At 41.3% G+C, this 103,284-nt stretch overlaps 2 protein-coding genes across 5 annotated transcripts in view; one reads left to right on the plus strand and one right to left on the minus strand.

Annotated features, from left to right (window-relative positions):
* The first annotated feature begins 24,057 nt into the window (after nucleotides 1-24,057).
* Nucleotides 24,058-86,715, plus strand: hspa12a (heat shock protein 12A). Of its 4 annotated transcripts, none has more exons than XM_034142173.1 (13): nucleotides 24,058-24,363; nucleotides 64,090-64,166; nucleotides 65,663-65,790; nucleotides 70,482-70,668; nucleotides 72,740-72,844; nucleotides 73,147-73,263; nucleotides 75,849-76,020; nucleotides 76,220-76,234; nucleotides 77,579-77,668; nucleotides 78,561-78,665; nucleotides 79,361-79,619; nucleotides 80,783-80,886; nucleotides 82,215-86,715. In XM_034142173.1, exons 1-13 carry the CDS (start codon nucleotides 24,324-24,326, stop codon nucleotides 82,844-82,846), a joined length of 2,031 nt encoding a protein of 676 aa, XP_033998064.1. In that variant the 5' UTR covers nucleotides 24,058-24,323; the 3' UTR covers nucleotides 82,847-86,715. The 4 variants fall into 4 exon arrangements, with proteins under 4 accessions (XP_033998064.1, XP_033998065.1, XP_033998062.1 ...); XM_034142171.1 differs by having other exon boundaries at nucleotides 24,131-24,363; nucleotides 77,582-77,668; XM_034142174.1 differs by lacking the exon at nucleotides 76,220-76,234 and having other exon boundaries at nucleotides 77,582-77,668.
* A 7,305-nt stretch (nucleotides 86,716-94,020) lies between these two features.
* LOC117492038 (inactive pancreatic lipase-related protein 1-like) overlaps nucleotides 94,021-103,284 on the minus strand; it is a 16,135-nt gene continuing 6,871 nt past the window's right edge. The window contains exons 8-12 of the mRNA XM_034142175.1: nucleotides 102,993-103,111; nucleotides 100,986-101,115; nucleotides 100,027-100,141; nucleotides 95,816-95,983; nucleotides 94,021-94,122 (exon numbers count right to left, since the gene is read on the minus strand). Coding sequence (XP_033998066.1) covers nucleotides 94,053-94,122; nucleotides 95,816-95,983; nucleotides 100,027-100,141; nucleotides 100,986-101,115; nucleotides 102,993-103,111 — 602 coding nt within the window. The 3' untranslated portion in view covers nucleotides 94,021-94,052. The remainder of the gene's footprint in view (nucleotides 94,123-95,815; nucleotides 95,984-100,026; nucleotides 100,142-100,985; nucleotides 101,116-102,992; nucleotides 103,112-103,284) is intronic.

Here is a 103,284-nt window from a genome sequence, read left to right on the forward strand (position 1 = left end):
GCTCTGTAAGGAAGTGGCAGATTTTTTCCGGTTGTGTATTTTCAAATTCTAGCGATCTCGAGCTGGTTTCTCCAAAATTACCTACCCCACCTTTAAGGTTGCAACCTATATAGTATTTATATACAAATACATACTGCTCTGGAAACATTAAGACACCACTCAAATTTGTTCTCAATCTCAATCTTTACATGTATGGCAGCCATTCCATTCGAGTGGTTGTTGAATTCCAACACAGAGAAATGTTGTCAGTAGTTTATAGAATAAAATAAAGAAATCTTAATTTTACTCAAACACATACCTATAAATAGTGAAACCAGAGAACGGATAATGCTGCAGTGGTCTCTTCATTTTTCCATAGCTGTATGGGCAGTGTTTCTGTGGGTAACCAATGTGGGGGGCCTAACACTGAAGACCACTAGATGGGGTTAGAAGCTGATCATTATGGTGAAAGACACAAAATGACCTCACATCCTCAACAAATAGCAAACACTTCTCGGTTTTTCAGCTGCAAAGATAAACTGTTTTATTTTTCTTGCAATGATTCACTGTCAGTGGTGTTTTTAGACGGTTTAAGGTGTTGAATAAGATGCTCCACACCAACATGTTAGGCAGCACAGAAAAGGATTGTAGAGGATTACGTGTAAACTGTAATTTGATTCTCTAATGTTTGATTCATCGTACTGTCAAAGTAATGTCATTTAAAGCACTGCATTTACCTTTGATAAACAGAATAACAATTTTAAACTCAACACATTGCTCATAATCACATGCACGTTCAGTATTCGACCAATGGTTATAAGTTACATGCCACTACTGTGTACTTTATTTTGCCCCATTTCACTCAAACATGGCCAGATCACCTGCTGGGGAGCCATGGGCAGCTATCAGCCCCCATCACATGTTTTAAGGCAAAATGCAACATAGAAATATTGTAGATGTAATAAGGTCAGACCCACCTTGGCTTTGATATTGTGGCACATGTTTCCCAACACATGTCCGTTAAAGGACCGTAGCACAGGGCAACTCAAGTATACTTTGGGGTGCTATGCTAACATGGTCAAATGGTAATGCTGATGTTTAGCAAGTTATGTTGACGTTTTTCATATCAAAGTTCAGAGTGTTAGCATGCATGCTAGCACTAAATAGTACACAATTTCATATAAATCCATGCAATGGTTGATGGGATATTTCCCTTTGTACAAACAGGCTGGAACAGCAGCAGACATCGAGCTGCGACAAAGATCTTCAAAAGCTTTTTCCAAACAATAAAAATCACATACCTTATTTTAAGCAATGTAGTCCACTAATATGGCCTCTAATTGCCTTGATGTATTGTGTATGAAGTATTATAAAGCACGTCATTTATGTAGTCATCATTTGACTTTTTCTTGAAGCTGTAACACTTTTCTCAAAGTTACACTATTCTCATAGTATTATGACTTACTTTTTCCCCAAAAACGGCCTTGATATTTATCTTTTTCATAGTGACAATCTTTATTTTAAATCATAATTGCATATCCCAAAGTTTCCCAAAGATAATAACATTTCAAATGTGTGTAAAATTATCAAATCCATTTTTTTCATTTTATTTCAAGATATTTCTAGTTAAAAAAATCTACAGTTGGACTTTTTTAATAGTGAGAATTGATAGCATTTGATCCAGTCTTTTTTATCATCATGAGCTGTATGCACACAAAATAATGTTTTTGTAGTAGAAGAAAACATTTAAACAGTAGGAGTGGCAAAGTAACACGATTCTGTGACCAACCATCTAGTTAACAGTATCTGGGTATTCAAAGCAGGACATGTAAAACTAGAGATCCTAAAAGCTGATAGTACACTAAATTGCTGACTTAAAATGTATAGGAGGAAGGGGGAGCAATATGAACAGTTAGTCAAATGGGAATTGGTTTAATTTGTATGGATGTGACGGAAAAGTTGAATAATACTATAGGAGCAAATTATCACTCCGCATATATTGGAACCTTGACAACAGCTGTGGAGACGGCCCATACACTATAAGTACAGCATTGGTATGGGTCATCAAAATCTTTTAAATGGCAGCCATTTTGACATGGAGCTCTCTTCTGTTGTGGTGAATCATATCTCTGTATCCAACTTGGAGCCATGCTGAACGACTTTAAAGAAAAGGCCTCTTAGCATAAACAGATTTCAAGAAAATACCACAGATTTATGGATATCATGAACACCTCTGCAACATTACAGGACAACAGGTATAGCCTGGACAAACCTGATGCTGCTTGGTTAAAGAAAGAAATGTGTGAATAACCCACAGTTGCACAAGGAATATTCCAGCTTTGTAAATGGTGTTATTGAAAAATGTTATGCTGAGCAGGTGCCACAGCAGCAGTGTGAAAATGAAAAAAATATGGAACATCCCACTCTGCAGTGCCTATCATCCCAGAAAGGGTTTATCTGGGTTGTTTTGATTGTGGTGTCACATTTAAAGGAGCATTGTTAAACAGCCAACTATACCAAGGTCCAAACCCCACAGTCTGTTTCATCAGGTCAAATAAGACAGATGTGTTTTCTCCGGTGGGCATAAGGAGACCTCAGCAGAGAGATCCATAACTACAGAAGGACTGGGCACCTGCAGGGCGGTTTTGTTGCCCGGTTCGCTAACTATGCCCTGAGGAAAACCGCTGACAAAAAGAATGCTTTCTGCTGAGACTGTTTAAGCTGATAAGCACAATTTTCTCCTGACAAAAGGAGTCTGGTGTGTTCTACCAACTACAGACCAAATCCAGCATTATAGTCAGACCAAGGGGCGGTTCTGGGGGGGGGGGGGGGGGGGGGGGGGGGCAGTGCCCCCCTAACACTGACTTTGGACCCCCCTGTGGCCCCCCTGAAAATGAAAATGAAAAAAAAAGGTTTGTGATTCAACGATTCTTGGCTGACGGAATAGCCGTAACTAACGCTATTTGTCATTCTAGTCGGATCCATTTAGAGCGTAAACACTGTAACTATAAGTATCTGAAATAAATATGTGTACTGAAGCAAATACCAATAACTGTATTGCATTGTTTTCTTATGCGCAATTACTTCATACTGTCTTTGTCTTTTTCGTCCTGCATTTATTGTGCCCCCCTCAGAAAATAACTGGCCCCAGCGTGGCCCCCCCAGTCAAATTGGTCTAGAACCGCCACTGGGACTCAGACCTGTAACTTTTAGACACAAAGGGTGTAGATTGTTGCATTGCTAGGTTTGGAAATGGATGTTTTCACATTAGGCTGCTTTATTGTTTGCATTGAATGTACATAACTTTACTAACAACTATGTCAGTGTGTAGGAGCCAATCAGTGTCATGATATAAGTACAATCCAGTGGTTGTACACTCAGAGGTTCTTCCAGAAATGTTAGGTCTAACTTAATATAAATGCCTATGAGTTTTATAACTTTAGACTCACAGTGCCAAATGTGTAAGTTAGTTTTGCTACAACATTGTGTTATTGGCACATATTTTCCTACATTTTTTAGCTAATATTTATCTTTATCTAGAAACCTAGCAGCCTCAGCTTGTGATTACCTGAGATCTATCCTTGTGATTTACAAAAACTCCACTCTTGCAATACAAATACACACCTAATTTATGTTTTTCCTTAACTTCTTATTACAGCTGCAAAAAGTCCATCTATTTTAGTAAAGATAGTTTCCCACTGCCTTCATTGCCAGGGTTGGTCAGGTTGCTGCTGTCATCGTGCTGTTGGTCCCGGAGCTTCACCTGCTTAGTTGTGGTTTTGCTCATTTAATGGATCAAGTTCTGACTTCTTTCACTCTGACTTGTTATGTTCTTTCGGGCCCCATGATGTTGTTGTTTGTCGTACAATTTTGAAATGCAAAGAAAATCCAAGGAAATTAGATATATTCTTCTAAATTCATACAGTAAATGCAGTAATTGGTTACAGAGTGCAGAATTAAGACTTTGTGACTGCAGAGGAAATTGTTGAGTATTTTTTCCTTAAAACGTTGTTTCTGTTGTTAGGTTTTTTATTTTTGAATTTAGAATTCAAGTTAGGGCTGTTGTGGAAGCCATCATTGAAAATCACCCATTTCACCTGCAAAAGGCCCACTGGTTTCAGAGAAATGTCAAGGCTGGGAGAAGTGACCTTTACAATTTGAGCAGCTTAAATACAGACAGAGTGCATTTAAAACTCCAGTCTTCTAGACTGCAAAGGAATTGTGTCAAGTATTTTCTCTAGACAGTTTTTTTGAGCTCCTTCAACCATTTTGGAGCCAGGGTAGCAAACAATGCAAACCCTGGTGTGTTAGTTTTAACCATGTCCTGGGTGTAGGAGGGACCGGATCCCTTCACAGCACGGTAGGCCAGGGACAGTGTCTGAGAGCGGATTCTGTCAGCTACCAGAAACAAGTGAATGAAGCAGAGAGCAGTAATGATTGGACCAGTATCTGACCCTTTAGGTGTGAGAGCATTACACTTATACAGGCTTACTCTGTCTTTCCCAGAGAGCAAAAATCTTGCTCCTTCTCCTAATCATGCCATACCAGAAATCCGCTCACTGATCTTTCTAAATAAATAGGGAGGGAGTGTTACTTATAACATTTCACAATTTAACATTGATCAACTTTAAATGCAGAGGGCTCCAGGCTTTTATTTGAGGCAGGCTTATAAATCATACAGGCATTTTTTCTGTGCGCTCCGTCTGATAAGTATACATCGTCTTATCTCTAGTATAAAGCTGCCTTCTGTTCTGATCTGCTCCCATTTGCCCCGTTAAATTATTGTTACTGCTAGGGATGCTAATTAAGAATTGACAGATATTACCATCTCACTGTTAACAGCTCAATAAGTGTTAAAGGTCTCCTATTATACTCTTTTTCATCAATATATTATAGGTCTCGGATATATACAAAACATGTCTCTGAAGTGTTTGTCTGAAATACCAAACAGATCATGCATTGTAGCATCCCATAAACCCCTCTGTTTCAGCCCTGTTTCAAAAGTGCTGATTCTCTGTCTTTGACTTTAGATGAAAATAAGGAGCCACTCCCCACGCCCCTCTGATGCCCCTTTCACACCAACGCGGTTCCAGGGCCGGTTCGGAGCCAGAGCCTGATAAGCACCAGTTTTTCTTGTTCACACCGCAGCGGAGCCGGCTCTTTTCCCCGAAAACCGGTTCTTACCAAGCTCGGAAAAATTGTCGTTCTAGAAGCAAGAACCGCATACGTCACGCTTACGTCGGAGGGGGGCGAGATTAACCTGAGCTAACAGTTTATGGTGAGTACGGCAAATAAAAGTTGAAACAAGCAGTAGCGCTGAGCAAAGTGAATAGAACGTGACCACTTATAAAAAAACACACTTTATAAAGTCAGGCAACACTGACCAGGCTTCATGTGATTCTGTTTATTTGTACCTTACTTTGACCATCCGTTCGCTGTTATTGATCATTGTGGAGAGCAGGCAGACGTTTTGTTTTTTATTATAGCAGCTATCGGATGGAATCAATACATGGGCTGCACAGGTTGTCATGTCCGACTATCAAAAGTAGAATCATAAGGCACTTTCACACCGGAGTACTTTTCCCAGGAATAGATCCGATAGTTCCTGGAATTTTGCGTTCACACCAAAAAGATCTGGAACTAGAACTTTTTTTTTGCGAACCTTTTCACCCCTTTTTAGTCCCTGCTAGAGAGTAGGGACTTTCCTGGGGAGAAAAAGGTTCCAATTTCTGATTGGCTGGGCGATTGCAAACCACGCAACGTAAAACTCTGAAAAGTTTTGTGAAGCCGCCATTGTATTTGCTGGCATTAGCATTATTAGCATTAGCATTAGCCCAGCGCAGTCTCCTTCAGCTTCATAAACGGACGCAAAGAGCTTTCAACTGATTGCAATGTATTCCCATCGGCGGCGGTATTTGACGCTCATGGAAGCACCGCATCCGTTTATGTCGTTGGCTGTTTAAAGGCAATGTGAGCATCCATTCCCATTGGATAACGGAGGATTTTACACCCGGAAGTAACTATTACTTTACTGTTGATTGATTTGACAGTGATATCTGCACTACTCATCAACTAAAAAACACCAGATTATCCTTGTTAATTACACAACATTGATTGGTGTAAATTGTGTACAATGCTTTTGTATTTTTCCCCTTCGATTCGGAGAAACAAATATTTTTTCAGAGTTTAGGATGGCCGAAGACACTACACTACCCAGAATCCTCAGCTATCGTTCCGCTTTGCTCGACAAACCCTGTGATTAGTCCTCAAGCTCTGTGATTCGTTAACCTCCAACTGCAGCATATTAAAAAAAACGTTTCGCAAAAGATAAAATCATACTTTATTCAGCAGTGCTTGCTTTACTCTTTGAAAGTCATCACATGAATGCATTGTAATAAATGGTTCGGCTGCATTAAATATTACACATCTGTCGTAGTTCTTTATTTATCTACAGAGATCGGGCCTCAGAATAGACCGGAAACTATTCTTTTACCGTTCTGTTTTAATTTCACAATAAAGTTAGTAGTAATATTTTGTTTTGATATTATTGTTTTTTATTAACTACTAGACCGCTGGGTCATGTTAAGACCATCTTTTCTGTGTTGCTGTGGGTTTTTTACATCGCTTTTGTGTTACAAATATCAAAACAATAACAGAATATATCCGTCTTAAACTAAACCAGAAACAGCAGTATATTTTATTTTGTTAACACTGTAAACTTGACAGCTTTTTAACCCAAACCACCTACTGGTTAAAGCACGTTATTACACGTTTAGAGTAATTGCAATGCAGGTAGATTGTGTTGCTTTTTAATGACTGTTTTAAAATGCCTTTTTCTTAATGTCTTTCATTTTTGTAAAGCACTTTTGAATGTGTTATATTTGATGAAAACATTTAAATATTAAGAGTACATACAAAATAGTGGGAAAGTAGAAGGTCAATGATATAAATACAGAATAGAAAATATGAAGAAGATACTGTAAGTGATCTCTACAATAAAACAGTTTAGTGCCTGATATTAAAAAATATATTAAAGGTAGAGTTTGAGAAACCGGCTCGAGATCGCTAGAATTTGAAAATACACAACCAGAGAAAATCTGCCACTTCCTTATAGAGCCCCTCCTCCAACACACACGGACGCGCACATGACCAATGAGGGCACGAGATAAGTTTGTGCACAGATGGAAGGCTGACAGGCAGGTAGGCCATCCAGTTATTTTAGCCGGGCTGGCTAAAATGATTGGTCGTGCTTTTTACAGTATTACGGCTTCCACAGATGACATTTTTGTATGGATTTTTTTGTCAAAGCACTTAAGATATTCATTGCTATCGGGGTGTTAAGAGCATTCCATGGAATATAACAAAAAGTGTATCTCGAGCCGGTTTCTCAAACTTACCCTACCTTTAAGGCTTTATTTAAACATTAAAGAATACTTTAAGTTAAGGTCTTCTTTTAAATAAGAAAAAAGCTTTGGGGGTATCTACAGATATTAAGCCTGACAAAGTACTTAACGTCTAATATATTGCATGGTTTGTTTTGGAACTTGACAATCAACTTTCCTGCAATGTTAACGATGTTGAAGCACTTATTTTAACTGATATTATACATATTAATTATACTCTTATAAGATGTATGTAGATAGTATAAGAAATGTGCAGAATATGACAGTTTAATGGTGGAAGTATACACACATATTGATAGATGTCTTGTAATGCACTGTTGAGGAACCTGTGACCCAAGTTTTTCATTCATTGCATAACTACACCGTAGTTGTGTATGATATGTGAATAAACCTTAGAAAATCTTGAAATCTTGAAAGGGATGTGCAAAATAGCCATTATATACAGTTTTTAATTAACTATTAGTAGAGAATAACGAGTAATGAATATGCTTTATAGAGATCTGCAGATAAATGTTTAGTCTTCTCAAGCACCCACTACCAAATATCTCGCCTGATTGTTGGCACTGAAGTTTACTCAGGTGTAACTAAAGTCTGATTTAAGGGTTGTTTATATTTCACATCATTAATCCAAATCTGTAAAGTAACTAAAATAAATGTAGTGGAGTAAAAATACCAGGTTAACCTTAAAGAAAGCCCTCAGGATTATAAAAGACCCCCATCACCCCAACTGTTCTGTCTGCTGCCGTCTGGCAGGCGGTACCGCAGCATCCGGACTAAAAAAAACAGACTCAGGGACAGTTTCATCCCACAGGCCATAAAACTGTTAAACACCTGAACTTTGAAACAACATCCATAACATTCATCTGGCTGCTACTTAGAAATTATTTATCTAATATATCATATTCCAATCACTTGTATATAGACTCTTATTGCACTATTTCACTTTTTACTATTTTACTATTTTTCTTTTTGTATTTACTTGCACTATATTTTCTGTGTATCTGTTTTATTATGTTGCACTGTTGCAGGAGCCTGTGACCTGGGGGGCGGGGGGGGTAGGACACGTTCGATTCCTGTTTTGGATAGTGTGCCGTCGATGGGTTTCATTCCATTTCAAAGTGCTGTTTGACGCTCGGCGTAAACTTCGCTCACTGCCACTCCAACATCCAATCACAGAGCTTGAGGACTAATCAAAGGGTTTGTCAAGCAAAGCACATGGTGTAGTCCCAAAGGATAGCTGAGGATTCTGGGTAGTGTAGTGTCTTCTGCCATCCTAAACTCCGAAAAAATATTTGTTTCTCCGAATTTTGTGAGCACAAACTAGAGGGGAACAGGCAACACCAGTGTGATTTTGGTGACATTGTGACTATCCTGGACAAAGTAATAGGGGGGGTTCCAAATCCGGCAGCCACAACTCCTTCTCTGCCGGATATGGCAGCCCCTCTTTAGTTTTTCACCTGCTGAGTCTAGAGTAAAATGCTTTTGTGAGCACAAACTAGAGGGGAACAGCAAACACCAGTGTGATTTTGGTGACGGTGTGACTGTCCTGGACAAAGTTGTTGGGGGGGTGCCATATCTGGCAGGAGAAATACCTGCTCTGCTGAACATGTTATGTAGAGAACAGTGCAGATCTTCCCTATTGACACCAGGAAAAACCTAGTCTAAAATAAGGAACATTATGAGTGTGATATAGGCACAGATATAAGATCAATAATACACTTTATTTTAGGGCACCTTTCAAAACAAAGAAAATAAAATATGAGTGGCATTACAATACAAAAATGTGTTGAGTAGGAAACCACAGAGGAAAATTACATTCAAAGGAGCAATTAAAGCGAGTGAAGCCAGTTTGAAGATCGAGCTTCGAGGAGGCTCTCTGGAGGAGCTATAATCGAGGATACACTGATGGATCCTCCACGGCTCCTCTGCGGATGCATTTCCGGCAACAGAGATGTTTCAAAGAGTCGTGACACACGGCCGGACTGATCTCAGCCAATGACAGCTCTGCATGCATCCTGAAGTAAAAAGATATGATTCTACACTGTATTGAAGTAAACATGTATTATTTTGAATTGTATTTTAGTGAACATGTATTGTTTGAACTGTTTTAAGTAATCACAACTGTTATAGGTAATCACAACGGTTTTGGGTAATCATATATATAGAAATGATATTCTTACTTTCAAACTCACTGACCCAGAGATTCTGTTTCACACACACACTTGGCCTTTTCACCCCTAAAAACAGATGTTGGTTTTAAGGTCATTAAAGACATCATTACACCGCTCCTTTTCACCCCTCCACAACAGATGTTGTTTTTAAAGTCGTTAAAGACCTCCTTAAATATGTGCAGAAAGGTTTAAATGTCTGAAAAAGGATAGTTTATGTGAAAAACTCTCATGGAAAAGGAATGGAGTTAAGATTGGGACGGAGATAAGGGTTGACTTTTGACCTTGTGAAACTTAGGAATTTGACGTTCTGGTCAGAACTATTGAACCCGACCAGAAGTGAATCCAGCCAGTAAAAACACTTGGGGAGGTGAGCAGCTTAGACAGCTCCTCCTCACGGACTCTCTCATTCGCTTGGGAATAAAAGGGGAAGGGGGAAGTTAACACATCTCCGCCCCAAAATAGGGATATGAATACTGGTGTTTTTGTATGTAAAAATGCTTTTTGGTTTGGTGAGTTGGTTGGTCCTGATATCTGTGTCCGCATCGCATCACAAACCTGAAGTCAATTTCTTTTTGTTTGATGAGTTGGTTGGTCCTGACACCTTTATCCGCATCGCATCACAAACCTGAAGTCCGGAGTACTCTGTATAACTTGTATATGTGTTTGGTTTCCTACCAGAAGTAAACTCAGATAATTGTTATAACTTTTGATTCCGGTGTTTTCAATTCCTTTCTTTATTTTAATAGAGATTTCAGCCTCATCCAACGAACGGCGCGTAGCAGAGGGGGTGGCTATCAGCCACCACAATAGGTGTTCTGCTCCAACAATCCCCTGGATATTATTTTATTAACTGCTTTCATCGCGACGCAATGTTTACAGTGAGAACAGCTGTGAGGTCCGTGCAGAAAGCAGAGCAGTGTGTATAATATATATCACTCAGTATAACAGGCCTACATTACTCTCTTTATTTGCTTTAGTTTAGTAGATATCTACAAACAAAGAGTCAATATTTGTCTAAAACCATTTAGTGCTTCACATAATAAAATACACAATGGCTGTAGCCTGATAGTATGCTTTAGGAGCTGTAGGTGCGTGTTGTACAGTGTGTAGGTGCGTGTGGTACAGTGTGTAGGTGCGTGTGGTACAGTGTGTGTGTGTGTGTGTGTGTGTGTGTGCAACCCAGTCTCACGGCATTTCGTGTTATAGTCACAACATTTAATCTATTGATTCGTGTTCACCAACACGATTTTCCCCTTGTTTTCGTGTCACACAGAACGATTTTAAAAGCAATGTATTTCTATTGGTAGTATGTTTCGTGCCTGCAACACGTCTTTTTGTCCGGTCGGGTCTTGGAAGACCGGAAGCTGTGTGGTTCATAAAAACATGTTCTTACTCAATATCAAGCCACGATTATTGTTTTTATTTTAAATCGTATAATGTCCGACTTTTTTTGCCGTCTGTGAGGAAAATAAATCCTCAGAGCCTCAAAATACTGAAATCTGTATTTTTAAAATCTTTTTTTCCTTCTAATTTGTTATTCTTTTCTAAATAACACACTGTTATTTACTCAACAATAACACACAATTATCCTTGTTTTTATTTATACGTTTAATTCTATCATCTCGGGCTTTTTAGCCGTTCCTCAGGAACTGAATTTCAAAATAAAGTCACCGGAAACAGACGTAGGCCTATAAGGGACATTTCGAGCATCACTGCGATACACACCACACACATAGATATATATAAACACTAGATGGCTCAAGGGGGAGTCGCCAGCGTAGCTCACCGGTGACCATCTTGCCACAGTCAACAACTACTGCTACAGCTGTTGTAAGGTGAGTGATCTGCACAAAAATACTCTTAACTCGCTGAAATCTTGACTGATTTACAAACGGTTTGGTTTATTATAAACGTTATTAGCATGGCTATGATACAGGAGACAACAAGACATGTTGAAAAAAAAAGTTCATGATTATAATTATAAGTATGCAGTATCATAACTACATCTTTGATGTTTATAACAAACCAAACCGTTTGAAAATTGGTTGAAAATTGAGCAATCTACGGTTATTTCAATAGTGCACCATAGACATGTTATGAATGAGCGAGCAAGATGGCCGCCATGTGGCAATGTCGGTCTCCATTGGCCAGCAGCGTGGGTGAGTCATCGAGGCTGAAGTCGAATAGTCCATTTAGCTTAGAAACCTTCCTAACGGAGTGAAATGACCCGGAAGTCCCTCAGTGGCAGCCATGATAAGTGCCGTTCGAATTCTCTAGATGAAAGGAAAGGAGGTTTCAAACTTCCTTTATAACCTCCTTTAGCTTAGGAACCACTGGACCTCATGGATGTATAATAAGAACTGGACCTCCCTCACCGAAAGGAGAGGAGAAAATGCTGCCCCACAATGCCTTGCAGCTGCAGCATTTGCCGTCACACAACAGTCGGCCGTTCACGGAAACAACCGATTATGAACGAGAAATGATATCATGAAAGTTACGGTGCTTATTAAGCATTTTAAAACGTATGTGGTAACTTGCCAAAGTGCTTTGTTTTGAACGTTCATCAGTATTATAATCAAAAAGAGAAATATGAACGTTAGTTTTTACTGAAATGATCAAATAAAGTCAACATTTCACAGTCTTTACTGAGCTGTGTGGGGTTTGTTCAACTTTTAAAAGATGTTTGAATGGTGATATACACAGTGATAGATGTTAAGGACTAACGTTTATAATAAATACATTTGTATTGATTTTAAGATCTTTTCATAGTTCATACAATCATACGTATTGGGATCATTTGTATTAATGTGGACCGGAGGGAGAGGGTGACGAGCATAAGTTTCACTTTCCTTTTTTATTTCAATTCCAACTTTGGTCATGAAGAATATGTTTCTCTGTTGTCCCCGTTCATAAAGCATAAAACAACAGCATCAGAGCACGGTGCAGAGTCTCTCGATGAGTTTACAGCAGTCCCTCGTTCTTATTATACATCCATGTTGTAGTCCGCTGTATAGAAAACTAGTTTCCATAGTTTCCCCACAGCAGCAGACGCACATTTATGACGTCCGCTGGCGCATCATAAACACGTCGGATAGTGAAAGTGCAGTCGGATTCTCTAAAGCAGTGGTTCCCAAACGGTGGGTGTTTCTCAATCGCGAGTAAAGCTGCTTCAGAGCCACTATTTCAAGCATACTACGTCATCGAGTGCCGCCGAAGTACTGTTCCAATCTCCAGCATACTTGGAAATCTACCGAGCCCGGCGTACTCCGTTTGGAGAAATATCGAGGCTGCACATGAGTAGACTCCGCGGTCTTAAAATCCCCACAATGCTTTGCGCACGGACCAATTTCCCCAATCTGTGGCGGAAGATGTAAGGCGGGGCCTCTCATATGACGCACACCTGCACACTTGCTAGCCTGTTCCACTCTTTGTTTTCCGAATGGCAGGAAGTATTCTTGCCTCGCTTCTGAAGCAAGATGCTCGGCAGACATGTGCTACCAAGCAAGCGTACTCGCGATTGAGAAACACCCGGTGTGCCGCGGCACACTGGTGTGCCGTGAGGCAAGTCCGGGTGTGCCGTGGGATTTTGTGACAACCATACGTTATTATTGCAATATACAACTACACAAAAATAATTATTTTTTTATTTACTATATCAGTACTTTGTATGCACTCATTTCATAATACAGAGGCAAACTATATACCTAAAAACAATTCTTTAAAAAAAAATCCTCACAGAACCCCATATTTCGCTGTTAACGCAGTTGCACAGGTGGGAATTATAAGACCGTGACACATCAAAGGCTGAAGGACAACATTAAAACAGAGAAACACGCAAGAGGGAAAATGGAGCGCTTTCTTGTGCGGAGCAAACCACCAACCACTAGTGCAGAGACTGCCGACAACCCACCACCGAAAGAAAAGAGGAAAAAAACTGTCAGCAGACAGTATCATGAAAGTTACCTGTCTTATGGCACTGCAGGCGAGCGGCAGATTTTCCCTACAAATAGACGAATCTACTGACATAAGTGGGGCTGCCCAACTTCTGGCAAATGTCAGATATGTTGATGCTGACTCTATCAAAGAGACGTTTTTCTTCTGCGAAGAAATGGAAAGCCATACTACGGGAGAAGATGGTGAATTACATCAAATCAAGGCCCCTGAAATCTCGCCTCTTCTCCCAGCTGTGCGCCGAGATGGGAGCCGACCACCAAAGCCTGATCCTCCACACAGAGGTACGTTGACTGTCACGGGGGAAAGTCCTATCCCGTCTTTATGAGCTTCGGGAAGAGCTTTTGGAGTTTTCACGTGAACACGCTGTCCCACATAAAGACAAGCTCGCGGATGAGAGGTGGTGCGCCAGGCTGGCTTACCTCGCAGACATATTTGGGCATCTCAACGAGTTAAACGCCAAGCTTCAGGGCAGGAATGAAAACATTTTATCATCCACAGACAAGATTCGGGGGTTTATGGGCAAACTTATCCTGTGGCGCGAGGCTTTGGAACAGGGCTCCATGGACATGTTCCCGCTGGCATCAGCTGCGCCGCAGGCAGCTAGGGAGCGCGCTGTATATGCCAAACACCTTCAGACCTTAAAAGAGAGGTTTGACCACTATTTTCCACGTGTGGCTGACATCGAGGACTATGACTGGATCCGAGACCCATTCCACCAGGAATTCCCAACAGAAAAGCTCACTAAAGAGAGAAAGGAGTGCGCAGAGCTCCGTGTGGACCGCACACTGAAACTCAAATTTAGTGAGCTCCCACTGGATCAGTTTTGGTTGGCTTCTGCATCGGAGTACCCAAGCATCTCCCACCACGCGATTGAGCAACTTCTTCTTTTTCCCACTACCTACCTGTGTGAGTTGGCGTTCTCTACTCTGGTTTACATGAAGAACAACAGGAGGTCACGGCTCTCTGTTGAACAGGACTTGCGAGTGGCCCTCTCCTCAGTGCCACCAAGGATTAAAAAAATCTGCGCGCCCCGACAGGCACATGTATCTCACTAATTTGTAAGTCGGCAAAATATTTACAATAGCACAATGCTGATTGCTGAAATGTTACATTTATAATTTGTAGTTCAGGCCCATGGACAGTGCAGCTTCCTTGCATTGACAGTTCTCTGTGCTGAATTTCTGCTGAGTCTTTGCCTCATTTTTAATTGTGTGACCTGTCTGGTTTAAATGAGTGTGTTGCTGCTTTGGTGAAGCCTAATTTGAGAAAGTTTCAAATTAATTTCTGAAATATTTCGTTAATAAATATTTCATGAGTAATATAGTTGTCTTTGTCACATTTTATTTGGCATTAGTAAATAATGATGCACATTTACAGATATTTTACATGATATGAGTGATAACACGTGTTATAAGGGCTATTTTGCACAATAGGTGTGCCTTGAGATTTTTACTTGTCCTTTGGTGTGCCTTGGGCACAAAAAGTTTGGGAACCACTGCTCTAAAGTACCGCAGTCTCTTCTCCTAAATCCTTTTGAATTATCCTATCCACTATCCCTTAACCCCGTGACGTTTCACTCAGAGGTCAAGGAATAGACGATAGGGTTAGACCAGGGGTCGGCAACCCCTGGCACGCGTGCCAGCATTGGCACGCGGCACCATAACCAGTGGCACACTAGGAATAAGTGGAATAAGTGTGCAAAATATTTAAATTGTATTTTTGGATCCTGAACGAGACCGCCGCCAGAGCGCGTCTCCCCGTTACCTGCAGAAGGAAGCCATGCACGCAACGCAGCCCCGCTCTGTTTAACTCCAGGTGACTTTCTGCCGCTTTCCTCCGTGGTGCAGTGCTGATCGTTTCACCACAGAGGAAAGCACTTCACAAATTGCAGTACCCATAAGGAGCTGTACAAATGCCGCAGTTTTTGCGTGGCTGTGTCTTTAGTTGAAAGCCCAGTGGCGATCTGCTCATCTCTCATTGAAATAATATGCTACAAAGGGGCGGACTGGCCATCTGTGTGTTGAACTTTCCTGTCGGCTCCCAGACCGTAGTCGAGGAGGGCAGAAGCAACAAGCTTCAGGTTCAATAACCCACTTTAGCTTAAATGACTGGAGAGAGGCGAGCTCTTCTTGGGAGGCCGTTGCATTTATTTAGCTGTTCTTCTGTTTCACAAAATACATCACAGACCTCTGTTTTTCTGCTGCCTCGTTTCACTTCCAGAAACATACACACGCTCCCTCACTGTCGCTCTACCATCCACACACACACACATGCACCTTTATATATACAGTCTATGACATGCACACGCCACACCCCTCTCTCTCTCTCTCTTAAAGGGACAGCGATCTCATCTCACTCTGCATGACCCTAATATCATAACATGTGTGTTCTGGAGAATCACAGAACGGACGATCGTCCTTATTATTATGCCGTTTAAACCAATTATTTAAATGTGTTTGTTAAATTCGGCATTATGTAAGTTGTGCTGACAGGTCCACACACTGCTTCCCCGCAGCGAGGCTCCCCCCGCCCTCCTGTTGATAGTTCACCAGCGCCAAGCTCCTCAAACCCCCCCCCGTTGATCATTCTCGATCGTTGGCACGCTGATAACAATAAAAAAATGTAATGGCACTTCATATCAAAAAGGTTGCCGACCCCTGGGTTAGACGTTAGGAGCTGATTTTTGGATTATCCGACCGCAACCCTAGTGTTTATATCTATGACCACACACCCACTGAACTGATTACCCAAGATCCTCAGCTAGAAGCTCGGTGATTGGATTGTTTAGCCGCAATGCACGTTGGGATATGGTGTTTATGCGATATGAAATCCGAAAAACATTTTTTAAAAAAAGAAAATAATACTTTATTCCGAGTGTGCTTGCTTTTCTCTTTGGAAGTCATCACATAACGGCATTGTAATACACGGTTCGGCTGCATTAAATATTACATATCTGCCGTAGTTCTCTATTTATAGAGCCCTGATTAGAAGACTTCTAGACAAACTGGAAGAAATGCCGCCGAAACTGAATACGTGACGTGGATCATAAATATATCAGCAATTAAACAACATATTCAATTTCTCTTCACACAATACGTCTCCTTGCAGTATCAATACTAATTCGGTTGACTTTTATATTTGATCCAATTGGTAGATAGGTTATATTTACACCATAACGGTGCACAGCTGATAGAAAAGGACTTGTAGTTTTTAAAGATATTACTGATTTTCTTTGAATATAAGAATGTAAATACTGAATTGAAATAATAGTCAGGGGATTTGGGTGATGGGAGACACATCTATGGATTCAGAATTTCAATAGCTTACTGTTAAATTACGGATATACCTTTCTGTCTGTAATTTTTTACAAATCAGATATTAGAAGTAAAACATGTGAAATAGTATAGCAATATCCTGTACAATTATGTGAAAACATGAATAAAACTACACATCTTCAGATGTTATACATACACAAGTGTCCTACACTTATAATACAAAGTTATTATGGCTGTGTGTACCTTGTGTGCACCGCCTAGTGGTTAAAGCACGTTATTGAATTAGTTGTGTATATGATATGTCAACACACTCTCACTCCCAACGCGTCCAGGAGCGACGCTTGGTCAGGATCCCGTGGCGTCCAGTTGTGACGCGCCGAGGCTCCTTCAGCGTCATAAACGGATGCAAAGAGCTTTCAACTGATTGCAATGTATTCCCATCGGCGGCGGTATTTGACGCTTAGGGAAGCACGGCATTCGTTTGTGTCGGCAGCTCTTAAAGGCAATGTGAGCGTCCATTCCCATTGGATAACAGAGAATTGTACACCCGGAAGTAAGTATTCTCCTTACTGTCGATTGATTTGACAGTGATATCTCCATTACTCATCAACTCAAAAACACCAGATTATCCTTGTTAATTCAACGACATTGATAGGTTTAAATTGTGTACAATGCTTTTGTGTTTTTCCCCTTCAATTCTGAGACAACTTGTTTTCTCTGAAATGTGGAGCGCGAAAGAGACTACACTACCCACAATCCCCAGCTATTGTTGTGATGACTTTATATACCATTATATGCCATTATATACAGTCTTTCATTAACTATTAGTAGAGAATAACGAGTAATGAATATACTTTATAGGGATCTGCAGATAAATGTTTAGTCTTCTCAAGCACCAACTATAAAATATCTCTCCTGATTGTTGGCACTTGACAATCACCTTCCCTGAATTTTACTCAGGTGTAACTAAAGCCTGATTTAAGGGTTGTTTATATTTCACATCATTAATCAGAATCTGCAAAGTAACTACAATAAATGTAGTGGAGTAAAAATACCAGGTTAACCTCTGAATTGTAGTGGAGTAGAATTACAAAGTAACAATGAGCTGGCATGTGGGTATATATTAATGCTGCGCATTATGTACACAAGAGATTTTCACCCATTTATTAATTGTATGTTTTAAATTTGTACACACCAATTTGTTTCCTATCGCCTAAACCTCCAGGGGTGTATACAGTTTAATACTGTCAACTTCTAATTTTGGGAAAAACGAAAACGTCTTTTAAAACTACAATTCCCATAGAACATTTTGCGAAATACAATAGCCAGCATGTGTAGTTCTGGGGGAGGGCGTTCGAGTCCAGTTTTGGATAGTCTGCCGTGGTTTCGTTCGATTTCAAAGAGCTGTTTGACGCTCGGCGTAACCTTGGCGCACTGCCACTCCAACATCCAATCCCAGAGCTTGAAGATTAATCACGGGGACTGTAGTCCCAAATGATAGCTGGGGATTATGGGTAGTGTAGTGTCTTCGGCCATCCTAAACTCTGAAATGTTTTTCGGATTTCATATCGCATTAACACCATATCCCAACGTGCATTGCGGCTAAAACATCCAATCACCGAGCTTAAACCATGGCTGTGGATCTTGGGTAATCAGTTCAGTGGCTGTGTATCGCAATGATGCTCGAAATCTATGGATACATCTCTCAACATCCATATGAAACCGAACTGTAAGCAGATTTTATTTTCTTTATGGATATTTTACAAATCACTCCCCTTTCAAACTGTATTCTTGTTTATTAATAACAACTTTTTTTTACTGTCATATAGTATTTTATACCTTTACTTTATTCTCTTATTTTTTTATAACTATAATGATCATATAAAGATGTGCCTTTACCTCACTGGTTGGAGAAAAAGCTTCTTATATTCGTTAGCATAGCTAGCTAACCAGATGCTAATAACAACAAAGTTATTGACTGTATGATCAGTATGACAGATGAACAGATCGCCACTGGGTTTACAACTAAAGACACAGCCACGCAAAAACTGCGGCATGTGTACGGCTCCATATGGGTACTGACATTTGTGAACTCCCGGCCCGGAGTGGCGTTCTGGTGCTCTCCGTCAGCTTTAAACCCCTTTCAGACGAGACATATACCACGTGATGACACGTTAGGCTCGTGTTGTGTTCAAGGACCCTGACCTTGGCCAGGAAAAACAGGCACTCGCTTGTTTAATTATTTTGCGGTCTAGATTTCTTAATTTTTTTTTTTTTTGCGTGTGTTAACTCGAGGGCCGTATCAAATTGTCTCACGGGCCGTATACGGCCCAGGGGCCGGAGGTTCCCCACCCCTGCATTACACTTTCAAAAATAATTGATGCTGCAGCCCACTGACATGGTTTGAAATCAATATATTATCCAATTTGTGACCTCCCAGGACTTAAAAAGCACCTAACTAGATCATGAAAATCCCAGAAATCTCAGGGGGTGTATACCCCCGAACCCCCCTAGCATGTTTGGACCTCGGTATTTAGGAAATCCTGGATACGGCCCTGGGAGAAGTAGTTATTTAATTTAATCTGGCTTGATTAAAAGTAACACGATCGTCGACCCGGCGCATTGTTGTTGTTGTGAGCGCCGTTGGGGAGAAAATCAGCGACGTAAACAGTGACATCATGATGACGCAGCAGCGGCAGCACCAGTCGGGCTCTGGGCGGTGTGAACAAAACGGGGGCTGAAAATAAAAACCGGTTCCCAACCAGAAGAGCGCAAGCACGGAGCTAGAACGGGAATCGCGTTGGTGTGAAAAGGGCATGAGAGATATTTGGTTAAAAAGAACACAATGGTGCTCTAGGAGGATATTCAGGTGATAAGGTGGGGGGGTGTTACCTTGGTTGGTGATTGGCTAATGGTTACACAAGCCAACAAATCGTTATGACATCATAAAGTGGCCAAAATCTGATCAGCTCATTTTCAGACAGGTTTTTATATAAATGGATCAGGACAAAAAGTGAGCGAATCTTTTTTCCTGAAACTTTCAGAATCTCTTTACACAGAGGGGACACATGTTGATGAAGAAAAGACACGAAAAAGTGGATTTTGCATAATACATCATCACCTTTAACACATCATTGGGTTCACCCTCAGAACAGTTAGCTGTGCCCAGTCCCCAGCAGCTAAATGTGTGCATTGTGCGTTCCTGCACATCACAGATCTGTTTAATGTCAGGCTCCTGGAAGTGACCTATGACAGGCAAATCAAAGAGAAAAACCACTTAGTATTTACAGTCAATGAAAGTTAAGTTGTATCGTGGGCAATACACAATAAAACAAGATAAAAATGGCAGAAATTACAGAAGAGTTTCAGGTGGGGTTAGGGAAAGATAGTGTCTAGCTGTGCTGCTATCTTGCTGACAGACTGGACTACTGTATCTAGTAAAATAGATGTTTATTCTCAAGGAGACTTCTCCTGGTTAAATAAAGGTTAAATACAAATAAATCAATCCTCCTTGTGCTTTCGTTTTGAAGTAAATCCTGCTTCGAACGAGTCCTTGTGAGAATTTTTTTTTCCAATGTTGACGGGGCTGATTTCAATAAAAAATAAATGTAATGAGGGAACATGAAGACTACTCTGTTTGTTCCTGCAACTAACAACAGTAAAAGTAATGGATTTGCTGGTTCCTTGGAAGATCAGCCACACAAGCTATTTTTTTAGTGGCCAAAGACTTTCGGGTCAGCCCTGTGATGCCATTCACCTTAAAATACTTTACACTGGGAAAAAAACATTTGAAAGTCAGCTACGCAAGGTACATTGACTTTCCAGCACTAGCACATAAATAGCCAGTATTTAGAGGCAACAGATCAAGGTAACTTTATGTTTAATCAGCAGGCAGACTTCTTTGACTTCATATGACCCCCCCCCTTATCACAGTATCCAGTTTTCTTTATAGATCCATACACATACCTGTCATACACAGCTGCAAGTCTGACTAGCTTGTTGTTAAATACATGTTCTGACAGATGGAGATGCAGAAAAAGATACAGGATATTTTGTTCACACTTTGGGGGTTTCTACTCTGTTATGTTAAAATGACATGAAGAAAGGAATTTCACATGATGTGTCGCCTTGAGGGCGTCATCATATCAGTTGATATTGTGCTTTAGTTGTGCATTTTCCCATATTTTCATTCATAGCCTGCCCCAGGGTTCTGTTTTAGCCCCCCTTCTTTTTGCCCTGTACATGCTCCCATTGGGCCGCTTAATTAGCCAATTTGAGGGTGTCTCGTATCACTGCTACGCAGATGATATCCAGATATACTTCTCCTTCAAACCTGCCAAAATGGAAAATGGAAACACCCTCATCACATGTCTGTCTGCAATTGAGGAGTGGATGTCAAGCAACTTCCTGCAGCTCAATGCATCAAAAACGGAAGTCTTGATCTTAGCGGCTGATAACATCGCCTCTAGGTAGCAAGCCACCTGGGTTCTTTCAGTGGTAACATAAGGGCAAACATAAAAAACCTTGGTGTAACTTTCGATCAGTCTGTTCTGTTCTCCTGCCTCAACAAAACATCAATAAACCGGTTACAACAGGTCCAAAATGCTGCAGCCAGATTACTCACTCGGTCCAAAAAAACATGCCACATCACTCCGATTCTTTCTGCCCTGCACTGGCTCCCTGTCCATCTCAGAACCCAATTCAAGGTCCTAGTTTTCACATATAGAGCTGTCCATGGCCAAGCCCCAGCCTACATCAATGACCTGATCCACCCTCACAGCACAACCCGGGCCCTGAGGTCCTCTGAGCAAGGCCTCCTAAGGGTGCCCCGAACCAGGCTAAAAACTAAGGGGGACCGTGCGTGCCTTTGAGGTGGTGGCCCCAAGGCTTTGGAACAAACTCCCCCAGACACTAATGCGGCTTTCACACCAGCGCCTTTCTAGCTCCTAGCTAGAGCTTTTCTGGTTCAGCTCCGGTTTCCCTTTTCAGCTCCCGCTCTGTTCACACCGCCCAGAGCTGCCGCTGCTGCGTCATGACGTCACCGTTTACATCGCTGATTTTCTCCCCAACGGAGCTCACAACAACAACGGGCCGGGGACTGCGTCGGGTCGATGATCGTGTTGCTTTTAATCATACGAAGCCAGATTAAATTAAATAACGACTTCTCCAACCTTATACTTTTCTCCAGAGTGCCGTGGTTCATTGTTTATTAATGTGTTTCAGCGGCATTTACCGACCGCTGCAGTGCTGGCTGCTCTTCCACGGGAGTTTATTCTCCCGTTAGCTCCGGGTTAGCTCACACGGCTCTAAAGTATTCACTGTCTGACTGTCACACAAGCAGCTGATACATATCCCCAGTTCCCCTTAAGTGAATGTGTGTCAGTCTGAATTGACGCTGTTTGGCATCACAACGCTGTTATGAAAGTTTCTCTGGTATAACATGGGTGATGTTAGCATAGCAACCGAAGCTAAACTGACTACTTGCTAAGCCGTTTTCTACAGGCACATTTTACCGGCGTATTTTTCATTATGATTCTACTTGTGATAGTCGGACATGACAACCTGTGCAGCCCATGTATTGATTCCATCCGATAGCTGCTATAATAACAAACAAAACGTCTGCCTGCTCTCCACAATGATCAATAACAGCGAACGGATGGTCAAAGTAAGGTACAAATAAACAGAATCACACGAAGCCTGGTTAGTGTTGCCTGACTTTATAAAGTGTGTTTTTTTTTTATAAGTGTGTGGTTGCCTTCTAGTCACTTTGCTCAGCGCTACTGCTTGTAGGCAGGCAAGCAGGCATGACGAGACTCTTCAGTCGACCCATGTTCAGGGGAGGTGGGTTTAGTTTCCTGCACGCCTCGACGTAAGAGAGACGTAAGCGACGCCGCGTCATAGCTCCGAAGCTCTTGCCTCTAGACCGACAATTTTTTGGAGCTGGAAGTGAACCGCATTCCGGAGCTATGACACGGCGCCGCTGCGGTGTGAACAGGAAAAACCGGCGCTTTTCCGAGCCGGAGCTGGAAAAGCACCGGTGTGAAAGGGGCATAAGAGCCTCTGCCTCAGTAGAGATTTTTAAGGGGCAGTTAAAGACCCACCTTTTCCGACAGGCCTTTGGGTCGTCGGAGGAGGTGAGTTAGTAGCTGTCTTTTATTGGTGTTTTATCGTATGTTTTATCCTATGTATTACCTGCTGCTGTTTTATGCCTTTTATTCTACATTTTATAGTTGTACTTTGAATTGTGTCCTGTGTACTGTACTGTAAAGCACTTTGTACATCCGTGTTGAGAAGGGTGCTATATAAATAAAGTTTTACTTACTTACTTACTTATAGCACAAACCAGTTGACAGAAAATCCAAAAGCCCCAACATTACAAAAATAAAAATTCAAAAAGATTGACTAGCTGACCACAAGTTGATATCTACTGCCATCATGTCAATGTTGGATCTAAATAAGCAAATGAGGAAAATAAGCAAATAAATAAAAACCCAACAATACTCCATGTGGATGACTCGAGACACTCAAATCCCTGGTCGACCGATGGATGATTTCACCCAGTCAGTTCCTGCAAAATCCATATATTTCTCTTTACAAACAATTTGAAATATTTGGATTGACAGCGTTTAAGGACCATGCCCTGCATATGTCTTTATATACTGTTTAGTTTTGTAACTTTTATTTGTTTCTCTAACATAGAGGCGTGGGCTCTAACAGGCATTCATCAAGAAAATGTCCCATACATTGTTTTCATGGGCTTTTCATGTGACACAAGCCACTTTGGATAATGAGTAGTTTTAGTTTTGACACTTTATTTTATTATATTATATCTGCTAATACATTACATTACATGTTACTTGTTAGACGCTTTTATCCAAAGCGACTTACATACTCAATACTGTGGGCAATCCCCACAGGAGCCATTTGGGGTGAAGTGTCTTGCCCAGGGACACAACGACATGCTGACTGCAGTGGGGTTTGAACCTTTATACAGTCTGTGACCATCTGATCCCCATACCAAGGCTCTATCCACTGCGCCACACGCCTCCCCATACTGTGTGTGTGTGTGTGTGTGTGTGTGTGTGTGTGTGTGTGTGTGTGTGTGTGTGTGTGTGTGTGTGTGTGTGTGTGTGTGTGTGTGTGTGTGTGTGTGTGTGTGTGTGTGTGTGTGTGTGTGTGTGTGCGTGCGTCAGGCGGTCAGCAGGAGGATTCCTGGCCAGGACATCCGTGAGAGAGGTGGGAGGGGCGGACAGAGCAGCAAGCAACAGTCTGGGGTCCAACATCCTCTCTGCGAAGGCACTGCCCCCCCCCCATTTCAAAACCTCCAGACCTCAAATCCTCTCCATGTGCGTTTTAACGGCTTTTCCATTGAACAGGAAGCGGCCAGGCTGAGAGGGGCTGAAGGGGACATCGAGTTATCCGCGTGGAGGCTGTTCGTGCTGAAGTTCCCCCTCTGTCCGGTGCTTCGGTGGAGCAGGACCATTGCTTGGTGTAGCTGTATCGGGGAGAAGGCTCGGGAGGAGGAGAAACTGCGGGAGAAGATGACTGAGAAAGAAACGGCGGCGGAGAAGATATTAACAGGTAAATAAATACCACTGTGTTTGCTTCAAACTGTCTTTTGTAGTTTTAAACGCTCATCTCAATCACTGCACGCGCACGTTTGCATATTGTGTGGCGGGCTGCAGGGCGCGTGCACAAGCACGCTGGTGATTTCTGAAGACTGTTGACTCATCATTTTGTTGAATACTGAGTTAAAATTAAATGGTGACACAGCAGTCGTTCTGTAGGAGGGCTGTGTGAGCTACCAAGGCCAGCATTGGCTCTCCAAGGGCAGCCGCAGTGTACCGTTAGCACCTCGCCCCCCCTCGGCCTGCACTACCCAGAAAAGCATGGCGATATTACACGTTTATCTCCGGCTTGTGTTCACTGACGCCGGGCTGGGCTGTGTGTTTGGACTGGTTATCAGCTGGCTGCAGATCAGATCACTTTGATCCTCCATAACGGTTCAGAGTTCGGTCACGTGACCCGCCCGTCCCACCGGAGTTGTGACTCAATGCAGCAAAAAGTCTGCACCATGTCCTCAGGTAACGCAGTGCCCCCCCCCGCTGCCTGACCAGAGCAGTGCTCTTAGGTGCGTTCAAAGGCAATAACGGTTTCAAATATCCTTGTCTGCTCCATGTATAGATGGAAGATGGCCCTGAGATTTCTTCAGTTTGCTGTAAGCACATTATGTACTGCAATGCCAGACAGAAGAACTCATTTGGAAGATTGCTCGCTTGTCTATTCATTATGATTATGTAAGGTCGATTGCAAATACGCAGTGTTGTAATGTAATGAAGTATGTTAACTCAAGCTCTGTACTTAAGTACGATTTTGGGTTATTTGTACTTTACTTATGTGTATCCATCCATTTCCATACTACTACATTTTGGAAGCCAAAATTGTACTTTTTACTCCTACATTTATTTGACAACATTTGTAAATAGTTACTTTCCAGAATAGGATCACTAGCTAATGCAAAATATATGTTATATATATATAATTGTATTTCTATTTTCTCCACCTTTACATGCATTGATGTGATGGACACATCAATGCATGAAGGATAATAGTCAAGTATATTAATACATATAATTCTATAATGGGACAAGTACTTTTACTTTTGTACAATAAGTATAATTTGATTCCAATACTTTTTAGATTTCTACTCAACTAAGATTTTGCATGCAGGATTTTTTACTTGAAACAACGTTTTTACACTGTAGTATTTCTACTTTTACTTAAGTTCTCTGAGTACCTCTTCCATCTCTGCAAATACCTTTACCGTACTGTTTGGCAGACACTCAAACAAGTTAAATACTGCATTTTAACAGTGTTAACACGTTTCTCCATGACTCCACATCATAATCCACTGTGGAGGTGATAGTGAGCAGTTTGCACCATCCTCAAAAAGTAGGACATGTTAAATGCTGACAGGGGACTCACTTGCCAAATGCAGATTATTTCTGTAGTTTAGTGATTTGTTTGAAATCACATGTTCGTGCTTTAAATAACATGCTTTCATATGGAGTTATTTTCCTTCAAGAGATACTAGGACTAACCTTTCCGGGGGCTTGGCAGCGCTCCTCTGTTATGTAATGTAACTAACAGAGTGCCATAGAGACTGCAGCCTGCCACAGCACTGTTACCTGGATGCTAATATATCACGTAGCTGTGAAGGCAGAGCTTCATACATGTTTGAAGATAAGACGTGATCACAATCACTGATGAGATGTGTGTGTGTGTGTGTGTGTGTGTGTGTGTGTGTGTGTGTGTGTGTGTGTGTGTGTGTGTGTGTGTGTGTGTGTGTGTGTGTGTGTGTGTGTGTGTGTGTGTGTGTGTGTGTGTGTGTGTGTGTGTGTGTGTGTGTGTGTGTGGCCTAGCATTACTATACTTGTGGGGACCTACATCTGTTTACACAGTCACATGTGGGGACTCGCCTCCCTTATGGGGACAAAATGGAGGTCCCCATTAGGGGAATCATTAATTTTAGGGTGAAGACTTGGTTAGGTTTAGGGTTAGGGTTAGGCATGTGTTGGTTATGGTTATGGTTAGGATAAGTCTCGAGGAAATGCATGTAAGTCAATGTAATGTCCCCTGATGTATACGTGTGTGTGTGTGTGTGTGTGTGTGTGTGTGTGTGTGTGTGTGTGTGTGTGTGTGTGTGTGTGTGTGTGTGTGTGTGTGTGTGTGTGTGTGTGTGTGTGTGGTGTGTGTGTGTGTGTGTGTGTGTGTGTGTGTGTGTGTGTGTGTGTGTGTGTGTGTGTGTGTCATTAAATAAGTGTCACCCTTTAGGCCCCGCTCACACGGGAACGTTTGCGTTTATGCACAGTATGCGTATTAAAAAAAGTCTTCCGTTCGTTTCATTTAACGTGTCTGTTCAAACGAGACCGCTGGAAACGCTGTAGTACATATGCCAGGACTGTAAGTGGCGCTGTAACTTCCGCCAAAATACACCAAAAGTAGCGAAGAAGAGCAGCCCAGCAGCCCCCGCCGCAATGTTGCCATGGCTACCCTTCTGTTCATGCCCCGCGGGCCGCGGTGTATTTAGCAACATGTAGTTCATGTAATTCTCCATGTCCACTTGTTGCTGATGGTTGTGGTAGAGGAGCTGTATATTTTTGCACTAATATCTGTAGCATGGTCAGTAGCAGTAGCACTAGCAGTAGCTACTGACAGGAGGAAGTCAGTGTGTGTGGCGATTGCTGGTATTCAGCGGGATATAGTCATTTCCTCAGCATATGGATAAATGCAACGGGGAAGTTAACTGAAAGAAACCGAATCTGTGGATATTGCATCGACCGACCAAGAACCACGTCTCTGTGGAGAGGACGGCTCAGAAAGAGATATTCTCTACAAACACCGGGTGAGATCGCACCTTTGTCAATATAATGGATCAATGCATGAAATCTGACTCTGTTTATTTTGTTTAAGGAGTATATTGGGCGTTAACAATTCTGGTTTGCCTTTTATAATATTATTTCATTCAAGAACCCCTTGTGCGTTTAATTAACACAGCTATTTTTGATAGTTGCTACAGCAGTGAGCAGGAGAGGTGGGGCTATCGCAATCTTTTCAGGAAATATTCGTATAGAGGTGATTACACGGACTCGGTTGACCCCCCAGAGCGTTTCGTTTGCAAATCTATCCACCTTGGGACCCGTTATCGTTTGTGGGGTCAGTTTCTATCGGCCTCGTGTAAATAATAGGGCTATACGCACGCGAAACTATGCAGATACAAGCAGTTTTCTCCTCGTGTAAACGGCGCCTTAGAGTCAGTCAAGCCTGGTCAATTTAAAGATTTAAAACTGTTTTGGTTTGATTTGGTCCTGCCTCATTGTGCTTTCTGTTCTTTTTTAGTATGCAAACTGTTTTTTGTTCAAGCATAGGATAAAAGAGTTGAAACTCTTGATGCAATTACTTGAGTATTCCCATGCTGATGATCCTAACTGTGGCCCATCTCCCCTGCGGTGACACCACAGTGCATTGACTTTCAGCAGGATGTTACACATGATAAATGGAAACAATCAGCGCCAGCTGTCATATGCTAAGGGGTGTGACACTGAGCTTGACTGATCACATTAGACTTAGACCCCATTTACACGGGAACGTTTGCGTTTACGCACCGTATGCGTTTTCAAAAAAGTCTTCCGTTCACACGCATTCGATTCATTTAACGTGTCCGTTCACACGAGACCGTTGGAAACGCTGTAGTACATATGCCAGGCCTGTAAGTGGCGCTGCTGCCGCCACAAAATACACCAAAAGCAGCGAAGAAGACCCCGGAGCATGGTTGCCATGGTTGCCCTTCTGTTTATTCTCCGCGGTGGACGGCGTGTGCTCCTGCTGTAAATCTCTCCGGTTAGTCCACCAGCAGATGCAAAACACCCACCTCTCCGCCTCTTCCAAGGGACGAGGGAACCGTGCAGCAGAGTTTCCGTTAACATTTTTTTTTCGCCGGTCAACATGTCCGTTAAAGTTTAAATCTTCCGTACAAAATTAGGAAAGTGCCGGTCAGAGGTCTTCTTTGTTATTTATTGAGCTTTAAAACAAATTGATAACGACTCTATATAATAATATAATAATAATAAACGGAGCCTCTCTTTTCCTCCCCCTCTTCTGACAGCCCAGCAGCTGATCTCTGAGCAGGAGACGTGGGGAGAGGGAGGCGGGGCTATTTCATCGTTATCAGAAAATGATCGTATAGAGGCGTACAGACGGATCCGTTTGACCCCCCAGAGCGTTTCGTTTGCAGATCTATCCACCTTGGGACCCGTTATCGTTTGCGGGGTCCGTTTCTATTGTTTTGTTACGGCCTCGTGTAAACTAAAGGGCTATACGCAAGAGAAACTATGCGTACAACCCGTTTCGTCCTCGTGTAAACGGGGTCTTAACATCTCTAAAGCCAATATGGCGTGTTTCTGTGTCTAATGTTATTTACTTGGATAGTCAGCGACTTAGGCCCCATTTACATGGGAACGCAAACGAAACGCAAACGAACCGAATTCGATATCAAAAAAGTCTTCCGTTCACACGGATACAGCTCAATAAACGTGTCCCTTCACACGAGACCGCTCGACCCGCTGGAGACGCTGTAGTACATATGCGGGGCCTGTAAGTGGCGCTGTACTTCCGCCACAAAATACACCAAAAGCAGCGAAGAAGACCCCCGAGCATGGTTGCCTGGTTGCCCTTCTGTTTATTCTCCGTGGTGGATTTAGCAACATGTAGTTCATGTAGTTCTCCATGTCCACTTGTTCCTGATGGTTGTGGTAGAGGAGCTGTAGATTTTGCACTAACATCTTTAGCATGGTCAGTAGCAGAGAGTAGCTACTGACCATGCTACAGCAGTGAGCAGCAGAGGTGGGGAGAGGCGGGGCTATGGCTTTATCGTTATCAGGATAGCCCCAAAGCATTCCGTCCGCAGATCTATCCACCTTGGGACCCGTTACCGTTTTAGGGGTCCGTTTCCGCGGTTCCGTTACGGCCTTGTGTGAACGAACGGGCTATACGAAAGAGAAAAGTAGCAGATACAACCTGTTTCATTCCTGTGTAAACAGCGCATTAATCTGTATTTGTCTTTTTTATTTCACAGCAGTTCTTGGAGAATGAAAGAGGCCCTGTGTTCATGATTTGCTCGTATTGATTTGGTGGCTCAGGGCCCCCTGTGTCCACCAGAGTTGGGTAATAATATTACTTGTGTCGGTAACGGAGTAGTGTAACGCGTTACTTTTATAATTCAGTAATCACACTACAGTTACTAACATTGCCCCGACACGCGTTACTTCGTTACTTTTATAAAATCAGTCATAATCACACTGACAGACAAGAGGGGTTTCCACCGCAGGTTTATATGTACGTAATCTGCACGACTTGCGCATCCACATCTCCACGTGCAGTGCTGCATAAACATGGCTGAGTCAGCGATAACTTTCGAGGGGTGGAGGTATGCCCATTATTTTGAGTTCGTCCGAAGAATAGACAGGAATGTGACGGTGAGGTGCAAACTGTGTCCAGGCCAGAAGCTGTTATACACTGCTGCAAACACCACGTCAAACCTCAACAAACACCTGCAAAGAACACATGCTAAGGTGAAGCTAATAGCTAAGGACCCCTGAACCCAGAGTGAGGATGTTGTGAGTGCGCCGCCGCCGTCTGCGAAGCAGCAAAAATTAGAATTTGGAGGACCGGTAACCAAAGCAGAGATGGACAGGCTTGTAGCATCCTTCATAGTAGAGGTAATGTTGCCCATTTGCACAGTGGAATCACCATCGCATCGTTCAGAGATATTCTGCGCAAAATACAGATAGCAGGAGACAGAGGACAGCCATAGTCAGAGCTATCTGGATCAGTTTTATGCAACAATGGAAACTGAACTAAAGAGAACATTTGAAACTTTAGCAGTCTGCGTGATCTGCCTGTAGGGAGGGGCGGGCCGGCCCTGCGAGTAAAGTAACGAGTAAAGTAACGAGTAAAGTAACGAGTTACTACGAAGTAGTGTAATATATTACTTTTTTTTAAAGTAATATGTAATATATTACTTTTTTTTTGTAACGACCCCATCTCTGGTGTCCACATAGTGACTTTGTTAAAATCAGTGTCTTTTTTAAATGTCCCAAATAAGGAGAGAGCGGCCGCCTTCGACAATAGGTGCGTCACCCAACGCTGTTTTATGGAGTGTTCGGTCATTTCTGTGCGGGGAGCGCTTTGAGTTGAAAATCAAACATGAAAGAGCTGTTGACACTGCAGAAGTTGGAGGATCTTGTTTTTGGCCATGCCTTCAGACAGAAACTATCATAGCAAAGACCGGTAAAGCCCATTTGTGTGAGCAGATCGGCTGGGCAGAATCTGAATGTTGCTGCTATAGTTTTGAACTTTTAGAACAAATACATTATAAAAAGGAAATGGGCGATCCTAGTCTGTCACACAAAAGCGGTGATACTTTGTTTAAGATGTTGTTAGAAATAGAAACATTAGTGCTTGGAGCAGGTTTTCGATTAAATGCTTAAAGGAGGCTCTTCCCAGCGCCCTGACAGGAAATACTCCATGTAGACACAGGGCCTTAACACTCTATGGTCCATGTCAAACTCTAGAAAGAGCAAAAATGTGTTTGGACAATCATTTTGTGCGTAACATAACACAAACGGGACGAAGCATGCAGGCTAGTTCAGGCAGTCAACTCGAGCACCAATGACACATTTACAGGTGACGCTTCTCGTCCCTCTTTCATCCAACCAAACACATTCTGCTAAACCTGCCGCTCTATTTAATCTGCCAGTCCGCCTGCCTCTGCCGCTAATGCTGCTGCTGCTGCTGCTTCCACGTTGCTGCTGCTCGCCTGGCCCACCACCACCCGAGCATTCACCTGTAGGCTCGGGGTGTTCGTTTTTTAATCATCACTCAATGTTCTATGTAAATGTTTTGAGTGATGAGGCCTGAGCCTAGATGCAAAACGATGTGCTTCTTCTAATAAACATATCAAATAAACACGTGAGTCGGCTGACTGAAAATACCGATAGTACCACTTCTCTGTACCAATCCCTACTGGCGTGCAATTCCAGGAGTTGGTTCATGGGGCTGGACACTGTTTAGGGCCCCCTACCAGCAGGGCCCTGAACTCAGGGCCACTTTGTTCTCTGTCACACCACTTGCTTCACCTGCACACTATACGCCTGTTATGTTTGGGATGATGAATAATGTCACCTGTAACATCTATTTCTTCTTCACTGTGCTCTTCCATTGTGTTGATGAAAAGGGCCGGTCTTAACCTCAACACTTTGTGCACGGGGCTCTTGATGGAAGTGATTACAGCTGACATTTTTTTTGCAGACCGTACATTTCATCATTATCATGCAGAGTTTAGTAATTATGTGCAATACCAAGGCCAGTTCCTCAGTGCCTGTTGCCATAGTAATACTTCCACACCTTTTTATGTTCTGAAATCAGGCTAACAGAAATGATGGTGGAAGGTCAGAGTGAGATATGACTCTGCCAAATCATGTCTTTCACCCACTGCAGTGAAGGCAGAGTCATATTTCGATATCTGCTCTTTAGACGACTGTTAAGATGTCCAGTGACTTAGCATCCATTTTGCTTTAGATAATAGCAATCCATGTCAGGGATAGCTCCTAATTTCATTAGTATCCAAATGTTGTCTCATTTCATCTCTGGTCTCAGTAAGGTGTGGCTCTTAGCTGACAAAGCATTTTTCCCTTAGTCACTAGTCCTGCTCAGACTACAGGCGTCCTGCTCCCTCTGCAGGTTGCGGTGTGGAGCAGTGCAGGGAGTCAACACTGCAACTTGAAAACAGTTGTAAAACCACTCAGCTAACTTAGACAATAAAAAAGCATTCCTCGCTGGAATATGGACCAAGAAGGCTTATTTAGATAATGGTTGCCTGATGTTGGAGACTTATCAGAAAACACTTTACAGTGTTAATGTGTATGCCATTCAGTTTACAGTATGACATCTGCTTTCTCAGGTTGTAACGGAACATGTATACTTGTACAGGATGTGCATTTTGGTAATTGATATACTTTTAATATCACCTATGACCCACACAGCGGTCTGTGTCTACAAGCACAAGCAAACACAGAGAATAGATTCTGAAGCACACATTTGACACATTTTTGCTTGACTGATCACTGATAATTGGTCTCTACTTTGTATTAATTTTGATAAGAGTCATTAGTGATTTGGAGATGGAGCAAAACCTCAGTAGGATTTTTCCTGTCGGACTTTTGAGAATGTTGTAAACGGTGTTTCTGAAAAGTTATTTTGATAAACTGAATTTAAGGAGGACAGTGGACGCAGTTTCTCTACAAACTAAGAAGGGATTCTACTCACAGACACATTATTTTATGCAGTCGGTGCACTTCACAGTCTTAGTCAGTCTTACCCTTTTCAAACGAGGTGTTTCCAGGGCTGCTTCAGTACCAGTGCTCGATTTCAAACTTTCCACTGCATCTGTGCCGGTTCTCGGTCGCGATAACCAAACCAGTTCTAGTCCGGCCTTAACTATCTTGTCGCACAGCACCAAAACCAAGGGTACGTCAGAGTCTGGTACGAGATTAACCTAAGCAACAACAGTACGTGGCAATAAGACTAAGAGTAGAACATTGTTACAGGAAGCAGCAGCGTCAAGATAATTAAGCTGGCATACATGTGAAATATTATTTGTTTTTTCCCCTACTTTTAATGAAAGCCTGTTCGCTATCATTGGGCGTTTTGGGCGTTCTGTTTTTCTTTATATCAGCAATCAGTGGAATATGCAAGTGGTCTTATTAGACTATCAAATGGTAGATCATAGTAAGGGATAAACCGCCTATGACACAAAGATAGAAACAAGTAAATACTCATTCAAAGTATTTATGGTGAGTCATTAAAATGCCTAATGGTTAATGTTACGCAACGTGGAGTTGGGCAAATGCAGCTCAACCAGAGTGACAAACAATTATCCATGAAACTGTGAAGAAGAGTATAAAGTTGGAGACATCGTTCTTCAATTCTATCTGGCTGGTAAAAGCAACATGAGCACAGCTCCAATGCTGTCCGCCATTGTTGTTGTGGGGGGGTATTTTCCTTGGCATTTCTGGAAAAAGCATTGACATCAATGCTGACGTCATGACCAGGGGCCTCATTTATAACGCCTTGCGTAGGATTGACGTAGGAGGGTTGCTTACGTAGTACAAAGCACAAAAATAGGTACATACATTTTCCGCCATTTTCCGATTCACAAAACCTTGCGTACCGGCGAGGGAAGTGCGTACGGCACTTCCTACGCCTGTTTCCCTTTATAAATCACAATCGACTCGTAACGCCCATATTTGCCTATAAATAGTCAAAGAAACACCCATTCATTCATTCATTCTGACTGACTGCATGAAGAAGATCGCAGGAAATGACGACAACAGCTAAAAAAGACATCTCACACCGTGTCAGATTTGGGTTATTTTGGGGAGGTGGAGATAAATCATATTGTTTGGTGGATGCAGTTTGAACCAGAGTAGCAGCATGAAGGTCGGATCGTCACCAAAATAAATAAATAAGTGGTCCGAAAAAAGTTAATGACAAAAAAAATACACATAACCTTCCTCAGGCAGTGTGTTTGTACCGGGGACAGGAGACACCCCCTTGATGAGAAACTGTTAGAAATGATCGGGGAATCCCTCCGGAGTGGAGTCATGACGACTGGATCTGAATTATTTTGTTGTATTTGGTGGTTTGTGTTCCAGCTGTCGATCAGCAACTATATATCCATAATTCACCAGTTAAAGGAAATACAACTTATGTGTTGTGTTATATTAGCTGTACAATTTACCACATATGGTGTTCTTAGTTTCCATACCTCCTGTGTTTTACGAGCGACTTATCAAGTCTTGGCAAACGGCATAAAACACGATTAAACGTGATAGTATATAAAACCATGCTCGTATCTACAACCTATAGAAATGCAAAACGGCGTCAGTTTAGACGTAATTCTGTCCTCCTGCTTACCGCATCATTTATGAGAAAACATTTCATAACATTAACACAACATATTCGAGGTGGTTTTAAATAGCATATCCGTATTTATTTATTTCTCCAAGTTATGTTTTTGTGTGCACTGAGGAGTCTCAAACAGGCGTTTGTTTAATCATTTTAAGATTGGCTTTAATCAATGTTTGAAAATGAATTCTTCATATTTGATAAATGAGAGGTAACATTTTATTTATGGTATTATTTCCACATATTTCTCTCCATTCTTCCTTCTGCCAACGGTGTCGCAGTTTCTCGTCTCTCCCGTTGTTGTGCTTCCGCATGGGTTAGAGTTTGCGTGGAGGACAGCACATTTTCCCGTCAAGTTAGTATTTTATAAATCGCAAACATTGCGTAGAAACTGGCGTACGCCATTTTTTGAGCGTATATCCCTTTATAAATGAGGCCCCTGGCTCCTACATGGTTCTGTTCATTGGAAAACCAAACTGGCTTCTGAACTAGAACAGATTGAGGCTGCAGCCACACGGAGACGATACGGGTCGTATCCGCTACAGTTCTCTATCATATAGACGGTTCGGCCACACGAGGCCGACAGGGAAACGCAGAAACGATAACGATAACTAGGGATGCTCCGATCGATCGGTCACCGATCGAGATCTGCCGATACTCACTCTCTACCGATTGATCGGTGCTCTCTAAACATGCCGATCGCGAGAGCCGATCGCATGACGTAAAATACATGACACTTTTCTCTGGCTTCACCGGTCTGGCATTATTTTAAGGTGTCCGAAAAAGACAGTAAAATAGCGGTATGCAACGTGTGTGTGAAGCAGAAATCCTGCAGCTCCGCCCGCTGTGACGGACCGGTGAGCGGAGCGAAACACACAAGAGTTAGACCTAACACACTTAGCTATTTTATCTACCTCTGGAACAAGCTAAACTAGTTATAAATATATTTATTCTTCACTGTCGGGTCACTCATTACTGGATCAGTGAGCTGCATACTGACAGGCTGTCAGGGGAGGGAGAGAGGGGGAGAGAGAGAGGGAGAGAGGAAAAGAGAGCGCTTCCGCTCATTTCTCCCGTGTTATTATCCAAAGTGAATGTAAACTTGAATAATGTACTTCATTTGAATGTAATAATTAAGTTGATTGTTGTTTGTGGAAGCTCCAGTGAATGAGCCCCATTAACTGAGTTTTAAACATCACTTTAAATGGAAGATTTAAAGTGATGTTTAAATCTTCCATTTAGGCCCCGCCCACTCGATCGGATCGGCGATCGGCATCGGCCGATACTGATTCCGGCGATCGGCCCCAAAATTGGCGATCGGAGCATCCCTAACGATAACGGGTCCCAAGGTGGGTAGATCTGCGGACGCAACGCTCTGGGGGGCCAAACGGCTCCGTGTCTACGCTCTATACGATAATTTCCTGATAATGAAAATACTGACGGGCTGTCAGGAGAGGGGGAGGAAAAGAGAGACTCCGTGTATTATTCTTATATTATTATATAGAGTCGTTATTCATTTGTTTTAAAGCTCAATAAATAACAAAGAAGACCTTTGACCGGCACTTTTATAATTTTGTCCGGAAGATTTAAACTTTAACGGACATGTTGACCGGCGGAAAAAAATTCTAACGGAAACTCTGCTGCACGGTTCCCTCGTCCCTTGGAAGAGGCGGAGAGGTGGGTGTTTTTCATCTGCTGGTGGACTACCGGGGAGATTTACAGCAGGAGCACACGCTTGCCTCGGGGAGGGAGAAAAAGAGCCAGAGCCCTGGCCCCAGCCTCTGCTGCTAAATCCACCGCGGAGAATAAACAGAAGGTCAACCATGGCAACCATGCATGTTCGTGAAGTCTTCTTCACTGCTTTTGGTGTATTTTATGGCGGAAGTACAGCGCCACTTACAGGCCTGGCATATGTACTACAGCGGGTCGAGCGGTCTCGTGTGGACGGACACGTTTCTGGTGCAGATTGCGTGTGGACAGAATACTTTTTTGATATCGAATTCGGTTCGTTTTCGTTACCGTCTCCGTGTGGCTAGGGCCTTATATTGGAAAGGGTGACCTGAGCTATGGGTTTCATGGGAACAGTTAAAGGCCCTGACACACCAGGCAGTCACCAGAGAACTCGCCGACACCCGACACCGACAGTTCCATCGACGAGTTCTCCTGCGTATTGGCCGTGTGTCGCACTGGAAATCACCGCAAAGACTTCAGCCGAGCACGTACGAACTGCGCATGCGTGAGTGGCAATAACTCTCCTTACCAGCAGGCGGCGGTAGTGTGTATTCGTCATTCAAAATAGGCAACAACCGGAAGACAGAGAAGAAGAACAGACTGATATAAACAAACAAATAGCATGTGCGTTCCATTTTCACTCTCGTCCATCGAAAACATGTTTTAGAATATAAAAATACATGAATGATGAAATGAGCACATAAAGTGCAGACATACTATAAAATCACAGTTAATAGACCTGCATCTGATGATCGCAGTGTTCTGGCGGGTGTGTAGTTTATTGAGTCAGCAATGTAATAATGGCCACTTCTTGCTAAATTTACGATGAGATGAAAAACCGGACTTGACCAAACAAATCACGGAGCTCTCAGCAGAGGACAGCCGGGGACGCTCCCGCCGATATCAGAGATGTCCCTGCTATGTGTGGGAGGTAAGAGAGGACATTTAAGGGCTATGTTTGATGTCTTTAAGTATCACCTGCTGGTGTTTAGCTGCTGTCTTGTGCCTTAAATCGTTTGTTTACGTCCCTCACTTCCGTTTCGCTTCTCATTTGCTAGCTGAACAGCTGATCAGAGTGGTTTCTTGGCCCGATAGCTTGTGTCCGACACCCGGCCGATTCAACATGTTGAATCGGCCGAATCGGCCGGGTGTCGACTGTGAAAGGCCAAATAAGGCGTGTCACGGCCGAGGGTTCGGGACACACCAAATTGACTTTGGGCGACAAGGAACCCGTTTTCGCCCAACAACGCAAGACGGCCGATATCGGCCTGGTGTGTAGGGGCCTTAACAGTGAGGCAAGGATGTTGTAATCCTCACAATAACAGTGATTCTGCATTTTTTTATATTAGGAACCACTTGTATAAATAAAACTATGACTTTCTCTGTTGAAAATAACTTGTTTACTCCCTGCTGCTGCAAATCAAGTTCAGCTGCAACCAAAAGAGTTAGGCTCTCAGAAAAGGTACAAAAGGTACTTCATTTACATAACTGTTCAGTAAATGAAGTGTCCTCTGCATGTTGTTGACATCAGTGTGTGAATTGTGTGGGGGAAGGGTGGGGTGTCAGACAAGTGATGTTCGGTGGTGGGTGTTGGGGATTTAACACCCTGGCCATTAACTTTTCCATATAGTTGACAGGCCTAACTTATTATAACCTTGGGCCTCTGTAAAGTGGCTTACAAATGTTAGTAGTTTCAGCAGGTTGTAGTTTTTGGGCTTTATCTCAAATGTAGATGTGTATATGGTCCACTGTATGTCTTCCTGTCTCTTGTCTACACTTATATTACGAAAGTAATTAAATTACACAGAGGCTCTGTAGTCTGCACCAAGACGCCAACGTCAACTGCACAGGCACCTCATGTTTGCACATGTAAAGAGCTGATGGTAATTTAGAGTTTCAGGCGCCGTTTACATGAGGAGAAAACTGCTTGTATCTGCATAGTTTCGCGTGCGTATAGCCCTATTATTTACACGAGGCCGATAGAAACTGACCCCACAAACAATAACGGGTCCCAAGGTGGATAGATTTGCAAACGAAACGCTCTGGGGGGTCAACCGAGTCCGTGTAATCACCTCTATACGAATATTTCCTGAAAAAATAGGATAGCCCCGCCTCTCCTGCTCACTGCTGTACTAGCAACTATCAAAAATAGCTGTGTTAATTAAATGCACAAGGGGTTCTTGAATGAAATAATATTATAAAAGGCAAACCAGAATTGTTAACGCCCAATATACTCCTTAAACAAAATAAACAGAGTCAGATTTCATGCATTGATCCATTATATTGACAAAGGAGCGATCTCACCCGGTGTTTGTAGAGAATATCTCTCTTTCTGAGCCGTCCTCTCGATGCAATATCCACAGAGACGTGCTTCTTGGTTTCTTTCAGTTAACTTCCCCGTTGCATTTATCCATATGCTGAGGAAATGACTATATCCCGCTGAATACCAGCAATCGCCACACACACTGACTTCCTCCTGTCAGTAGCTACTGCTAGTGCTACTGCTACTGACCATGCTACAGATATTAGTGCAAAAATATACAGCTCCTCTACCACAACCATCAGCAACAACAGATTCGGTTTCTTTCAGTTTCTTTCAGTTTCAGTTTCAGTTTCAGGGCTTAAACAGAAGGGTAGCCATGGCAACATTGCTGCGGGGCTGCTCCAGGCTGCTCTTCTTCGCGGCTTTTGGTGTATTTTGGCGGAAGTTACAGCGCCACTTACAGTCCCAGCATATGTACTACAGCGTTTCCAGCGGCCTCGTTTAAACAGACACGTTAAATGAAACAAATGCATGTGAACGGAAGACTTTTTTGAATACGCATACTGTGCATAAACGCAAACGGTCCCGTGTGAGCGGGGCCTCAGTCTGTTGGGATATAAAAGTGTATCATCTAACTATGATATAGCAATTCAATCCTGTTGTGTAGTTGCATATTCTCACAACTTCCACGGCCTTTCATTGACATTATCTAATAACATAAATATATATTTTAATTAATTTGGGGTTCATACATTTTGCATTGGCCATTTTTTGTTAAGAGTGGAAAAAGGGTTAAATAGGAAAGTTATTTTTGAATTAACAGACAATTTGTCTTACTTAATTAGTAGGTAAAGGTTGGAAAGTCACGGACTGGTAACTAGTTTATTCAGATCAGTTCAGTCATCTGGTAAAAAGAGCTCTGCAAGGTAACTTACAAACACATTGACATAAAACTGTGTCTTTTACATGAAACACCATATATGTATATTTCATATTAAAGAAAATAATGTCATGAGTGACCTAATCACTGCCCCCAGCTGACCAAAGCAAACAGCATATAAATACGCCATGGCTCAGAGTGTTAAGAGGAAAAGGAACTGCAGGCAGTGTAAGCATTGTGTCATGTCTCAGACATGTGTGTGGGGGGGGGGGTGTCTATGGAGGAGTGGGAGCTACAGGATGGGGGAGGGGCTACACACAGGCCATCAGATAGGAGCCGGGAAAGAGGGAGGAAACAGCACTCATTTGGAGAAAAAAAACATGTGAAGAAGTACTTTTGGAAATGTCTTAGTACTACCACACATACACTACTTACTCACTTTAAACAATACAAGTTATATCTTAGATGCAGGCAAACAGGAGCTCACAAGTGGCAATTGGAAGGCACAATCTGTGTTAATGTTAGATTTAAACACCATTGTATTACTACCAACAGACAGTAGATATATGTGTACAATCCCAAGATATTGAAAATACAAATCACTGTTGGAAATTGCCTAATATTGCTGACTGAAAGCCACATGACCAAATAAACCTGCAGATGCACCTCTAACTATACTAACCAATGTGAAGCAGACACATTCTAAACCGTCAATTCAATACCTTTTTTTTTATACAGCAGCCTCCTGAGTTATTAGAAAATCAAAATCAAATGCTTTAGCTTGTAGAGATATGTCTCCTTAAAATGTGAAGCCACTGCTAAGCTATGAATACTTTTCTCACTGTTGAATAATTCATTGCTCTTTAAATATGCACACACCCAGAGAAAAGCATGGCTGCAGAATCAGATCTGAAACATGAAGGTATGTGATTCGATTTAAGAACACTGGACACATCAAATACCAAAACTCAACTATTGCATATCTGTTGATCACTACAGATAAGGACATGTTGACGTGGATGACCGCGCAGTACCAATCTGCTCTGTTCTACTTTTGGGTTAAGTGAACTGTCTACACAGTAATGAGGGACTGAGCAGAGCTTTTGCTATTATCAGGTTTTCCATTTCAGGCAGGCAGGAAGGAAAGCCATTGTTCAGCAGGGTTTTAAAGCATTTCCTCTGAGTGACCGAAACGTTCTGCCCTCTCCAGGAACTCGCTCTGTCTCTCTGTCAGACTGCTCTGTTCATTGTTTTATACAAAGGTCTTTGTTGCAATGAAAATTCCCCAATTGGGTCTTTTACAAATCTCAGTCTGGCAACCTTCATGTGGAAATGTCAAGCAGGAGTTGTTATGAGGAAATGAATGGTTAAAAAGTCCAGAGGCAGTCATCATGAATCCAGCTTTGGTCTGTCCAAACAGGTGGCACTTTGGAGTCAAAGCTGACAACCTCTAAGCTGGCTGACAAAGAATGAGCTCTAGTAGAATAACTGTAAATACTTATCAGATCTTAGGGAGTTATTTTTCCTTTTTTGTCATAAAACTCAGGATGTTGCATAGATAAGTGGCTGGTTGCTGCTGTAAAAACTTGGAGGGGTGAGTTTTTACATGAGAGTTTCTAGGCCATCTTAAAAGTCTGCCCACCTTAACCTGTTAAGCCCCATTCAATGTTAATCGCAACATCTGCAAGAAACAGCGTCTGAGGGCTTCTTAACATTTAAAAACCTATTAATGTGTCATACCCACTTAACGGGAAGAAACTCAGCTATCAGACAATATTAACCATTTTTAGCAAAACGAAACATAAGGGTAATAACAAAGGCTCTGAATTAGCCCTGAGCGAAAAACTGCTAACACACTTAGCACAGAACTCACGTTAGAATACCCTTATTACTTATCGTATCTGCACAAACAAGATATCGATTAGCAAGCTGAGATTGCACAGATTCGACAGGCATTAGTATCATTACTGACCGATCCGAACTTGCGACATGAGAAGCTAACAAAGACATCACACCACGTAGCATTAGGTAGCCAACACGGCAATATGTCTTACCTTTGTTGTTTTCTGATCAAAAGTTGTCTTCAATGGCATTAAAACGATAAAAACGCTGCTGAAGGATAATCCATAGGTGAATCCAATGTGTCTGTGTCACGTTGAAATGATTTCTGATAATCCATCAGCAATAAACCTAGTTTTCAGTTTTCATATTTCAGAGCGTAAGATAGGTTTCGCTTTGGGCAAACTGCGTGCGCATAGCTCTGACTTCTTGATGGTAACGTGTGTGTGTATGTGGAAATTCCCCTTCGATTCTATTGGCTCTAACGGTTCAAAAGAGATGTCAATCATCAAAATCGACCAATGGGTTCCAGAGAAACGGCAAATACACCCATTTCCACCCAAATGACCGGCAGAGGTGTTTTTTTTTTTTTGCTAAACCTCTCTAAAAAAGTCAAATGTCACTTGTTTTGCATCAATCTTGATACAGGGTACTTATTATGTTTTAGTTTGGATTCCTAAAGCTTTTAGTCTACTATCCCATCATTCAAGGGTGGTTTTCACTATAAGTAATGGTTGGACGGACACTATCATTTACATTTATTTACTATGTTCAATCTGAATTTACTTTAAAATAAAAAAATAAACTATATTGATTCTGACTTTTCTACATCCAACTCACAGGTTTATCATTGCTTTGAGAAAAAAGATTATTAAAGGTGGGGTAGGTACATTTGAGAAACCGGCTCGAGATCGCTAGAATTTGAAAATACACGACCGGAGAAAATCTGCCACTTCCTTATAGAGCCCCTCCTCCAACACACACCAACGCGCACATGACCAATGAGGGCACGAGATAAGTTTGTGCACAGATGGAAGGCTGACAGGCAGGTAGGCCATCCAGTTATTTTAGCCGGGCCGGCTAAAATGATTGGTCGTGCTTTTTACAGTATTACGGCTTCCACAGATGAAATTTTTTTATGGATTTTTTGTCAAAGCACTTAAGATATTCATTGCTATCGGGATGTTAAGAGCATTCCATGGAATATAACAAAAAGTGTATCTCGAGCCGGTTTCTCAAACTTACCTACCCTACCTTTAATTTACCCCTTTTAGAAGGGAAGTTATTGTCATTTGTTCTGGGAATGTCATTTTCGAGCCTGAGACCTGAAAAACAGGTTAAAGGGGCCCTATCATGCAAAATTCACTTTTTGATGTCTTTTATACATAAATATGTGTCCCCGGTGTCAGGGAACTCACAAAGTGTCAGAAAACAAAACCCTCTCTCTTTTCCTCCGTACCCAAATCTCTAAAAACAGGGGTAAAACGGAGCTGATCCAGATTTGCGTCCGATATGATGTATTATCGGAAATGTGGACCCACGGCACTATCAGAAACAATGCCAGACTGTTTTGGATGTAATATGGTCTTTGTTTGCATTAGCAAGCATTGCTAACACTCAGAGCTAACCTGTACTGGAGGGAGCATGTGTAAAAAAGCAGGAAATAAAGAAAGGAACTCACCTTGTAGCAGAGGTGGGGGACTCGAGTCACATGACTTGACTCGAGTCAGACTCGAGTCGCATATTTTTGGACTTGAGACTTGCTTGACTAACATTGATAAAAGACGACTTGACTTTGACTTGGTATTCATGACTTGAGATTTGACTTGACTTGAGACAGATGACTCGAAAGGACTTAACTTTTTTAAATTAAATATTTGCATTTGTTTTTGTATTGTACGGAGCCCCTAAAGGGCAATGGAAAAAAAAAAAAGATACTGTATCTCGTTCGCACAAGAAAGTTACCGGAGCGCCAAGTAGGAAGTGGAGCACACAGGAGAGAACCGTTTCATTGCAGACTGTAATGCATGTTGGGAAATGGCAGTGAATACATTATTTTAGATATATTTCGACTCTCATTCACTTCATGAAATCGCTACAGCACCAGGAGGCAGCGGGACGTGTAACTCCGCCTCTGAGAAGTGCAGCACCAGCGCGCAAAGAGCTGTGCCTTTTACGCAACGCCTTCACTGTGTTTACTTTCAACAGCTTTTAACAGCTAAAGAGCGACCGCACAGTGTTGCCAACTTGGGGACTTTCTCGCTAAATCGGGCGACTTTCCAAACCCTCCGGCTACTTTTTTTTGTCAAAAGCGACTAGCGACAAATTCAGCTACATTTTCTGGTGTTATTGGAGACTTTCTGGTGATTGGAGAATCTGACGTGATAGCATGTAATTGTTACGCAGTTACTTTCCTCAACGAGCAGCGGGTGCTGAGCCCCTCCGCCGTCTCAAAGCACTCACAGGCAGCCTCGCGCGGCAGCTGCACTCGAGCAGAGAGGTGGCAAAGTGACCCAAAAGAGACACACTACACGTCCAGACTTAATATTAATCGTGCATGCGCAAAGCCATCGCTGATCCCGCCCTGGCTTGCAGTGTGTCTCTTTTGGCTCACTTTGCCAGTTCCAAGCCCAGATAAAGAAGGAAGGTAGCAATTCCATCCCACATAACCATTTTTTAAATTAAATGTGACTAATTCTTTAACAATACTGGACAACATGTATGTATGTAATGTTGGTCTCTACAAAGCATTAAAGTCATCAAGTGATGGACAAACATAAACATTTAAAAAAAAAAAAAATCAACAGAAGGATGTTCATTTGTAGTTCTAAACACATTAAGGGTGTTTTTTTAGTAGTAATCAGCAGCGAACCGCTTCAACACGTGTATTCACGGCATTCATTTTGTTATTCTACAGTATTGTTGTTTCATAGTTATTTGTTAATGTAACCCAATTTGTGTTCTTTGAAATTGAAAAGGATATCGCATTGTGTTTGTTACTTTCGTTAAGTGTAATTTGGCTTGGCTTCCTATTTATGGACATGCTTTTATTTTGAAGGAAGTTGACAGGAAGTTGTTGTTGCTTTGGAAACAACGTGACGGAGATTAACGGAGAAAAGTAATATCTACATATAAAGAAGGAGAAAGTAAACGATAACGTTTATGGTTAAGTGTTAGCACCCCCCGAAGAGGCACAAACTCTTACGTTGATATTGGAGATTTCAATAAATTCCATTTGAAAAAAAAACGGGAAGAAAACGAAAAAACGAATATCCGAATAACGAAATTGAAACCTGAATAATAGTACTCCAACGAACGAATATTCGGATATTCGGGCACAGCCCTATTATGTGGGCGTTCCCAAATGAAATACATTCGTTTAATCTTAATGTCGCACTGTCTGCACACAAACACACACACACATATCATGCGCCCTGGTACATACACTATTCCGTTGTATTGGCTTTGATGCAATATTTCTTTGTGCACAGACACACTGAAACCAATAGAACAGCTGTACAAGAGAGCTATCAAGGTGTTTGACAGAAAGCCTAATTCATACCACCACTGTACCATCCTTGAAAAACACAATGTCTTGAGTTTTGACAATTTTAAGTCTTTTAAAAGTATGTGTTTTTTTTATAAATGTTTTTCATGGACTGGAATTCATCCACAAAAAACACTGGACGCTGCACTAGGTCAGAAACCAGAGGAGACTGTGAAGTCCACCGTAGTAGACGGACCACTTTTGGACAAAATGTCCTCTCCATTAAAGTCAGCTCATTGTGGAATAGCCTCCCAACTGAGATACGGGATTGTCCCACTCTCAATAGTTTTAAAGGTCAACTCAAAGAATGGTTGAGAAACAGACGTGTAATCACCGCTAAATGCACTTTAATATAGGGGTAGTGCTGAACGATATATCGTGTCGGCGATAACCGCGATATGCGCATGCGCGATATTCACATCGCAGGGACGCATTCACATTGCGCGGCTCTCATGTCAGGGGTACTTGAGTGAGTGACATGCAGGCTCTGCATGCACAGCAAACCACCAATCACAATCATTCTTGATCAGATCACAGCAGGCCCCGCCCCGCTAGTTTGCAGACCATCAAAACACCGGTAAAAAATGAGCGAGGCACAGGAGGACAATACCGGCGAGAATGAAGATTTACTTCCAAAAAGAAAAGCAACATCTGCCACCTGGAACTATTTTGGATACAAAAAGGTTGATGTTGACCAAACAAAGGTACTTTGTAGACAGTGCCATGCAGTTGTTTCGGCAACCCGAGGCAACACATCGAATTTACTCGCCCATTTGAATAGAAACCACAAATCTCTGTATGACGAGTGCAGAGTCAGATCTGAATGCCATCCACAGCCAAAGCAAAAAACTATTTCAGATGCCTTTGCCGGTGTTACACCATATGAGAAAGGTTCAAAACGGCATAAAGACATCACAGATGCCATAACATTTCACCTAGCAAAAGACATGGTACCAATTTACACCGTTACCATAGAGGGTTTTAAGAAAATGATCCGGTCACTTGATAAGCGGTACGTAATACCGCCACGCACCTATTTTTCTCAAGTCGCCACCCCCGACCTGTACGAGAAATGCAGGGCAAAAGTTGAAACAGAGCTGTCAAAAGTGGAATACTACGCTGTTACAACAGACTTGTGGTCCAGCCGGACAACGGAGCCGTACATAAGCCTGATGGTGCACTTTATTGATGAAGACTTCGAACTGAAAAGTCGCTGTTTGCAAACGGCATTTTTCCCAGAAAATCACACAAGTGAGAACATCGCAGCGAGGCTGAGAGAAGCGGTGGCTGCTTGGGGCCTGGATGAGACACGTCAAGTCTGTATAACAACAGACAATGCTGCAAATAAAATTATAATAATAATATCATTTGTCATAAAACAAATAACTTGTAAAATTGAACGACTACATAACAATATCAACTTGTGAACCATTTTGTTTCACAAACCTTTTTTTAAATCAAAATGTCTTAGCAACAGTCAGTGCAAAGTAAAACAAAGTGTTCTTGGTCATCATGGCTAGCCTAAACAAATAAAGATCTGCTTAATTAATTAATTAATTAATTATTATATTTATTTTAAGTTGTAATTTTGTAAACCACTCAGGGAGCTGGTGTATAGCTGTTCTTAATTTTATTTTTATAATGTTGTTTAAAAGATGTCCACTACTTTGCTGCTATTTGCACAAAAAAGGTTTTAATTGTGGAATAAAAAGTTAAATTACCTATTTTGTCACGTATGTTAATTCCCTAATGTGATAATGAAGCTTCCTATAGTTTAATGTAATACGTTTAATCTCTTGGATCCCTTCTAGACACCACTCTTCTTCATTCACAGATGAACCCCCTTATTTGAGGGTAAGCAACATGCATTATCATGACATGTTAGATCATGACTTAAGGTATGATGAGTCAACCAGTTAAGATCCAGACATCCGTGACTGAGGGGCCCTTTACACGAGAACGTAACGGCTTGTATCTGCATAGTTTCTCTTGCGTATAGTCCTATTATTTACACGAGGCCGTAACAAACGGACCCCACAAACGATAACGGGTCCCAAGGTGGATAGATTTGCAAACGAAACGCTCTGGGGGGTCAAACGAGTCCGTGTAATCGCCTCTATACGAATATTTCCTGAAAAAATAACGATAGCCCCACCTCTCCCCGCCTCTGCTGCTCACTGCTGTAGCATGGCCAGTAGCTACTGTCAGTAGCTACTGCTAGTGCTACTGCTACTGACCATGCTACAGATGTTAGTACAACATCTACAGCTCGACCATGCTACAGATGTTAGTGCAAAATCTACAGCTCCTCTACCACAACCATCAGCTACAAGTGGACATGGAGAATTACATGAACTACTACATGTTGCTAAATCCACCGCGGGGCGTAAACAGAAGGGTAGCCATGGCAACATTGCTGCGGGGCTGCTCCGGGGTCTTCTTCGCTGCTTTTGGTGTATTTTGTGGCGGAAGTTACAGCGCCACTTACAGTCCCGGCATATGTACTACAGCGTGTCTAGCGCTTTCGAGCGGTCTCGTGTGGAAGTACAGCGCCACTTACAGTCCCGGCATATGTACTACAGCGTTTCCAGCGGTCTCGTTTGAACAGACACGTTAAATGAAACGAATGCATGTGAACGGAAGACTTTTTTGAAAGCGCATACTGTGCATAAACGCAAACGTTCCCGTGTACATATGGCCTAAAATCCTTCATCCGGTTAAATATAGTTAAAAAAAACGCAATATATATCGCAGGGGGAAAAAATATCAATTTCAATATCGTGCAGCCCTATACAGGGGTATCTCCTCTTGCACTTTATGTAGCTCTTTTATCTTCTCTTGCACTTTATATGTCGTAGCTGCTACATTGTACTGCCATGTGATAAATGCTTGTATGTTGCTCATGCTCTTTCTGCATATCATGTATTTATTTTGCCATGTATATAACTGTCATGTTCATAAATGTTGTATGTGACGGGACTACGGATATAAATTAGCTCAAAGCTAAAATCCGGCTCATTTACATTTGAAAGCATTATTTTGTTTAAAATGTTCATCAATGTGCATTGTCCCAATTCAAATAAACGATTAAATGAAATGAAAATGACACAGTTAGGAAAACAATGAGACAGTGTCATATGGGAGCACCTTAGACAGACCATGGAGAAATGCTGTGACCCTGCTGAAGGGGAGCCAGGGCAGGAGGCTTAAAGGAAACCTATCATGCTATATTTAAATGATATATTGTAGGGCCATACCTATATAAGGTATATTTATACGTTTCTGTTTTCAAAATACCAAACAGATCATGCATTTTAGCCATGCCTCATTTCGCTCTATGTGCTGTTTGCTGTCTACGGGTCTGATTTTGCTGACCACGGCCCCCTGCAGGAGTGGGGAGACGTGCTCTGATCAGCTGCTGGGCTGTCAGAAGAGCGGGAGAAAAAGAGATCTCCGTGTTTTATTATATAGAGTCGTTATTCATTTGTTTTAAAGCTCAATAAATAACAAAGAAGACCTTTGACCGGCACTTTTCTAATTTTGTCCGGAAGATTTCAACTTTAACGGACATCTTGACCGGCGAAACAAACTGAAACTGAAACTCTGCCGCACGGTCCCCTCGTTCCTTGGAAGAGGCGGAGAGGTGGGTGTTTGTCATCTGCTGGTGGACTAACCGGAGAGAATTACAGTGCTTGCCTCGACGGGGAGGGATTGCATTGCAGCGGGAGCAAACGCTTGCCTCGGGGAGGGAGAAAGAGCGGAGAATAAACAGAAGGGTAACCATGGTAACCAAGTCTTCTTCACTGCTTTTGTGGCAGACTATAGCGCCACTTACAGGCCTGGCATATGTACTACAGCGTCTCCAGCGCGTTCGAACGGCAATGGCCGTGGTTGTCTCCTCCTGATTGGTGGAGTTGGCCCAATAGCCGTAGCGCCACCGTCCTGACGTCAGGACAGTGTTCAAATCTGGATCAGTTTTTATCAGATCTGTTGCAGCCCCTTTTTTATAGATTTGGGTATGGAGGAAAATAGAGAGGGTTGTGTTTTCTGACACTTGGTGAGTTCCCTGGAACACCGGGGACACATATTCATGTATAAAAGACGTACAAAAGTGCATTTTGCATGATAGGTCCCCTTTAAAATGTTGATGTAAAAATATTTGTGTTGTACTCCTGTTATCACTTTAGAGCCCTTTTAGAACTTATAGGGTTATAATTTCAGTGCCCCACTCTCCATTGCTGTTTATGTTGAAAATAAAAATAAACTTTTCATAACCACAATATTTTAACTGATTTAAATGCGGAAACTGGGCTTATTCATCAGAATTTTGTATGACTTGACTTGTGACTTGCTTGACCTGAGCAATGACTTGACTTGACTTGCTTGACTCTCACCACAGTGACTTTGGACTTGCTTGAGACTTGTAGGTTAAGACTTGAGACTTGCTCATGACTTGCACATGTATGACTTACTCCCACCTCTGCCTTGTAGTAAACCCGCAAGAGAAAAAGCCTTTGAGCTCCATCAGTGTTTCCGCCAGACCAGGGCTGAGAGGGCGTCCACCCCGAGAGCAGTTTACCACAGAGCCTCAGTTTCGCCGCTGCGAGGCTCTGGTGCTCGCAGCTCACGCGCGTGCTCCACTAGCACCGCTCATCACGTCCAAATCGCGCACGTTCCGTGTTGTCCTGTAGCAGGCACCGCCGATGTCGGGGAAACGATCCTTTTTCGTCATTTCAAGCGATAAAAACTCCCGATCTTCTCTCGAATTATTAATATTTTTGGACGCCCTCGGCTCACGTTCAGGGCGTCCCGAGCTGAATAAGGGCGTCAAATGACAGCAAGACGCCCCCCTGGCAGAAACGCTGAGCTCCATACTGTTTCAGAAATAATCCTTGAAGTGGTTTGGAACATAATATGGCGTTAATCACGGCAGCATTTAGCTGAGTATCTCGTAGCATTCTGAGCAGCCATTAGCTCCCCCTCCTCCTTTTGTTTTTTTCAAGCTAAGGACCCCGAATCAACAGTTCTCTAATGGCGCATTTCCACCACACGGTCGGCCTCGGCCACGCTCGGTACTGCTTGGCCGCGTTGGGCCTTAACAGGGCCGGCTCACTTCATGCTGCGCTTCCATTACAGTTTAGGAACTGGGGTAGTTACTATAGTAACGCAGTGTAGGCGGAGCCGTGACGTCATCTTCATTGAGAACCCCAGAAAAACAACACAGCCGTTAGCTGTTAGCACTCAGAGCTCACAGCTCCTTATATATGTTCAGAAACTCGACAAAAGTTAAACAAGTACACACCACAGACTGCCTGTGTCATGGTGAATACAGTCGCTGCTTTATTTATGTCTGTATAGGCCGTTGTTGTGAGTGTGGACGGTCGGAGCATATACTGCGTTAGCTTAGCCAATCTCCATCTAGAAAACACGCATTTTAAAAGGTTTTTCGCCTGCCGTCTGTCTGCAAACTTGCCAAAGCATTAATTCATGGTTTTTACTAACCGGTATCAGTATGTTGTTACTTCGGCATCATTTTGAAACGTGTATTACAATTAAATCACGGTCAAATATGTCCATCTTGTTGTAGTTGTAGCCCCCTTGCCAGCGATCCTCTCTCTAGTTTAGCATACTCAGCCCGACTCAGCCCTGTTTGTTGGCCCCGATAGAACCACAATTTTGTCGGGCCAGGAAAGAGGTGAAAAAGTGACCCCGGGCCGGGCCGGGCCGTAACTAGGCCTAGTGGAAGCGCAACCAAAAACGGGCATGGCACGACACGGCACGCTTAAACCGCGCTCCGCGCCATGGTGGAAATGCGCCATAACAGGGCTAAAACAGAGGGATATGAGGGATGTCTAAAATGCATGATCTGTTTGGTATTTTGAGCAAAACACATCATAGACATGTTTTTTTATATAATTGTATATATTTGAGACCCATAATATATGCCTAAAAATAGCATAATTGGAGACCTTTAAGCTTGAGCAGTTGTTGTTGTTGTTATTGTTGCTAGCTTTGTGGCTAACAAAAGCCCTTCACAACTGATGGTATTCAGGAGTTGTAGCATTATTTCGTGATCCACTTTATATTAACTTTATATAAAGTATAGTGATGGATCGTCTCATCTTCCCACAGTGCAAAAAGTAAAGCAGAAAGTAAAAGTAAGCAAAAGTAAAGCAGAAATATACTGGATACAAAATCTAACGTAATCAGAGCCAAATTTGTATCGACAATTTGATTAAAAAAAGGCCAATACCGATAATCTGTAAAATGCGAAATATCGGCCTCGATAATCGGCCAGGCCGATAATCGGTCGACCCCTAGAAAGAATACAAGTACATTTTTGTTAGCGTTAATATTAGTGATGATTAGGGATGGGTATCGAGAACCGGTACTAAGTCAGTACCGGTAGCCGATTGGACGGTATCGGTATACCGTTAAGTCGGTGGACAAACGGTGCTGCTATCGGTATATGTATTACGCTACTTCCTTAGTCTAAACAATTCTGGTTGGTTGGGAACCCTCATCCCGTGTGACGTATACGGTTTGAGTACCACTCTGATTGGCCACTGTGAATGCCACTCGTCATCTCTCCTAACAGCGCTCTTATTATTGTGAGACTCCCAGGGCAGACGCAACATCTTGCAAGAAACAGCGTCTCAAGGCTTCTTAACATTTAACAACCTATTAATGATGCATACCCACTTAACGGGAAAAACTCAGCTAACAGACGATATTAACCATTTTACCTACACGGAACAGAAGTCCAACACCAAGAGTCTAAATCAACACTTAGCGAAACGGGCTAACGGGGCTAACAGGGCTAACGGCTACTTTAGCACATAACTGGCAAAAGCGATCTTTTCTACGTCATGCCATCTGCACAAACGACATATCACATGAATTCCATTGGTATAAGTCTCATCACTGTACGACCAAAACTCACTGAACTAGCAGCCAGGAAAGAGCAAGAAAACTTCTTCACTTTACGTAGCCATGATGATAGTTATGTCTTACCTTTGCTGTTTTGTGATCAAAAGTTGTGTTCAAGGGCATGAAAACGGTTAATCCAATGTCTCTATGTAACTTTAAAATGATTACTGATAATCCATCATTACAATTATAAATAATAAACGCAATAAACGGATTATAATTTTTAGCCGACCGGAGCTTCCGGTTTAGGAGCAGTGTGAGAAAAAGTTTTTAGAGAGTACTTGTCCATGAACAAGTGAGTTTGGCAATTTACTTGTCCGAATACATTTTTCACTTGTCCAGAATGGACAAAAATTGGGGCCACTGGAATCTTCTTCTTCACCATCGTATTTTACATTTTCCCACGGTTTTTACGACACAGCTAACGTAAGTGAGCGGTAAGATTTTACTGCATCACACATAGGGTTGGGTATCGTTCGGATTTTAACGATTCCGGTTCTGCTTTTCGATTCCGGTTCTGCTTTTCGATTCCGGTTATTTTCGGTTCTCGATTCCGGTTCTTTGAGAGGGTAAAAATAAGTCCCATGACAAACTGGGAGAAAAATATATTTATGAAAACATTAAGTCAAATCTGTATTCCTATTTACAAATCACTTCATACTGTTGAATTTCGTTACGGTTATTGAATACAATTATATAAAAATAATCTCTGCATTGTTTAGTTCCCTTCCCCAAATGTAAAGCGTCTTTGGGTTCTAGAAAAGCGCTATAAAAATAAAATGTATTATTATTATTATTATTATTAGTTAGTTCTAAGTGGTGCAGTTTGAGAATGTACAATTGGCCCAGTCTCCTCTGATGTTACACTGCAACCTGCCTGTGAGACAGAGTCCAACCACACATGTCCAACACATAGGCCTAATAATAATAATAATACATTATATTTATAGCCTATAGGCCTAGCGCTTTTCTACAACTCAAAGACGCTTGCACGCATGTGCAATACACATGCTGCAGCTGCTCACTGTTTGTAAAAGTAAATAAATAGTATTTTCATTTCAATAATGTACGTTCTATACCCTGCTTCATAAACAATAATGTTATCCCTGTGCTCCTCCGAGTCTGGGGGTACGGGGATGTGAGGACAGCGCGAGGACACAGACAGGGAGGCTGCTTTACTTCATAAAGGAAATGGCGTCAATATTAACAACGTAGGAGCTAAAACACTTAATAACCTTCATTACGTGTTAGAGAAAGAACATAAGAAAGGTTGACAAAGATGAGGCTGTTAAACGGGCAGCGGATCCGCTGTGTGTAGAAAGAGAGAGAGAGAGAGGGAGAGAGATAGAGAGAGACGCGGAGCTGCACCATGCAGCGATCAGATGATCCGGAGCATAGAGAGAGAGAGAGCTGCGGTCCGCGGGGCTCGGCCTCCTGTCCTCACAACTCTTATTAATCCCGGTACCGGACAATTGTTATTTGTTCCTACTCGGAACCGAGTTTTGCTTCCCAACCCTGCCACTGTGCTACACGTCCCGCCCCGCCCCGCCCCACCCCGCCCCCGTCTACAGTACAGAAAGCGGCGAGATGCATTTCCTTAGGAATCGACAAGCAGAGCCGAAACTAACATTTCTAAACGAACAAGGACAAATTGCGAATGAGTTCTGCCTTTTGTAAACTGAATTTATCAATAATTTGTCAATAAATGAGGGCGGAAAACGTCACTTGTCTGCCGGACAAGTCAATTGAAAGATCTACTTGTCCGATATTGTAAATAACACGTCCCGGTCCACGGTGGGACGTGTGCTTTTTCGCACACTGAGGAGGTGCACACGTATCGTCTCGTTTTAACTGAATAATGGTCATGTAAAAAATAAATTACAATAAAATGACTGTTGTTTAATCTTCACATCTTGTAATCCTGTCTATAATTTTGAGCACCAAATTATTGAAAAGTATCGATAAGAGAATCGAAAAATACCGGTATCGATAAGCAGTATCGGTATCGGTATCGATAAAATCCTAACGATACCCATCCCTAGTGATGATGAAGCCTCTCGTCTAACAATGAGTAAGGAAAAAGTGATACTGTATTTATGTGCTACTTGGCATTCTTTTCTTTGCAACTTTATGTGTATTCTATTTTGGGATTTTTCAACTACACAATATTATGGTAAAAGTAAATCGGCATTAACCAGGGACCTCTGTGCCAGCATTACGGACGCCTTTGTCAGGCAACTGTGGTGCAGAGAGCTCCAGAGAGCAATCTGTGCAGAACAGAAACACAGACACATCAACAATAGTATGATTATAACATGCAAATTACAAGCACTGAAGCTTGTACTTTCAAAATACATACATGACCAAAACACACTGGGCTTCTTTCATGTACAAAGCAGTGACTGACCACTCTTTTCTGCAGAGAACATACAGTAAGTTGGAGAGACAGTCCTTCCATGTGGTCTAGGATGCATTTGCGTAAGCACTGCTAAAGGAATGTGGCCATATGCAGCCCAGACCATCTGGAATGTGTCGGATCTCTCTGCAACCGCAATGCTTCTTGGGTCCAACACTTAAAACCTGTATTTAAGCCTGTTGAGTTATGATCACAAAAGACACATGTTAATACCAAGTCTGAACTTTGTATGTTTTCCAGCTTGCAAAGAGATCTTCCTTCCTGTCTATGGAAGGTGTGAGCAGGTAGTTGACTCTGATTTCACAGAATACTTCAGAGGAATCACCTTTATCTGCTGCTGTGCTCTTTTTAAAGAACCTCTGAAAGGACTTCTTGGTTTTCTTCGTCAGTACATGTCAGCAACTTTGGGCTCCACTTCAGCGATGAAGCTTTGCATTATTTTATGCAGTCCTCATTTCTAAAGGTCTTGGACAGGCCTGTGTCTTTCTCTTTCATTAGCATTGTAATGGTTACAAGGTGAAGAACATAGAACACACTACCGTAGTCTCCCCACAGAGGGAATCCATCAAGTCCAGCAGTGAACCCAGTGAGAGATTCCAGCTGAGCTCTTCTAGTCTTTTCTGAGAGCTTTTACAACTTTTTCAACCATTCACACACACATTCTTACACAGTGAAAGAGGCTGCCATTAAAGTTGCCACCTGCTCATCAGGAGTAATAACCATTCACACACACTCACACGCTGTTGGCTATGACACCAAAAGCAATATGGGGTTCAGTGTCTTGCCCAAAGACACTTCACAGAGTTGACCACAGGGGCCTTAGCCATCATCGGTCTGGACCTCCATCTTTCTGTCTTTCTTTCTGATACAAAGGATTATGATAGTAGGTTGAGTTTATTCTGAGCTTTATATAGAGCACTTCTGACATTTCAACTGTGAGACAAGTTTGCAACCAGCAGACACCTGCACTTTGTCACAGTAGAAGCACAAAATACAACTATGAACCTGAACATGAGCAGAATATGTCCTCTTTAAAGATGAAATGTTGTTTCTGTACTCCTTTAGATCACCACAGCCAGAAATATAAAGACATGTTACTGTTTGTTTTTGGCATGTATTGAGCTTACTGAGATCTCACAGTAAGTTTCCCTGTGGAAAAGGCTCACAGATTCCAGTTGTTGATTAGACCAAAACAAAGATGGCTGAAAGAAGTACTGTAAGAAGTGAGAATAATGTTTATTTATTATATAAATAAATAAACTTGCCTTGATTCTGTTCACCTGGTGGTGTTTTTCCTTCCCTCCCCAGCTGTGTCTTGTCCTTGTGATTAGCCAAGGAATTCTTTATTTTTGGATTAGTATTCAAGTTCTGGTTTTCTCTTGGTGGTTGTCAGATCCTTCTGTGTCTTATCTTCAGGGTGCGTTCGGGTGCTGGAAATCCTTGAAAATGCTTGAAATTGCACGAGGTGTTTTCAAGGTTTGAAAAGTGCTTGAATTTTGGGAATGGTGCTTGAATTTGGGATAAAGTGCTTGAAATTGTAAATGCTTTACTTCGCTTTTTAGATTAAAAGAAAATAAAGAAGTCGGAGCGCGCTTAATTGCTTCGCTTTTACATAAAACAGCTCCGCTCCGGCCTTCCCGCGCAATGCGCGTGACCGGCAAGTGTTTTTGTTACGTGTGTGACCTGGGCATTCTGATGAGAGTGATAGATGACAGTATGCCAGGAGGTTGCCGTTTCAACGAGCGTTGGCTAGCAGAAGACAAATACAAGCCATGGCTAAGACGAGGGTCAAGCGAAGCCCAAGAGTAGCCTCCTGCAAAGTGTGCAACAATAACGATGCGAGAGTCTGCGCTGACGAGCCACACACCACACGAAAGGTACGCTGTCGTAGAACATTTTAGATTAGGCTATCGTTGCATGTAAAATACATGACACTTTTCTCTGTGCGCGGCAAAACAAGCTTGCCAAAATGGCTTCACTAGTCTGGCAGTATTTTAAGTGTCCGAAAATGACAATAAAATAGCGGTATGCAACGTGTGTGTGAAGCAGAACTCCTGCAGCTCCACCCGCTGTGACGGACCGGTGAGCGGAGCAGAACACACATTAAGAGTTAGACCTAACACACTTAGCTATTTTATCTACCTCTGGAACAAGCTAAACTAGTTATAAATATATTTATTCTTCACTGTCGGGTCACTGATTACTGGATCAGTGAGCTGCAGGAGATACTGACAGGCTGTCAGGAGAGGGAGAGAGGGGGAGAGAGGAAAAGAGAGCGATATCGGTATCGGCCGATACTGATTCCGGCGATCGGCTCCAAAATTGGCGATCGGAGCATCCCTAATAATTGTATATGATATGTTTTATAATTATTGATCATTAAAGTGTTCTCAAAGCTGGTAAAGTTGCAGCTAGTTTGAATGACTTTGTATACTACAGAGTAGCTTGTGGATTTACTCCAGGTGGAACTAAAGTCTGATTTAACACTTGATTATATTTCACATCATTCATCCACATCTGTAAAGTAACTAAAGGTATTAAATACATGTAGTGGAGTCAAAGTACACCATTTACCTCTGACTTGTGTTTACTGCCAACCTAAAAGTACCTCAAAAATAGTAATCAATAATGTATTGAAAAGTTATTTGGCTGATTGTTTTATATTGGCTCAGCCAGGTTATATGGGATGCCCAGTCTACGTACAGATGGGTCACTCATTTTGAAATATTAAACATAGTTTTCTTTTCTAACATTTTTAATTTTTCATCCTCATGTAGAATGCTATTATGAAACACACATTTGGTTGTTTATAGCATAAAGAACATCTGATTTAATGTGAGGTAGGGAAATAATCATTTGAGTATAAGTATGTGTATATAAATATGTAATTTACAACAGCTGTAAGATGCTTGAAAAGCTTGAAAATGCACCTTGAAAAGTGCTTGAATTTGACTTTGGAAAAGGTGTAAGAACCCTGTATCTTGAAGTGGGAAATATAGAGTTTTTGTTGTTTTGTTTCGCCTGGCTAACTGAATAAAGGTATTTTTTCGTTTGAACCGCTGTCTGTCTGCATTTGGGTTCGCTCTGCTCTAAACCCCATGAAAAATAAATTGAGCTAAATGTATTTATTTTTTCATAGATTAAGTAAAATATATATACTGTCCAACCAAAAAACAACAACTGCATTCTGTATTACATTATAATTAACATTTTGTGAGGAATACACTTGGAACTAATGTCCCAGCCCTGCCTGGAGGCTTTTCTGGATTCCCCTGGAGGAGTTGGAGGGCATGTGGAAAAGGACATCTAAGCTGCTTTAATTAGCTTCTGCCACTGTGTCCCAGAGCTGTATAAGTGGTAGAACATGGGTAGATATATGGAGAGGATTTACAGGTGTTTCAGTCCATCTGAGCTGCAGGCTTTATTCCCTCTTGGATTTTCTTGTAGTAACTGCCAAGATGGGCTGGACTAACAGCATTTCAAAGAGCAAATCCATACATTATAGCATATTTTGTGTGGTTAGGACACTAATATTCTGCTGCCTTGCTGTTTGTCTGTGACTGGAGCAGTGCAGAGATGCTTGCCTGACCTGCAGTGCAGATGTTTCATAATTCAAAGTTCACTGGACCGTCTGAGTGAGCTGGATCATTTAAAATAATTGTATAAATCTAATTTAGTATGTCAATGACAATCAGCAGTTACACTTTACGTATGATTGTTAGTGTGATTAATCAATTTGATAGTCAATTACTCATAGTACCAGGAGATGTGCTTCCGACAGGCTGTGTTATATCTGTCACATGTTTGCTTAAGCCTAAGAATATGGAATGATAGTCTTACAATGTAGAGTCGATTTCATAAAATACAGATCCTCTTCAGTTTCAGCTTAAATGAGACCATATTTTCTTGTTTTTGAAGCAGTATGGTTTACAGAATGAAACAACTAACAGAGGGCAGACAGTTCCAGAATGCCAAAGTGAATGTATTATTTACTTTATCGGGAGCCAATGAAGGGAGGCCAGCATCAGTGTGATGTTGGATCTACAATGGGTTTAGTAATGCACCTGGCTGCAGCGTTTTACACGAGTGGCAGGCGGGATAGGGCTTCTTGGCTAAGAAGAAAATACTTACATTACAAATATTTAAGCGTGAAAAAAAGGGCATAGTTATTCTAGATCTCTAGCTGAAATGTTGGACAGATGGATTGATTTGATTTTTTTGATTTGGAAGAATTAGGTGTGGGTCAAAAGATGGTTCAAATATTATACCCACGTTTCTTGTGGGGGTTTAAACATTGGTGTAGCATTTAGCAAAAGAAAAATAATAATATTAGTAATAATAATACATTTAATTCGCCAAAAAACAGATACATCAAAATCCTGACTGGCGGAGTTATTAGGTGGGGGGTTCCATGGGAAAAGCAAGTCTGGCGAGGTGGGTTTTGAGGGCTTGTTTAAAGGATGAAATTGTGGTTGACTGTGATGTGGCTGGGGAGGGCTTTCCCGAGTGAGAATATTGGAGGAAGTTTTCTTCGGGCCCGGCACGACATGGCACGCTTAAACCGCGCTCCGCGCCATGGTGGAAATGCGCCATAATTGAGCATACTCAGCCCGACTCAGCCTGGTTGTTGGCCCGCTAAGAACCTCGATTTTATGGGGCCAGAAAAACTGTGAAATAGTACCCGCTAGCCGGTACTACGCCAAGTGGAAACGCAACCAAAAACGGGCCGTCACGCTTAAACCGCGCTGTAGTGAAAATGCGCCATAACAGACCGAGAATCAGCACTTTTGAAACAGGGCTGAAACAGAGGGGCTTATATTATGGGATGCTGCAATGATCTGTTTGGTGTTTGGAGCAAAACACTTCAGAGACATGTTTTGTATATATCTGAGACCTATAATATATTGATGAAAAACAGTATATTAGGGGACCTTTAAGTAGATGCTGCATGGTGGATCTCATGTAATACTTTAAAAACTTGAATATGCTGTATGCATCATTATATCGTTCCATCTTGCTCATACATGGTTATACTGCTTCAATGTTTTCACTACGTTTTACGATGTTTGATTGTGTTTCCCACAAATAAACACAGTTTGATCTGACAAATATAAAGACAACCAATTATATAAACAGACATAGATATCAACCAATGATAGATGATAAACCTTTGCGTTAAAATGGCAGAAATGCTTCTGATAATAAAGTTCTATATACTGCTATTATTTGACCTCTGTCGAGCCAGAGAACTCGTTCTAGCATAGTCATTATTACTGTACATCTGTGTCCGGCAGCCTCTGAAAGTAGCACAGTAACATCACTATGTGTTCAAGCATAACCTGTTTGAGATGCTTCATCCAGCACGACAATATGACATTTAGCAAAAACATGTTTAAACATAAGGTGTTGAGTATCTGAAAGCTCTAATTGTAGCTTCATTTTAGAAATGTGTTTCCATTCATCCTCAAAGGCCCGTGTCATCTACCTCACAGTGTGTGTGCAGGTCTGTGTGTGTTCAGAAGTGACATGCTGTGTGTTGGTGGCTGCAGCTGTTGTCAGGCTGGTTCTCTGCACTGTGTGTCTGGGCTGATGGCCAAGTGGATGCAGTGGGCCGGGGAGAGAGGAGTGTGTGGGGGGGAGTCTCTCTTTGCGTGGCACAGATGAATGGGACCTCACATGGGAAGAAGAAACGGCACATTCTCTGCTCAAACTCTTCCTTTATGAATGTGGCTCTTTGATAGTGTGTTGTGTTTGTGCCTCTCAGTGAATTTAATGAGCTCCTCTGCTGCTATTGTAGGGAACCGCTTTGTTTCTGTCTGTGTTTCATCAGACTTAGACACCACTGTCCTCTGAAACAGCCTTCTATTATCTTCTCTGATTTCCAAAGATTCTCTGCAGCTTTCTTTACAATTTTCTGAACATTAACAATATTTAAACTATATACAGTTTGCTGGATTATAGCATCGCTGCACTTTAAAGCTGTAAGGCATTCGAGCCAGATGAAGGTAAACTTGTAGAATGTCTTTTTTAATCGAAGTGATCAAGCCACAGAAAGCACACGCAGGTGTAGCTTCACTTCAAATCTTGACGCAGCAAATGCTCGCTGCAATATTTGTAATGTGCAATGGAAATCAGGGCAGGGCAACACGCCTCACATGTGCTCCTGGTACACAAACACAACACAGCGCTCTACACTGCACCCTGCTGACAGACACACAGGAGGGGAGTTGAAGGGTCAGGTGAACTGGAAGTGAATACAATAGTGATAACAGAAACGGTAGGGATAAGCGTAGGGTTAGGTCCAGGTAAAGTTGCCGCTCTGGTGACTGCTCTCCCGTGAGAGCAGCTAAAAGCATGTTTTGGATTAGCTGCTCTTCATCAGGCAGACCCTCAGTGAGAGTGACCTTCTTTATTGATGTGGGCCTTTTAAACTCTAAGGAATCTGTTTCCAGTTGTACTTAGACTAATTGACTTTTTTTAGTCAAGTGCCTGATCATTTTACCAACAAGCTCTCGTGGCTCGGGCCTCTGAGGAACAGTTGTTTGGGGATAGATGGAATGTGAGGCCAACAGGAAGTCACTGCTCCTGCAGAGAGGAGAGAAATAGAGACTTACCATCCTTTCAGCGGCACAGTCAGCGTTGCTATGTCAACTTGAGTTCAGCTGGTTTTTAGAGGAATACAACATTTCCTGTTTAATTTTAATGATGCCCCTCCACTGTGGAACATGATGTTCTTCAGCCAATCAGGAGCCTGGATGACCTCATCGCTGCTGCAGTATTGGTTAATAACGAGCACTGCCATCAGGATACTATTCAAAATGTTTAATAGACATAGAGCCTATAGTAAAGTTCATAATAGGTCTTTAAATATTACTGTAATATTTACACATAAAAAAAGGAAAGAGAAAGGAAAAAAAGAATGCAAAATATATAATTAAAATAGAAGAAGACAACAAATTAAAAGAAAAAGGAGAGAAGACAGTTTATTGTGTACAATGATGATAAAGAAATATAACTACAAATGTAACCAGTTACATAAAAGTAAGCCCGTGAAACATAAATGGTCAGCGACAGTAATGGTTTCAAACCTGTGGTGATAAGTAAACGGTTATCTCCTCATGTTGAGACGTTCTTTGCTTCTTCTTTTTTTTACAGTGTTATACGTTCTTAGAAACATGTGCGTAAGGTATCGGTTAACAGGTTAACCCTTACGAAAAACCAAAAAAAGCTAGGTTAGAACTTCATACAAATGACTACATAGTGAAGCAGGGTGTGTGTGGAAGTTCAACAATGTCAGGGTTCTACACACAGCTGTAAACCGGTGACTGTACTCACTATTGATTGGTGTGACTATATCTTGATACTTTTAGATTTTATTTAAAAGTAGGGTCGAAAGAATGAAAATTGTTAACAAACAGTTTCCATTCACAATGCACATCTACCTGTTCTGTGATTAAATGTCTTAGTGCATGGAGGTAAACAAACGGAGCTAGCACAATAGCAGCAGAACCTGTGTAATACAGCACTTGAGATATTATCTGCTACAAACGCGCAATCACTTTACTTCTCTAATTGTGATTTGATTTTTCTGGCAATTGTTAGGAATAAAAAGGAAGGTTGTAAAGGTGGTTCTGGGAGTGGGCTTCTAGATGGAGTCTAGCCACAGGTGGTCTGTAATTCTGCACCGTAATTGCCTGGAAAAGTGTATTACGGGTCTTCAGACCACTCATCTACTCTGTAGGGGTGGACAAGAGAAAAGGGTGATCGAGGCGGAAAAAAGGATGGATAACTTGATGTCCTGTGGTGAGACAATTCTGCCAGACACTTACAATATGTCGAGGGAGTATTATTATTCTGTGCATTCAAAGAACACTTTCTGTGGAGGCTATTAAGTCCAACTAATGAAAATGATGGCAGCAAATGGGGAGACAATCTCTTATTGAAATGTCATTGTGTTTAGAGACAGGTGCATCAGACGGCAGAGCTGATGCTCTCTGAGACCCTCCACCCACTGATTGGAAGCGCTCATTAGGATCAAACCAGGAGGATTTCTGCTCTGCTTCATTTATTCAAAGTGTGTTTGTAGCATTTGATCAGTCTTGAGCTGATTTCAGATACTGATAGCAGATTAATTTTTTCACACAAATGAGCAAGTGACACATAATGATTATTAGTGAGGCTCACAGAACAAAACCTAAGCTCATGTCTCCCAAACCCCAAGCACATGTTCGGCTTTGCACCCACATTGAATTCAACTTGGCACTTTTTGCACACGGCTCTTTTCATAGATTTACTTTTTTGCCATTTCTAAACCCCGCTAATCAACGACAAGATGTATTCAGTATTAAATGGGCACAGGTGATGTTACAGACATATGGCAAGTCTCAGCAATGAGTCTGTGTTAAATGTTATCCATGCTTTCTGCTTTCTCCACAAAGGTTTTGCTATATGTACTTTGACAGTAATATTATGTTTAAAATATGTTGAGTTCTGATGTTCAGTGCACAAAGGAAACATTTAAAAATGGTTGGATATAATTATTGAAGTAACAGAAAAATGTGGAGAAAAAAAGATATTGCCAATCAATGAGCAGTACTTGTCCTGTGTGTTTAGTCCAGAGTTCGCGTTAACTGAATATTTTCCGTCTATGACGGATTATTTTTTAACAATGACGGAAAAATCTGAAAGCCTTCCGTCATTTTGACAGATTAGAACAAACTCAGAACAGCGCCAAAGTTTCCCCGCAGCGGGGCTCCGGTGTTATGCCGTGTTATGCATGCCCGCCCAAAAGGAAATTATACCGTTTCCAAACCAGGCCGACGGGTAATAATGGATTTTGACGGAAATGTTATGATCCTGTCCGTCAAAATGACGGACAGCGAAAAAGTCTAGCGCAACCTCTGGTTTAGTCAATATATTCAAGTACATGAATATACCATAACTCACAATACCAGTACAGCATCTTAATGAGGGCATTCGTTTCTCTCCACACGGTGTGAAGTCTTCTGTTACGTGTCTGTGTGGTAATATGAAGTGTGTGTAGAGATTAGTGCATTTATTTATTAGTGAATCAACCAAACATTGACCTACAACTGCAATTGTTGAAAATGTATTCAGTCCTTTTAATATCAAAATTAATTAGCTTACGCATTTCAAATAAGATGATTTGTTCTTTTCTTTGTCATATGTGATAGTTAACTAAACTGTCCTGATAATAGCACCAGCAGTAGCATAACGTTTGACAGTAGCTTTTCCTCATGGTGTTGGTCAGTGGATGTTTGCTCGGTCCTGATCATGAGACCTTCTGAAGTGGTACGAAGGTGGTTGTTATTTGGTGAGAAGGTAGCCCCTGTGCATGCATGTTAAAATGGCATCAGAATGTCCTTCTGGATCTTTCTCCAGCTGCCCACCTACTCCTGGTCCATGACCTTTGACCTCTTCCCTGTGAGTGGGAAGGTTCACAGGTACCTGATCTCTTCTGCTTCAGGCCTTCATTCAGGCTGAAATTAGCAAGCTGATAAATTGACTTTGAGTTGAGTTAAGTCCCAAGGTCAGAGGTCTTTATTACTCAAATACCATCATTTTGTATACAGCCTAATTATACAACATGCTTGAGTTGAGTTCCTTCAGTAACCATGGTAATACAGTATGGTTATATGGTCATCACATCTGCCAGCCGGCCCAACGTAACAAAAGAAGGCCGGAGTAAAGAACAAAAGCGACTCATGCTCTTCATATTGAATGATTTATTCATTGTACTTTTGAACTGGGCTGTGTTGATGATATCCAAAACACCAGAAAGGATAGTTACCATTGTGCCAACTCTAAAGGAAGAGTCTGATCATTGTGATGGATTGCAGGATTACACAACTTTCAAATAACATTGGGAACTGTGTGGCCTTACTTAACAAACCCTAACTAGCTAGTTTATGGGCAGGCTGAACTTTTTTTTTCAGTTGTTGTTAAAAATATATATATATTGCCCTGAAGTATAAGAGCATCCTGATTCAAAGACAATCATGTTCCATTGGTTTCAGATTCCAGATTGTTTTTGAGCTCCTCCTCATCTTTTTACTGTTCGCAAAGTAAAAGTAGTACAAGTCATAAATAAATGATGAAACATACAATATAGAATATAGATTGTAACATGAATATCTTTCTCTCTTCCTCTACAGAAGAAATGGCTAATCCGTCTCCAGCTAAGAGCATGGGGGACCCTGGAATCACCCCCCTGTCTCCCTCACACACTCAGGTAACTCTAATCACATCAGTGACTATTCTCTGTTCTTCTCATGCTCTCTGTGTGTATAATACACAAATTACAATTTACAAAATACACAACCAGTTACAGTATTTAAAAATGTGTTGCACTTATAAAGTAGTGTGATAGCAGCAAAGTGATAGTATTTAAGTGGAAGTTCATATTGCACAGTTGTTTAAAGATGTATTACAGTAGTTAAATTGTCTTACTAAGGGATAGCAGCCATTAATAATAATAATAATAATAGTTATAAAGCGGTATAAATACATATATATATATATTGAACATAAGTAATATTGCACAACAGGGGTGTTATAGTGTTGCATTACAGTCTATTTGCATTATGTGCTCACATGTTAAATCACATTTAATCTGTTCATCTTCTGATAATATAGTATGTTGAGGTACAGTTTGGTTAATGCAATATCTGTCTTTCGAGGCTCATATTACATTTTGTGAATACGGCAAAAGGACTTTCTTTCCTTCCATGGCATAAAAACAACAGTGTCTGGTCTGTCTGCTCGTTCCACCAATTATTCATTGTTTCCCCTCACTCGCTCATGTATCTTAAATAACAATGTTAGAGCACCCCAGCGGGGGGGGGGCAGCTTCAACAGTGATAGGACACAGGCCACAGAACACATCCTCCATCACTGTGCAGCTCTACAGCCAGGCCTCAGAATGAGCTGTAAATATGTCAGAGCTCTGTGTGTGTCCATGTGTGGTGTGCTGGATGCTGGTTTGATCTTTAGAAATAAGTGATATTATTGACCTGATCCGATGTCTTTCAGTGACCGCTTTGGACCTGATGCTGTTGATGTGTGTTGTGAATGTGAAAGCATGAAGTACAGCCTACATTGGTGTGTGTGTGTGTGTGTGTGTGTGTGTGTGTGTGTGTGTGTGTGTGTGTGTGTGTGTGTGTGTGTGTGTGTGTGTGTGTGTGTGTGTGTGTGTGTGTGTGTGTGTGTGTGTGTGTGTGTGTGTGTGTGTGTGTGTGTGTGTGTGTGTGTGTGTGTGTGTGTGTGTGTGTGTGTGTGTGTGTATAACCCTGCTGTTGGAGACATTCTTTGCATCTTACAATTGATTTATTACTACAATAAACAGTATTTTATTTCACTGTACAATATGTAATTGTAGATTCTGTTCTTGTCTTTCTTATTATATTTACATGTATATAGACTCCTGCATTTACTTGGTCACTTAAAGTATTCTCTGCATTATTTAGCTTATTGAATTTATTTGTTTGTACATGTATATAGTTTACTTCATCTGCATTACTTGCACATTGGTCTTGCACTATTTTATTGTTTTTTAAATGTGTTTTATTATTTCATGTATATATTTTGGTGCATTGTTGGAGGAGCTTGGGCTTAAAGATTTTCATTGCCATTTCTACACTGTAGAGACTGTGCACATGACAATAAAGCCTAAGAATTGAATTTGAATCAGCATCTCATCCTGTCCCCCCCCCCCACCCCCTCCTGCAGCAGAACGACACGGACCAGGTTCCGTCGGGCCCCTCCTTCGTGGTGGTGGTAGCCATTGACTTTGGCACCACGTCCAGCGGTTATGCTTACGCCTTCACTAAGGAGCCGGAGTGCATTCACACCATGAGGTAGGCCAGCACTGCAGTGCAGACACTCTGTGGGGGTGGAGCTGCATCAGCATGTGCACATCCCACCATCTTCGAAATCTGAAATCCTTTGCAACTGGACTTAAATCAATATTTTGTAATACCTTGTTTAAATCAGAAGACCTTTTATCTCAAATATCCTAATTCAAACACAAGCTCATATTCAAACCAAAGAGTAAAAACATTGGCACATTTGAATTCCTTTTTTCTTTTTTTATTAAAAGATGGGTTGTTGAAACAGTATGCTGATATCACTCAACATAAGGTATTGAAGAAAAGTATTAGGTACCATATTTCAAAAACAATAAAACTATTCCAAATGATAGACTCATTGCTAACAGTTTTTTGGGTTTGCAGAGATGATGCCACTTACACATAATGTAACTTTAAAAATGTGCATGTGCTAACAATGTGTCTCGACCAGCAGGCTGTAATAAAAGCCTTGTGCTTGCAGTTATAGTTGAGCACATCTGATTAAAACATTTGAGCACAGAAACCACTAGAACCGGACTAAATGATGGTAGATTTAGAATGACAGAGTACAGTGTGCCTGAGAGAATTCACACAGAAACCTAGGTTTTTGAGAACATCTTCTAGGATGATCAATTATTAGTGAAAAAAGCTGAACTCTGAGGCCTAGGCTCCACGGGGACGAAAACGGGTTGAATCCGCATATTTCTCATGCGTATAGCCCTTTAAGCTCGACGACGCCGTAAGGGAAACGTAGAAACAGACCCCGCAAACGACAACGGGTCCAAAGGTGGATAGATCTGGGAACGGAGCGCTCTGGGGGGTCCAACGGGGCCGTGGGGTCGCCTATACGGTCATCCGTTTCATAGCCCCGCCTCTCCCCACCTCTGCTGCTCACCCCCGCAAAAGTACACTGCACACTGAATTCAGATTATTTATCTTTATCTCGATATGGACATAAACGCGAGTGAAGTCTAATCTGACAGGACAGAGACACGCAGCTCCTCCCGCTGTGATGCAGCGGGAGCAAAACACACACTTCAAGTCAGATCACCACCCTTAGCTATTTTAATTACCTCTCAAACTACCTAAACTAGTTATAAATATGTTTATTTTTACTGTCGGGTTTACTTACTGGATCAGCTGCTGCATGAGGAAGCATGAAGATTTAAACTTTAACACACATTGACCGGCGAAAAACTCTGCGCGGTTCCCTCCGCCCCCACCGCGGAGAATAAACAGAAGTGCAGCCATGACAACCATTCTTCTTCGCTGCTTTTGTGGAGGAAGTTGCTGCTTTTGTGGAGGAAGTTACAGCGCCACGTACAGGTTCGGCATATGTACTGCAGCTTTTCCAGCGGTTGGATGTAAACGGAGCCGTCTCGTGGAGCTTGACACAATCCGGTGTATATTGCGTGTGGGCGGAAGGTTTTTTGCGGTTGCATTTGCGTTACTCCGATGCGTTTTGCCGTATGGGTTCCCGTGGAGCTGGGGCCTGACACTGAGTCGCATGACCCCTCAGGGCCAGGCACCACAGGGGTTAACAGCTGACAGGAGTTTATTTCAATGACTCATGTGTGATTCTTGGCATTCTCTCTAGAGCTGCATTGTGGGATTTCGTGATTTAGTTAAAAAGAAATGGAGGCACATACACTTACAAACAAATAAACCAGGCTATATTTGAGATAACCCCTGAAGATATCTACATCATTCAGAAAAGAAAAAAACATTGGTTGAGCAGGTGTTATATTTAGTTTTTCTTCTCGAACGTCATCATTGCGAAACGTGTTGAGGAGGACTTGTGTTAACCACCTTAAAAGTCACTAAGTTACAAAACATAGGAAGGGTAGGGATTTAGAACATAATTACTAATCCTGAAAGCGATTTGTTTTTATACTTTAAATGTTCCATATTTATCCAAACCAACAGAAACACACTTATAGCTTGTGATTTTAAAAGTAAGTTAAAAAGTATTATATTCTTTAATACCTTTAAAGAGGAAATATCCCACACAGGCCTTGGGACTTTGCCTCAGGAACTCCCTCTCACACCAGTCATTGTCTCTGACTATCATAAGAAACAGAATGAGATATTTGAAGTGTTACTAGATGTGCAGTTAAACAGATCCAGATGCCTGAATATTTAGATCCCTGCTCTGCTGGAATCCTTACAAAAACAAGAGCTGGACACAGGCGTCCTGGATCCTGGCAGGGTTTACGTTTCTAGCAAGGAACCAGAGAAAAGCTGTATCAGGCGGGTGGGGGTGTTCTGGGTGCTGGTACCAGACATTCCTCACACTATATACTGAACATTAGCATTCACCAGCTGGCCTCACGTGTTGTGAGGGAAACAAATGATCCAGAAACCTGCTGGCGTCACAGCTCCTCATCTCCTCAAAACCTCACAGAGATGCAGCTTCCAGATATTATTTGCATTGAATACACTGACAACACAGACACATTGACTTTAATTAAGTGTATTATGTCAACACATTTCAAAAAACGGTATTAGGTTAGTTGAAAGCAATATATGTGTTATTAAACTTGATATTATTGCTTTCAACTAACCGAATACAGTTATGTGACATTTGATGACATAATACATTTGATTAAAGTAAACGTTTCAGTTTTTCAGTCTACATTTTTTTTATAGTTGGCCTTCTCATAGAAAAAGACACATTTTACTCAGTGTATGCTTCAGTGAGGTGCATGATTCAGTATAAGCGTTGTTTGCTTTCTACCCTAATCTGGACAGGCTGCCTGGCGTGTTGCTGGTGTTCTGACCTAAAGGATAGGGCTGCCATACTATTTAAACAAATTAAACAAATCCCATTAAAAGTGTAATGCCATCAAGTATGTCCCACAATACATCCAGCTGCTCTTCATCTTTCAAAACTCTTTAAGCGTCACAAATATGAAGTTGTGTTTTTAAAATAGAGGAATGATTGTCCTGGAGAATCTGTGCTGAGTTCTGTTACCATACCTGTACGGCTTTGCTGTGTGCAGTTTGAGTAAAGTTTATTGCATTCATTTGTTTTGCAGACGGCCAATTGTCTGCAGTCATGCATGTTACAATCTAAGAACCCTCCGGATAACAGTGTGGCTTTTAGCCTGTGGAGGCAGGGGCCAGTGGATATCAGTACAACACTTCCTGTCTGTGCGCCGCTTACTGTTCACAGCCGTCTTAACATCTTTAATCTTAGAATGGAGTTGACAGACTACAACCGCATTATTTCAATTTTAGGGCATAAAGAGCTAAATCCTCGTCAGTCAGTACCCAATGAGATTATTATTATTACATTATTACATTTCACTTGTTAGACACTTTTATCCAAAGCGACTTACATACTCAATACTGTGGGCAATCCCCACAGGAGCAATTTGGGGTGAAGTGTCTCAGGGACACAACGACATGCTGACTGTAGTGGGGTTTGAACCTGTGACCCCCTGATCCCAACACCAAGGCTCTATCCACTGCGCCACATGCCACCTGAGATCTGAGGTTTCATTTCTGCCAATGCTTTCCTTTTTTTATTTTGCTCTCCAGATGGACCTGCATTTAACCATAGACTGCTCTATTAAGCAATACTAATCGAACTACAGACAGGAACCAGAAATCTTTAACGTTGCCTACAAATTCTGCAATCATATGCAGATATCTGTTCATATGGATTATTAGTATTGTGCGAAGAAAGTAGATAAACAATGTCTTGTGAGTGTAGCCAATGTGTTGCATGGTGCTTGAGCTCTCTGTAATGGAGGAGATCAAATAAAACATATCGTTTTATATATGGGATGTAGATCTGTTCTCCAATTTGCCAATCACAGTCAGGGACAGATCAGTAATAGTTTTTAAATAATGCCATTTATTTAAGCAAGACTGTAACTTTTAAATTAAGACATAATTGTCCTCTTACAAAGGAAAAGCTATATTCCTCATAGAAAGACAGTTCATTCCTGTGCTGTCGTCCTGTATGCATGTATGTGAGAGAACAGCAGTTGTACATTATATGTTTACAGTTGATTGAAATCAAAAAACATAAAGGACAATATAGTATTATGATTGCTGTAATACCCACATTTACTGAGCAGACTAAAATAACATGAGATATGCAGAAACACACACCAACAGAGAGTTGGAGGCAGATTACACAAAGCAGAGTGAGAACAGACAGCAGCATGACTCACTGTTATTCCGGATGAAAATGTAGGAGATATCCCAGCTGTTAGCAGTTCCATCCAGTTCTTTCCAAGATCTCCCAAACGATTTCCTCTTCACATCAGGTGCTCTTAGTGAGATGGCCCCTGCCTTTCCATCATGTACCTCTCCCAAGGAACATATGACTAATAATAGCTGACCTCGATTTATCCAGAAATACTGTGTTGTCTCAATTAGCCTACAAGAGAGGATCATGTTATCCTGACACAATGTAATGACCGACTTGACCCAAATACAAGTGTTCACGAGTAAACTGTGAATGTTACAGAAAGCATGAACTGAAATCACTTTGCACTTTGCATATAACTCGTAATAGATGCTTATTTGTATGTGCATTTGATGGTCAGAAGTTGGGTGGTTTCAACAGCCTAACGATTATTCATGACAATGTTAAGCTGCCTACAGTTCAAAAAGTCTTTATTTGACTACCAGGAAAGCAGAAATACAGATTTATGGTACATAAATAATAACTGACTTCCTCGCAGGCGTTGGGAAGGCGGGGACCCTGGTGTGTCCAATCAGAAGACTCCAACCACCATCCTGCTGACTCCAGACAGGAAGTTCCACAGCTTTGGTTATGCTGCCCGTGACTTCTACCATGACCTGGACCCCAGCGAGTCCAAACAGTGGCTCTATCTGGAAAAATTCAAAATGAAGCTCCACACCACTGCAGTAAGGACACATACACACTGTTCACACACACGTAATAGCAGTCAGGCCTGCCAAGCAGCGGTCCCATCACAGCCCATCCTCATCACCTTGTCCCAGGTCGATGCTGCACCGACTCTTCCTCCTTCTTGCTGTGTTTGTTATTCATGCCAGTGGCTGTTGTGCCAGGCTTCCTGCCTCTTGCTCTGCTGTGGTGTTGTAATAGATGGACAGATGATTTATTTATCACTGGATCAAACACATGTTCGAACATAAGAGTTTATAAGTAAAACATGTAGGTTTTACAATGACATCTATGCATACTGGGAAGTCTGCAGTCCTAGTAGTGTTTACTGTACAAATCTGTACAAAAAAAAAAGGTTCAGCTCATTTTTCATTTGACGTCAATCTACATTTTAAAAATAACTAATTATAGCTACAGTTGCACTATATTTTAATTTAAAGTAGTGATGATATTGTTAATGCTGCTTAGGCTCCACCCTTAAAAACCTATGGAGAATCACCATAGCATTCAGTATATAAGAGGGGGGTGATATGACTGATAATCAGCCATCCGTCCTACCCGTAGCATAAATATATCCTAACAATGGTATTATAATGTTGAAACTGAAGGGTCAATCATTGCAATATTCAATATTTATTTAATTGACAGCGAACCCCATGTACAGACCTAACCAACAATACATTTATCCTACTAACAAGTACGGTGTACTGTGTATCCATAGCTTATTCTTCCCATGTTCCTGTACTACCATGAACAAACCCTGTCATGTATTTGATATTAATCCCACTTACACTAATTCATTGCCAAACATACTTAAATTATATAAAAACTGAAAATATGTCATAACAACTGCTCTAATACAGTTTGAGTTACATTTGATAAAAACTGCACTGGCCAGCTTTTTTTGAAAATCACTCAGTCTATTTACATGTGAGCTGATTTAAAGATTGACATCCTTAGTAAGTTCTGAGTGTCACAGACATGTAGGTTAGTGAAACTATTGAGATATACAGTAAAACATTTGATATTTTCATGAAGTTTGTTAATGATGAGAAAAGTATAGAAGGACAAAAGACTTAACCTTAATGATGGAAAAAGAGGAAAGGTTACTGGGTCACTAATGGTGCTTTTCCACTGCAGCACGTAACCCGGCCCGCTTTTTTTTGCTTTTCCAATAGGGGTAGTTCCGGCTCAGGGCTACTTTTCACCTTTTTTCTGGCCCTCCAAAATCGAGGTTCTTACCGGGCCAACAACCGGGCTGAATATGCTAAACTAGTGACGTAAACACTCTCGACTGCCGAATGGTCAGAGAGAATCGCTGGCAAGGGGGCTACAACTACAACAAAATGAACATATTTTACTGTGATTTAATTGTAATACGCGTTTCAAAATGATGCCGAAGTAACAACATACTGATAACGGTTAGTAAATCTTGGTGTTTTCTGAATGGAGATCGGATCGATCAGGCTAAGCTAACGTTGTATTTGCTCCGACCGTCCACACTCACAACAACGGCCTATACAGACATAAATAAACCAGCGACTGTATTCGCCATGACACAGGCAGTCTGTGGTTTGTACTTGTTTAACTGTTGTCTAGTTTCTGAACAGATATGAGGAGCTGTGAGCTCTGAGGGCTAACAGCTAACGGCTGATGTTGGTTTTGTGGTTCGCATTGAAGATGACGTCACGGCTCCGCCTACACTGCGTTACTATAGTTACTGCCCCAGTTCCTAAACTGTAATGGAAACGCAGCATAAAGTGAGCCTGGCCTAACCGTACTAAGCCGTGCGAGGCCCTGCAATGGAAAAGCGCCATTAAGAATCATCCCATGGTACCCATGAATATTTGATGGCCGTCTGGCTGCTGGCTGCAGAGATACACTGTTTGGAAGACACCGTCTGACAACTGGCTGAGCAATGTCACATATATGTACGATCCTCAAAGAGGATATATGAAATGTATTTCCAGACCTCATATTCCCTCCTCATATGCATATACTTTTCTGCTGAAGTTCTGATTTCATGTCCTTTTTTAAACTCTAATGTTGATGTTTTCTTCCTGCACTCAGAATCTGTCCATAGAGACAGACCTCCACGCAGCCAATGGGAAGCGAGTGAAAGCTATTGATATCTTTGCATATGCATTGGCCTTCTTTAAGGAGCAAGCAATTAAGGTAACACACCTCTGTCTTCACTACCGAATCATTTGTTGTAAACAGACAAACAACATTTATTTTTTATATTCTTATATCTACAATCTACATTGTGTGTATCATTTGGGTTTAATCCCAGAATGAACCCTGAAGTTAATAATGATTTATCTTGTAATATACTAGTATTCAGACGTGCTTAATCTGACTACTGCAGGGGGCACTTTGTGTCACACTGAATAGCTCAGGGAACTTGTACTGCATCAGAAGGGATGTGTAGCACTTGTTTGCTAACCTGTTGGTTGTGTTTACTTTTCCTGCCGCAGGAGCTGAGTGATCAGACAGGTGGAGAGTTTGACAACAATGATGTGAGATGGGTCATTACTGTTCCTGCCATCTGGAAAATGCCTGCAAAGCAGTTCATGAGAGAGGCTGCATATAAGGTAGGCAGAGAAGCTTTATATGCCTGTGTAACTTGACATCTGTTTACAGACTCAATATTGTAACCATATAGTGAGGATGGCTGCACAAAGGATCTGACTTTAGCTCCAATGATGTGTGTTAGATAATCATCACTGTAGAGAGAGAGGTGCATGCTTAATGTTATGTGTGACGCCCACATACAGTGACCTTCAGACTGTGGTAGAGGACACAGGGAGGCAGTCAGTATAGAGAGAGAGAAAAGGAGGAAGGAGAACTATTGAAAGTTGTAACGCGGATAGTTTTGCAGCACGCTAGACCAGAGAATTAGTTCGTAAATACTTTTTATTTTATTTATAGTTTCTGAAGGTAGCCTTTCAACAACACTGCAGGTGCAAAAAGGGCTGGCAAAAGATGATTAGAAGTGGTCTGATACAAGTAGATATTCAGCTCAGTTAGCTGCAGAATACATTTACGCTGTGAGTGTATTATTCTTACAGAAGTGGCAGTAGAGAGCCACTCAACCCTTTACAGGGCAAGGTTGTTTTTAGCTTGGTGGTGGTCTGAGGCGGGGATAGTACATCCTTCACTGCATTATTATGTTAACTGATGAATCTGAGCAGTCAAATATCCTTTTTGTTTTTCTCTTGGAAACTGAGATATATATAATAATTCCAGTGAAATAATGATTATAATATTAGAAAAATGTTATAAATCGATACTTCACTGCACATGTGTTTATGAGTATTCAGTCAGTAGGGGCTTGGACTGTGAGCTGTAGGGTTGCCGGTTCAAGTCCCCGAACAGACTTAAAATATGGAGTGTGGACTGTTACTTAGAGAGGTCCCAGTTCACCTCCTGGGCCCTGCCGTGGTGCCCTTGAGCAAGGCACCGGTCAACCAATGACAAATTCTGGTACTATTTTTGATAGAGAACATTTGATCTGCCCAGCCCTTCAGTGCAGTGTCTCTGGCTGGGGAACAGCTTGGGGTAACACTCACAGTCAGTGCACCCAGGTTTAGGTTTTGGTATTGATAGTACCAAACATGACAACCTGACTATTATAACAAGCCTTGTCACAACCCACAACTATGGCAGAGCTAAGGGGAACTTTGGTTATAGACAATAGATTGTTACACTTTTCTCTTATTGGTTTCTGCTACTCTCTTCCCCGATGATATCATCCTTTTGTCCTATTCACATCCCTAGTGTGTGAGCTAAAATGGGGGAAAGAGAGGGGTGTGGTTGCGGGTGCAGAGGAGGGCAGAAATAAAAAAGAGGCGAGCTTTCAGCCGCTCTGCGCTGGCGCTGGAGGCAGGATGGAGGGATGAGCTGACAGAGGATGTGAGTGAAACACAGAGGTGGAGACACAGTGAAGAGGGGAGGGGTGTCTGCAGTGACTCAGCATCAGGCAGTAAGGATCATTTGATTGGCTGCTCAGGGAGGACACGTCATCCATCAGCCCTCTGGGGCTGGGACACCACCCACAGCCCTTCTCTCTTTTAATCCACCCCTAAAACCAACATAACCGCAATTGTGATCATATCTTATGACATTGTATTCCTCATGTATGGTGCTGTACAGCAACACATCAACTCTGCTAGTTCTAGAAGTATAATGGTGTTTTATATAACATAACTGCAAGAGTTACAAAGTTATGGGACAAATACTTTCATTCTGGTTTCATATTGGACAAAGTGGGTTACCCATCCTGGGTAAAGGTTAAGAATGACACGGTTTTACATTCAGTACGGTTAGCTATGAACAGTGTATGCGTTTAAAATAGTTTTAAATGCTAATATGTTTCTTGGATTTTGGGGAGATAAAAACAAATAAATGTGTTGTGTCATAAAAGGAAAAATGATTGACAAGCTGTTAGGATACATCAAAGTGCTTTTTACTTTATAAGAAGATCTCAGCTTTGTTCTTGATGATTTCTTGAATCATTGTCATGAATGGCACTTAATTAGCAGAAACATTAACATCTAGTGTAAAGTGTATTGTAAATTAACTTCTCATCCAAATTAATTATACAGTGAGTAGGCATAGATAAGAAACAGAATGCCATAGTGTCTTTGAAGAAACATATAGCAATAGCATTGGTTAGCATAGCTGGTGTCGCTTTGTTGACAGACTCGCCCTGGTTGCACTTTGCCAGTGAAGTCTGACAAACACTCTGATCCAAACTGACTGGCAGTGCTAGCACCTTAGGGAACACCAGCAAAGATGTGCTTTGTGCAAATGATACTTCATTTGTTCACAGTCATTGTGTTGTCCGTGTTAGCCATGTAATTAGACTGGTAAAAAACCACACTGGAGTTCTGGGAGGAAGTTGGGGTCAAGTTTAGAAATGTGAGTCATTGGCGGTAAAAATATTTGACCCGTTTAATATTAATCGCTAAGGTAACGTAGTGCAGCACAAGCAAGCACACGAACAATAACAGCAACAACTATTGTGTTTTGTGGTTGCAGTAGAAACAATAAAAAAAAAAGCCTTAAACAAAGCATACACACCTTCAGACAGTATTGTGGGCATTTGAACACATCATCATGCTCAATAGTATGTTCATTCACAAGTTAAAGGTGTTTGTATTCCTCCCTCATGTAGTCTGGTCTGGTTAGCCGTGAGAACCCTGAGCAGCTGATCATCGCCTTGGAACCCGAGGCAGCATCCATCTATTGCCGCAAGCTCCGCCTCCACCAGATGGTGGACCTGGGCACCAACACCACCCAGAACGGCTGCAGCCCCACTGAGAATGTGGGGGGCGCAATAACCCAAGGTACATTAGGTGGTGCTGACTGTCTGAACACATGATGCTTTCACACAGAATGTCTCACCCATGAAGCTTCATAGATCATTAGAACATGCTCACATCTGTCCTGCAGATTGTTCTGAATGTGTGCATTCTTACAGTTTGGAAGCCCAAGTACTGACCATGTAACATTTCTTTCTCCTGTTGAATGCTGTTCCATCCATAGTTTCTCCAGGTCATGGTAAACATGCTATCTTTTTAAATTCAGACACAAAATGCATGACTTTATGTTTATTTCCAACCTTCACATTTTAGCTTGATTTGGCTTCTTTTACAAGTTTTACAAGTTATCCTACACAAAAAAGTGTTTCTTACATTATTAATACTTCACATCTCTGACTTTGCTACTGGCCTTAATGTCCCCCAGCTGACTGTTGGGCTGTGTGTGTTAGGCCTCCCCGCTGGCATGCAGAGGACGGAGGCATAAAGTCATTCTGAGTCAGTCTGTACATCTGTCCGTACATCCCACTCACGATATACTGTAGCAGGAGTGCTGGTGAGAGAAATCAGAGTGCGGAACATGGATCAGGTGCTCTGTTACAGCTGATCTGGTCTCCAGTCAGTGCAGTACATGTAGCTTGTGCCACCTCCTCTGATCTGTTTGCCTTTTCACTGCCATGCAATTCATGGTAACCATCTGAGATTTCAGATCAGAAATAAAAGAAGGAACACAAGAATAGTATTAGTGACAGGTTGCCGTAAACATCAACAACAGATCTGATGTAAAGCATATCTCTTTCTCCAAAAAAAGATATAAAAGAAGCTTTTTAATGTCTGCTAAAGTGGAGATATCTCAGAGTATCTCCACTTCAGCAGTCTCCCCCGAGGTGTCTCCCACATTTCCACATTATTCTGAAGGGTTTTAAGGACAGAGGATGCTGTGTGCTGAACATACTGTAAAGCCTCCCAACGCGAATGCGTACCTTGTGATATTGGGCTGTATAAATAAATGTGATTGACTGATGGGTCATTGACCTCATGTCCTTCTGCCTCTGGAACAACATGCCCCTCTCTCATGCCCTCTGCAGAGCTGTGAGAGTCCCTGTATTGTTTCCTCTGTGTAGGGGGAAGTGTCCCTCTGACATGAACTCCTGTCAGGTCTTCCTGCTGCTTTTGGTCACATCCCTAAAACACTTTCTCATGTGGCCCTAATGCTCTTCCGTAATAATGATCTGATTTAGGTGAAGTTGACTTTCCTTTAGTTAAAGTGTTTTTTGTCACACGTCAGTTTCACTGCATGGTAACACTGTGAGCACTAATGTTCTCTATATCTAGACATATGTATGTGTTGTAATTGTATGTACTGAACAGCCAAGTGATCTTTTTCTAATTGTAATGATTTAGCTGATCTTGAAAGTATGCATTATGGTTTTAATAAGTAATTATAGTATGAGAGTAGCTCACAGTGTGATACTTGTGCACCTCAGCTTGCTGCTTGCCTCATACACTCCTGTACCTGAGCCCCACAGCCTCTCACTGCAGAGCTTCCTCACACTCACCAGAACCTTCTCTCTCTGTTAACAAGCAGCGAAGGAGCATGTGCGGCGCAACCGGCAGAGCCGCACCTTTATGGTGGAGAATGTCATAGGGGAGCTCTGGGCGGAGCTGGAAGAAGGTACAGTCTTTCTCCTCTTTTACACCTCTTTCCATCTTCCTTTCCTCTAGGGTTAACACTGTTGCTGTTTCCTTTGCTGCCAATCTTTCTTTTTAGGTACTAACTTTAGATATTACTGAAATAGAGCATTTCGTTTTTTTGAGGAACTACAGTTCCTCAAAAAAACGAAATAACCCGGAGAAAATGTAATAGTTACAGAAAGGTGCTGAAGGTCATCATTTCTAAAAGTGTGTTGCTTTCTTTACTTACGTACTTTGAAGTCCTGGATGACAAACTACAGTTTAGTTCATGCTGGGTTTTCCTTCATTGCGCCTGCCATTGGTTCTGTCAGTTATGATTACAGTGCTCAACTGTGACTGTCAACATTAGTCTGCTGAGTTTCTCTCCACACTGACTTTAACTTGTTTTCCTTTCTACCTGCATGCTCGCTCTGCTGCCAGTCACACGCTCAATGACCCGCCCACTCATGTGAAAGAAGCAGCATACATTACCAAAGACCCTTTTTCCTCATTTCAGTAATACAATTATAATAACTAAAAATCCCTTAGATCCTTTCAGTGAAAGAGATTTCTTTTGGTTAAATACAGATGTAACTGGTACTATTTGAATCCCCGCCTTTAGCTGGATTTCTGTTACATGTAGTTTGACTCCGTAAATCATGTCCAAACTGCCCACCGTGTCATTACCTCCTGCACTGTGCTGCTCACACTCCAGCCCCAGAGAGGAAGCAGGACTCTGAGGTTCAACCAGCTGCAGAGACACACAGAGTCTCGTCCAACTCTCCTGAGAATGTTCCTGAAAACAGCGTACAGAGTAGATCAGAGGCAGGGAGGGAGCTGTTAGATGAGAAGCATTAGATGCACATGACTGACTGCACCCCCCCTCTGTGCAGGAGACCGTTACGTGGTGGTGGACTGTGGAGGAGGAACCGTGGACCTGACTGTCCATCAGATCCGTCTCCCAGAGGGACATCTGAAGGAGCTCTATAAGGCCTCAGGTAAGAGCATACTGTAAGACCACTCCATCTGGTCCATTATATATCTTTATTGAACAAGGACCATGCATACAAATACATTCATCTTTAAAAGAGAAGAGATGCTAAATGCTAGATTATAGATAAAAGCTCATTTCCATCTGCAGTTCCTGAAGGAACACACATAACAGACATCAAACACAGACAAATCAAATATAAATACTAGTACATTTGCCAATAGAAATATCATTTTACCATTCATTTAACATCTCAAATTACAGTAAAGTAATGTTGGCAAGACTGGTTTCCCAAAATCAATGATGGCCGTAAATGAGAAAACTGATTGTGAAAGGCAGAGGGATCAATCTGCGTTTAGAGCAGATCCTGAGGTTCTCCCCATTTGTTCAGAGCGGAGGTGGAAAAGCTTCTCCAAGGTGGTGTGGTGGTATTCAATTCCAATCAAATTTTTAAGAACAGAATGAGATTGTCAAAACTGAGGAGATTGTATTTGGATAATATATCGCAATTAATGTGTTTTAATGATGTCTTATCAAAAAGGTTTAAGGCTTGTTTGAAAATAATCTTAACCATTTTCGGCACAGTCTTTCTTGCCTGAGACCAGCAGGTGATACAATATTGGAGATGTGAGAAAATCATGGCGTGCTTTTGATGCTTCTATTGTACTGAGTCACAGTCTCACAGGACCCCTCTCTTCCCAGGCGGTCCCTATGGCTCCATTGGCATTGATTATGAATTTGAGAAGCTGCTGTGTAAGATCTTTGGCCAGGATTTCATCGACCAATTTAAGATCAAGAGACCAGCAGCCTGGGTGGACCTGATGATCGCGTTTGAGTCCCGGAAGAGGGCGGCGGCCCCCGAGAGAACCAACCCACTCAACATCAACCTGCCCTTCTCCTTCATCGACTACTACAAGAAGTTCAGGGGCCACAGCGTGGAACATGCCCTGCGCAAAAGCAAGTGAGTACACACCAGAAACCAGAGACCTGTCCCTGACATATTAAATAGATCAGTATAGTAAGATGGAGCACTATCGTTATTTCAACACACAGCTGATCTGTCTGGATCATAAAGAAGGCCTGATGAGATCACAGTGTACATCTTTCACACAGCATAATGATGGTTTTGTGTATGAGGGTCTTATTTAGAGTCAAATTGAGGATAAACCAAGATTTGCTTTAGGGCGGGGCTACCTAGTGATTGACAGGTTGCTACCACAGTGTGTGGAATCATCTTTTGACTTTGACACTTCCACAGTGAGTTTTCACTTCATCATAGTTAATTATAATATGTTATATTCAATTGTACTGAGTTCCACCCTCATGTGTCACTTCTGTTTCCAAAAGAAAACCCTCTTCAAATCTGTATTAGGTGACATTATCACTTCTTATATACTGTCCATGGTTGCTGGAGAGATACATTTAAAAGCAAGATTAAAAGCACCCATTTTGCCATAATGACACACAATTAGTACTTAGTGTTAGACAGAAAGTAATAAATGGGCTTCCAGGCCTTAGAGTTCTGTAACGACTGACCTGTGGGACCAGCATGGAGTCTCCATGTAATGGGCCTGTCTCCTGTCTGTGTGGATGGTAATAATCCCACAGTGAGGGACATTATAAGATATTTATACGTCTGAAACTGGAGCCCACTGAGCCCCAGGCTCCTATGATGTCTAACAGGAAGTGCCAACTTCCACTGTGGAACACACAACCTAATGCACATACTGTACAGGAATCACACACATGGGATCACAGCAGACGGACACTATAGATTTATTATTGGACACACACATCATCGTTCAAATATCTCACAATGAAAAATGAACAGTGCACATTATCATTAGAGATGTCAGATACTGAGCCATCACGAGAAAGCATTGTTGCTATCTTAGTGGTTGAGTGTCAGTTTAGATATGAACATTGGGCTATCATTTAAAAAGATTATGTTAAGATTCTAAGCAGATTGTAAGTGAAAACTATGTTATCATATTTTTATTTTCATATACAACTATGCAAAACATTTGCCTTATTGGGACATATTGTTATTTGAAATATGTTGTCATTATCATTTTAATAGAGCCCTATCTGCATATATTCATAAACTGTCACTTCCTCTCTCAGTGTGGATTTTGTCAAATGGTCGTCTCAGGGGATGCTGAGGATGAATCCAGACGCCATGAACTCCCTGTTCAAGCCCACCATAGACCACATCATCCAACACCTCAGTAAGCTGCACACACACACACACACACACACTATTGTGGTCAAACAAACTGTATTTCATGCTTTGATTCATACGATGTGTCCACATATAGCTGGTATTCATAGTGTCTTCACTCTTAAGTCGTGCAAGTAACTAATACAATATGCTTTAGAGATATGGAAAAACCTCATATCCTGATCCTGATGAAGATATATATCAGAATCAAGATTATTGCCAAGCACGTTTACACATACAAGGAATTTGCTTTGGTATCTCGCTGTGCAAACATAAACCATCTAAAAAAACAAGTTGCAAAGTATAAGGATAATAAAAACGAATTCAATAAATAAAAAGTCTATATGAAATGAATTATTTTTGTTTAGTCCTGTGTGAATTAAATACATTCTGCTATAAGTTCTGATTTTCTTGATGTAAAACATAGGCCTAGCTGGTATAACGTTAGTAAGGATTTGGAAGAATATAAAGGATAAACATTATATATATATATATATATATATGTATATCGTTATATCACTCAGTGCTATTATACACTGTATACCATGTCATCTCATGATTGTCACACGTGACTGTGGTTGATTGATTGAGTCTTGCAGTATTAGCCTAACCTGCAGAGGACCTGCTTTTAACTTTGTCAACAGACAGTGACAGTGATATCCATCTCACAGATACTCGCACATGAACTCAAATAAAAGCACAACCAAAACACAAACAAACAGTAACACGGGCACAATTAAAGCACTGTCGTCTGATTTGATTCAAATGTGTCTGTTATTTAGAATAGGAGTGTGACAGACATGAAGCAGGATGTACGTGCACACGCTACACATGTTAATATGTTTACGATGCTAAATGCACCATAAGGAGAACAAGTAGACAAGCCTTAGGCGGTTTGGTAATGAGGGATCATTGGTGACATTTCAGCTGCAAATCACCAACAAATAAAGGGGAATATGGCTCAAATGTCGGATTGTTTACAAACTGCTCTATAATCCCACTGTGTGCGTCTCTCTCTGCACTGTCAGATCATCTCTAATAATAGGATCCATAGGCGAAGTATGTTCATACACCTGCTTATCCTGTTACACAGCAGTGGTGACAACATGCTTCTCAGCATCTGATCTGTGGTCAGCTGACACACACAGCTGTAATGATGAGTCGGTAGAGAAAATCGGAGATCCATTTGAACAAATAAGCTAATTGAAAAGACATTATAAATATCCCACAGTAAATGTTGCACATAAACTTCAACCAGTAGTGGCTGACGGCACATGTGTTCCTTGCTGTAACAGTCAGTTGTTTCCTTCATTGAGTTTCTGTCTCCTCCTCCAGCGGAGCTGTTTGAGAAGCCGGAGGTGAGCGACATTAAGTTCCTGTTCCTGGTGGGGGGCTTTGCTGAGTCCCTCCTGCTGCAGCAGGCTGTCCAGGACATGCTGCAGGGCCGCAGCCGCATCATCATCCCCCATGACGTGGGCCTCACCATTCTGAAAGGGGCCGTGCTGTTCGGCCTGGACCCCAGCATCATCAAAGTGCGCCGCTCCCCCCTCACATACGGGGTGGGCGTCCTCAACCGCTTCGTGGAGGGCAAGCACCCTCCAGAGAAGCTGCTGGTGAAGGACGGCACGCGCTGGTGCACCGACGTCCTCGACACCTTCATCGCCGCAGACCAGTCGGTGGCACTGGGGGAGCTGGTGAAGAGGAGCTACACCCCCGCCAAGCCCTCCCAGCAGGTCATCGTCATCCACGTCTACTGCTCCGAGAAGGAGAAGGTGGGCTTCATCAGCGAGCCCGGCGTAAGGAAGTGTGGGACACTTCGTCTGGATGTGAGCGGAACAGAGAGCACGGCGCCGCGCCGCGAGATCCAAACGCTCATGCAGTTTGGAGACACGGAGATCCGGGCCATGGCCGTGGACGTGTCCACCGGACGCACCGTCAAAGCTAGCATTGACTTCCTAAGCCATTAAGAAGGGAACGAGAGCTCATGTTCCCAAATATTTAGGATCTGTTCAAATATACACACACACATATACACCCACACACACACACATACATTTAAACACATCAACTGGGGATGTTTAATGGAAAGGTCAGTGAATCTCAAGGCTGCGTCACTCAGAGGTTAAGTGTGCTTGGTAGATGGTTTGAATAAAAGTGTTAAAGTTGACCTTTAACCCGGGCAGGCCTTCAGCAGTAGAATTCATGTTACAACCAGAAAGAAAAGAGAGTGCAGTGTGTGAGCTGAGGAGCCTTATGGTGTTCACACACTCATAACATACGTACCTGTGTACCCCATGCTGAGGCTGCTCTGTGATGAATCAGGTTGAAGAGCTCCTCACAAGGAAGATAAAGGCGTATCACCTCTCAGACATAACGTGTAACAGGACAGCTTTTGAAATCATCGCTCTATACAACCCCAGAAAAACACAACATACGGTATAATATTCTACACTATCTAGTGGATACACATTCAGATTGCATCTTCTTTGCTTCAGATTACAGCAGATCAATGTATATCTGTAAAGGAATAACATGTCATCATGGTTTTGCATGATTCAGCTCTTTTGAGTAAACATCACATGTCACAGTGCTGCCAGTGATTTCCAAAGCATACTGTTTTGTTTGACCTTTCTCTCTCATTCCTGTGTATTGCAGTAAATGAGATGGATTCACTTTATGGTAGTGCTGTAAGCAGGTTCACTAAAGTATATAAACCCTCGACAAAAACATCAGGCTGAACCATTAGCTTATTTAGCTTGTTCATATAAAGAGCTCTGTATGACTGTATGAAACAAATCGTCCCTAGATGAAGAAGGGAAATTCATGGGCAGCAAAACAAGCTGTTAAAACAGAAGTCAAAAGGGTTAGAATTCACATCCAGGAGAATTGAAGCAACATTAGCGTTAATTCTGATTTGTGTATTTGCTTAACATTTGTTTACAGTACGCCTTTGTGGATATATTGGTTATTTAACAGATACACATCTACAGCTTTGTTGTTTTTACAGCAACATTAGGAGAACATATCAGTATGTCTTTTACTAATTGAGAGACCAGAACCATTTGTCAGCACTGAAGTATTACCATATGTACTGTAAAGGTAAAAACCCGGCCTGGTATGACATGGGAAGTCAATGTAAATCTTATGGCTTACTTTTGACAATCACTGGCAATGCTTAGTATATCTGAATCAGCCAAATCATGCAAAACCACCAGTATGTTCCATTAAAATGATCCACAGTCAAATCTGAATCCTAGAATGTGAAACGTGCTGCAAGCTCAATCTGAATAGCAAGTACAGCCATCAATGCGCATAACTGTTGCCTTTATTTGTTTATGCTTCTGACTATTAGATTATTATTCTGCACAAAGATGCAGGCCAGCTGAGACAAGCAATGGAGTGTGTTTATTTCTGTGTAAATACAGTATTTAAATATTGTACAGATTTTTAGCGTTTATTCTGCAGCTTTAGAACCATGAGTGTGTGTGTGTGTGTGTGTGTGTGTGTGTGTGTGTGTGTGTGTGTGTGTGTGTGTGTGTGTGTGTGTGTGTGTGTGTGTGTGTGTGTGTGTGTGTGTGTGTGTGCTTTCACATCTCAAATTGTTTTTCTCCATAGCATGAGAGGCGCAGCAGGTTGGATGCTCTGTTTAAAGTGAGAGTGGATGTGTGCTTTTTTTCGCAAACACAAAAGAAACTTGAATACCTCCGTCCTTAAAGCATTTCAGTCTTGAAATGGTAGCAGAGTCTGTGTCCGGTCCCCTTTTCATCTCACCCGCTGAACTGTAGGATCATAATTATTACATATTCTTTGAAGAAATAGAATTAAGCCATTTCATTTAGAAATTGTTTCTTTGTTAAAGACTGAAGCACAGTCAGCACTAATCCAGTGAAGAGCCACATTTCCAGATGATCATGAGGTTTACTTATTAAAGTCTTAAGTAAAAGAGTGCCTAGTATATAAATTGTGATGTCAAGATTGACTCACCCCAGCAGTGCATAAACTGCATCCCATCAGCATCCTTTCATCACTCAGCTTTATATACTGTATATGTGACTTCAGATGTAATCCCTGAGCATCACACTGATTGTAAATCTGTGAAAGGACTTTGCCACATCGAAAAGGTTCAACATTCACCCTAACACTTCACTTTTCCTGATGGAAGCACCGGTTGCTGTGCGTTGTCTCTTGTATTAAAACAGCATTGGTAGAAAGATGAAGCCTGGTGATGTAGTGACATCATGGTTGTTGCTAGGTTTATTCATGGCAAAATGCTCTATTGGTGTTTCATCAATTTGATTAATTCGATGCACGGAAGCTACAACAGCTTATATTATAGCTTCCTCAATTTAGGTCACCATTGTCAAAAAAGTCTGCTACCGCAACTGTGCAAATTCATGTGTGAAGGTCACAGTAGGCTAAACATCAGAGTAGCTACGTTAGCGTTAGCTTTCGTAGTTACATTTATTCTGTACAGAACGCTGCACCTTCTTCCTGCTGTGTTACAGTTGGACACTTCCAGTTCATGTGTGTACCTGACCATGAGCGTCACCACATCCTCACACTACTCAAGAGACAAATGTTCACAAGACTTGCACAAGTCTCTAAGCTAGTTTATTAGCTTGGAGCTAGAAACAAAACATCCCGTAAAGAGGCAAAGTATCACCGTGATAAAAACGGGAAGAAGAATAAACCTGTGGATGTTTCTTCGGTTTTGCTCCAGAAAAAGGCCCAGTAATGGCTTTATTAGTCATTTTGACCTTTAGTGTTTCTGGGATCTTGGTTTCCAAATAGTACGATCTTAAAGACAAGTTTCCCATTTGAACTGTGAATCAAAGCTTGTCTCGCTTTTCATTTTCAATGTACAAAGTCGCTCGGGATGCTGTCCGGCTCTCTTTCTGCATGCACGTGTCGCATGTGTCGCATAGGAATGACTAAACAGCAACAAGCTACCAACAATAAGTTGTTTGCTATTACTTATACACAAAATCAAGGTTTCGGCACAGTGATGAAGATGATAAAGATGATTATGATCATGATGATGAAGATTGTAGTCTTTTCTATAATAACTTGTGTGCTTATCAGCCCTGTCACAGGTTGGAGCGTGGCTGTGCTGTGTATAATACTCTGCTGCTACTGTTTTCTGAGCTAATGCTAATCCATGCTAATGCTCTGAACTGACAGTAGAGCAGCACCTCACATACTTTACTGATCTGAACTAACCTCATAAGCTTGTATTCCTCTCTACACAACTCTCTACTCACAAAGGATGGATATGAACCAGAAGGTTATAATAACACCATGTTTTATTGATTCTTTGAGTAGATAATTACAATGTTATGTGTGAAACCTTGAGTATAATGCACAGGATTCTGATATGTAGCAGCTTTCAAATTAAAACTATGATAACATTATATGAAGACATGTTTAGTGGACATTAGCCTTCTACTCTCTGTGTCAGGCGGCACGTGACACTTCGGCTGAGATGTCAGTTGTTGGATTGGTCCATTTGAGTGGTTCAGGATGTAATCTGAGTTTGCAGCCTAGCCAATTTGCATCATGTAAAGGTATCTGCTTAATACTATTTAAAATACACTAATAATTCAGAAAATGTTACTGCTAGAATGATTGAGCTTTAGTTAGGATCATCTCAGCCACTCTGAAAGACAACACAATGTACACTTTGTTCTTTATTTTCTTTATTGATGATGCATTTATCTTCAGTTACTCAAATGTCTTCTTCTCTTGCAATTTTCACACAGTAATGGGTGTATTTTGATCAATGCCATGTAATCACTGTCAGACTGTCACCAATAAAGTATGTGTATTTCAAAGAACATTCTTTTGGTAGTCTTTATTCTGCTCATTTCCTCTGAGTTTGTAGTTTGATTATAATTCAAACATTGGATAAACCTACAGGATGAAATGTGTACTTCACCAAATGCAGAATGTTTTCCCGACAGGTTCAGAAACTATATAATATAATGACTGAAACCTCCAAAATATATAGAGAACATCACCTCAGAGGAAGTTTATTGCTACATTTAAATCTAGAAAAGATGGCGGTCCATTTTCACTTCGGTCACTTCAGAGAAAAACTGGGCTGTGTTATGAGAAGTCTTGTGAAGCAACACTGCCACCAAGTGGAGTCAGATGAGCAGATGAGCAGGAAAAGAGTCGATTACTAATTTGTTTTATAATAAAAGTCTTAGCATTGGCTTTATACGGGTCTAACCCATCTATTTTACTTCTTCTTTAAAAAAAACGGCAGAACACTGACATGTACAAAAATGTCACGATAAATGAACCATTATGTATTTATCAGAAGGCATGTGTTTGTTCTACTTTTTTAAGGAGAATAAGAAGATTTTCCATTTTGAAAAGTTAACCATAGCAGATGACGGACATGATTTGAATGAATTTAGATTTATTTTAACTCATTATTGCATTTTAGGAGATCTTCTTTGATGTTCATTTGGCAGCCATTTTGGAAATGTTTTCCCTTTTGGAAAACAAATGACTGCACTGTTAACTGATCTGTTCAACATCACAACAGATTGAAAACATAATTTTAATGATTTTGCCTCTTTGTAAATTAGCAGTCACCACTTTGATCTTTTTTACAGAGATAGCATCTAGCATTAGTAGTGGTGGCTAGCAGTGTGTTAGTAAGAATGAGGTGTAGAATTACAGGTTATCTGGTCCTCTGTTTATTTCTACCTAGTTGTTAAATTAGACAGTGTTGAGCAGGACATTGCGGTTTTTTTGAGAGGTTACCATATAAGGTGCTGGTACATTTGTGACTCAACTGCAAAGCTTCGGGGGAAAATACACTTTCCCTTAGTAGTTTCTATTGTGTTATCAAGCTTACAAAAGCTCCCATATAGAAACACTTTACCAAGAAACACAGGATTTTTCATTTAGTTCCCCGAAAACTCCCCCACCAGTGATTCACCCAGGTGAATATGAAACTAAACACAGGCACTTATTCAGTAACCAGAATACATTTACGCTGTGAGTGTATTATTCTTACAGAAGTGGCAGTAGAGAGCCACTCAACCCTTTACAGGGCAAGGTTGTTTTTAGCTCAGTGGTGGTGTGTGAGTGTGTGTGTGTGTGTGTGTGTGTGTGTGTGTGTGTGTGTGTGTGTGTGTGTGTGTGTGTGTGTGTGTGTGTGTGTGTGTGTGTGTGTGTGTGTGTGTGTGGGGGGGGGGGGGGGGGGGGTTAGGGGAAGGGGACGGTGGAGACAGGGTGAGAGGGTTGAATAGGTGTGGTTGGTTTCCCTCAAATAGCTATGAAGTAGAATAGTTGCTACGGCAATCTGGAGGGACCCAAACTCTCCAAGTGGCACTTTAGTCCCCGGCTCGGCTGCCCTCCCACATGTGTGCTCTCTTCCAGTTAATGGCAGGGTTCAGAGCTACATGACTAACCAATGAAATCATGGGACGATAACAGGGGGCTTGACACTCTTTGTGCTTGTTAAAGCTTCACTTGGTTAAAAACAGACAGAATGTAAGCTCATTAGAATTTGTTTGTTTGAATTGAATATTTGTGTAACCTTCTTAAGTGTTCAGGTGTAAAGGTACTCCTGAACACTTAACATGCACACACACACATGCACGCACACACACACACACACACACACACACACACACACACACACACACACACACACACACACACACACACACACACACACACACACACACACACACACACACACACACACACACACACTGAGTCTGGTGTTGACTATTTAAAACAGCAGTATACTCCACATAAACTTTGTGTGTGTTCTCCTTCTGTTGAATATGGTGAGAGCAGCTCACTGCAGCTCTGTGTATTGAATGGTGTTCATGCTTGTTAAGAAGCTTGTGTGTCAGGGTAGATTCAAATATGACATCCAGGTTTACTAACAATAAACTCACTCCATGGAAATAAATGGAAACTGCACAGCCAGCAACCATAACAGGCTTTGTGCATGCATGGATATGTTAATGGGAATTTCAAAATGTATACTTCACATACAGCAGCATTCGGATCCCTAGGGGATTTAAAAAATGATGTCTAATGGCAGAATCAAATAAGAGACTGTGCATCTCACTGCTACTTTGCTCGTCTGTATGTATGTTTGTGAATATGTACTTTATTCTCTCTAATCTGAACCAGATATACACTTCAGTATTTACATAATCAGCAGACAGAATCACTGGAAACTAAAGTACATGTCTCCATTCATGGACTGAATGTGACCTGGGCCACAAGATGACTACTACATCCTATTTCATGTTGGTTAGCTATTTCTTCTTTGATCTCAACACTTGCCTCCTTTACAATACTCTTGTAAGATATGCAGATATGCAATATTTGTAGTCGTCCCGATGTCTGCCATATTGTTCTGTAGGCAACGCAGGCTCACAAACTTGTTTGTGCTTTTCTCTCCGCAAACGCTTTTTGAAATATGGATGCTAATTCAATTAATTAATTAGTTAAATTCAGGGCGCTCCAAAGAGCCTTCCTGTAGCACTGCGCTGCATTACATTTTTCAATGATCCATTCCATCTGTTTCATCCAGTGGTGGATATTTTTAGGTAATTCCATTTACTCAAGTACTGTACTTAAGTTATATTTTGAGGTAATTGTACTGATTATTTTCATTTAATTATACTTCCACTTCTACTTCACTTAATTTTAGAAGCCAATATTGCACTTTTTACTTCACTACATTTATCTGAAAACTTTACTTACTTTACAGATTCAGATTATTATCTAATTAAAAAACAAAAAACTACATTCCCAGCAGCGGAATATAAAGTAGATAAAATACATTGACCAGCTGTTATAGACACATTAATGCATACATAATCATAATCCAGTCATTTAAATTATGATTATGAAATGAGCCATCACGCATACGAGTACTCTAGTATATTTTGAGGCCGATACTTTTGTACTTTTACTTAAAGGGGACCTATCATGCAAAATGCACTTTTGTACGTCTTTTATACATGAATATGTGTCCCCGGTGTTCCAGGGAACTCACCAAGTGTCAGAAAACACAACCCTCTCTATTTTCCTCCATACCCAAATCTCTAAAAAAGGGGCTGCAACGGATCTGATAAAAACTGATCCAGATTTGAACACTGTCCTGACGTCAGGACGGTTGCGCTACGGCTATTGGGCCAACTCCACCAATCAGGAGGAGACAGCCACGGCCATTGCCGTTCGAAAGCGCTGGAGACCCTGTAGTACATATGCCAGGCCTGTAGGTGGTGCTGTTCTCACAGAATCAGCCCTTGCAAAAACAGGGCTAAAAAAGTGAGAATTGAGCAAAATGAGGCATGGCTAAAATGCATGATCTGTTTGGTATTTTGAAAAAAAAAAAGTATAAATATGCCTTATATAGGTATGGTCCTACACTATATTATTAAAATATAGCATGATAGGTCCACTTTAAGATTTAAGATGCAGGACTTTTACATGAGTATTTTTACAATTTCGTATTGCATGAAATCCAAGAAATCATTGAGCGTTGTAACCAACATTTTCAAAATTCAATGAATAAAGGGTGCATATGAAATAAACACACAAATATCTTTCAGTATTAGAGAATTGGTTTGTCTCTCCAAATTAAGACACATTTGCTTTTGGAAAGTTTTTTTCTATCTGGTCCTTGGATGTTGGCAATTCTTAAATTAGACACAAACTGACACGTAGCTGCTGTGACCAACTCAATAATTGGGTTACTACAAATAATACAAAAACTCAAGCATTTATGGAATCACAAACTGAGTATCAGCTGTTTTCTACTAATTAAAAAGCCTCTATCCAACCTCTATGCTCACTATAATGCATTCTTTTGTATACTCTCACATTATTGCTGAATCAATTTATTATGAAGGTTAAAAATATTGTGGTATTCAAAATAGTTTTCCTACGGAGGTCAAACAGACTAAACCGTCTTCCTGTGCAGCTTCAGAGAGACACGGAACAATAGAACCCTCGGAACCCTGAGCCGGTTCTCTCCGCTGCTCTCAGCTCTCTTTTGTTCTATCCCATAATGTAACATTTGTGTTGTGTCCTTGTTGTCGGACATTCATTTCCAGTTTTTGCCTCAACTTTGTGATAGGCATGTAAATATTTTACTTGTGTTCATGCACAACTATTATTGACTATAATACAATGAAGCTAAAGGTCAGAGGTTAAGTTTGTTTTTCAAGCTTCCCCCGGGGAGCTGTGTTTCTGCTGCCACCTACATGTATACCTCACTAATTCATGACCTGTCTTCAAATGCTTTGTTAGTAACAATGCCACCCCCAAAGCTACTGGCTTAAAGATCAGAAGAAGGAGAAGCGCTGTCATTCGCACATTTCCTTTGACAAACACACATAATTACAGGAATTAGCCCGCTATTTTGTCATTAGCCTTCACTTTCAATGAGCCAATAATGAAAAGAGAAACAAGAGTCAGAGACAAAGACGGCTGTCTTTAGAGGATTTCAAGACACTTTCTCCCCCCACCTCTTAGCCCACACATTCAATTTGCTGTTTTATTAATATTATTAATGTAGTCAAGCTTGAAGCTTTGAAGCCGAGAGATTTCTCTTCTGATTGGTATTGTGTGAGCCCTGATGCCTCAGCTCAGGGGAAGTCAGAGAGATTTCAAATACACTTTGTTAGAGCCATGATGAAAATGGCAGCTCGTCTTTTTAAAGCCGTATATTTGCGAGCGTGATTATGGGGTGTGTGTTCATATAAATGAAGCCAAAACAATGACACACAATCAGGACTTCATAAGCCAGCGAAAGGCCACGGACAGATTAATAAGTGCTTTGCCTTTACACACACGCACACAAACACCCACACACACACACACACACACACACACACACACACACACACACACACACACACACACACACACACACACACACACGTACATGTAGAGGCCTTTTGGAATTACAGATATATGTGACACATTAGACATGATTTTGTCCGGGTCTTTCTGCAGACGCAGTGATCTCAACATGTCATCCATGTTGATTTGTGTTCGCACAGACGGAGCCTGATGTCTCTCATCATTAACAAGGGTAATGTTTACCCTCTGCTTGTCCTGACAGGCTGTGGCAGAGGAACAGTTAGCTTTGTGCAGAGGAAAGAGGCTAACAGTTGGACATGTGAAGTATCCTCTGCTGCTCTAGTTAAAGTGACAGTAGTAACACTGACATAATGGGGGACTATAATTAGCAATGAAGTTGTCAGGGATTGGTTTAAAGTGATTTATGTGAGTTCTCAGTCCATAAAAATGTAATAATGATGAATGGAGATTGTAGGCTTACACTCAAAGATGCCCTCTGTCCGAGCTCACAGATCTCTGCAGCCTTCTGAGTCTCTGGGCATCTCTGTGTGGTGGCTTTCTGTCTCTTGGTATGTTCGTCTTAAAAAAGCAGGGGTGTCCAACATTTTTCACTGAGGGCCACATACAGAAAAACACACAAAGGGCGGGGCCCCTCACTAGAGGTGAGGTATATCGCCTCATAAGTGAAGTGATAAGTTTGCAAAATCAATCAAAAGTAGGTACATTTTTGCTTGATAATTAAATATATGAAAAACACAGCCTCCATCACAGAGGGTTTCATTTATCTTGTTGGCAGCCTTAAAACAGAAGCTCAGACTGCTTATAATAAGTGGAAATAGGAAGGGTCTATTTCAAGCTTGTTATGCAAATAATGCAAATAATGCAAATAACTAAGATTTGTTATAACATGTCTTCAACTTTTATTGACTGAATGTATTTGAAAAGTGGGCAAAATAACACATGAATACTGTGTAATATATGTTTACATATCTATTTTAGAAGTACAATATAAGACAAGCACAGGTTTCATGTGTGGGCCATGTTCCATTAAAAACAGACCACGGGCCACAGTTGGCCCTCAGGCCGTAGTTTGGACACCCTGCAGAGTTCTGTCCCACATGGTGTTGCTGATGGAGGTAAAGCAGGACCCACTCACCAGTGGTGGAAAAAGGATTCAGATCCTTCAAGTAAAAGTACTAATACCTTACTGTAAAAACAGTCCATTACACGGCATTGAGAATAGTACGTAAGTAAAGATATTTAAGTATGAAGAGGAACATGTACTTAGGTATTAGGAGTCAAATTACTTAATGCAGAAAATACTTTAAATTATTCAAATAAAATCCAAAATATTCAAATATTTTCAGTCTCACTTTTGAGAGGTTGAAACTGTGAAATGTTACTTAACAAAAAATGACACAAAAAGTGTGCAAAATTGCTGCAAATTAATTTGTAATTGTATTGTTTTAGGTATTTTAATATAATGTTGGATGGCATCATGTTACACAAGTGTTGTGTGTAAGAAAATATCAATGTATAAAGTACCTAGTAACTACATTTCTCAAAGTACAAAATGTCCCTTTGTTTTGTAGTGAAGTAGAAAAATGGAGTAGAAGAGGAAAAAAATACTGAGGTAAAGTACACTCAAATGTATGCTGAAGTACAGTACTTGAGTCAATGTACTTTCTTTCCACCACTGGGTAAGAACCCAGTACATAATACTAAGTATTTTATCTGCGTAAAGGCCGCAACTTTAAATATTTGATTCTTTCATAAGTTCTTATGTCTCAGGAAAATACATTTAAATGTATATATATTTAACCATGCTCACTCATCTGAATATATGTACATTTACCGGATAACGATTTAACCAAGTTATTTTCTTATTTCTATTTATACTGTTAATACATGTTTGTTCAATTTTATTTTTATTTTACTTTTATTCTTATTATGCCCGTGTATATATATTCCATGTGTACTATCTGTGTTTCTGTCTAATTCTGATGTGGCTATGACACCTGAATGTCCCTACGGGGATTCATTAAGGTCCACTTATCTTATCTTATCTCAATACAAATATGCTGTAAGAAAACTAGTTTGGGTTTTGACATCGGCCCATGACCACTTGCTCTCAGTTAACATTTGAGTCTCTGTATTTCAAAGAGTTCCAGTTGATCCGCACCATCCTCTGCCTCTCTCCGCTCCCTTCATTGTGTGATCTCAATAGAACAATATGACAGTCTGCACAGCAGCACAAAGGAAGGAGCCATGCAGAGGTCTGAGTGTATCAGAGTATCTTTATTGAGAGAGCCTGCCTGGTTAGGCCTGGCATGGAAGCACATGCTGAACGGCGTTCTCCTTCACGTTCTCCGTACCACAGAAGGAGACGCTGTAAAGAAGCAAAGAAGGAAGGATAGAGAGAGAGAGTGAAACAGCATAGAACACAATGTGAATACATATATTGGTTTAAGTATCCATTTTAATCTACTGCATACAAGTATGTCAAAACAGCAGAATTTCTCTTACTCAAATTAAAATCCTAGTAAACACTTCATTGTTTGAAATCTGTTTTGGCCGACAAGGCAAACTATATTAAAACGTAGAATTCCAAAAATGATAAAAACATCTGGTTTGTATATAAAGTTTAAAGTCAAAGTCAAATCTGTTTGCCATCACTATATGTTTATTTATAAATGGAAGGATATGAAAGTAAAGACTATGGAGGAGAAATCTTCTCTATGTACTCTCCCCCCCACCAGCACTGGAAAACCTTACACACAGTCTCATGCTGCCCTCTAGTGGCTAAAGGCAGTCCATGACACATAATGTAGTACAGCACCACTGCTGTTTGATTGATTGATTGATTGAAAAGTTTATTAACAGCTTGTATATTGGGTACAGTACAGTACAGCTCAAAACATACAATTGTTAAGGGGATGCAGACCAGAGAAAGACTTTCGTCTTGTTTACATCAGGGTCCCCCATTTCCAATTCATCATATCATTTAAGACATATAAGACATATTTGACATACAGATGGCTTATTTACAATTTACATACAGGTGGTTTTTTACATACAGATGGCTTATTTACAATTTTCATTTTAGATTTCGTTCTAATACATCCTAACCGGACATTTAAGACATACCAAGTCTACAGATATACAGTTAGTAACAGAGTCTAAAATGCGAGTATATACATAGATGGGGGGGGGAAGCTGTCCATTGTACGACAGGTTGAGATTTGTACCATTACCGGGGCCAGTTTTGCAATGCTTTCCCCCGAAGGTGCTCTTTAAGAGAGGTTTTGAAGGTAAGTATAGTTTTACTTTCCTTTACAGTTGTGGGAAGAGCGTTCCACCTTGATGTGGCATAATTACTGTACTGTAACATTTCCCTGATTTCATGAAAATTGCTTATAAACTTGATTTCACATTGATGACATGTTTTTAAAAAACAATGAGTTCTGTTTGGGTAGACTCCAGCTGGTAGACATGGATACATTAGATTGTGATTTGTGTCTTGATAGATTTGACGTAACTCTAATCCAGTTCAGTCTGAGTGAATTCCTGTAGAGCTAATTGAGAGTTGAACCTCTCTCTGGTCTGATGAGCTGTGTGTGTGTGTGTGTGTGTGTGTGTGTGTGTGTGTGTGTGTGTGTGTGTGTGTGTGTGTGTGTGTGTGTGTGTGTGTGTGTGTGTGTGTGTGTGTGTGTGTGGGTGTGTGTGTGTGTGTGTGTGTGTGTGTGTGTGTGTGTAATGTTCTATGTACCGCATAGCAATATTCAGTTAAAAGAGATGAAGGCTTACGTAGGTTAAGGACAGCCATTTATTTAACCAGGTAACACAGCTCTAAATGAACTCATACAAATAATTTGACAAACTAATAAAGAGTTAATTAAAAACATTTTATATGTATCTAATCAAAATGTAATATACAGCCTTTATAACCATCTCCTTACAGCCACCATTTCAATAACATGTCTGATGATGACAATATATCAATGTGTAGGTGTGTTTGATTTCCTCTCAAAGTGTGAGGAGTGCCACCTGAAGGTTTTTATGTATAGAAGAATCTGACTTACATCATGTTGTCTTTTCCTCTCTGCAGCTCCACCTTGGACGCACCATACCTGGGTGCCATGGGGTTAAAGATGTGATTGTACCAGCGAAACGTCACCTCTGTGACAACCCCCACATCCAACTCAGCATCCAGCAGCACCTCGTAGGTCCACCCAGACACCAACGCTCCCCTGAAGAGAGGTCACAACAGATCAAAACATACTCTGAAATATATCTCCTCGAACACCATCACAGAGGGGGCAGTGGAGCTGCTGTACAGTAACCAGGGTTGGGAGGGGGCTTTTCAAATGTCTTCTGTTTCAATTACCAGTTACTTGCAAGAAAATGTAATCAGTAACCTATTCTGAGTATAAAAAGTAATCTTACCTGATTTCTTTCCGTTACTTTTGGATTACCTCAATATCAAACATTTGGAATATTGGACGTCGGGATAAGCACTGACCATCACCTTAGCTGCCATTAAAAACAACTACAAGTGGTACATAGGGAGGATGCCTTCAATCAATGTGATGCACACTGTTTGAGTCTCCCAGTCACAGTCATGTAATGCTCATCCCAGGATGGTGTCACTTTCTCCTTCCACTTTTCTCTCCTTAACTCATATAGTTGATACGTTTAGGACCGTGGTCCACATGATGTCTGTCCCTTTGTGGATGTGTGGACATATCTGCAGAAGACTGTCAGGGCATGATCAGAGTTTTGTTCTGCATTATAGTTTTATAGTTGAATTATGCTCTGTTAGAATGACTATACAAAAAGCCTATTGAAGCATATTAGAACGTGACTGATTAGTCCTTATTAATTGTGGAAGTCATTGTGTTCTAAAAATAGTAGTATAGAGCTTTGTATAAAAGAAGTAGACAAAGTCACTTGACACACCCTGTCGGTTTTGCGACTACAGATTTGAAGCCTCTGGTTTGTCATTTTTGCTGTCACCATGTTGTGACCAAAATATCACCAATAACATTCAGCAAGTGAAAACATTCTGAGAGGGGTTGTGTTGTGGGAGGAAAAGACGAAAAGCATGCCCTGCTTTATAGACTACAGTATTCAACTCTAAATGGGAACATACTATATACAATTATCATCAAGCTTTATTGAAATATAATTAAACTAGATCTAAATCAGACTTTGTATTGCAACCAGTGCAGTCCCCCCCTGCTGGGTATTAGAGGGGATGCAGTTCAAGCTCTTCTATGTTGGCTTCACTTTTCCGAGCCCTTGGTTTTGTTCTGTTGGAGACAGATGTTGTCAGTGCTCTCATTCCCTCTAGATTGGTCTATTAGAGAGTCATCTCTTTTTTTAATTTATTCTTTTTTTAAATGTATTTAAAGGACAGTGCACATGAATCCACATTGCTGTAAATGAGCCAGTATTAGCCAGCAGGCTAATTTAGTGGGAATGCTGCATCAGCATTCCCACTGAATTAGCCTGCTGGCTATATGTTATGCTACGGACAAAAAGTTTATTATTATTCCATCCAATTATTTTGTCCGTCTTCTCCTCCCACATTCAACATCGCAGAAACTCCGTTCAAACATCAAAGCGTTCAGCTCGGTCGGGAATCGACTGCTATTACTTTTCTCATTCAGAACTTTCATAATTCCAGAGATACATCCCATAATACATCACATTTTTAACATTGAAGTCAATGGAGATATTCTTCAGACTTCAACAAATCTTCATGCGACTTCAACTGCTAACTGTTCATTCATACTTTCACTCAGAAACCTCATTCCAACTTTAAAATGTTACACATCTTTCTGACATTATTCGTGTAACACAACTTTTAAATCTGATTCTTACTTTTAGAGATATTAAACATTGTTCAGACCTTGTTAAAGAGGTTTTCTTCAGATTTTAACATTAACTAGAGTGCGTGATGTCACAGCTCGAGGGTAAGAAATCTTGAAATTTGCCTTCATATTTTTTTTTAAAACTGCCATAATTCCCAAACCCCACATTCTTGAGACATAATTTTTCATGACAAACGTAGGAAAACATCTCGTAGCTTGAAAAATGACAAATAATTAAGCAAAAATAATTAAACAAAATGCCTCTTGAGGGCATGAAGTGACAAAAACGTTCAACATGTCTCCGTTAAAGCCCATTGTAATTTCAGGCAGATATTTCCTCACAGCAGCAGCCGCACACCTTTCTTAAACTGCCAAAAAGGCCACATTATTAACCTGAAAGTACACGAAAATTACACTTCAGATACTCAACTTCCTTGACATGCTTCACGTTTCTACGCCAAATCTGAAATCTCACCATATGCTGTTTTCCATAAAACACGATGTCCCTTTAACTCCTATGAAAATGTTCAAAAAGTGCTCAAAATTCACATGTGTGCTAACAGTCCAGCCCTGAAGACATCTACGAGACAGTTTTGAGATTTCTTCAAATGCCGTTGCCATGGCAACACAATGCTCGCCATGAAACACGATGTCGCTGTAACTCCAATGGACACGGTCCAATCGTCCCCAAACTTTGCTTGTATATCACCGGTCCATGCCTCAACAGCTCTACGCCAAATCTGAGATCTCACCATATGCCGTTTCCATGGAAACGCATCCCTCGCCATAAAACATGATGTCGCTATAACTCCTATGAAAATGTTCAAAAAGTGCTCAAACTTCACATGTGTGCTAACAGTCCAGCCGTGAAGACATCTACGGGACATGCCGTTGCCATGGCAACACAATGCCCGCCATGAAACATGGTTTTCTCATAACTTCAGTGAAAATGCTCCAAATGGCCCAAAACTTCACAGGTTTGGTAACGATGCAGCCATCAACACATCTAAGCGTATTATGGGATGTCATCAAATGCCGTTGGCATGGCGACAGATCATTCGCCATCAAGTTAGTTCAAAAGTTTGCATTTCAAATATTCTGCTGCTTTTCCAAGCCTTTTTACTTTCTTTTCTTCTCTCATCACACATTCAAGCCCCCAGTGTTCATGTATCATTTCAATCTAAATTCTTCACTTTCTTCTTACACATTACATTTCAGCATAGCAGTTTAGTGTCATACTTTCAGCATAAAGCATTCCCACTAGCAATTTCTTCAGGAATTGCATTCTCTAGTTTTCAACTGTTGTCCTTGGCAAGATGTTAAATGTATCTAATGTATTCTGTATATTGTATAGTGTGGATACCCTTCTGGATATAAGTATTTGTTTACTGTATATATGTTTATATTTGCTTTTAATGTTTATTTTATTTGTATTTTATTCTATTTTGAAGAAATATTGTTCTACTTTAATAAATGGTGTAATTATTTTTACAATGAGTGTCAAAATGCTGCTGTGACAAAACCATTTGATAAAGAAAGTTTCTACCTATCTGTCTACACGGAAAAACTAAGGTCGACTTTTTTAATTAAATGTATTATGTCAACAATTTTCACATAACTGTATTAGGTTAGTTGAAGTCAATAATATTAAGTTTAAATATGTTCAACTTAACATTATTGCTTTTAAAGGTGGGGTAGGTAAGTTGGAGAAACTGGCTCGAGATACACTTTTTGTTATATTCCATGGAATGCTCTTAACATCCCGATAGCAATGAATATCTTAAGTGCTTTGACAAAAAATCCATAACAATATCTCATCTGTGGAAGCCGTAGTACTGTAAAAAGCACGACCAATCATTTTAGCCGGCCCGGCTAAAATAACTGGATGGCCTACCTGCCTGTCAGCCTTCCATCTGTGCACAAACTTATCTCGTGCCCTCATTGGTCATGTGCGCGTTCGTGTGTGTTGGAGGAGGGGCTCTGTAAGGAAGTGGCAGATTTTTTCCGGCTGTGTATTTTCAAATTCTAGCGATCTCGAGCTGGTTTCTCCAAAATTACCTACCCTACCGTTAACTAAACTAATACAGTCAAGTGAAATGTGTTGACATAATACATTTAATTAAAGTCAAGTTTCAGTTTTTTCAGTCGATCCTGTAGTGTAGTGCATTTTAGTTGGGTGATAGAGTGACTTTGTAACTGAATGTTAAGAAAGAAAACTGTTTGTTTTTAAAAAAGTAAAGAGAAATGTGTGTTAGTAATAAAACAATACTAAAAAAAGTCATATGGTCTGATAAGAGGAACTACGGCTGTTCAAGGTCCCAGGCCTGGTCAAACAAAGTCAACATCCTGGACAAGAGGAAAGCCCACTTCTGCAACTGTACCACTATCAGTGACGTCACATGTTAGAATGAGCTTACACATAAAGCTGGTGCTCCTTGGTGCTGTCGTTGTCCCCAGAGAGGGCCACGAACATGAAGCCAGGGTTGGGCCAGCTGGGGCCGTCCAGGGTCACCTTCACCCTGTAGCTGTAACCTATAGGAAGAAGAGTCACATTGTCACCATGGCTCCAGCGTACTGTCACATGACACATGCATCCTTTTCCATGGGTCCGGATTTGAAAAAAACAAAGTGATAAGATATCTTTAAATTATTTGTACTGTTACTTATGTTGCTCAGGTTTGGAATGTACCATATCTGCACAGGTACACAGAGCAAAGTGGTGTTACAACAATTTTACAAACTCATTTCATAATTGTTTTTCAGAACAATTAACAAAACAACAGATTCCTACTCCAGAACATTTTAATTAAAAAATAATATTGAATAATTAAAGTATTTTACAAGTTTTCTGCAGGAATAAGAACAATCAATCATTATGTAGATCATAAAATGCAACGGCCTCATGATTAGAATCAGGATGGATCGTGTCTGTTGTGTCATTAAGTTTTTGTCGAATGCTTTTTTTATGAGGTAATATTATCATGACATCATAGATTTTGTGCCTGCATTAAAACAAATCAAACAAGGTTACGTTTAGTTTCCCCCTGATTAACTATAGCTGTAGGTGCTCTCTATTAACATGAATTATTTTAACATTTCCCTCAATATCTTGGAACACAACCTGTGTAAAAACCCTGAAATCTGGAACTTTGATATCCATACTATATCGCAGATGGATGTATATTGATTGAAATTCCCAGCACTTATACATGTGAACCTTTCAGGGCGTTGGTTCTGTTTTAATAGATGACAATGCATTTCTAACAGTGTCTAAGGATTTTTAAAACTAGTAAGGTAAAAAATGGAGCCTAAAGAAAAATGTCTATCTTCAAGAGCCTGTGTGTGAGGCACAGTGACGGGGGGGCAGGGTACTTACGGCCGAAGGGCTTTGAACTGCCCGTTTTGAGGAAGTACTTGCTCTTTGAAACGCCATCAGTCACAGTGAACCTGTCGGCATGGGAGCCCATCAGAGGGCACTTGTTGTCTGCACATGGGAAACACTTTCCCTGTGGAGACAAGGACACAGCGAGGTGTGAAGAATGAGCTCACCCCGTGATGCAGCGTATCACTCTTCTCCTGTCAATGAACACTCAGGAAAAAAGTGACAACCCAACAAGATTTTCCTCCTTATACTCCTTCAAAATGCTACAGATTGCCACCTTATAAATGAAGGTGGAGAGAGGTGCTGGTCTCGGTAAGTTAGTGTGTGGGAACAGGCTGACTTTGTGGCTGTCAGCCCCGCCTGCAGGAACAACAGCAGACAGGAGAGCGTTTACGAGGTGAGTGACAAGGAGGTGCTGTCATCTCTCAACAGGGACATAGTCATATGAGGTCATGCTCGGCACTCCCCCGGCCTCCTTTGATCCGGACATGTGTCCAAAGCAGGGATAAACTGTCATTAACACCAACAGCTGCAGATACAAACCCTCCCCGTGGAAGACATGAGGGAAGCCCATTTATATCGCCCCCTCAGCTGCAACAAAAATCCAATCTTGCCGAATCAACTTCTAAAACCAAAGAAATGGTTCACAGCCATATCAGTGTCATACAGCAACAGGTGGCAGCCCATACACATGCTGTGATGGTGGAGATATGCCCCCCACCCCCCCCCCCCAGTCACTTTTTCAATTGAGGACATAAGATGCCGCTCAGCTCCTCTTGTACTGCTCGTACCATCACAAGCTTTAAACACCATTGTGATGTACGAATCTAACTGTCTTACAACATGCAGACATAAGTCCCTCCACCAAACTGTTGGAAAATATTGACACAAAAATAATTCTACATCAGGAGGCAAACATCTACATCAGCATTTATGACACAAAGAAATTATTCATTTCAATTGAACCACCTAATCTTGTGGATTCAGTTGTGAAGGAGAGTATATCCGAGCAGATCGTCTGGTGCATCTTGACATGCTTTTGACCTTTGAACCTGAGCTGTATGGCTCAATCCAAGCTGATATAACGCTGTTCTGTTGGAGCATGGTGTGGTGTGGTTTGATGTCAATAATGCAGCGACTGACTGAAACAGTTAGCAAGAATGCTAACCTTGTTTGCTATTGTGGTGGGCGAGTGCTAGCATGTAGGCAGCTCCATAGCATGTTGTTAGCTATAAGTAGATCATCTTCTGCTCTGACCAGGCACTGAGGCTGGATCTACAACGTCAAAATGATTTCCTTGTTCCTCTCCTGTGCAGCATATTGGTCCTGAGGTGCAGTATGTAGGCAACTGCAGGAGCTCAAACTGATTTTGTTTTACTTCAATATTTGTATACATCCACACTACATTTAAGTAGGGAATATTGCAGTTTTGCTGAACCATTTGCCTGAGAGGAGTTGACCCTCTGACTTCGCAGATAGAGTTTTCACACAACATACTTACATAAAAGTTTCACAATATAATAGATGTAATCTGCCTTAGCCATTTATAGAGTTAAGTGTATTTAGATACCAAATACCAATTTAAATCAAGTATAGGATTGAAGGAAGGGTTTTAAAATGTTAAGGTATTTTCACAGTTGGTACTGCTACTGTTACTTAGATACAATATTTCTATAATCCTTCCTCCAAAGATCAATGTCAAGGCAAAATGCAATCCAAAAAGACCTAGCTAAGACCAAAACCCTAAGTAATGGAAACCAGATATATGTTTAGTAGTTGTAGTGTTAGGTATGGTCTTGTGTTTGTGTCCCTGTACATAAACAACAGGAAAGGTTGTTGGACAATCATCCCCAATTACATTTGACCATCAGAGAATCGCAGATCTAAACATGTTTTCAATTGAAGTGCTTGGTTAGGTACAGGAAAGGATCATGGTCTGGGATCAAATAAATAAGAATATATGTGTATATGTGTAAATAGACTATTTGAACTATCACTTACATCATCAAAACTGTCCTTGTCGGAGCAGGGGAATGCTACAAAGCCTTGGGATTTCACCATGCTCTCGATGTAGTACTCGTAGGATCGGACATGGTTGCAGTCATCAAACTTCTTGGTACCTGGCAAACGATTGGACAGGTGATGAAAGGGAGGAAGAGAAAAAGTGAGATTGACTGTGAGGTAAAAGCGGGTGAGGTACAGAGAAATAACAAAAGAGATGTAAATGTAGAATTATTGAACTTCAGATAGCTACTTATGAACTCATGACCTTCTGACCAGGGTCATTATACAT

This window comes from Trematomus bernacchii, unplaced genomic scaffold (assembly GCF_902827165.1).
Source record: "Trematomus bernacchii unplaced genomic scaffold, fTreBer1.1, whole genome shotgun sequence".
NCBI lineage: Eukaryota > Metazoa > Chordata > Actinopteri > Perciformes > Nototheniidae > Trematomus > Trematomus bernacchii.

Bases quoted from the DNA above. Each gene is read 5' to 3' on its own strand.
- hspa12a (XM_034142173.1), top strand. From the start codon at position 24,324: ATGACTGAGAAAGAAACGGCGGCGGAGAAGATATTAACAG. The intron at 77,669-78,560 runs GTACAGTCTTTC...CCCTCTGTGCAG, and splicing joins CTGGGCGGAGCTGGAAGAAG to GAGACCGTTACGTGGTGGTG. The intron at 79,620-80,782 runs GTGAGTACACAC...TTCCTCTCTCAG, and splicing joins CATGCCCTGCGCAAAAGCAA to TGTGGATTTTGTCAAATGGT.